The following is a 126,096-nucleotide window of genomic DNA, read 5'->3' as shown; positions in this document are numbered from 1 at the left end:
TTTTCAGCAACATGATTTTCTGCATTTCCTGGTACATTTCCAACATTTTCTGCAACACCTCTATATCCACCACATGTTGTGCATAAATTTCCACTTCATTCCCATTAGTCCTTGCAACTTGCACCATATCCAAAAGATGCTTATCCATTGTCAATGGATCCAAGCATATATTAAGATCATTTGCAACACCTTCGTACGACTTCAAGTACCATATCTTAGATACCTTGAAGTAGCCTCTGCAATGCTTCACCATCTTCCCATATCCCACAAACATAGCTCATCAACCTCCATTTTTTCTCACACACAGAATTCATCACGAACATAAGTTAGCTTCCGATACTCATCTCGCTCTAAACAACCACCATGATGCAGGATTAACGTGATTTTTTCTTCCATCCTAGAGATTTTGCAATGCATTAGTCACAATCACAATCAACAGAACATAAAAATGCAAATCATCTGTACAAAATAAACTCTTTTTATAAACCGTTTTAATCAATCATCAATCTTGTTCATAACTACTCTAATGTTCATAATTTTTAGTAACCAAACATAAAAACATGAAATTTTTATGTTTTACGTCTTTAACACAAAATCCTAATATCAGTGATCTAAAACACGCAATCAAAGCAAACAAAAATGAACATCAAAGCAAGCATCTGATGAAGTTTAAAGTTGAAAACGAATGCCTAAAAACTCAAAACGAAAATCACAAAAACGGACACAAAAAGGGAGAAAACGAACGAAAACGAACATGGCTTAATGGAAAACGAACAAGAACGGCGTTACCTTATGGAACAACGAAATCTTCTATCAAAACAGAATCTTTTGCAACGTTCCTCACCAGAGATGATGCTGATGAAAATGATGAAGGTTTTAGCGGGAAGAAGAACAATCAGGGACGTGTTTGATGTTCTGAGTGAAATGTGAGAATGGAAAGGTATAAGTATTACAAGGGAAAATTTGGAAAAACAAGAAAAAATGAATTTCAAAACTTCTCTCGAAATTTTGTGTGTTTCAATCAAATTAGTCCTTGTACACGTGGCTTCCTTGTAGACACGTGTACAAGACAACAAGTCATGCAGGACGACAACTCAGCAGCACTAACAGAGCATTTGGACGGAAGGACTATTTTGATGGATGTTTGTTAAATTCAGGGACAAAGCGTGCATTTCGATGAATTGGGGGACTTTTTTGTCCGATTCGTGAAAATCTAGGGACAAATTTGGGTATTCACTCATTGTAAAACCCTCCCAAAAAAATTATTATAGTTTACCCTCCCAAAAAAATTATTATAGTTTAAGTGAGTTCGACTTCAAAAACTCATCAAAATCATGATACATGGAAAAGATCCAAAATCACTTACAGAGGTATTTGCTACTTCCAGATCACAAACAAGAGGTACGCATCTTTTTGTCATAACTTATCTATGCTAAATTGCCAACCATTCGAAATTTTTTTTCTTCTGCCCCTATTTCAAAATTATTGTTACAAATGCCCTTGTTCTTTTTTTAAGTTGGCGAACATCACCATTTTTTAAATATCCCCTGCAAGTTTGCAGGTTTAACTGAACTTCTGTCAGTTCTACATATTGAATGGCGAGCATTTTATTTTTTTTTAATTTTTTTCCTGTTCTTGGTTTGAAATGGCGAGCAAGCCATATTTTATTTTTGGGTTAATTAAGTAAATGGTCCCTATAAATATTCAGAATTTAGTTTTTAGTCCCTACAAAATAAAATCACACTTTTTAGTCCCTATAAAATTTTCCATCAACATTTTTAGTCCCTATAAAATTTTCCAACAACATTTTTAGTCCCTATAAAATTTTTCCATCAGCATTTTTAGTCCCTAAAATGCTTAAGGAAAATGTCACAGGGACTAAAAAGTGTGATTTTATTTTGTAGGGACTAAAAACAAAATTCTGAATATTTATAGGGACTAAAAACTTAATTAACCCTTTATTTTTTTGTGTTCTTTTTTTTATTGAATGGCTATTTTTTTGTGTTCTAACTTTACAATGGCGAGCATGAGTACCACATAGATGACCCTTCTTTCAAAGTCATAATTAAATTAAAATGGCATGGTTGCCAATTTCATATATGGAACAAGGGCATGGTCCACTAAAAATGATGTTCGCCAATTAAAATAAGGGTTAATTAAGTTTTTAGTCCCTATAAATATTCACAGTTTTGTTTTTAGTCCCTACAAAATAAAATCACACTTTTTAGTCCTTGTGACATTTTCCTTAAGCATTTTAGGGACCAAAACTATTGATGGAAATTTTTTACAGGGACTAAAAGTGTTGATGGAAAAATTTATAGGGACTAAAAAATGCTGATGGAAAATTTTATAGGAACTAAAAAGTGTGATTTTATTTTTTAGGGACTAAAAACAAAATTTTGAAAATTTATAGGGACTAAAAACTTAATTAACCCTTAAAATAAAGAACAAGAAAAATAACTTAAAGAATTCCTGCTCGTCAATTTAAATGTAGAACGCACAGAATTTTTCAAAGAAAGTCTACAGGTTAGCAGGGGGTTGTTGAAAAAATAGACATGTTCGCCAAATTAAAAGAAGAACAAGGGCATTTGCAACAATAATTTTTAACTAGGGGCAGATATATCAATTTTTTTGGTGATAGGGGCAGAAGAAAAAAAATATCTCCAACTACTCTCAATAAGATTTGTCAGTGGTGTCTCACATCACCATAAATTCAAGTCATCCATGTTCAGTGTTCACGTTAATCTTAAATACATAAATAAGGAAAACACTAACATGCGTTTTATAGACATTTTTTAAAGAGCCAAACCTAGTACAATCATCGTGAAACTTGTCTAGTCAATATTTTAAAAGTGTAAAATATATATTTTTTCAATACAAATTTATTTATTTATTAAATTCAAGTCATCCATGTTCAGTGTTCACGTTAATCTTAAATACATAAATAAGGAAAACACTAACATGCGTTTTATAGACATTTTTTAAAGAGCCAAACCTAGTACAATCATCGTGAAACTTGTCTAGTCAATATTTTAAAAGTGTAAAATATATATTTTTTCAATACAAATTTATTTATTTATTCTTAACAAAAGCCCAAGAAACAATAGTTAACCTGATCCAATAAATTATAAGACATGTATGTCATGGATACATAGTTATTATTGCCAAAAGTTTGATGACACATTCCACTTCGAGGAAATGGATCATCCAATTGGATAAAAAAAAAAGAAAAAATTTATGGTGAAGTTATGAGAATGACTTTTTTTGGTGAAGTTAACACTATAACATCAAAAATGTAATGAGTAACACCCTACTGTTTGTACAATGACATCAAAAGTTCAGTCCTCATAGTATCATCAATCCATCAGATTAACAAGACTACACTTAATCTAATTTTATCCTACATTGTTATAAGCGTAACACCCCCACAAAGTGTAACACTTAAGACTATCACATAATATCATCAACTCTGTTTGCATGTTAAAGATTCCGACAATAAAATAGTACATGTAAGTCCAAGATGTTGCAAGCATTACTAGATGAATTACTATTGATCATTAATCAGCAATCAACAATTTAAAAATGAATCAAACATTAAGAACAAAATTAATTTTTTCAAAAAAGTCAGTTGTCTGACTGCACCATAGAAGCTCCCTAAAAAAATAGATAATAATATCGAGATCAATGGTCAAGATATCCACGCTACTCCCTCAATTTTTTATCCAATTGAGAGAATCCACCTAGGGAGTGGATTTTATGCGGTGAGAAATTACTCCGGTTACATCCAGTGGAATAATTATGGGCAAACCAACATTTTGGTTCTTGTAAATGAACTATCTACTACATTGGTTTTAAATGTATCGAAATTGTATTTATATTCTTGAATCTTTTTACTAGTTATTTTGGTTTTTAAATCTATTTTTATATAGTCAAAAGAAAATCATGAAAAAGGTGAAATTTAATTTTGAGAGGAGAGAAGTTCAAAGCATGTAAAAGTGGTATTTTGATTCTAAAATTTGAATGTATAAAAAAACACTTGTGATTTTTTCACTATAAATGCCGAATGTGTAAAAATCCCTACAAAAGCAAGTAGCCATGGATCAACCTTCAGAAATTCGAGTAATTAGCCAAATACCCCCCCGAAATTGCAAGGCGCGTCAATTACCCCATATGTAGTTAACGAAATATCAATTACCCCCCCGAAATTGATAAACGTTAGTCAATTACCCCCCTCCGTTAATTTCCTCCATCCAACATGCTGATGTGGCAGTTAACTGCCCACGTGGCACTGCCACATGGTCAGAAAAGGCATGCCACGTCAGAGGGGGGTAATTGACTATATTTTTTATTTTATTTTTGAATTTTTTTTTTTGAATTTTTTTTTTTTTTGAACAAAAATATGATTTTTTTTTCCTTTTGAACAAAAATATGATTTTTCCTTGCAAATTTATGATAATTGATCACTACTATGAATCTTATTCCTTCTATATGCTAATTTATATGACTAATATATGCCACTGTCATTATTATCACTACTATATAATGTGCTTATACAGAGATAATTCTGTCATATAGTTCTGTCATATAGATGTTCTATGCTTATACTGTCATTATACTGTTCTATGTTTATACTGTCATTATAGGTAGCATACTTAAATGATGATTTCACAGAGATAATTCTGTCATATAGTAGCATACCTTAGTCATAGATTATAAACTTAGACACTCATGCACCTAGACACTGCAGGCACCCAGACACTGCAGGCCGCAGAAACACGCCACCAGCCACAAACAGAACTAGCATAACAGGTTCTCTCAAAACATAAGCCCAAATAATTCAAATACAGGGGGTTTTTTGACCATTATTGATAAACTACAGGGGTTTTTTTAACCATTATTGATAAACTACAGGGGGTTTTTGACACAAACTTGTTGGAACAATAACAACACAAACAACTTAGAACAATAGCAGCACAAACAGCTTAACATAATTGCCTCTTACATTTGTTTCCAATACACATAAGAAAATACTTAGAACAACAATACATATTTCATATAACTATTGTGAACCAAGAATTTTAATCAAAACTACCAACATACACAACAATACTATCATGTACTTCAATAAAAATCAACATGCAAAGCTTCCATTATCATTTTCATCATTATTAAGCCCTAAAGCAAGCTTCAATTCCCCCTCTTCTGTCCAAATCGAAACACACCATCAACTTCACATTATATAGTAGTGATAATAATGACAGTGGCATATATTAGTCATATAAATTAGCATATAGAAGGAATAAGATTCATAGTGGTGATCAATTATCATAAATTTGCAAGGAAAAATCATATTTTTGTTCAAAAGGAAAAAAAAAATCATATTTTTGTTCAATTTTTTTTTTTCAAAAAAAAAAAATTTCAAAAAAAAATAAAAAATATAGTCAATTACCCCCCTCTGACGTGGCATGCCTTTTCTGACCATGTGGCAGTGCCACGTGGGCAGTTAACTGCCACATCAGCATGTTGGATGGAAGAAATTAACGGAGGGGGGTAATTGACTAACGTTTATCAATTTCGGGGGGGTAATTGATATTTCGTTAACTACATGGGGGTAATTGACGCGCCTTGCAATTTCGGGGGGTATTTGGCTAATTAATCTCAGAAATTCCTATCCACTACCAATATTTTCATCACACGCGGTCCATTGAAAACAGCCATAAGATAGGGACACTGATTTTTTATTTTTTGTGATTGCTAGATGCAATAACTATTTCATGCCCCATCCAACAACCCTCAACAAAATTGGCAATTGCACATAAAAATAGTTATTGATAGACATGTCCTGGAGTTAACAGTCACTGCCAGACATGTCTCACATTACAATATAAATTCAAGTCATAGCTACAATACAATCATCAACACATGCATGTGTGTTGTATAGTCATAGTTGAAGACACAACTTTGAAAAGCTGCAAATTTAGTTTAGTTTTAGCTGCCAATCAAATCTCCCAAAACAATGAGTGCAATTTGCAGCATACTGAATGTAGTATTGCCCCCATTGTCACTTATTTCGATCCCTATCATCATGTTACCTTTTCTTTTCGTCAAATTGCTTATTTATGCAAAAAACTTGGTGCACACAGAAAGCATGGAAAGAAAAGTAGTACTAATCACTGGGGCAGCCTCAGGAATTGGCGAGGTACCCAACTTACTCCATTAATATTCTGTTTTGGTGAATTATCTCATCTCATACCTACGAGAAAAATGTGGATACTAGTATCAATAATGCAAAATTAGCTAAAATAATTTCAGTTCATTTAAAAACCAGTCGCAATAGTTGGTTCCGTTGCAGGGCCAACCCAAAGGTAAGGCATCATATGCACACAAAAAAGGTATCATATATTAAAACTTGTTTCAAACCTCACTTATTTTTAAACATTATTGGACCGACTTTGTTCAGTTGGTAAGAAGTTGATTCATATTTTACGAGAGTGAGTTTAATCTCATTGCTTAAAAATCAGGTAGATGATTTGTAATCTCTATCAATTCTCTATGCGGTTTGAGATCTACGCTGAAACTAGAGAGCTAGCATCATAGTGACTCACCTAAATCTTTTTTTCATAAAAAATTTAAATAAATATAAATTAACGAATCGTTAAATGATTAAATGATAAATACTATACCAAATAAAACTTTAGGGTACATGAGTTGCTACCAGTTTTAATGTTGCTAATAAAACCTTTCTCTAAAAAAGGAACTAGCTTATGAGTATGCTAAGAGAGGAGCAAGGTTGTCTCTAGTTGACATTCGAAAAGAGAATCTTGTAGCAGTGGCTGACATGGCAACATCCCTTGGTTCCCCTGATGTTACTATCATTGGTGCAGATGTTTCCAAGGTTGAAGACAGTAAGCGGTTTATTGATGAAACAATCAAACACTTTGGACGATGTATGTGACTGTTGGTGAAATTTTAAAGTACTTTCATTGTTGTCTTTTTTTTCTTTCTTTTTAGTGACTCGTATATATCAAAAAAATTGTGTGTTTCATGCAGTGGATCATCTGGTAAATAATGCTGGAGTTTCTGGCATTCCAATTTTGATAGAGGATACTCATGATTTAACTAAATACAATCCAATTATGGTAAGCTATATGTTCTGCTTCAATTAATGGACGTGGTCTCACTGTCCATTAAAAAATAACAGAGTGCAATAATATTTACAATACACATTCTAGAGATGGTTTTCTTAAATACTCTTTAATATGTATATTTTTATTTTGCTTTTTTTTTTTTTCTTTCTTTCTCTCTCTTTTTATTTCATGGGTTAGGTGTTTGTCTCCCAAAACTTTTATTATTTTCCTTTATTTTATTCTTCATTTAGCTTTTTTTTTTTGCATCAACACTGTATTTACCTTTTTTTTTTACTAAAGAAAAGGTATAGCTATAAAAAAAAACTAGTTATTTATTAAATAAATAACAATAAAATTGAAAATAAAATAACATAAAATGTAAAATGAGACCAAAATATAAATTAAACTTATTTTTTGAAGGAAAATTATATAAATTAAACTTAGCATCCCATTTAGATCCCTCAAAAAAAAAAAAAAAAGCATCCCATTTAGATATAGGTATATATAATATCTAAAATCCCAATGCGGAGCCAAATTAAAGTTTAGGTAGCTATTAGGTTGAGTCAAGTTAGCAAGCTCATCTTTGGGATATTTAACAAAACCTATGATCGGTTGGAAAACATTTTTAAGGAATGATATATGCTATATCATTTGATAGTTATATACTATGATACAAGGATGAACAAAATACGTAGCATTTTTCCCTTTGGTCATTCATGATTTTATAGATATCTGCTTAGATATTAACTTCATGGTGAATAAATTGAACTACATCAAAAGTGGGTAGTCTTAACTCTTAATAACTACTCCCTCTGGTCACATTTATAAGCAAAAAACAACTTTTCAGATATATTGAATAACCAATGTATCTAACATATAAATGTGACCGGATACATTAATTATTCAATGAACCTAAAAATGTGTTTTTTGCTTATAAATGTGACCGGAGGGAGTATCTCAAAAGTGGTAGTTTCACTTTTAGTGTTTATTCACAGGATACAAATTTCTGGGGAGCAGTTCATGGCACTCTATATGCAATCCCACATCTCAAAAACAGCAAAGGCAGGATCATAGTGGTTGCTTCGGGTTGTGGATGGTTCCCACTTCCAAGATTAAGTCTCTATAATGTAAACATAGACATTAATTCTTTTCAAAATTATAGAGAAAGTGCATGCTACAACGCAACAAATTTATTTTAATTTACTTTTCAATTAGTTTATGTAGCCAAAATAATAGTCTTAAACTGTGATTATATGCATTATGGTATCAGGCTAGTAAGGCTGCGACAATAAGCTTCTTTGAGACTCTAAGAATTGAACTTGGTTGGACCATTGGCATTACAATCGTCACACCTGGTTTTATCAAAACAAATATGGCATTGAAGGCATATGAAGACGAGGTTGGTCAATTGGTTCCAAGCATAATATTACACCTCCTTTAATTTAAACCTCAACCAATGCACTTTACACTACTGTGTGTGTTCTTATTCTAATTCACAACATTAACTATTGTAGGCTAGTCTGCAATGCATTCCATTGGGATCAGCAAATGAATGTGCCAAAGACATAGTAAAAAGTGCGTGCAGGGGAGATATGTATGTGACAAACCCTTCATGGCTCAAAGTGATGTTTCCTTTTAAGGTGCTTTATCCTGAGTTAGTGGACTGGGCAGAACGACACATCTTTGGGCTTTGGCAAAAGCCTTCTTGTAAGAAGGGCGATCTTCGTATGTCTAAGAATAACCACGTGCTTAAGACAGAATAATAAGACAAAATTACTCTCGTGGTATCTTAATTTAATTTCAAATGTAAACTCTTAGTGTTTAAATCTATGGTCCTTCACTTATGTTTTTAACTTTTTATTTTCTTCGGATAACTTAAAATTTATGTGTACCCTTAGACTAGGGTCTATATTGTTATTAATTGAGTATTAGATGATTGGTCTAATATGGGGTTAGGGTTGGGAATAGGCCAGGCCGGGCTACAGGGGCCTACGGTCTGGCCTGTTTAAGCCTGGCCTGGCCTGGCCTGTTTATTAAAAAGGCTAGGCTTATGTTTTTGAAAAAGCATATTTGAGTAAATAGGTCAGACTTAGGCTATCAAAAAAGCCTACGAAACCTAATAGGCCGGCCTGTTTATGCATGTTATTAAAATTTATTTTTTATTTATAATAAAATATATTTTATATTAAACATAAAAATAAAAAAAACTCAAATAATAGACTTTTGGTCAAATGCATCTAAAGGTCCTTTAAGTTTTTCGTTTTTCCCAAAGTGATCCTTTAAGTTTCAAAAGTCCCAAACAAGTCCTTTTAGTTTTTGAATCGTTTCAAACAAGTCATTTTAGAGGATGATGGTGATGATTCAGATGATAGCAACAAAAAGCATTATCTACCATTTGCCATACCTAAAAAGATGACTAATTTTAAGTGGGTGTTAGGAGCCAGATTTGGTACCAAAGATGAGTTCAAGGAAGCAATTACCAACTATGCTATCTACAATAGGACTTGTTTGAAACGATTCAAAACTAAAAGGACTTGTTTGGGACTTTTGAAACTTAAAGGATCACTTTGGGAAAAACGAAAAACTTAAAGGACCTTTAGATGCATTTGACCTAGGAAAATTGCTTTTTTGACAAAGAATACTTCCAATTGACACATGGAAATGACCATATTGCCCCTGGCGGTAGTTAACTACCACTGGGAAACACGTCGGCTGTTAACTGCCGCTGGTACCCAGCGGTTGTTAACTACCGCTGAAGTCTTTCCCCCCAAAACCAGCAAACCCCTACCTCACCTATTCATTCATCACCTTTCTCATTTCCAAAACCATACAAAAAAAAAAAACCCATTTCAAAATTGTTGTGTTAAAATCATTGCTGATCGATTGCTAAGACGTTTCTACACACAAAATGCATCAAAGAACAGGTATTACAACGTTAAAATCCATTGCATTTGATTGATTTTTCTGGTTTTTTTTTTTGTTCTGACACGCGTTGTAGCGGCAGTTAACTACCGCTGGGAGTGAGCGACTGTTAACTGCCGCTGGAGACTTAGAAAATTTTCAAAATTTTCTAAGTGGCAGTAGCTACTGCCCAAAAAAAAAATTTCCATTTTTTTTTCTTTTGTTTTTTTTGTTTGTTTATGTTAATATATGATATTAGATAGATGTTTATTAATTAGTTTAGTAATTGTATGATGTTTATTTATAGATAATGTTGAGAATGCGGGTGATGATTCGGGTGATCGAAAATCTAGAGTTGTCGATTCCATTAAGGTTGAAGCTCCCGCTAAGGTCGAAGTCTCCGTTAAAGTTGAGGCTTCAAGCGTCAATTCCGATGTGTGGAAACTTCGTGACAACGAAGTGGACACGGCTCATTTCTTTTCAACCCAAGACACATGGAAAGATAAAAACGAATTGCCCGGTTGGATCCGTCGACAAGCAAATAGGGCTGGATTTACGGTTGTCATTAGAAGATCTTGTGAAGGAAGAAATGCTATGTTGGAGTTGGTTTGTGAACGGAGCGGCGAGCACAAAGTACCGAAGACAAAAGTGAAGCATGAAGGAATGGGATCAAGAAAATGTGGGTGTTTGTTCAAGGTGCGTGGATATGTCGTTAGGGAAGACAATGCTTGGAAATTGGCTATTCTTAATGGCGTTCACAACCAAGAGATGGTGCCGTATGTAGCAGGGCACCTTCTTGCCGGAAGATTAACGGAGGACGACAAGAAGATTGTACATGACTTGACCAATTCTTCGGTGAAACCAAAAAATATTTTGACAAACTTGAGGAATAAAAGGAAAGAGTCCATGACAAATATCAAGCAAGTCTACAATGAACGTCATAAATTCAAAAAGGCAAAAAGGGGTGACTTGACGGAGATGCAATATCTAATCACAAAGTTGGAAGAGAATGGATATGTTTATTACGTAAGAGAAAAAAAGGAAAGTCAAACCGTTCAAGACATATTTTGGACTCATCCAACTTCGGTAAAGTTGTTTAACAATTTTCCTACTGTTTTGATAATGGATTCCACGTACAAAACCAACTTGTATAGGATGCCATTGTTTGAAATAGTTGGAGTCACCTCAACCTATTTGACATATTCGGTTGGTTTTGCATTTATGGCGTCCGAGAAGGAGCATAACTTTACTTGGGCTTTGCAAATGTTGCTTAAACTTCTTGGACCAAATAGTGATATTCCTAAGGTGGTAGTGACCGACAAGGACACAGGTATGATGAATGCCGTAAATAATGTTCTCCCCGGTAGTAGTGCAATACTTTGTTATTTCCATGTTGGCAAAAATGTTAGATAAAGAATCATCACCGATTGCAAAGTTAAACAAAACGTTGTTGTGGTGGATGGCCAAAAGAAGATTGTCGACGAGGAGAAGCATAGTAAGTTGGTTGATACCATATTTGATGCATGGAAAAATTGGTTGAATCTCCTACTCAAGAGTTATATGCGGCTAATCTAGTGGAATTCCTAGATGCTTGTAAGGATCATCCAAAGTTTCTTAACTATGTTCAAGAAACCATATTGAACCCTTTTAAGGACAAACTAGTGAGGGCATGGACGGACCTTGTGTTACATCTTGGGTGTAGGACCACGAATAGAGTTGAAGGAGCTCATGGTGTGGTGAAGGAATATTTGTCCACCTCCAAGGGTGATTTGGGTACTTGTTGGCATAAAATAGATGAGATGTTGGCAAACCAATTTGGGGAGATACAATCATCGTTTGGTAGGAGCGTTACGGTCTTGGAACATCGATACAACGATGTCATTTTGTACTCCGGGTTGGGTGGTCACGTGTCTAGACAAGCCATGAATTTTATTTTTGTGGAAGAAGAGCGTGCTAGGAGAACCTTGTGCATTGAGAAGAAAACTTGTGGTTGTGTTCAAACGACGTCGTATGGCCTACCTTGTGCATGCTTCATTGCTATGAAAATCCGTCACAACATGCCCATTCGATTGGATGAGATACACCCGCATTGGCATAAGTTGTACATGGGTGAAGAACAAAGTAATGAAGATTTGTTTTCGGTCGTGGAGGAGTGGCATGGTATTCAAGAACGTCTCCAAAGAGTTCCGTTCCAAATGAAACTAGAAATCAAAGAGGCTTTGCGGTTGTTAGCGTTTCCGGAGATCACATTGTTGTCACCACCTCCAAGAAAGGTGGCAACCAAAGGAGCTCCCAAAAAAATCAAAACCACACGTGGTAGGATCCCATCTACGTGGGAGACTATTGATTCTCAACATCCGGAAAGTCAATCTTCACCACGGAAAAAATCTTCACAAACTAAAAGGAAAGGAGCTCGAATTGGCATGTCTCCGGTTCCGGTTTCTAAGCCTAGCTTGGTTTCAACAAGTTATGATCCATCCAATCCTATGTATTACATGCCAAAATTCATGAGACCATACATTGAGAGAGTTGTGGATGTTATTGGTGACGGGCATTGTGGGTTTAGGGCTATAGCGGAAGCCTTCGGTCTGACGCAAGAAAGTCATGTTATGGTGCGGAGAGCACTTATTCAAGAGTTGAAAGAGCATAGGAGCAAATACATTGAGGTATATGCGAGCGAGCACCGTTACAACTACATCTTGGATGGATTGCATCCTCCCAAAAATCCTAGTAGCTTTGCACCTCCCGACAAATGGTTGACATTGCTGGATATGGGACACATCGTTGCATCATGTTACAATAGGCCGGTGTTAGAGATTACTACATGGAAAGACTACATCTCCGAGACTTTTTTCCCACTTAGAGGACGACCTCCGGTTAACCCGAAAAGCAACATGATTTGCCTTGGTCTAATCCCTAATCATTTTGTCCTTCTTTCACTAAAAGATGGTTGCCCACTACCTCCAACATCCACGGAGTGGAGAAATCACAGGAGCGAAGAGACGGCAACATGGGAGGATGAATTTTTGGATCAACATGATCGTTTCCAAACACTCATGGACATTGAGCTCAAAGAGAGACCGGTTCCACCAAAAAAGCCAACAAATGAAGACAATCCGGTTAAAGAAAACACTGAATTTGATGACACTCCGGTTAAAGAAAACACCGAATTTGAAGATGTTCTGGAACATTTAGATGATTTGCTTTTATTAGATGAAATGTGACACTTTTTGGTCGGTGTTAATCCGTTTTTTGGTTGATACGCGCCGACGTATTTTTTTGGATATATAATGTAATGACCAATTTTTTGGGTGATATAATGTAACTAACCTTCAACTATTTATATGTATATCAATATATTTGAGTTTCGCATTTATTAGTAATTAATGTACATTACGTGTAATGTTTTGCATAATGTGGAAAATTTGATGAATTTCAAACAATTGTTAAACGTTAACGCATTATCGGTTTTGTGTAATGTTACCTAATAATTGATAAACTATGAAATGTTGATGTTTGTGATTGCTGGATGTTGTTGTTTCGGTTTGATTTCCTCCGGAATTGCCGTTTGAAATTACAGGTAAAACAGGACACATTTCCTGGAAAAACCAGTTACAGACTGCACTGGTTCTGTAACTGGTGTGAGCGGTTGTTAACAACCGCTGGGTACCAGCGGCAGTTAACTGCCGGCGTATTAACCAGCAGTAGTTAACTACCGCTGGGGGCATTTTGGTCATTTACTTGTGTCAATTGGAAGTTTTCTATGTCAGAAAAGCAATTTTCTTGACCTAGACTTTTTAAATAGGCTTTTAAGGCCTTATAGTGATAGACAAGCATTACAATGAAATAGGCTTTAAGGCATATTTAGCCTATTTAAAAGTAGATAAAATAGAATGTTTAATGACTTTTATAATAAGTAGGCCTGTAAATAGGCTTTCAGGCCAGGCCAGACCAGGCCAGACTTTTAGATAGGCTAGGCCAGACCAAAAAAAATAGGCCTATAAAAGGCCAAAGGCCTATCAAAGCCTGGCCTAGCCTATTCCCAACCCTATATGGGGTGATATTTAGCATGAGAAAGTGATAAACATCCCCACCATGACCAAGTTGCTTTTTACCCTTTAGATCACATAAGGAACAAAGTTTTATCATGGTCCTTCCACAATAGATTATTTTTTAAATCATCTTCCAACACCATTCTCCAATTGTGTACCTTTTATCAAAAGAACCAAAACAATCTGCACACAGTTAATCTGCACACAGTTGATTGACAAGAAACAAATTGGGAGTGGAGGTTATCATAGAGAGCTGCGTACTAACCTTAACAAATTGGATTACATTGTTATTTAGGTTGCAACAAAACAAAGCATTGTGAGTTAGGAAAAAAACAAGTTAAATTCAATTTCTCAACAAAGACGGTTGATAAGTGAATAAGAGCAACAGTTCATTCATAAGATCTGGTCTTAGTTCAGCTTCAGGTCTAAAAGAACGTTGACAGTTAAGTTGGTTTACGAATAAAATTTATTCATTAGATACCAATATAATCAGTTTTTTTTATCTTTTTATTTATTGATACCTTATATGAGTAATTTCATCCAAGGAGGAGAGTGTTGAACTTGATTTTCTTGGCAATTGTACAAGCACACAACAATCCGTGTGTGATAAAAAATAGGCAAATGTTAACTTGTGCCCTGAAAATATAACATTTTGACTTTTAAGAAGTTGAATGCACGGCTTTTCATACTTATATTTCTTTAATAAGTTCCTTAACATGTGCCCTAAGGGCACAAGTTAACATGACCCTAAAAAATAAGCAACCACATTTAGACTTATCCATACCACACCAAATTACTCGATCAGCTTTGTCTACGAGAAAACGCAAACATTCCTTGATATGTTTCTAACCAACTTAGACCACAACATCAGCATCTTGTCTTTGAACCTATGTCCTTGCCCGGGTTTATATCAAGGGGCTCGTTAATTAATTAATTAACTAATCTTAATTAATTTTTTTTTTTTTTTTACAAATTAGTTGATAAATTACATATTATGTTTTAAATTTAAGGATATTTTTGTCATTCCAAAAATAATTTTAATATTTCTTCTCTCTTTCTCTTAAAATAAACAATATATACCAAAAGTCCAAACCTACTGCACTATCAAAAAAAAAAAAGTCCAAACCTACTATATGCTTCAACGCATCCTTTTTTCGTATTCTTTAACACCTACTATATTGAGATGGTTCTGAAATAAAGGAAAATTGGAATTCCCAACCAAACCCATCATTTGTTTGGGGGGTCAGAAAAAAATTATCAGACCCATTTATGGTTACTGCCTCAAACTGAGATGAGGGCGGTTCAATCGGAAACCCGTTAATTCACAGTTGATCCGGTTGAACAGGGACTAAATTTTCACATTTTTATTTTATTTTTTTAAATACTTTATTTTTTATTTGCCATCAACTGAACCAATTAAGCTTATTCTGGTTTCATTGGTTTGGTCTCTTGACTGATTTTTAATACTAATACATCAGATCCTATAAAACTAATCAACTAAAAAGAGAAGCATAGCAAAAATTACTTGACAAAAAATTTACATTTCAAATTAAATTACTAAAACATTTGTTACATTTCCTCAAAAAAAACATTTGTTACATGCCATTCACTGAGTGCACCAGCCCCAACGGCAACATGAGATCAAAGGTAGGGTCATACCTTGTCTTGATGAATTTGGAAACCAATAATTGATCAACTTTTCTCTGGACCTGAACGTAAAATGCCTTCCTCGCATCAATAGGTCAACTTTGAGCCTTCACGTCAGACCAGATGGCAGCACCATGCTATCCCATACAGCCACATTTCTAAGTCCATCTTAGTTCTGCTAGGTTTTAGGGATCAAGGATTTTGGTGAAGCATGGAGAAAAGTTTTATTATCATCTACAATATACAAGGACTGGAATGGCATCTTGCCGTTCACATTGTGTTAGGTTGCAACAATTTTGAGCACAGCTCTCTCCCAGACAAATTAGGAATCGTTAGCCATTCAAATAATTATGGGGATAAAACGATTGTGTCTGAAGGGAAATGGTTTAGAGCTTGTGCAGGGTGATAAGACTTCAGCCTTGTCAGAAGGGACCACGCATCAGATTTAGGACAGCCTTGACTCATGTCTAGGGCAATTGGAAGGGAATATCTTCTATTTAATTCCACAAGTATTACTCCCTATAGATAAAAAGAAAGATGTGAATTAACAGAATGAAGAAACAACTAATAACTGGCTGCTAGCTAACAACTGCTTACAACTTACAGGAATCTGCCATATACAGAGAAAGATTTGTATTACCTCAAAGTTTGCTAAGAAAGTTTGGAATTTCCGCATAGTCTCCTTCATGTTGTTGACTATATTTGTGTCAGAAGAAGAAAGAGCCGCAGTGACCTCCACAGGAGAATAACCAATTCCTTTCTGTACAACCTAAAATATTATATCATTGATCATCTTAGTACGGCAAAAAGATAAAGGTCACGCTTTAAAAGCTTATTTTTTAGAACAAACTTACATCATGATCAATGAGGATTTCAGAAATAAGGCTACCGTCATCTACATAGGCTTGAAGCTCGTAGGTTGTCCTTTTCTTATACTGGAATCCTTTTACGCCAGTCAGAAAGCACTACAAAAAAATAATGCATTTATAATATCGAAAAATCGAGATTACAGAAACTAAGACACATCAACTATACATGCTCAAAAGAAAATTTCATCCACGAACCAATGTCACCATAGAGTAGCAATTAATGCCTGATACTCAAATCTTACAATATGAAGCTTAATATGTAGAAAGAGTGAACACCACATGTGGATTCAGCGCAAAGAACTTTATACAACATCGGAGTAAAACATGTTTAAACTTTTAACAACATCACTGTAGAATATGGTGGTAGGTAGCCTATTCTAACAACTCATATTTGCTAGAGTCAGTAAAATTAATTTGAATACTGATACTAACATATGCACGAGAGCTAAAGATCACTATCCAAAGAAAGAACATTGGACAGTTGAATCTCCTTACCTTAATTTTACCCCGAACCAGAGGATCTGTCTCCTTCATTGCTGCCCACTTGGCTGACAATCTAGCTAAGTATGTGAAAGGAACTTCTTGGTCTACAGACAGTATAAGCGGATTGTCACTGGCTTCATCCATCAGGATATCTTCATTGTTAAAAACATTGGAGGCAGATCCGTTCAGAGAAGTATTATCTGTGATTACAGGAACTCTGCCCCTTTCTGTCTCTAGATTTTCAGAAACAGAAGAACACACAGCAGTCGCAGAACTTTCTCTTGTTACATGAATGGTGTCTTCATGTGCCACTGCAACATTTGAGTTCATGTGAGAAGATTGGTTGTCGACAGAGTTTTCCATGGTAATACTAGCAGTATCTATATGCATCTCCTCAGCTATTGAAGATGTCCGGTTAGCCATTGAACTATTATGGGACACGGGATTGGTACACCGCTGCATATCAATATTCATTGACTCCACGGTTGAAACTGTGTGAGGTATTAAATTTGCAGTAGCATTTTGTGCATCCATAGGCGAAGCATCTCCTGTTGTTATACTGGCACCCCGCTGGCGCTGCATATCGATATTCATTCGCTCCACGTTTGAAACCATGTGGGGTATTGAATTGGAAGTAGAATTCTGTGCACCCATGCGTGAAGTATATTCAGTTGTTATGCTGGCACCCTGCTGGCGCCGCATGTCAATATTTGTTCGCTCCGTGTTTGAAACCATGCGGGGTATTGAATTGGAACTAGCATTTTGTGCACCCATGCGCGAAGTGTATTCAGTTGTTATGCTGGCACCCTGCTGGCGCCGCATGTCAATATTTGTTTGCTCCACATTTGAAACCATGCGGGGTATTGAATTGGAAGTAGCATTTTGTGCACTCATGCGTGAAGTATCTTCAGTTGTTAAGTTGTTACCGGTGCCAGAAATCCTGCGGCCGGTACCTGCTGAAAAACACATACATAAAGAACAGATGAGATAAGAGTCAAGAATACTAAGACTGAGATTGGTTACATCATATGTATATACACCCTTTCTCGCACACACATTTAGGCACTCTACTCTAGAACATAAGGACTTACCTTGGTTGTTTGCCTGGACAGTATCAGTGCCGTGCAACGTTGGGCCACTGTGACTGAGATCATCAACTCTACTTGCAGGCCATGCAGCAAGAGTCGCTCTGGTTGCTAAAGGAGGAAGCACTCCATTTATGGTTCTGCATGAGGATAACAAAGATTAACTGATCAAAGTTTATCTATATACAGTAAAGTCACAGACTCTAGTAGTAGAAGCCAGCCAGCAAGAAAGATATAAACAACAAGAAATTTGCACGAATTTAGCTTCCCTGTTAAAATATAAATTCCCCTGCCATATCAGTCTGAATAATCCTATTGGAATAACTAATTTGTACCTTTTTCCCCTAGCTGGCTTATTTAGTTCATCAACCAGCCGCTTTCGAGCTGCATCCAGCTGCTCAACTAATCCCCCCAATACTTCAATGGTTTCAGGAACCAGCATCAGCATTCCACGGCGCACTTGTACATTAGAGATTGCGACCTACAATTACCAATAGACCCCTCTAGTTAACCCTTACTCGGAGAGAATAGCAAATAAAATCATCATGGACATGTATATATGTGTATTCGAATGAAAAAAAAGGATGACTCGTGGCATAGAAGAAACCTTTAAACCAGAAGACGCGCAAACTTCAAGAGCTTCAATAGGCCTGTACTCCATACCAAAGACTCTCTGAATACCATCAGTCATTGACAACTTCAGGCACCTTTTTTTACTTGGAGAAGCTTGTTGATATCTGCCTCGCAGAGGACAACAGAGATTGACAATTTCATCAACCTGCCAACGCATTCAGGTATAAAGTCTACAGGTACCACAAATGAAATCGATCGCAATTAATGACACGCACGGAGAAAATATATATCAGCGATCATCTAAGCAAAAAATACTTAACCCACTGTCCATCACATAGGAGCATAATTTGGATCCTAACAACCCAGATACTATAAACTTCCATAAAGGACTGAAGGAATGTTCAAATTCAAATTATTTTTTGGTTCCTAAAATACATCAAATTGCATATTTTTTGGCTGCAAAGTCAAGCTCTTACCTTTAAATCAGTTGCATTGACATTAAGGTAAAACAATCAATTCCATACCAATTACAATTACTAACCTTGAGTCCGAATTAACAAGATTGAATCATGTAATCATTTGATTTAAGCATTTTTTCAAACATCTACCTATAGTATAAAGTAAACCTCCAAATTCACAATAATTCTAAGAATAAGATAAAGAATATAACTAATTAACCGTAGAATGGAACGGAATTGAAACCTGCAATACGTAGGGACCAGGGAGAGTATCGAGATGCATGGAAGCAACATTAGAAGGAAGCACACCACTACCACAGAAATTGAGATCAGAAAATAGAAACTGCTCGAAACAGAGTTTTGCCTTTGTAGCAACATCGAACCCTTGGAAGCCATTTACCGATTCCCCTAGTTCGCGAAGACAAGTAGCAAGCGAGTCTCTCTTGATGCAGAATCCGAGACGACGAAGAAAATCGTTGACGGGACAATCCGAAGCCTGAGGTGGAGGAACCGGCGGAGGAGGTGGTGGAGGAGGAGTGGGAAGGGAGTGGTCATCGGAGACGTCGATGACGTCATCGTCGGAGAGTAAGACTGGTTCCGAGGGAACTGTTTGAGGCTGTGGTTGAGGTTGAGCCTCAGCGGCGGCGACAGCAGCGATGACGGCGGCTTCATCGTCTTCATCGTAGTCGTCGAGTCGGAGACGGCGTATGTGCATTTTTTTTCGCCGGAAGAAGAAGAATTGGGTTTTGCCTTCTTCGTTTCCCTTTACAGGAATGAGCGGGAATATTTAGCTTACAATTCTCTCTCGTCTGAGTAAAAGGGAGGGGCGAATAGAAATTGAATCACTCTTTTGGGCCAAAAGGTTAAGTAGGTTAATATTACCCCAATTAAATCCCCGGAATTTTTTGCGGCTTATTTTCCCACCGTATTAGTTTCTCGCACCCCATGCAAACCTCCAAACTACCTATTTTACCCTCCTATATAAACATGAAACACTTTATCTGACATCTATACTCTCACTCCTTCATTTCATCTAAACTACCTATTTTACCCTCCTAACAAGACACGTGTAGTTAAACATTATTTATCCTATAACTAGAATATTATATCTAAACAATTCCGACTGAAACACAAGAGCACCATACAACCATCATAGTCTATCAAAAAGTTGTCACAATTTATTCTTATCCAAAATTAGAGTATAGGTTCATACGAATGTTATGGGATCACAATTTTCAAATGTTGGATTTTGGAGAGGAAGAAAATGACGAAGAGGTGAAGATTTCTAGGTTTCTTGCTTTATTTTTTTTTATTTTTTTTTTGGATAACAAGAGGGCCGAAGCCCGAAAGAAAGCAACTACCGCTTCACAAGACGCGGAGTTGAAATGCCAACAAAGTCTGCTACATAAAGAGATCTAATCTGAGCAGGACATTGCTCATACAAAATCAAAGAAAAACCACTATCACAAGCCATATTCGCCAACGCATCTGCACAAGCGTTGGCTTCTCTAAAGGAGTGATGAACTTGAACTTCCCAATCTTGGTCGATCAATCGTCGAATATTATGCAGAAGAGTCGGGCCAACTACATTACCACCTTGATCACGGGATATGGAAGAGACCACACTCGAAGCATCTATGTGAAGCTATACTTTACGGTATCCATGAGAACGAGCCAACTTCAAACCTTCAAACACACCCCACAACTCTGCCACATAAGCACTACAAGAGCCCAACCCTTTTGAAAAACCACAAATCCATTCTCCCTTATCACCTCTGAACACCCCTCCACAACCAGCATTTTGGCCACCTTTAGAAGCACCATCTGTATTAAGACGAATCCAGCCAGAATCCGGAGGCCACCACCGAATTTCTTCCAGCTCTCTACTACCTGCTAAAATTGAAGCATTTATACTAGAATGAGCACCATAATTCAGGACTCTTTGATTAATCACTTGCCAAGGATAAACAGGCATCACAAAATCATCATCATGAACTAGCTTGTTCCTCCAATACCAAAGAGTGTGACACGCCGTCGCCCAAAATTCTGCCCACCTCTTCCGGTTTAGATTCTGCTCTATCCAATCTCTCAAATCTGTCGTATAGAAATTGGTACGAAATTTTAATTCAACAGAATTTAACCACACCGCCTCTGCTAAAGGACAATCCCTTAGGACGTGCAAGGTTGTCTCGATGGCATCCCCACAATGATGACAATAAGGATTCCCTATGTGCATACGGTTGAGCCTACTGTAAGTCATTAGCCTATCATGTTTGATAAGCCAAACGAAACTTAGAACTCTTTCCGGAACATGAAGCTTCCACACTCGATCCCAACGATCTACAGAGTCACTCGTGTCAAAATTGCATAGCACTTTATAACCATGAGAAACAGAAAAATCCCTTATATTCCCGCCTGTACAAGCACCAATATCATCCCCTTGCTCAGCCCGAGGAGGAGGGATGGCACGAATTTTTTGCAGAATTTCCACTGGCATCCACGTTTGAAGATCACAAAAATTCCACTCTCCACGATCATCAACAAGCTCTCCAACCTTGGCATTTATCAAAGATGGAGGAATGACAACATCCAAATCACTAATTTTCAACCCCGCCTCTATCCAACACTGATCCCACGCATGGATTGCAAATTGGTATGATTATTTTATTTTTGGCTTGATGATTATTTAGTTTCTTAAAGAAAGAAATTCAAGCAAATTGGTCCCTTTCTACATGGCATGCGACATGGACGAACACATCAACCTTTAACATTGCATGTCAACATGTCCAACATGTGAATATGACAGAATAACTCATAAATGTGAAACAAAGTGAATGACAATTTTTCTAATTTGAAAAATGGAAGGACGAAATTGATCAATTGGTATAAATTTGAGGACGAACAAACATATTCACTCCATCAATAACTTTAGTGAGGCATAACTTTTATGTTTTTGGTACATGAATCTCAATAAGTGTAACATTATGTTTTTCTTTAATATTTTGAGTTTAAACCAACAAAAAAAAATTAATCGATTCTTTAACAAATGTTTTTAAGGTATTCCTTGGCAAAATCCTTTTTTTATCAAATTTGGGACAAGAATTCTCTCCTTTGAAGAAGAGAAATACATTTATATTTTTTTTCTATCTCTCTCATCTCTTATTTTCTCTCTCATAATTTTTTTCGCATTCTCTCTCCTTTTTTAGAGTGTGAAATCATTCAAAAGTAGAGAACCCAAAAATAGAAATTCATATCCTCAAACATGTAGTCCAGACTTAGAGTTCAAAGTATTCGAATTCATTTAATTTCATGTAATATGATATGACTAAAATGCAGTTTAGTTTAGGTAAATTCTTAGATACTCTAGAGTTAGTTGGATATTGATACTCTACAAGTAAAACTATTTAAAATATTATTTTAAAATAAAATAATATAAAAATGCGATATGTCAATGAATAATAGTACTACGTTTTCATGAGAACTATGTTTTTTTACATTGAAAAAGGTAATAATTGGCATATTAACAATTCATTAACTTTGCTTGGAAGCCTTTTTATTAAACTTTTTGTTTGGAAACTACAGAGAGAAAAAAATGGAGTATATTTTTTGCTGGAAAACATGGGTATGTAGCCAATTAAATGATTTTGTTGTACATGGTGAAGCAACTTTGTTCGTTTTTTCAATGATACTTTGACATGGAAAATATGCGTTAATGATACTTTGTTGTACATAGGCCTCACCCTATCCTTAATGATACTTTTTTTTAAAGATCCTTAACAATACTTGTTAGCAAAACTTATTTAAAAAAATATTGTAAACCATTGTGTTATCGTCATAGTTCATGAATCAATAACAAGTACAAAAACAATTTCAAATGTTTTTCACTAATTAATTTGGTCACCATTTATATTTTACCTTAGTTACTTTTGTTCTTTGAATGTGTCTTCTATTGATCAATTTTCTTCAACAAATCACTAACAAAATACACACTCAATAACGTTTTTTTTAAATTTTGTTATATTCAAAACTATAGAAATACTCACATATGTAAAGACTATAAATAGATAAAAACTAAACTAATTAAACGGTAAACTAATTTATGAAGGGATAATGTAGGTCTCACCGCTCTAAAGGCATAAAGCGCTAAAAACAATACATCATGACCTTCCAAACACCTTACCAGATGTTGCAAGAATAAAAAATTGATCAAATTCATATCAATGCCCATACTGTGTGCTATCTAAACCAACAACAAAGCATTAGTTGTACTCACTGTACAAATGGCATTACTATAACATACAACACCTTACATTGTTGACAAAATAATTCAGCTTGCATTAAACCATTGTAAGAATTTATGAACAATCAATATCAGTATCACATGGCCACAACCAATAGTGTTTATACGAGATGATACACGTCCCTTCTAACTTAACCAAAATCTAAAGTCTGAATCTAGCATTGAACATGCAGTAGCATTAAAACTCGTAGGAAAAGTTTGTCACTCATTTGAATCCCACAATGCTCAAAAGATTTGTCTATGCAGTTCCACGCGGCGCATACACAATTTATAAAAAAAAAAAAAAAATATACCACATGGGGATAGATACATTGAAGACGTAAATATTGTGAAACTCCTTTTGCCGAATAAAAACTGACACATATACCAAATCATATCATATAAAATTAACTCTCCTTAATATATAATTTTATTTTATTTTTTGGTGGTGGTCGAGGTTCGAATCCCGAACCTTGCATATTTTATGCATCGTCCATACCAACTGAGCTAAGTTCTCCTTAATATATAATGTAGAGTCTCACAATTGATTACAAATAAAATATAAAATATATACTATATATAAAAAAATAGGCTTAAAATACATGAGTTTGGACTGATTTTTTCATTACCTAGTTTACCATTCATTTAAACTATTTTATCATTTAATAATATTATTTTAAATTTTAATTAAAAAAATTAAATGCATTAAAATAGAAAATATCTCACTACAATAGGAACAATATTATCAATATTATATATGAAGGGGATAGAGATTTTGGGCTGGATTTTTATAATTCCAATTATATCCTTAAACAAATATTCTTATATTAATGTTGTATTGTTGGTGGTATTAAAAAAGATAAATATTATATTATATTTGTTAAATTATTGTTGTTATTGAAAAAGATAAACATAGTTTTTTGAGTTTGTTACAATTTGAAAGCCACAAATATTTGTACTTATAAAGTAAATATATAACATAAAACAAATTGACACATTTATTGGACAGACGAAATTGAGTTGTAACATAACTTCGCAACTGTTATTTGTTATCTTGTTGTCAACTTTTTCAGCTAAGCTCTTCCTATATAAACTCATTGAAAGAAAAGAACAACACATATCTCAGTTCTTTAATAATTCTCTTCCGTTTAATTTTCCTCTACAATATAGTGTCCTGGTAAACTTGTTTTTGTATATTCTTACTTTCATATTGGTAACCACAAGGTACGTTGTTTCTTTGTTTTGCATTGCCATGTTTCAAAGACTCTTTTGTAACATAACATGCACTGAGTAGTAATTTAACTCTATTTCAATTTTGAACAGATTCTAGTATAATGGCAAATAAATTGAATATAAAGCTAGGAGAACCAACTCTTGTTCTTCCTGCACAACAAACTAAGAAGGGACTCTACTTTCTTTCTAACCTTGATCAAAATATAGCATATCCAGTTCGTACAATTTACTGTTATAAATCACTTTCAAAAGGCAATGAGGATGTTGCACAAGTTCTTAAGGATTCATTGTCAAAGATTCTTGTTCACTACCATCCCATGGCTGGAAGGTTGAAAATAAGCTCAGAAGGAAAGTTGTTAATAGACTGCACAGAAGAGGGTGTTGTATTTGTTGAAGCTGAAGCGAACTGTATGGTAGAGGATTTGGGTGATGTGACAAAGCCTGACCTTGAAATTCTTAGAAAACTAGTTTATGACATCCCTACTGCAAAGAACTTACTAGAGATGCCTCCACTTCTAATTCAGGTTTTTGTTTATTTTTATATTGTCATAAAATTGGATGTCAGTTAAATTAAAGAACTCTTGTTTTGAATCAACTCTCAAAAACTTATTATATTTAACTCATCCTTGCAAAACCGACTTATACGGTGATGAATATCATTCTTTATATACTCTTATTAAGTGTCGTATCTTTTATATGCGGGACTTGGGTTATCCTGATACACACGTCACGTTCGACACTATTGGGTTTGATGCGTCATGTGTGTATATAAATATCAGATGCCCCGACCGGTGGACTCTAATACCATATTAGAATTTTTTTTTTGTTGAATTTAAGTCATCCTAACAAAATCAACTCGTAAGATGAGATGAGTCTCTCTTTATAAACTCTTATATTACGAGTCATTTCTTTCCTATGTGGGGATTGAAATTATTTTAACAATGTTTGAACCAACCACAAATTAAAATATATATCTATCAGAGCTATCCAAGATCCACTGGATCACCTGTGGGAGTTATGAGTCCCCAAATTGAAAGTAATATGGCATGACAAAGTGTCGAGTGTTTATAAGCATGAACAATCTTCACCTTACAAGTCAGTTTAGTGGGATAGAGACTCAACCACAAATTTTAAGATAGTATCAAAGCATTCTCTAAAATCCATCAGGACACCAAACCCAATAATGTGTCAAGAGTTCCACTTTGAAAGTGATATGGCGTGAAAAAATGTTTATAGATGGGGCAACCCTCTCGCCTTAAAAATCGATTTTGCAGGGTTAAGTTAGACTCAACCATAAATATTAAGATGTATTTATTATTTTCTTCTTGCTTAAATAACACACACTCCCTTTATAAAAAGGTTTATGTCACATAAATAAACATGGTGTAAGTGTAAGTTTTTTTTTTTAGGGAACATATATAATTGTAAGTGTAAGTAGCATTTAAGTATACTTTAAATAACACACATATATAATTGACAATTTTTCTAAATATTAGAAATCTAGACAATTTTAAAAAAAATTATTGAATTTCATTTATTTCTAATTTTTTGTTGTTGGATATACAGTAATTTAAAAACTTAAACTGACTCTTTAAAAAAAAAACACTTAAATTAATATTTATAAAATAAAATAATAACAAAATCAAATATGGAATAAATAATATAAATTTTATCTTTTATACAAACGTAAAAATATAAGTCAACGTAAAAAAATTCCTTAAAAAAAGTCAATGTAACTATTTACCTATATATATTATGAAGAGAGAGGGGATAGGGGACATGGTCTATCTTCCCCTGGCTTCGTCTTCCTAGTCTCTTCACTTGCATTCAAAATTCAAATTTTAATTCGTTACATTATGTTTTCATTATAGAAGACTAGCATTTTTTGTTAATTAATCTGAATTTTATTTTTAGCAAATGTGAGTACTTTTTTTAGTTTATTTTCTACCACGGGATGAAAAGCCAAATATTTTTACGCCTAATGGTGGACTTTGGGGTGTGTGTGGTGGGAAGTGAGATTTTTTATTTTTTTTTTATAAACGGTGGGAAATGATATTTGAATGTGTATTATTTTATTTATTTATTTATTTTATTTTATACAAACTATTAAAACTCTTTGCAAAATTTCATTTAGCATGAGAATTTTTATAGTGATCTTAAATTTTGTTGCGCTATTTTTATGTAATTTTTAAAAAGTTGGGAGACCAACATTAAAAAATGAAAAAAAAAAAAATAGGGACTAATGTGCATGATTTTAAAATTTTGGGAAAAAATTGTAATTCTAAAAAAAATAAGGACCAATTTGCAATTTTTTGAAAGTTTATTGGAATCATAACTTTTGAATATTTATATGACAATTTATAAATTTTGAAAACTTATAGGGATCAATTTGTAAGCTTTTAAAAATATAGAAATCAATTTGCGAAATTCGAATTATAAATTTCTGAAACATAAAGGATAATTTGTATAATTCAAAATAATACTTCATAAAATCTCTTTGTTTTAAAAATTCTCAAAATATTTCATCCAAACAATAAAATTTACATAGAAAATTTTGAATTATCCTTTAATATTACATTACATAAAAAATGTCATCTAAACACTATTAGTTTTTTTTTGTTTGTTTGTTTAAGTAATCTAGTGGCATGACATTCTATGCAACACGTCATTACCAAATGAGTTATGCTATTAGATTTTTTTTTAAACATGTTATGCTATTAGTTATTGATTTTTTTTCTTAAAGAAGTTATTGATATGATATGCGGTGATATATATGTGTTTTAAACATGTTATGCTATTAATTATACTTTGAATAACACACATATATAATTGACAAATTTTCTAAATATTAGAAATCTAGACAATTTAAATGTTTTTTTTATTGAATTTCATTTATTTCTAAATTTTTGTTGTTGGATATAGTAAGAGATTTAGTAATCTTAAATTTTGTTGCGCTATTTTTATGTAATTTTTAAAAAGTTGGGAGACCAACATTAAAAAATAAAAATAAAATAGGGACTAATGTGCATAATTTTAAATTTTTGGGACAAAATTGTAATTCTAAAAAAAAGGACCGATTTGCAATTTTTTGAAAGTTTATAGGAATCATAACTTTTGAATATTTATACGACAATTTATAATTTTTGAAAATTTATAGGGATCAATTTGTAAACTTTTAAAAATATAGAAATCAATTTGCAAAATTCGAATGATAAATTTCTGAAACATAAAGGATAATTTGTATAATTCAAAAGAATACTTCATTAAATCTCTTTGTTTTAAAAATTCTCAAAAAAATTTACATAGAAAATTTTGAATTATCCTTTAATATTACATTACCTAAAAAAATGTCATCTAAACACTATTAGTTTTTTTTTTTTGTTTGTTTAAGTAATCTAGTGGCATGATATTCAATGCAACACGTCATTACCAAATGAGTTATGCTAATAGTTTTTTTTTTTAACAAGTTATGTTATTAGTTATTGATTTTTTTTCTTAAAGAAGTTATTGATATGTTATGCGGTGATATGTGTTTGAATCATTTTTTTTTTTTTTTTTAGATTCTTTAAATGTGTCGATTCAACAATGTCATATATTTAATGTGGATCTGAACCCTCTTTTTCAGGTGACAAAGTTTAAATGTGGAGGGTTTGTTTTAGGGGTAAACGTGAACCATTGTATGAATGATGGTATAAGTGCTATGCAATTTGTGAACTCTTGGGGTGACACAACAAGAGGACTAGACTTAAAAATCCCACCATTTCTTGATAGAACAATACTCAAATCACGTAATCCCCCAGAAATAGAATTCACACATCACGAATTCGATGAACTTGAAGATTTATCAGATACAAACAAATTAATTCATGAGGAAGAAGAGATGATATACAAGTCATTCTGGTTTAATCAGAACAAGCTTGAACTTCTCAAGAAAAAGGCCACAGAAGATGGTGTTGTGAACAAGTGTTCTACTTTTGAAGCACTCTCAGCTTTTGTATGGAGAGCTAGAACTCAAGCCTTAAAAGTGCATCCTAATCAACGAGTGAAGCTACTTTTTGCTGTTGATGGAAGATCAAGATTTGTTCCACCAATACCAAAAGGTTACTTTGGAAATGCAATTGTGTTGTCAAATGCTATGTGTAAAGCAGGAGAGTTGTTAAAGAATCCATTATCATTCAGTGTGGAATTGATTAACAAAGCAATTGAGATGGTGACAGATAGTTATATGAGATCTGTTATTGACTGTTTTGAAGTTAAAAGAAGTAAGCCAACTTTAACATCAACACTTTTGATCACAACATGGACCAGGTTGTCTTTTCATGAAGCTGATTTTGGTTGGGGAAAACCTAAGTGTTTTTGTCCTGTTACTTTGCCACAAAAGGAAGTCATTTTGTTTTTACCACATCGTGAAGATACAAAAAGTATTAATGTGTTTGTGGGTTTGCCTGCTTCTACTATGCAAATATTTGAAGAGCAGGTTGATATATGTATGGATCAAATCTTGGAGGAGGGAACACAACATTTTTAGTACACCTAATCTTGATATTAAGATATGTATTATAATTATAAAAAAAAAAGGCTTAAATATGGTATTGGTCCCTGCAAAATAGGCCAGTTTTGGTTTTAGTCCCTGCAAATTTTTTTTATAGTTTTTGGTCCCTGCAAAAATAGGCTAGTTTTGGTTTTAGTCCCTGCAAATTTTTTTTATAGTTTTTGATCCTTGCAAAAATAGGCCAGTTTTGGTTTTAGTCCCTGCAATTTTTTTTTTATAGTTTTTGGTCCCTACAAAAATTCTGGAAAAATGAAAAATAATTAAAAAAATGAAAAAAATATTAAAAAATTCTGGAAAATTGAAAAATTAATAAAAAAATATTAAAAAATTCTGGAAAAATGAAAAATTAATAAAAAAATGAAAAAAATATTAAAAAATTCTGGAAAATTGAAAAATTAATAAAAAAATTGAAAAAAATATTAAAAAATTCTGGAAAATTGAAAATTAATAAAAAAATTAAAAAATTCTGGAAAAATGAAAAATTAATAAAAAAATTGAAAAAAATATTAAAAAATTCTGGAAAATTGAAAAATTAATAAAAATGAAAAAAAAATTAAAAAAATACGGGAAAAAAATAAAAAATCTGGAAAAATTAATAAAAATAAAAAACGATTAAAAAAATAAAATAATCTAATAAAATGAAAAATAATGCTAAATTCTGAAAAAAAATAAAAAAGATTAAAAAATTCTGAAAAAATAAAATTTTGAAATTTTCTAAAAAAAATTAAAATTCTGGAAAAATTAAATTTTCGAAATTTTAATGAAAAATTTTAATTCAAATTTTCGAAATTTTAATAAAAATTCTGGAAAAATTCTAAATACACAAAAGTTCCCGGTTTATAAATACACAAAAATTCCTGGAAAAAATACTAATGAAAATTTCGAAATTTCAAAAAATACACAAAAAACCTAAGCTCGGTTTATAAATACACATATTTTTTCCCTTATTCTCGGTTTATAAATACACAAAATTCTCGGATTTGGAAATAAATACACTGAAAAAACTTAAGCTCGACATATATACTAATGAAATTTTCCAGAATTTTTAGTAAAATTTCATTTTTCCAGAATTTTAATTTTTTTCAGAAAATTTCGAAATTTTATTTTTTCAGAATTTTTTATTCTTTTTTATTTTTTTTCAGAATTTATCATTATTTTTCATTTTATTAGATTATTTTATTTTTTTAATCATTTTTTATTTTTATTAATTTTTCCAGAATTTTTAAATTTTTTCCTTATTTTTTTCTAATTTTTTTCATTTTTATTAATTTTTCAATTTTCCAGAATTTTTTAATATTTTTTTTTAATTTTTTTATTAGTTTTTCATTTTTCCAGAATTTTTTAATTTTTTATTAATTTTTCAATTTTTCAGAATTTTTTAATATTTTTTTATTAATTTTTCATTTTTTCCAGAATTTTTAAATTTTTTTATTAATTTTTTATTTTCCCAGAATTTTTTAATATTTTTTTCAAATTTTTAATTAATTTTTCATTTTCCAGAATTTTTTAATATTTTTTTTAATTTTTTTATTACATAACTGGGGTCAGGGACTATTTCCAAAAACAAAAATTTTGCAGGGACTAAAACCAAAACTGACCCATTTTTACAGGGACCAAAAACTATAAAAAAAATTTGCAGGGACTAAAACCAAAACTGACCTATTTTGCAGGGACCAATACCATATTTAAGCCAAAAAAAACTGTGATTTGTTTCATCAATACTTTACTGTGTTTACTTTTTACTTGTTTTAGTTTGGTTGTACATGACCACAGTCACACATGACATATAGTGGACTATGTTTGTTACCTTGGATTGTTTTTTACCAAGTTTGTTACCTTGGATGTTGTGGTTTCTTAACATTTAATTTAATTATGGATAGACCTTCCATATCATATTTCTCACTCTCGCACTTGCTTGGATTAGCCTATTGTCAACTGCATTTTTCTTTACTTAAAAAAAATAAAATAAAAATTGCTTTTTTCTTACAGGGGTACAGTCATATAATTTATTAATCAATCGATACAATAACAAACATCAATGAAAGGATGAAATTAAAATAAATATGTCGTAACCTTGACAAAAGTATGAGCTACCATATTTGCTCTCTTCCTTTTTTTAAAACCGTATTAACTCTTATCCTAACAAACTCAATCAACTTTTCAAAAAATAAAGAACAAAGATGTCTACTCTAAAAACATAATTAGAAATGGATTATTACTTTTCCCACCCTATAAGTTTCTCGCGCGCCCTGCGTTTTTTCTAAAAATGCCCTTGTGCAGTTCGGAATTTAAAATCCGGATTCATGTTTACTATTTCGGATTTTATAATCCGGACAATTCTTATGTATAATTAGTCATCAGACTCTCTCACATTTAAGCAGTTTTGAGTTTTGCTTTTAAATACAACAAAAAAACTAAGTAAAAAAATGTTAAAAACCTGTCAAATAAAATCATAAAAATATAAAAATACCACCAAAAAATTTTAAAAATCAAATAAAACTAGTGCAAATTTTTTCGGATTTTTCTGAGAATATGAAAAATTAAAACAAAATTAAAAATGGATCTAAACGATGGAATTTTGGATTTTGAGGGGCGGAGTCCCATAAGAAGTTCCTTCTATGGGAGTCATGGACCTTGAATTTTTTCTGATTTTCTGGGGAAGTTTCGGAGCAATCCGATCAAGTAGCCCGAAAACCCGATTTTTGACTAAGAACGTGTAACAATGACCCAAAACAGAATGATAAGAGTTAGGAAGATTAATATTGTGCCTAAAATGGCTATACATGTTACAAATATGTTTAGGATTTGTGCTGATACAGTTCGGATTATATAATCCGAACTGTTTTACCTTGAAAAATGGTGTTTAGGGGTTTCCGGATTATGTAATCCGAAAAAATCATGTAAAGCGCCCTATTTTTTGAGATTTATGGATTACAAAATCCGGAAAAATCCGTAACTCTATTTTTCACCCTATAACAAAGGAAAACACCATTCCGGATTATGAAATCCAGAAATCTCAAGGGCATTTTTGGAAAAAACGCAGGGCGCGCGAGAAACCTATAGGGTGGGAAAAGTAATACTCTTATAAATGTCATCCATAGGTTCGTGTAGTTAGCTCCTTCCATCCGAGAAGAAAATAAAAGCAAACATATATGATGAAGGAAATTAAAATTTGTTTCACATGCAAGAGTCTTTCTTATGAGACATACACATCTACAAAATTTAACTTTACAAGTTTATACAAAAACCGCATAATTGGCATCACAGCTCAGGTTAGAACGACAAGAAAATGGAGAATGTGAAACTGATGAGTTGTGCTTGTGACCTAATGGAAAATTGCAACCCACAAAACCCATATCATCCTCAGCACTTTGTATCTCCACAAGTGCCTCACAGAACAAGTCAACATCACAAGGAAGCCATAAAGGACCATCATTTCTATATCCATATTCATTCTCAACATCTTCTAAAAGAGTTTTGAACAAAGGATGGTTGAATATTTTGATCTTGATTACGAATCTTTGTCTCTCGGGTCCAACGTAAACACAAAGACAACCATGTGGTGGTTTCTTATTATTATTGTTATCCTTTTGCTTTTTGTGACTCTTCTCTGATAATTTGCCATAGCTGCCACTGCCACTACTTTCTTCTGGATCATGCAATCTATTGTTGCTTCCCAATACCCGTTTACACTTCTTTACAAAATCCATCTCTTTAAACCCACGACAATTAAGCAAGATATATAACTATTTATATATCTTGTCGTAGCGGGAGAGCTAGAGATTAGAAATGAAGGTGTGTTGATTAATACTGATGTGTATGAAAGACTATCCAACAAGTTAAGCTCTTTATATAGACCACTAAAGTCTCACACGGACCCACTCTATTAGACATATATCCCTCTTCTACTTGCTGGTCTTATACTTTGGTCTTATTGCTCTAAATTTATTTTATTTTATAATCCCTCAAAAAACTTTCCACACGTTCTGTTGAATTTTCAAATACTCCCTCTAACGTTCATATTAAGTTGTGGACTTAAACATTTCACACAAATTAATATAGGGTTATGATAGAAGACACCTTTTGTGAAGGTGTCTTTTATCAAGTTACTCTATGAGCATTTGTTAAAAGACACCAACTACTTTTTATGAAGGTGTCTTTTATCAAAGTTATAACTAAAAAAGTGAAAATCACACCTTGAGGTGTGACTTGATAAAAGACACCACACTACTTTTTATGAAGGTGTCTTGTAACATAACCCATTAATATATATATATATATATATATATATATATATATATATATATATATATATGGGTTTTGCTAAAAGATATCTCTTATGAAGGTGTCTTTTAGCAAGTTATTCTATGAGCATTTGCTAAAAGACACCAATTAATTTTTATGAATTGAAGGTGTCTTTTAACAAAGTTATAACTGTGAAAATCACACTTTGAGATGTGGATTGCTAAAAGACACATTCATGTGTGGCTTATAGCAAAACCCTATATATATAACAATATTTTGAGGATTCTCAATTCTAGCTGTGATTTTATGTTTTTGTTTTGTGGTGTTCATAATTAACTATATTTTTAGTTTTTTTTTTTTATAGTTATCTGCATATATTTTTTTTATAGTTATCTGCATATTTATGTATGTCTATATTTATCATAAATACACAATTAATATGTTGATTTGGAAGTGATAAAAATATTATTCATTAGAGAAATTTGAAAAAATAAATTATATTATATTGAAAATAGAAAGAGTCGTTTATTTTGAGACTATTTTTTTAATTTATAAACGGATCATTTATTAAGTGACACATGAAGTAGTATTTATCTTGTCAAAAAAAATGAAGTAGTATTTATGAGTTTAGGTTCAACAATGGTATGAGACTCTAATTCAACTTTGTGAGAGATCATGAGTGGTTCCTACTTGTATCGTTGAACCCATAAATGTGGAGAAGACACACTTGAATGATGGAATGTTAATTGTGAGTTAATTAAAAGTTCTATATTAGATGTAAAAGTGTATGTTTAGCTACTTATATAAGTGAGATGAGTAAATAATCGTATACCCAACACCTTAGACTATGTTTGAGAGTTTGGAAGAGAGGAAAAAGCTCTCAAATATTAAGAGTAGATTGAATATAGAAACATAGAGAAATTTTACACCTTATTTGAGATACTAATTTTGTAGATACTAATATTTATGATTGATTTATTTTAAATATTAAGAATATTGTAACAAGATATTGAATTTGAAGAATTTCTTAAAACTCTCCAAAATCTTTTCCTATACATTCTTTTAGTTTCCCTATATTAATTAGAAAAAAATTATAATATTATGAAAAAAATAAACTCACAAAGTACTCCCCTCCCAAAGTCTTCAATTCATCCCACTTTGTCATTCCTTATTTTCAAAATCCTCATCTCTCATCCTCTACTAAATTCTCAAACTTATCCTTAAAATTTTGAGTGAAAACATATAATCTAACTCGCTTGAATAATTGGTCTTACTTTATCCTAATTCCTAACGATTCACCTCGGTGTTTAAACTCTTGGAAGTCACGACGCTCTTTCTTTTGCTTATCTAAATAAGATGAAACTTTTTTTTCATAAAAGAAAATAGAGAGTATGCTTACTCAGTCAACTCATAGTTGATAGTGTGAACAGAAAAAACATAGTACTGCGCCATATATTCTTCTCCATCTTTTTTTAAGGAAAAAAAAAAGAGTCAAAGAATAATAATAAGTGAAAAAGAAAGTTATGATCGAGAAGTTTGCCCTAGCGCAGTCGTTTCTGACGGGTAATTGTTAAGCCTGCAATTCGTTCAATTAGTTCACCAATTAGAACTTTCAATGCCACTTGTAGTAATTAAGTACGTGCACATCAAAGTCTACTACAACGACGTAAGACCAGCGAGATACGATGATGATTGCTTGATTGCATTACACAAATTGGAACGTTGAATAATTATAATCACTTTTCAAACCTTTTTTGAAATTAAGGCAAAGATAATTTATTAAAGAATGGAAATAAATGAAGGTTGTGCTAACCTGTGTCTTAAGAATACATCATTCGATCACTATTACAAGCAAAAATCTATAGATTCATTCAATTAATGATGTGTATATGGTTTTTATTACAGACCACATACATCATTTAATGAATCAATCTATTGCTTATAATAGTGACCAGATGATGTATTTATTATGCAAATTGATTTTTTTTAAATGCAATATTTTGACTTTTTTTTTTAAGAAGTGCAATATTTTGACTTTAAAAAAGTTGAATTCAATGCTTTTAAAATAAGGAAAATGTTAACCAATGCCCCCGGGCACTGGTTAAGGGAGCAAATATAGTAATTTTTGCATCGAAGGTTGTGTAATCAATGCATAAAAAGCTTAAAAAGTGTCTTTTTTGACTTGCAATTTCTTCTTTTGGCTTCCTTAACCAGTGCCCCGGGGCAATGGTTAACATGACCCTTAAAATAAACATCTTATTGAGTTTCTTAACATGTGTTCCAACAACACAATTAAGTTGTGCTTGACTACAACAAGAAGTCAACAAAAGTATTAACTTCTATGTTAGGTGTAGTATTTTGTATTTGGAGGTTAGTTGGTTGTGTTGTTGGTTACCCTTAAACTCTTGTTGTTCTCTTCCATCCATGCATGGGTGTTGAATTTTAGTACATTAAGTTTTTTGCCTTTCCAAAAAAATAAAAAAAATAAACATGGCATCAATCTCAAATGAAAGCCTAAAAACCCAACTGAACAATTTAAATTCCTTCATCATGCCAAACAGCAAAATTAAATTAAAGAAAGTCGATATCGGTAAACGTCCTTCTATGGTCTTTCAAAAAATCCACACTTGGTCAAATAATTGCATGATTAGATTATACATGTCTGCGTTTCAACTAAAGGTGAATGCACAATGGTGCCAATTTCGGATTTATTTATCTAATATTAAAGGTAAAGTGTATTTGATTAGTATTAGGAGGTAACTAACACTTTTTAAAGCCTTGTCCATAGCAAGTGGCTAACCTTTTCTAGAATCTCTTCATCCTTCCTTGCTAGGTTATCTGAATTAAGTCAAATCTTATGTGACTCTTAAATTAAAATTAAGCCAGTGGAATTTGATTATTAGATTTGACCGTTTGAACACGTGCAAAAATTATATATATGAGAATTAAGAGTACTTAGTGGTGGAGTACTTCATACTTAATATGAAAAATCCAGATTATATGAGTGGGTTAGTGGATCCCAGATTATACTTGTTGAGATAGGTCCCTTGGTGACGGTTGTATTAGTTTGTTGTGTTGTTTTTGTTTCAGTCTTGTTGTTTTTAGGTTTTCGGTTTGTATTTTTTTGTCTGTGTCTTATTGGTGTGTTTGTTGCTTTTTTATTTGTTCTTTTTTCTTTCTTTGAATGTTACGTCTTTGTTTTTTTTTTTTTTTTAAGGAAAATGTTACGTCTTTGTTTGTTGATAGGAAAAAGTTTTTCAAACAAAAAGAATAGCTAGACAACGGTATAAAATACCGTTTCAAAAAAACAAAGTTTTTTCTTTCTTCAAAAAAAAACGGTATAAAATACCGTTTCACTTTTTAAAGTTATATTTTCTCTTTTTTTGATGTTATTATTTCACTCTTTACTAAAGCCAACCCCAACACTAAGTACTACAAGTATTACAATACCCGAACTGAAATAAGTCTAGCCAAAATTATTGAAGCCATGGAAGTATGTCAAAGAGTAGTGATATTTATACAACTTTTTGAAACAACTTTTATGATAACTTTGTTTTTCTCTCTTTTGATTGGTCAAAAATGATAGAGATAAAAATGAAGAGAGAAATTAAAAACATAATGTGAGTATGATAGATAAAGTTGTTAAAAAGTTGTCGTAATATGTTGTTTTTTATTTGTTCTTTTTTCTTTCTTTGAATGTTATGTAAATGTAATTACGTCTTTGTTTGTTGATAGGAAAAAGTTTTTCAAACAAAAAAAATAGCTTGACAACGATATAAAATACCGTTTCACTTTTTAAAGTTATATTTTCTCCTTTTTTGATGTTATTTTTTCACTCTTTACTAAAGCCAACCCCAACACTAAGTACTACAAGTATTACAATACCCGAACTAAAATAAGTCAAGCCAAAACTATTGAACCCATGGAAGTATGTTAAAGAGTAATGATATTTATACAATTGAACCCATGGAAGTATGTTAAAGAGTAATGATATTTATACAATTTTTGGAACAACTTTTATGATAACTTTGTTTTTCTCTCTTTTGATTGGTCAAAAATGATAGAGATAAAAAGGAAGAGAGAAAATAAAAACATAATGTGAGTATGACAGATAAAATTGTTAAAAAGTTGTCATAAAATGATTGTACAAATATCATTTTTCATATTTTAAATGCCACTAGTGGCGAAAAATTCAAATAACTAGAGATGACAATGGGTAGGATGTGAATATGAAGCTATATTACCGTCCTAAATTAGCGCCCAAAATCAAATAAAAAAATTGAAGGTATGTTATACTTTGAAATGAAGGCTTTGAATCTAGCATGAATATTGTCAAAAACCTTGCATTTGATATGAGTATAGAGCAGACACTTCTAACAAAGATCTGTAGCTTTAGAAAAATATGATAAGAATGATAATGATGAGGTAATATAATCATCCGAGAGATCTTTAAATTTTAGATTCAATTATTTTTGGGGGGTTGTCGGTATGTCAATAACTTCATTGAAAAATAGATTTGAGAAGTTAGAAATACTTGAAGGTATTTGAGGATTTTTATTTGATGGAGAATGTTGAAATCATTGGATAGTAATGAATTAAAAAAACCTTGCACATATTTTAAGGTTGCGTTTTCTCCTAAGGATTTGTCTGATTTTGATGCAAATGATCTTTTATCTAAATTGAAAGTGTTGCAAATGTCTTTGTCAAATATGATGAAGTCGGTATTTGAAATTATTGAGTTTGTCAAAGCTGCAAATTGTTATTTAAATGTTTCAATTGCTTACCAAATTCTCTTAACTATATCGTTGATTGTTGCATTTGCATAAAAAGATTTTTCGAAGTTAAATTATTGAAAAACTACTTGCGATCAACAATGTACAATAAAGGTTGAATTGTCTAGTCATTTTATGTATTGAGAAAGATATGATAGAACATATTGATGTAGACACAATTATTAGTGACTTTGAATATAGAAATGCTCATAGGTATTCTTTTGTACGAGCATTTGGATATTAAATAAAATGTTCAATATTTTTTATATGAAGTTTAATGTTTTTATTAAATTATTTCTTAACGTAATAAAAACTTTCATCTTCAAGCAAATCACATTTTCTATATATTTATTAGTTAGAGCTCAAATTATAGATTTGTCCTAGGCCACCGAGATCTCGGAAAAGGTGGTCGTCACAGTTGAAAAAAATAATACTCATGCATTTATTTATGTACCCATTATGTACCAAAGAATATACACTTAAATATATGTTTGATTTTCCACATTTTATGTGTGTTAAATCAATAAATAACAAAATATTGACCATTGTTAGTTTTTTTTTTTTTGTACATATATTGACCATTGTTGTTATTATCTACCAAGAATAAAATATGGAAGATGATAATTTTATGTGTGTTAAAACATCAAAACAAATATTGACCATTTTATGTGTGTTAAAATGTAAGGATTTTTAAACCAAAATAATGTGTGTTAAAACATCAAAACAAATATTGACCATATTATAAACCAAATTAAAATAAAATAATGTTCATCCTAATTTATTAAATTATAGATTCTCTTCTTCATGCTTTTGATTGGTTCTTGTCACATTCCAACATGTATTGATCACTTGATTTTTAATGATATGAATTAGTTTTCATTGTAAAAAAAAATATATATTCTACTATGAATTTTTAAAAGAAAAAAGAACTCTGCTTCGATGATACAGACTTATGCTGTATAAGTTATCCTATGTAAGGATGGGAATCAAAAGAAACATTTCGTTTAGGAAAATTTGTTTCATTTTAAAAGTTACAAGAGTCTATCTTAGAACACATATACATATATACAACTGTTAATTTTACAACTTTATACCAAAACCTGGTAATTGACATTACAACTCAGGTTAGAAGAGCTACAAGCCTACAAGACAATGAAGAATGTGAAACTGGGTTGTGTTTGTGAACCATTGGAAAATTGCAACCCACAAAACCTATATCATCCTCAGCACTTTGTATCTCCACAAGTGCCTCACAGAACAAGTCAACATCACAAGGAAGCCATAAAGGACCATCATTTCTATATCCATATTCATTTTCAACATCTTCTAAAAGAGCTTTAAACAAAGGGTGATTGAATATTTTGATCTTGATTATAAATCTTTGTTTATCAGATCCAACATAGACACAAAGACAACCGTTTGGGGGTTTCTTACTATTATCTTTTTGCTTGTGCTTCTTCTCTGATAATTTGCCATAGCTTCCACTCCCGCTTTCTTCTGGATACAATCTATTGTTGCTTCCCCATACCCTCTTACACTTCTTCAGTAAATCCATCTCTAAAGTTAATTAATACTAGATTAAGCAAGATATATTTTTTTAGAGGAATGAATTAAGCAATATATATATATAGTTTGTATATATATCTTGTCGTACGAGGAAAGAAAGGCAGTTACAAATTATGCTGCTGATTGTGTATGAAAGAGTCCTAAACTACCCAATAAGTTAAGCTCCTTATATAGACCACTAAAAAAGTCTCACACGGTCCCACCCAATTGTATAATGGTTTTATTGGTCCTATACTTTATCGTATTTGTTTTTTTGAGGGATACTTTATCGTATTATATTGCTCTATTTTATTATTTTTATGATATTTTAATTATCAGTCAACGCGTATTGTTGGATTTTGACTATTTGTTATGAAATTGTCTTAGAGCAAACTCTAATATTGTTTTGGAGTAAACACAATATTTATTTATGTATATAATCAATTTGTTCTTAACAAGGAGTATATAATTAAATTAAAATGTTTTAAAAAATATATAACTTCATGATCAATCAGATTGAGTTTGCGATGGCGTAGCCGTAGAGTATTTGGTGTGTTCCCAACACTAGTGAATGGGAACTTTGTTCAACAAAGGTGCATCAATCATGAGCAGAGCTAAAGGAACTCAATTGAGTGTGCACTGGATAAAGCGTTCATCGGTTTCTTAAAACAGAATATTGATGTTGTTTTTTTATCTTAGTCGTGTTTTTTTTTTGTTAAGGTTTTCTGATAGGATATTAGAATAAGGAGCCACTAATATGGTGACTCAGCTAGTTCTAGAAGTTGTTATGACTCACCTTAGTCTAGAAGGATCTAGAAGGTATATTGTTAGGGGATAATATTGAGTATGTTAGGGTGCACTTATCTTATTATGAGTATGCACATGTCTATATAAGCATTGTATGCCTTATTATGAGAATCAATGAAAAATATAATGAATTTCTTTTCTTTTATCCCTAGTTTTCTCTCTTAATTTCTGGAGTGTGATCCCTACTCGAATTGGGTCATATCATTTGGTGCTTTCATTCTTGAACTTCACCTTCCATGGAAACACCCCTTTACCCTCACCCATTTTACTCCACTGTTCCGACCATACATACTTCATCGCCATTATCCAACCCTTACACACCATACACAACAAAGATGTTTTCTATTTTCGACGGTAGCAACGAAGATGCCTACTGGTGGATCCTCTCTACTGAAAGTTATTTCAGGGCAACCGGAAAATCCGAGATGGCAAAGATGATGGTGGCTGCACTAGCCATGCGTGGTGAAGCTCTCAAATGGTGGCTATGGTGGTCTCACCGTCACTCACAATCCGATTGGGACACTTTTACCACTGCACTTTTGTGGCGTTTCAAGCCTGAATGGCGTCATCTCTTACCGGTATTAGAGGAGGAAACAGAGGAAGCTTGTGAATTATCAAAGTCGGCAGGGAAGCTCGTAACTGACATCGCAGGTGCGAACAATCTAAACCCCTCACCATGCTCCAAGCTTGTTGAGAAGCCTCCTATCACTTCCGATTTGGTTGATTCCGTCACTACCGATGCTGGAGAACATGATCTGGATTTCCCACCAAAATTGGAAGCGCCGCTTGTACAACTGGAAATCACAACCTCCATTGGTCAAATTCAGCAAAGAAGTGTCAACATCGTGATGGAAAACAACAAATTCTGCAATCGATCTCGCAGTCCACCTTCGCCGCCGCCGAAACCGCCGGACCCTTGTGTTGCTACAGATTCCGACGGGGATTCAGATTTTGACGTTGATTCGAATTCCTTCATTGTTCCGCCCGACGACGCCACCAACCATTATTCATGTTTCTTACAACCGCAGCAAGCTTCAGGTACCGATCCGCTGTACGATTCTGTTAGGTCTCAAATATCACCACCGCAAGCACTGGAACTGCTCCTAGCTCATCCACCAACATCGCCATTCTCTATTTTACCTTCGGCGTCGTCCCTACCACCAAAACCACCAGATCCGCTTATAGCTCCGTTGCCACTCACACCTTCATCACCACTCACACCTCCGACACCGTCTTTACCACCAAAACCACCAGATCAAAGTTTAGCCACAGACTACACAAAATTCCCAATACATATCTCTTTTTCTCTTCCCTATTTTGACCCTCCAACGTTGAATCTTCAACTGACTACCAAAGCACAGTCGTTAATTGAGGAAGGAGGATATTCGAATCCCCAAAGCACGTTGTATCTTTCCATTTCCGCAATGGCTTTACTGAAAGAGGCGAAATTACCCTTCGCACTGCTGCCACCGGCGGAACCACCAGATTTTAGCTTCGTTGGGGATAAGCCCACGATACCTCCACCATCTCTCCACCATATTTCTGTTGAAGGATTGAAAAGCATGGAAGATGAATCAAATTCCAATTTCATCGAAGGTAGTGTCGATGCTGCTCTGTTTCCCTGTTTCTCGCAGCACATTAGGTTCAGTTCAGAGGTATTTTATTTTGCCCATCATCTTGTTAATAAATTTGTTGAGCTTGTCAAGGATGTGGATAATCTAGAGATTTATCAGAAGGTTGAAATTTCTATGTCCGTTGTTCCCATATCATTCCTGCATAATATTGTTAATGTCCAAGGGTGGAACACCCTCCTTTCATTGTATTCTGAATGTGATGTGCCAGGAACAATGTATTGTAAATTTCATGAAGTAATTTGGATAGCTTGTGACAAATTGGGACTATTTAATGTATCCCAAATGAGCCATGGTTTGGTAATTGTTGGTAATTCTGCTAGTGAAATTAAAATGATGTCTGCAGCAATCGGTCACTATCAGCCTCTTTATACACATATCATTCTTTCAAAGTTATGGAGTGCGTTGAGACATCTGTTGATTCCTCAAATCCCCAAATTGAGTCTAAGTATTGGAATTGTTACAATTGGTGTTCAAGAGCTTAAACATGACCAGCAGCTACATACAAGTCTAAAATATGCAGTATTTGTTGCCTCCAAAGTGCTGACCAAATTGATATCTTATTATGATATCAACTTTTCAATCTTGTGTGCTAATCTTGCATACAAAAAAGAAGCCATTTCATGGAAGGTTTGTCTACCTTTAGGGGTCGCCAAATGCAATTCTATATCCCAAGAAGCTTATATTGTTGCCATGCTTTATCTCCATGATAATTGTTATGAAGAAGTTCATATGCATTATGATTTTAGTTTGCTTGTAGATTGGTTTTATGAGAATTTTGGTCCTTTGTCTGTAGCCACTCTTAAGCATAGGAAAGATCATGGTTTTCTTCCTCAAGTAACACATAATGGTTGGATGAGTTGTCAAAAGATTTGGTATGGGTTGTGTTATATTCGTGATACTTTGATTAAGGTTGTGGTGTTGCATAATCCTCAACAGAGCCTATTTTATGTTGGTGATGCTTTGGTTACGGTTGTTATCTCATGCAGGGACCTTTATGAGATTGCCAACAAATCACTAAGTAATCAAGATGGTCCATATACATGTGCATGTTTTGTTGGCTTACTTCTACAATGGTTGGATAAATTTAAATGGTCAAACTCACTATGTGGCATTGTTTTTGAGGTCAATCAAGGTGAGGTGGCAGCATTTCATTCTTATGCAATAACAACTCTGGCTACTTTTCTTCATATGGTCGCTAATGTTGCAATAAGAAGTGGAATTTATAAATTTTGTGTTGGTCCATCAGCTCTCAGTGAGTTAACATACAATGTCGTTGGCATTAAATTGAATTTTGCTAATGGTTATGATATAGCACTACATGGAATTGCTTCACTTTTTAAAATTCATCATGGTTTTATCAAGAATTGTGGCTTAATTGGTAGTGTGTTCAGAATGTTGTTAGTTGCCAATATAGTCCTTTATGGTTATGTTCAAGAGGTTTTGGTTAGATTAAATTCAACACTTGATATGTTGCTTCAATCAGATGTTGTCAAGTATGAGTTTTTTGGGCAGATGTGTGACCTTCAAGCAATAGCAGTAGTTTACAGCCAAGAGGCTGGCTCCTTGCACTTCATTTGTGAACAATGGGATCCTGGTGGCTATTTGGATCTGAATATGTCTACAATAGTGAGGTTTTCTCAGTTCAAACAGTAGTATCCAGGGAAGGTTATGGCAGAAACTGGATTTTACAACCTTGAGGACAAGGTTGGTCTTGAAGGGGTCGGTAATGATAGGATATTAGAATAAGGAGCCACTAATATGGTGACTCAGCTAGTTCTAGAAGTTGTTATGACTCACCTTAGTCTAGAAGGATCTAGAAGGTATATTGTTAGGGGATAATATTGAGTATGTTAGGGTGCACTTATCTTATTATGAGTATGCACATGTCTATATAAGCATTGTATGCCTTATTATGAGAATCAATGAAAAATATAATGAATTTCTTTTCTTTTATCTCTAGTTTTCTCTCTTAATTTCTGGAGTGTGATCCCTACTCGAATTGGGTCATATCATTTTCACTTATTTTTTCACTCTAGCCCTTGATGTCACATAGGGTGAAATGAATTGTGGAGCTGGAACTATCAAACGTTATATTTGAATTGGATTCACAACTTGTAGCTGATGCATTGAATCATGCTATAGATATTTCGGAATTCGGTTCTATTATAAACCCTCTGTCTCATTTTAAATGACATACTTTGAAAATATGCATTATTCACATAACATGTTTTGATTATATTTTTCTAATAATATACAAAGACAAATGATAATATATAAGATGTTGTTGAATTCGTCTTGATGAATATTTTTAAAATATCAAATTTTATAATTTTTTAATAGATTATTAACGATATTTAAGATCAAAATTGTGCATTGGTATCTATGGCAGAGTCAACTGTGTTAAATAATATGGGATGAATTACAGAGTAGTTTAGTACGAATTTTTTTGTTAAGTTACTTGAATGCAAGTAAAACGGGATGCTCAAATCCTTTACAAAAGCAAGTTTTATTGTGGATTTGACGCAAAATTTTGGTTTTTAAAATCATTTAATTTTGGTCTATTTTTTATTTTTATTTTGAATTAAAATATGATAATGTAACATATTTAGATGACTAGTCATATGACCTTATAATGTAGAATAATCTACAACTATGAAATCATCTAAACATCCTTTAAAAGCTTCAATTAAAATAGGGTTAAATAACTTGTTAAAAAAAAAGGTTAAATAATATTTCCCTCCTGCTATTTTGACGAGGTTTGATTTATCCTTTGTAAAAAAAAACTAAATTTTCTCTTGTCATTTAAATATTCTATCAAAATCAACTCTCATGTCATCTGATTGTACAACTAACATGATGCAGCGTGTTGACTAGATAAGAAAAAAAGCTTAAGACTTGTGTAATAATGGTAAGAATTAGTAGTGGCTTAAGAATTGTGGTTGTGGTTGTGGTTGTGTTCAAGTTATACTCATGATTATTGTTTATGAATGAATGAAGATTTGAGTTTCAATATCTGCGTTGGTTGTCTCCAAACTTTGTATTAAAATGTAACACAAAATATAGCTAAAATGACATATTTAGTGCATAACACATTGGCATAATTAAAAGCACTTCAAGTGCATAATTCATTAACTTAATAAAATGCACATCAAATGCATTAGTCATTATATAAGCAAAAACACATCAATAACAATCCCAAAAACAACATTTTGGCACCGCCTCTATAAAACAAGAAATCATCCATGACAAATTCATCTCTATGGTGAAACATAACATCAAATAGATTCATTTTCTGTCAATAACAAATTATAAACAAAATCAACCTATTAACATGAGACACCTTTTTAATTTGACCTCGCCCATTCAACAATAAAATGACACATTATACAAGCCCTAAAATTCAGAATTGACATGGATATAAGTGTTAGAGATTCTAAAGTAAAGTTTTTTTACCATAACTTTTCACATTCAAGTTTTCATAATTGCACATGAACACATTCAAGTTTTCAAATTCAAATCAGAATAAAATCAAAGCTTTTTGAACCATAACAAACCAGAGTAAAAAAGTCAGTTACCTCGACGAGAATAACACTAATTCTATTCCTTCTTCAGTGCACGCTCTCTTCTTGTTGATCTTATTCACGAAAGCTCGTCTTCTTCCTCGATTTGAAACTTAGAACAAACTCTTCTTCCTCAAAAACTTGGTTTCTTCGTCAATTTCAAACTCACCAAATCGCAGCCCAGAAATCACTCTACACACATGCAATCATAACCAAGAAAATTGCAACCCATAAATCTCTTCTTCTTTTGTTCGGTGTTTTCGGTCAAATACGAAAGAGGACCAATGAAAACCAATTTACATTCTGGTTGATTTTTTCCTTTATTTTAATTCGAAATTGGGAGGTGGCCATGGTTAATATACATGGATATAAAAATATAAGAAAATTAAAAGATTTTATCCAATCAGCATGTGACATCTCAGCATGTGACATCTCGTAAGTTTCACAATTTGATTGAATCTTTGAACGATAAGGAAAAAAGAAATTACAATCGGATAAATCAAAACTCAGTAAAAATATTATTTAACCTATTTAAATATGATAGATCACTATTTTGAACTTCAAAAATATGAAGAAAAAAACAACCAAAACTGAATAATTTTAAAATGAATAGATCAATTTCCTAAGTTGGCGAAAATAAGAGAACTAAAATGGAAATGAAACCTACTTTTAATGAAAGGATAAGTTTTTTTTTTTTTTGGTAAAAAAAATAGAGAGCGTGCTTGTTTTGTTTTTTTAGCATGCTTTGCTTAGTCAACTCATAGTTGGTAATGGGAACTGAAATGACATATTATATATTCCTCTCCGAAATTTCTTCCTACTGAAAAAAAATGTCAAAGAGTAGACAACTAGGAAGAAAGTGAGGAGAAGTTGTGTCCTCTTGCAGTCATTTCTGACGGGTAATTGAAAAGGACGTAAAACGAGATACGATGAAGATGATGCTTGTTTGCATTACACAAACTGGAACGTTGAATATCTAACCTCACTTTCAAACATTTTTTGAAATTAAGGCAAAGATAATTTATTGAAGTAGGAAATAAAAAACAACAGCTTACTTGTGCTTGAGTATAAGAATAAAACAGATCAACACATGTATATTATATGAAATGGAAAGCTTAAAACCCAACTAAACCAACATAAATTATATCATCAACCAAATGGTAAAATTACTTTAAGCAAGTCAAATTTATATTTCATTTATCAAATAAATTAATAGCTCAAATAATTGAATGACTAGTTACATGCATATATGTCTGCGTTTCCACTAAAGGTGGATTAATTGGTTTATGGTCTACGGATGTATTAATTAATTAATTGAGGTAATTAGCACTTTTTAAACCCTTACCCTGAGACAAGTGGATTGTGGATCCCTTTTTCTAGAATATTTTCATCCTTTTTAGGTTATCTGAATCAAGTTAGATGGAGTATATTTGGCATCTGGAAACTTATTTAATTATTAGGTTCGACCGTTTAAAAACGTGCCCATTTAGTTAATTATTGTTTCTTTTCCTTCATTATCAGATAATTGAGAGTACTTATTAGTGGAGTAGTACTTCGTGCTACATTTTTTGTTGCCTTGAACAAAAAATAAAAGACTCCATTTTAGTATTTGCTTTTACATATTTCCACTATGATCATGAAATTAATTACAAGTTTACTAGTATACTTCTGTAAAACTAACTATATTATTTATTAGTTTTCACAACGGATTTAACACTTGAAAACAAAAGCCATCAGAGGTCAAATTGGTTGTAGTTTAATTTGATCTTCTCGAAATGACTTAATTAAAATACTTAAGCCTTTCAGAATTCAATCTATCACTTACGCAGATACAAGTTTAAAAAAATAGTTTTGTTAGGGTAAATATGCTAAAATGACCTACAAAAATTGCTACTTAGTTTTGGAGTAATGTGACGTAGATTCAAATTTAATTTTGAAAAAAGAACTGTTTGTTTATAAGTCAAGATTGTATGTTTTTATGAGTACGAACCGTTTAGAAATAATGTTGAAGAAGAAAAATAAGCACGGTCACAATACAAGAATACAATTGGAAACTCCAAAATCGGAGGAAAAAACCACGACCGTTATCTAAACCGACAACTAAAGAATTATTAATATGTGAAAGTTTTTACAACACAACTTCTCTCACCCCAATGCCCCGGTACAACCATACTCTCACAAAGCAAATATTTAAAGTAACTAAGTCAGATATAAGCTTAAAGTACTAATGACTGGTGCATCTAAAAACAAAGAACATAGGTCTAATATATAGTCTTGGTCTTCCCCTTGCTTCACCACACTAAGCGGTGTGAGACTTCTTCAATAGCAAATATTTTTTAACCTCCTTCTTTAGTTAAGACACTGGACAATCAAACCCAACATGAACCAGACTTGTATTATGAAGTTTACAACACTCATATACACGTCGTCTAACAAACTTTTGTGCTAGACTCCGGTTATAGATAAGAGTATATATGAAATTTATTTATTAATGATAGCAATTTCTTAATTTTACTTTGAGCAAAACAAAGCTTAAAATTAGCAAGGGTATGAATATGCTAGCTAGACTAGACATTGCAAGGTAGTTAGGTCAAACCAGTTGTAAGATCCAATCTGATCTTTTTTAAAGAATGACAGAATGTGGGAATTTGTTTAAAAGTCTAATGCACTATTATTTTAGGAAAGTGTACACAGCTATTATTATTATTATTTTGGGAAAATTGTATTATTATCATTGTCATCGAACAATGCTCCTAATACAAGCTTTTTAATTTTAATGTTCTTAGTGTGGCCTTTTCAATATAAAAGTCTTATAGAAAAGCTTGATTATGCAACATTTCGAGAGGAAATCGTGATAAAACTCTTCTAGATACATAGCATTACTCAATAATATTTGTTCTTTTTATTTGTCGTTTTCAAACTATAATGCAACATTAGTTACTAATTTGTCGAAATTATCATTAAATACTTATTTATTATAGGAAAAAAATAGATGAAATGAGATAATAAATTATTAAATATACTATCATAAAAAGATAAATAATTCAAAGAAAAAGAACAAATTTTATTGATTATTTTGGTAAGTGTACAAGGCCCAAAACGACAGATAAAAATGATTGGATGAAGTGTATTAAAAGTGAGGTAGTGGTAATTAACAAGCTAAAGTGTTAATCAACAAGCAACTTCTCTTGGAGAAGAAAATTTGTTTAATTTTAAATGTTACACACCACTCTATCTTATTCTAAAAGCTCGTAATTTGCAACACAACTCGGGCTAGATGAAGAATGTGAAAATGAAGAATGTGAAAATGAGCAACCCACAAAACCAATATATATCATCCTCTCCTCTCTATATCTACAAGTGTCTCACAGAACAAATCAACGTCACAAGGAAACCATAGAGGACCATCGTTTCTATATCCATATTCATTCTCAACATCTTCTAAAAGAGTTTTGAACAAAGGGTGATTCAATATTTTGATCTTGATTACGAATCTTTGTCTCTCAGGTCCAACGTAGACACAAAGACAACCATGTGGTGGTTTCTTATTATTAATATCATTTTCCTTTTTGTGGCACTTCTCTGGTAACATGCCATAGCTACCACTACCACTTTCTTCTGGATATAATCTCTTGTTGCTTCCCCATACCATCTTACACTTCTTCACAAAATCCATCTCTATAAATAATTATTTATTATAATTGATATGTAGAATACTATACCCACGACAAGCAAGATATATAGTGTATATATATACCTAGTCGTAGGGACAAGGCAGGAGAGAATGGAAATGAAGGTGTTGATTAATGCATGTGTGAAAGAGTGAAAGGGTCCTATATATACTATTTGCCCAACAAGTTAAGGTGTTTGTTTTGTATACAGACGGCTAAAGTTTCACACGGGCCCAGCCAACATACACACATAATATTTTTTATTTTCATTATTATTTTATTTTATCAGCCACACGTGCTGATGGATTTTAAAATATTATTTATGAATATACCTAGTACTAAAATATGACAAGAATTCTCCAAAAAAAGAATGACAAGGGAGATAGATGGAGTTGTTATCAATATGAGCATGCTTCTGATTTACTGAAAAATAAGAGATTGCACATCACAATTTCTTTGTAATATGTTTGATTTGAAAATTGTTTGAGACTAAACAAAAGAGATTTAAAATATCAAAGTATATATCCTTTTATCTTCTACTAAAATAGACATTTTCTATATGAGCACTGCCATTGTGCACGACTAAATTAAGAGCACGACATAGCACACGGCTTAACTTTTGTTGAAATTAAATTTTAATTAAAATAAATGTTTAAAACCAAAAAAAGTGACTTGTTGAATACAAGTCGTGTGCATTACACGACAACAATTGTCGTGCTATTAAGCATAATTCATTCTATATTTATGTTTATAAAGAGCATTGCTCAAAAAAAAAAAAAAAAAATGTTTATAAAGAGCATTAGTAAATTTCACCTTATTTTATCTTCTTGTCAATTGTTCAACTATTGTTCGTAATAAATATTTGTTCGGTACTTTAAATGTTTGTGTTTGATACTTTTGTTCGGTACTTTTGTCCTTCGTAAAATTGCAGTTTGCAAGAATAGTCCTTATTTTAAAAAAAAAAAATTATAAAAAATTGATATTTTTAGTCATCAAAATAGTCTCTTAACAAATGCAAGAGGTATGTTATCTATTTGTCATCAGCATTTTTATAATATTGTTTGATGTTGATTTAATACTTACTCTTTTGTGAGTTAATAAGAACAAAACCGATTCTCCAAAGATCATATTTGATTAAATTTTTAAAAAATATGTTATTCGAATAAATATTTTATGACAATTTATGGGACAACCAGAAATATATATAAATGTGGATATTAACACAAAAAACAAAACAAACAAAAATGATTAAAAAACAATATTGTCTTCAATGTTATTTTTTGTTGTTCCATAAATTGTTCAAAAATGATTGTTTAAATAACATTTCTTAGTTTGTAATGGGTAATTGAGAGGCCCAAAATTGAACTAGTTCACCTATATAAGAACCTTCCATTTCAACTAGGAGGGAGAAAACAGTACATGGATTTAATCGGTCACACTTTATTACTTATCTTTTTAAACTGGAATGTTGAATATCTATCATCACTTTCAACTTTTTTTCTGAAAGGCAATGATAATTTATTGTAGGAAAAGAAACAATAGCTTGTGCTTGAGCCTTGCGTATTTGTATAAAATAAAAAAATATGGTTGTGCTTGACTACAAAAGAAAAAACAGAACACAGGTAGATACTCCATTAACCCGTAATGGTCCTTCTATTGTCATTAATCAAATCGAGAGTTCAAATAATTGAATGATTAGATACATGTCTGCGTTTCAACAAAAGGTGAATGCAGAATCTTGGAGCCAAATTCGGATTAGTGGAGATGAATTAACAAATTTTAAAGCCTTAATTTGGGACAAGTGGCTATCCTTTTTTAGAATCCACACGTTCCCATTTATTTTGATTATAATGCGTGTACAAGAGACTAATTTTATTTTACTAACAAGTAACATCCCTTTATTTGGTGTCCATCCTCCCGTTTTCGGGAAAAATGGTCCTAATAATTTACAGTTTAACCGAAAGATAAATATAGTCTGGCTGATATTATTCCACCTAAAAATATGATTTAGATCGCGTTGAAAATTGTAGTTAATTATGTGGATATATTAACCACAATTCTGACTTGAATTTAGACAATTTTTTTAGCGTGATTAATCATGTTTCGTATGTATAGAAAAATTGGGTGTTCGAATATCATTGTTTTAGCATAAAAACAACAATTTAGTTGTCAAAAGGAGTTGGAATGCTCACAGTTTCTAAAAAGAAATGAAATTATCTATATGAAGAGAGATAAACATTAAAAATAAAATAGTTAGAGCGGCCTTGATGTGTGTAATCTTAAATGGATGATTAAATTGATTCCACTTAAATAGATGGCTCATTTATATTTTTTTAATATTAGTACATAATATACGCTAAACCAGTTTAACTCTGCAAAATTTAGGGGGTCAAAACTGCAATTAAGTCTAATAAATAAAGTGATATGGGTATCACGTATGCATTGATCCAGTCAAAATTAGTTTGGAGGGTCAAAAGTGCAAAAAATGGTAAACTTAGAGTGCTGATTTGATTTGTTATTATTTTTTATATGGGGCCAAAATCGCAAGATTGTGATACTTAGGAGTCAAAACTGCAATTAAGTCTAAATCATATTATCTCATTTACTAGTCATAAAATACACCTTTCCTTTCTTTTAAAATCTTGGGGGCCATGCATCATAGAGGATAGAAAGGGTGCTTGTGTAAGGTGTGCTATCTATTATTCATGGCCATTTTTATCATCCTCAAATTGGGTACCCAATAAGTAGTAGTCTCTATTAGCTAAAATAATTTCCATTGAAGATGTTCTTAATGCATTAATTATTTTTTATTTAGTTATTTTGAACTCTTTTTAACTTATCAATGTTTTACTTTAACCAAATGAAACTCTCAAGTTTTTTAGAAATTGAGAGGATCATTATGTTTTCATGTATAAAGATTGATGTTCAATTTTTGTAGAATGCACCCTTGTAGAGTGTGAAGTGTGAAAAACTTGAGTTAAGATGCTCTCTATTTATTATTCTCTTCATTTGTTCCATTACCAAAGTTTTAGTGTATAAATATTTCATTAATGTATGAAATTTTAGAAATTTGTGCATTTATATCATTTATTTATTTAAAAACTATAGTAATAGAAATTGTCATTTTATTCAGGAAATGAAGAGAATCTCAACCCGAGAAACTTCATGGTATTTCTAAAGGCATAATCCAACAATTTCTCATCATCATAGCTTAAGCCAAGGCTTAATAATTTACACTTATATTTCAATCATTACCTAGGTAAGCATTATAACCCTATCAACATCGTATTAATCCTTTAATATTCCATTTGCGATTCATAATAAACATTAGCAAGATTAAGATCAACATTCTAATTTATCAACTTTTAAATAACCAATTGGCTAAACAATTAATCCACCAACCTAGTCGATTAGTTCACAAGACCAATAATCAACTAAAACAAAACTTAAAATAAATCTCACTTCTAGATAATCTCACAATCGGTGAAGAGTTCTTATAGAATGTGTTAATATGCTTATATATTGAATGTGTGGAGCGGGAAATGGAAGGAGAATGAAATAAGTTGTGAGTTAAGAAAATTCATCCTTAAGTTAAGAATTTCATATGGTGACTCGGAAGGATTTACCTTCCTATCGGACCAAGGTTGAGAACTAAAGGACTTGGTTGTTCATCTTCTTTCTTTTTGCAGGATCACATGCTTTCAAACACAATGTTAAATGGATGAAAATTAAGTCATGTTGGTTACTTTTTGAAGATTAAAGTTATTTTCTTTTACGAACTAAATTGGGACTCGTAGTTTTTCTTTTTAAAGACTAAAATGAGTCTTCACTTTAAAATCCAATCCATCCAAATTATAAATAAAAATTAATAATTATATGATAAAATCAAAAGAACAATAACAGTCTGCGTTCAAAAATAGTTAATTAATTATATAATATGTTATTAGTATTTTTTTTATCTTATTTTTAACTATTTATGTTAAAAAAATTACAAACTAAAATGTTACAATTTAATTTTCTAAAGAAATAAATTAAATTAGAAATTTGTATCATGCCCTATATTTTATTTATTTTTACGGCTTATATTTTTATTTTTATTCTCTTTATTTTTCTTTTTATAGTCTGTAAATTATGTTGATTGTAAAGAAATACTTATTTTTTATTCTCTTTTTTATATTTAAATTATTTTATTTTTTTAGGGTGGTAGCTCAATTGAATTGAACTAAAGTTAACGAGTTAAAACTCTAAAATTCAAGTCCTCACAAAGGTAATAACAATTTAAATTATGATACTAACATTTATTTATTTAAAAAAAAAACATTTTCTCTTTTTTTCTTCTTCTTTTCGCTTTCTATCTTTCGTTCAACAAAAATGTATGTATCATTTTCTCTGACTTTCGGTCAACAAAAATGTATAAAGAATCCTTCAAAAAAAATGTATAAAGACGATAGGCACAAAAATGCTCCAACTAAATTCTATTTAGAATTTTATCATGTACTCTACCTGTATCTGCAACAGTTAATTTTACAACTTTATACCAAAACCTGGTAATTGACATTACAACTCAGGTTAGAAGAGCTACAAGACAATGAAGAATGAGAAACTGGGTTGTGTTTGTGAACCATTGGAAAATTGCAACCCACAAAACTCAAATCATCCTCAGCGCTTTGTATCTCCACAAGTGCCTCACAGAACAAGTCAACATCACAAGGAAGGCATAAAGGACCATCATTTCTATATCCATATTCATTTTCAACATCTTCTAAAAGAGTTTTGAACAAAGGATGGTTGAATATTTTGATCTTGATTACGAATCTTTGTCTCTCTGGTCCAACGTAGACACAAATACAACCATGTGGTGTTTTCTTAGTATTATCCTTTTGTTTTTTGTCACTCTTTTTTGATAATTTCCCATAGCTGCCACTACCACTTTCTTCTGGAAATAATCTATTGTTGCTTCCCCATACCCTCTTACACTTCTTCACAAAATCCATCTCTATAAACCCACGACAATTAAGCAAGATATAAAGTTTTTGTATATATATCTAGCTAGTTCGTAGGGGTCGCAAGAGAGATTAGAAATGAAAGTGTTGATTAATAATGTGTATGAAATGGTCCTAAGACCTACCCAACAAGTTAAGCTCTTTGTATAGACCACTAAAGTCTCACACGGTCCCACCCTATTATATAATACTAATATAATGGTCTTATTTGGTCTTATACTAGGTCTTATATTCCTCTTTTTTAATTTTAATTGTCCATCTACACGTGCGGTTGGGTTTTGAATATTCTTTTATGAATTACCTAGTAAGCTGGTACTAACGTCACAACGGGAGAGTGGAGTCGTTATAAACTTACTTTGTTTTTCAATGTATAAAGAAAAACTGACTCTGCTTTTCGGTCAAAAAACATGATATCTTTTAACTTTCTTTGGCACTGTTTTAAATAGAAATGAATCTCCATTACTAAATTTCTATAGAGGATAGTTAATGTTGTTTTTTGGATTTCCAAACTGTTAAATTTAAATTTCCAAATTCTATCATCTACCGAAGTTGTTACTAGGTTGAGTCACGACCAGGTCGCTCTCTTTAACACGTTTCGTGGCACTACCCAAAGTTGTGCAAGGTAGACTATCAACCACGCCGCCTCCAGGATAAAACAAGCCCAGCTACAACTGTTCGATTAACTACTGCACTGTAGAAAAATCGTTCGAGAATTACACCCTCAAAATATGGCTCAATCGTTTGATCGAAGCCACTCGATACGGTACGTAACCGCTCTATTCGAAACCGTTCAAATTAATATGGTATTATTACCATTCTATTATGGTGCTGAGACCACTCAAATATGGTGTTACCACCACTCTAACTTCTCCAAAACATGAATATGGCACTACGACCACTCAAATATGGTGATACCACCATTTCTCTTTAAAATAATATATATATATATATATATATATATATATATATATATATATATATATACTGTTAAGATCATTCTTTAATATGATCTTAATAGTACTCTATATTCCGAAGAATCATATATTATCGAAGGGACTATGAACTTAAGACCAAGGGACTATGGTCTTAAGAACACTCTTAATACCGAAGGGACAGAAAGGAGTAGAAGCAGAAGAAACTTGTTAAAAACAAGTCGGAGGGAGAAGAGAGGAAAAAACACAGGAAGCATCGACTGTGAATTTTCGGTGTAAAGAATCAAATGGGGCGAGCTCTCCTTTTATAGGGAGAGTTTGTAACAAAAAACGAGTGACTTGGGGATTAAGTCTGCTTAATCCTTAAGCAAACGCGTTTTGTTTCTTAATTGGATATATCCGGAAGTTTCTGGATATGCTTTTAGATCGGGTCGGATCGTAACAAATTTATTTGTTACGCGTAGCGCTTACGGATAATGATTAAATTAATTAATTAATTAATTTAACATTTTCAAGTGACAAAAAAAAATATATCAATTTTTTTTAAGCGTTCATCCGTTCACAAAATTGGGTACCCCAAGGGCACACCCTTGGAGGTCACTTTTCCCATATATAAACACTTACTAGTTGGGGTGACCCTTCAATGTGGGACATTTTTAAGTCACACCCACACACTAGTTTTTTCATATGTTTTTCTTTCCAATTTTCTTCACTAGAATTAACTAGTGTTCCAACAATCCCCCACTTGACTTCAAAATGGTTTCGAGAAATAACGTAAAACGTTTCCATAAGATTTGCTAATATACAAAGGTGTCGCCAACAACTTGAACCTTAGCATAGTGGAAGATATTCTGATTTAACAAGAGTTGCTTACAGCATTGAACTCTATCTCAGACATAGAATCCACACACAAACTTTTTCATAGGTGTATTCTAAAAGCCCGTGCGTTTTAAGGCCCTGCACGTGTATCCCGGTTTTAACGAATGCTCTAGGAATTCTGCCTCGAAATTCCATAGGACTGGCCTAAGTTCCACATTTGTATAGGTGAGTCTATCAAGGGTACTCCTGTAGCTGTGTACCCCACTCAACATAGAGTATAGATCTCATTAAGAGTTACTATTACCTCATCCTTCTTTCGCTGCAGGATCATGCTTTCTATATTCTTTCTCTCATAGCATGTTCTACCACTTCATGACTTGTTTTTACCCATTGAACCTATTTCTTGGGATCTCCAGTCATCTAGGTCGGGTTACCATCATTTGTGGGCTATAGGCATTAGTCCCATCCTACTGGATGTTTCTTGGACTTTCTCTCTATTAAGTCCTTTCGTCAAAGGATCAGCTAAGTTTTCATTCGTACGTACAAAATCAACTCTAACCGCTCCATTTAGAGATACACTCTCTAACCGTGCTATGTTTTCGCCTTATCTGTCGTCTCTTACCATTGTAATAACGATTCTTAATCTTTGCAATAGCCGCGGTACTATCACAATGAATTAACACAGCAGATAACGGTTTTTCCCATAGAGGGATCTCAGCTGGCAAGGATCTTAGCCAACTTGCTTCTTCACTAGTTTTATCTAGTGTTCTCATCTCAGATTCATTCCATAGTGGACTGAGTCAATATCATTTGTTTTAACAAATAACTCCTCTAGTGATGCTCAATGTGCAAACACTAGTCGCTAAATATTCATCTGAAAGATGTTCAATTTATATCTTGTACCATTTAAGTACAATATGTTACTCCTAGTGAAGTAATCTTAGAGTCATAGTCTTCTTAAGACACCTCATGACTCTTTCTATAGCATGGCAATGCTTCCCATCCGTCTACTAGTAAACTTGCACAAGAGTTTCACGACATCGACAATGTCGGATCTAATACATTCAGTGGCATACCTAAGTGCTGCCAATGATGCTCGTATATTCTGTTTTTCTAATTCCATCTCAAGTGTTCTTACACTTGGATCATAATATGTGATTGCAAGTTTAAGGGGAAATAATTACATTTCTTTAAGATCTTCTCAACTTTGTGAGATTTATCAAAAAAGTTATCTTTTCTGATCTAGTAATCTTGAAACCAAGAATTACTTCAATTTTTTTTTTTGTTTAGGTCTTTCTTATCAATGTTGTTGATAAACAATGATTTCACATAATTCATAACATGAATCTTTAAATCAAATATGAGCAAGTCGTCTTCATAGAGACATATGATCGTGCAAATATTATTTGTCACTTTCATTCACTTTATACTCATTCGATAACATTATAATGTCAAATTTTTCATGTCATTCCTCAGGAGTTTATTTTAGACCATTCAAATAATTATCTAACTTACAGACCTTGTTTTCTTGTCCATGAATTGCAAAAATTTTCAGGTTGTTCCATATAGACTTGTTCTTCTAGTTCACCATAAAAAGGCAACTTTCACATCCATTTGGAGTACTATCGAGTTATAAATGGCGGCTAAAGGGACTAATACTCTTATGGATATGATTTTCGTGACTGGTGAATGAATGTAGAAGAAGTCTATATTTTTCTCTTTGTCTAAAACCTTTGACTACAAGGAAAGCCTTGTATTCATCAACCGTACCATCAGGTTTTAGTTCCTTTTTTTCCTCAAAAATCCAAATACAACCGATTGGTTTTGCAACTATGAGACAAGTCAACCAAGTGTCATGTTTTGTTAGACTCTAGAAAATTCATTTCATCGTTTATTGCTTTTGCCATAATTTAGCATCCAATGAGGATATAACTTCTTTAAGGCTTAATGAATCTTCTTCCAATGTATAAACCAAGTTCATACTCTTTAGCAATTTTAGCTTTCTTACCTCCTTGAGGTTCAATAACATCCTGTATGATGTTTTCATAACTATTTCTAATTACATGAATGTGATTAGATATAGTGCCCCCACTAGTTCTTAATTTTTAAAGGGAAATTTGTTTTGCCCCCACTAATGTCGTGCTCCCATTAGAGCCCCCACTAGTGCCCCCACTATTCTTTAGTTAAAGGGGTAAATTTTACATAGAATTCGACATCTTTTAATTTCTATGATCACTTTAACATTTAGGTCATAAAACCTATATGTTTCGTTATTTATCGCATACCCGATGAATACATATTCATAGGCTCTACTAGTGAGTTCAACTCTCTTGAGGTCCAGGATCTAAATATAGTCCAGACAATCCCAAGTTCAAAAATAAGACAAGTTGGATTGTCTTTTCTTCAAAAATTTCTTAATTAGAATTTTTGTTCTTAGACTTGGGTACTCTATAAATTTCAATTTTCGTTATAAAAAATTGAACATTCAAGCATATCAATTTTATTTTTCCAAAATTCACAGTCATCAATAAATATGATAAAAATATTATTTTATCATTTCTATTTTATGTGTCATCAAATTAACACATATCATTATGTTTAGAGATTCATATCCTCTAAATTCTAATTTATATGAACTTTTGATTCATATATCTTGACTGCAATAAATAAAATTGTTTAATTATATAACTTTGGAATTAAGTCCAAGTTACTCAAGTTTTAATATTAAACGCTTGTTCACATGTCAAATATTAAAATCACACAACTAATAAAATAGAAGTATAATTTTAATTTTAAACCTACCATTAAAGGTACAATCTTTTACCAAAGAATGCATGATGTACAAGTCACTAGACCTGTTCTTATAGGATCGAAATCCAAAAATAATTGAGTGCTCGAATTTATATCCGTCTACCAAATATTGGTGCTCCAATAATAGTTATAGTCAATAACTTATTAAATATATATTATTGCTTTAATTTACCAAAAGTAAATTAGTTCATGTTCTGTACAGAGGCAATTTTTTTGGTAGAGTAGGCACACAATGCTTAGAACCGTAGCGTCCCTTTTTTTTTCATTTGTTATTGAATAAAAACAATACTTAACCGTGTCAGTAAGTTTCATCCAAAAAAAAAATATTTGAGTTCATCAATAACAAATTCACGTTATTTTTTCGTTCAAATCTTTTCTTAAGTTTTGTAACAAACTTGTCTGTTTTGTGATTATGAATGATAATCTTAAACTTTTTAGTGTTGTTGTTATAACAACAACAAACACTTCTAGAATTCACCATAACAAAATAACGGCCTTGCATTATTTTATTTTCTGCTCCAAACAATTTTTTTATGTTTTGTAACAAACTAAACTTGTTTGGTTCTGTAACAAATAATTTGTTTTGTAACAAATTATTGTTTTCATCAAATAAATTTTTAGTGTTGTTGATTGAAACAACAATCACTTCATCGTTTCATTCGAAAGATGTAAATCTATAGCTTGATTTATCCTTAATGTATTTAGGGACAATTTAATCTCAATAAGTGACATCTCCGGTAGACATAGCATATCGAAGCGTCTTAAAATTGTTGTTTTTTGGATTTCCAAACTGTTAAATTTGAATTTCCAAATTCTATCATCTACCGAAGTTGTTACTAGGTTGAGTCACGACCAGGTCGCTCTCTTTAAGACGTTTCGTGGCACTACCCAAAGTTGTGCAAGGTAGACTATCAACCACGCCGCATCCAGGATAAAACAAGCCCAGCTACAACTGTTCGATTAACTACTGCACTGTAGAAAAATCGTTCGAGAATTACACCCTCAAAATATGGCTCAATCGTTTGATCGAAGCCACTCGATACGGTACGTAACCGCTCTATTCGAAACCGTTCAAATTAATATGGTATTATTACCATTCTATTATGGTGCTGAGACCACTCAAATATGGTGTTACCACCATTCTAACTTCTCCAAAACATGAATATGGCACTACGACCACTCAAATATGGCGATACCACCATTTCTCTTTAAAATAATATATATATATATATATATATATATATATATATATATATATATACACACTGTTAAGATCATTCTTTAATATGATCTTAATAGTACTCTATATTCCGAAGAATCATATATTATCGAAGGGACTATGAACTTAAGACCAAGGGACTATGGTCTTAAGAACACTCTTAATACCGAAGGGACAGAAAGGCGTAGAAGCAGAAGAAACTTGTTAAAAACAAGTCGAAGGGAGAAGAGAGGAAAAAACACAGGAAGCATCGACTGTGAATTTTCGGTGTAAAGAATCAAATGGAGCGAGCTCTCCTTTTATAGGGAGAGTTTGTAACAAAAAACGAGTGACTTGGGGATTAAGTCTGCTTAATCCTTAAGCAAACGCGTTTTGTTTCTTAATTGGATATATCCGGAAGTTTCTGGATATGCTTTTAGATCGGGTCGGATCGTAACAAATTTATTTGTTACGCGTAGCGCTTACGGATAATGATTAAATTAATTAATTAATTAATTTAACATTTTCAAGTGACAAAAAAAATATATATCAATTTTTTTTAAGCGTTCATCCGTTCACAAAATTGGGTACCCCAAGGGCACACCCTTGGAGGTCACTTTTCCCATATATAAACACTTACTAGTTGGGGTGACCCTTCAATGTGAGACATTTTTAAGTCACACCCACACACTAGTTTTTTCATATGTTTTTCTTTCCAATTTTCTTCACTAGAATTAACTAGTGTTCCAACAGTTAACCAAAAAAAATATTCTATAGAGGACAAGCCGGGTATAGTATTGTTGGGTAAGAGCATCTTCAATGGGGGGTCCTTACTTAACAAAGACCACTCCCCGTTAAGGACCATCCATTGGAGGAAGAAAAATTGAGTCCCGTTAAGGAACGGGCAACTATATAAGGACTCTCTCTCCTGGGTAACTAACGGATCCCACGTTTAAAAAAGTAATAAAACGTGTACTACTTGGTCCCACATGCATAAAGAAGTAATAAAATGTGTACTACTTGGTCTCACTTGCATAAAGAAGTAATAAAATGTGTACTACTTGGTCCCACTTGTAAAAATGAGTAATAGATAAATTATTTTTGTTTCATATGTAAAGATAGTGGGACATATTTAAGTACTTTTCATTGGAGTCCTTATTACTGTATTGTCATTGGAGTCATTGAGTCCTTAATAGGTACTTTTATTAAAAAATTATAAATAAGTGATGTGTCATGTGAGGTCCATTTAAGGAGTCTTTGTTAGAAAACTACCATTGTGGATGCTCTAAGCACTAAACACAATAGGATTTATGGTAAAAAAAAAAAAAAATCTTCAATATCAGCAAATTCCTAGTCATATCATAAGATTGACTTTTCTAATCATAAATACATATGCAATCAATTATATTTATAATTTTAGAAGTATTTCTTTTTAGGTTTTGCGGACGAGTGCTGCCCTTCATAATAGGGATGGTTTATCTTTGTAAGCACCGGTGCCTTATTGGTATCTCTATTGTGGAGATATTTACAATGGTATCTATGGAGAAGAGGGTGTCATATAAGCATATTCTCTCTCTTTGCAGGTCCCACATAATTTAATATCGAAATGTGATTATATATAGATATTAATATAGTACTCCCTCCATCTTTTTTATATGAATAATTTACAAAAATCGCGGGTATTAAGAAAAATGTTTGAAGTAATAAATTTATCATAAATACTACCTCCGTTCCTAATCATAAGACCCTTTTGAGAATTTTTTTTTGTCCCATTTTATAAGACCTCTTTGCTATTTCCAACTACATTAATTATTTCTTTACATACATGCCCCTATTTTATTATACATCTTTTTCTTCAATCAGCAATAAATAATATGTTGAAAACATAAACCAACCATCTCTCTTAAAGGACAAAATTGTAAAAACAATAGTAATTACAAACATATTTAATACAAATATCCACTATCTTAATTCCCGTTATTTTTTCAAAAGGGCCCTATAATTAGGGACCGAGGTAGTATATGTTATTTTTACCAAATTACCATTTATTTATAGAAGTACTTAATGTTAACTTTTCATATTTCAAAGTATATTGATAATATTAAAAAGTGGTGTATTTGGAAAAAGAGTAATAAATGCATCTAGAAATTTATAAATAGTGTTATATTTCAGGAGTGAATAATACATTAATTAATGAACAAAAGTTGAATTAATTTTTAAAGTTTGCTTTGTGGAAAATAATACATTAATTAATGAACAAAAGTTGAATTAATTTTTAAAGGAGTGAATATGCAAAAAAAAAAAAAAAACTGAAATTGTAACTTTCGTCAAAAACCCCCCTGACTTTTAAGAGACTTCAAAAACCCCCCCTGAAATTGTTAAACGTTAGTCAATTACCCCCCTCCATTTGTTTTGCCTGTTAAATGACTTTTTTTTTGCTTTCTTCATCTTCTTCCTTCCACTTTTTTCATCATCTTCATCAATATTCATAAAAATTCCAGAAAAAAAATTAAGAAACAACAACCATTAACAACATCATCATCATCTCATTACTACATCTCCACCACCATCAACAACAATAACACCACCTAAGTTAAAAGCTATAAATCTAAAGTTGTTTTCTCATAGAAAGCTTGTTTTCTCAAAGGTATTAAAGTTGAATGCAAGGGACATGTTCACTCATAAGAACTTCACAATTTTCTTGGAAATCCTATTTTTGAAGTTACCATATATCAAATTAGGAGTATTCTTTAAATTAGAGTTGGAATGTGACCCTAGTCCAATGTTGTTAGATATAGAAGCAGATTCAATTTTTTTGCAGAAATAGCATAATCAGTTCTTTAAATTAGCACATTTATAATTAGTTCTGGATGTATAGTAATGGGATAATGATGATGATGTTGTTAATGGCTGTTGTTTCTTAAATTATTTTCTGGATTTTTTTATGAATATTGATGAAGATGATGAAAAAAGTGGAAGGAAGAAGATGAAGAAAGCAAAAAAAATAATTAAAAACTAGTCATTTAACAGCCAAAACAAACGGAGGGGGTGATTGATCAACGTTTGACAATTTCATGGGGGTTTTTGAAGTTTCGTAAAAATCAGGGGATTTTTTAACGAAAGTTACAATTTCAGAAGGGTTTTTGCCTATTCACTCATTTTTAAAGTGCTCTAGTTTTCACTATCCCCCATTCTCCTTGATAAAACAATACATGATTAGTGAAAACCTCCTCTCCCTTTTTTTTTTCTTTCTTGAAAGAGACGATGAGCATGCTTGCTTAGTCACCTTAGTTGGTAGTGTGGGAAGAGAAACCACAACCATATCAAAGAATAATAATAAAATAGGCAAAGAAAAAGGAAAGGGAGGAGGAAGTTGTTGTGCGCTGTCGTTTCTGACGGGTAAGGTAATTGAAAATTCTACGATCCACAAATAAGAACTTCCCGTTTGTACTTCGAAAGTGCAGTACGTCTACGATGATACTTGCCTAGTTGCCTTGTACAAACTGGAACATTGAATATCTATCACTTTCATAGTGGAAACTGGAAAATAACCTGGTACGTGTCCTTCTATATCAACATTAAACAAATGGTTAAATATGTTTTTGGTCCCTATAAATATACCAATTTTTCGTTTTAGTCCCTCTAAAATTTTCCTTCAACTTTTAGTCCCTATAAAATTTTCAATCACTACTTTTGGTCCCTATTTTTAAGTTAATTTTATTATTTTTTAATGAAATTGTGCAGAAATGTGTAGAATATTGTAAAAATATTTCCCAACAAAAATTAAAATTTTTTAACAAAACATAAATTTAATATGAATTTTTAACCATAAAAAATATAAAAATTCATATTAAATTCATGTTTTGTTAAAAAATTCCAAATTTTTTTGGGAGAGATTCTTATAATATTATGAATTTTTGTGCAAAATTTTATTCAAAAATATGAATTTTACATATGAGTTTACTTTAAAGGAGGGACCAAAAGTGAAGATGGAAATTTTTTGAGGGACTAAAAGTTGAAGGAAAATTTTAGAGGGACTAAAATGAAAAGTTGGTATATTTATAGGGACCAAAAACATATTTAACCCTTAAACAAATGCGAACAAGCTTTTTAATTGGTCAAATAGTTGAATGATTAGATATACATGTCTGCGTTTCAACTAAAGGTGATGCTAAATTCGGGTTTATCTTATATTAATATTAAAGTGTCTATATGATTAATTGGTTTATAGTCTATAGATAGATGGGTTAAGGCATAAGGGGGGCGTTTAACACTTTTTAAAAGCCTTCCTTATACACACTCAAACACAAGTGGCTAACCTTTTCTAGAATCTCTTCACACTTTTCAGGTTATCTGAATTAAGTTTTATTTTGGGTACATGTGCTTAAAAAAAAAGAAAGAAAAAAAAGAATCTTCAAAGTATTGGATAATACACGTATAGAGGACATTACTTGTATCTCAAACAATTAAGTTTAGAGTGATTAACTGCAATGTAGTGTTTGCCATCTACTATAGCTTACAGTATTCTAGCTCTCTTGTATAAATACTCATTGTACATTCACTTTTATTAATGATAAAATTATTATCTTCATTCAATTTTAACTCTCTAAATACAAGGAGTCACTTAAAATAAAAGAATTCAAGTCTTTTGGAGAGGAGTTCCAAATCTTGAACTTGTCATCATCGACAACACCCAATTTAACAAAAAAATATACACTAACATTCTCTTCTCTAAGAGAGTGGCATAACTGCATCATCTCCCAATCCATTCTCAATTGTTATGCTTATATTAACAAGTACAATTGTACTTGTTAACCAGCTTAGCAACAAGATCAATAATGGTTTTTGAGTTAAGGGTGTGTTTGTTTTTTTCTAAGATTTTATGTTAAAAAATCTGAGATTTAAAAAAAAAATGAAGTCATTTATGTTTATTTACTATCAAAAATCACTTTTAAATTTTTTTTTTGAAAAAAAATTGAGAAAAACTTTTTTTTTTAAGAAAAAAATTGAGAAAAACTAATCCTAATTGTTTGTTAAAGAGTTTACTTTTTAAAGCCTTACTTAGACACTCTTCACACAAGTGGGTAACCTTTTCTAGAATCTCTTCACACTTTTTAAAAAAAAAAAACTTAGTCCCGACGATAAAGAATTTTTAAGGAGTCCCTTAAAATAAATGAATTCAAGTCTTCTGACGGTACCAAATCTTAAACTTATCATCGTTGGCCGCACTCAATTTAGCCAAAAAATTTGCACTAACATTCCCTTCTCTGAGAGAGTGGCATAACTGCACCTCCCAATCAATTCTCAATAACTTCTGAACACAAGCAATAATAGAAGCATAATAATGATATTTGTTAACCGACTTAGTAGCAATATCAATAATAGGTTTGAGTTAAGGGTGTGTTTGTTTTTTTAAGTTAGATTTTATGTTGAAAAAACTTAGAGATTTAAAAAAAAATTGATGTCAATTATGTTTTTTTACTTTAAAAAAAATCATTTTTTTAAAAAAATGTTTTTTTACTAATTTATGTCTTACCTTCTTGTTTTTTAATTATTTTTTTTTTTGAGAAAACCTAATCCTAATAGTTTTTTTTTAGAGTCATTTTTTTTTTGTTTGAAAAATCTAAGACAAACACCTAAAAATGACAAAAGTGATCTCTTTTCTGGAGCAGATGGCTATAGCCACACATGACTTTTACCTCAGTCCCTTCCCCCAGATTTTGCTTTACCCCGTCTTCTTCTGAAGTAGATTTAGTTTTATCCTAATCCTCTTCCATAGACAAGAAACATATCTTATTGTAAATGTATCGATATAATAATTAAATGAGATTTTATGTGTATCATTTTTGTTTATATTTGCATTTATTTTACGATTTTTGCATCTAAATAATATAAAATAAACCAAAGTGTATTTAAAATTATGGTAAAAGAATTTTCGGATTATAAAATCCGAAAATTTCTGGGTATAGAATTTGGATTACAAAATCCAAGGGTATTTTGAGAATTTTACAGGGCGCACGAGTATCACATAGGGTGAGAAAAGTGATAGTCAACATTTAGAGTGGGAAAAGTAAAACAATCTTCAATAAAATTTGATAATCTATTCTCTAATTATGAAACTTATTTGTCAGAAAAAAACACGGTCTGTTCACTAGTTATGAAAACTTAATTTTCAGAGAAAACACAATTATGTCTTATTCTATTCATTTGACATCTCAATATTTTTTTTACTCTTTTATGTCTTTATAACAAAAAAAAAAAAACCTTTTAGAGGGGAGAGAAAACAACTGGTCTTAAAATTGAAGTATTTTTGAACAAAAATTCCATTTTATTTTTTTAAAGGAAGAAAATTATTTTTACATAGTTATATCTAAACAAACTAATTCTTTTTAAAATAAATTGATTTTTATTACAATAAACAAACACAAAATATATTCTTTTTTTTTAATAAAATCACTAAGACGAGTGAATATGTTAGAGCATCCACAATGAAGATACTCATTTTTAGGTACGTAAATATGTTTTACGTGTACACATCACTCATTATAATTTTTTAACAGTAGTACCTAACAAGCATTAAATCTCTCAACCCTAACATCTAAAACAAATTTCTTAAATAAGATCAACCATCAATAACTTTATAGCATTTTATTTCAATTTTGTAATTTAAAAAAATTATGGGTTCCACTTAAGATTGTGGGTCTTAAGTGAGATCTTGAGTCTTGTAAGACTTAAACAACTTTTCTCCCGAATTGGGGTACATGACAGGTACCAAGTCTTAAAAATTTAAAACTCTTTCATTGTGGATAGTCTTAGTACGAAATCCATATTGAAATTGAATATTTACAAGAGTTGGTAATGAGTTGCCAAAAAGTAGATTTGATTTAAGCTAAACAAAATGAAAGTGACTTAAAGAGACTTTGAAGTGACTTGATTGTGAAAGTGTAAAAGAAGTTAGTAAGCATGTGATTATTTTTATTTTTTTGACAAAAACAAGTTGATATTCATTCATTCAAATCGAGAGATTACATCATTCAACACCGCTAAAAACGTAAAGGATGAATCTGCAAACAAACTCACAGCATCCAAGTTAATAGCATATAACGGCATAATGCCTACAAAAATATATGCTAAAATTAAAGTGACCGGAATATCCATGGTCTCCGGACCTGCAACGTTGACGCCCAAATCTTTGATTGAAAAATCGATCTTTCAAGACGAATAAAATGAACACCGCAAGAAGACGGGAAATCAAACAGCGTCGCACAAGACGACGAACAACAAACCACCACACTTAGATGATGAAATCACAATGAAAAAACCTAGATCTATGTGAAAATCACTTATTTAGATTGAAACAGATAGAAAAAGATGATGAGGGGGTGATTTCAGGTCAAAAATTGACCCAAAACCACCCCTCAATGAAGAAACTGGAAGAAAAAATTAGGACCGGCTTGTTGGAGAGGGAGGGGAAGAGTGAGAGAGAAAATGAAGTGTTGTTTGTTAACCCATTAGTAAGCATGTGATTATGAAAGTTGGAAAAAAAATGTTTTTGGTTTGTTTTTTAACATGTGTTAATTGTCTTTTTATGACTGACGATCATATGAATAAAAATGGTTTTATAATAATTAATACGAGTTAAAAGCTAATATTTTGATGAGAGTATCTATCACAAAAAAAATGAAGGTCCAAGTTAATTAGTGTGTACTTTTTTATCTACGCAATTATAAATTAGTTGGTTTGTCTATCCACCATTGACTTTGCTAGTCGTAAAAAAATAAAATAAAATCATTGACTTTACTCACATTATTAACTTATATTAACTTATTTTGACCTGTAACAAATTTTTTCAATAATTAATATTAATGTGTTAATTGTCTTTTTATGATGGGTGATCATATGAATAAAAATGGTTTTCTAATAATTAATATGAGTTAATAACTTCTATTTTGATGAGAGTGTGTATCACAAAACTATAAAGGTCCAAAATAACAAGTGTGCACCTTTTTATCCAAACAATTATAAATTACTATTTTGTTTGTATGTCCACCAATGACTTTCCTAACCGTAAAAAATAAAAATAAAATCATTGACTTTACTCACATTATTAACTTATTTTGACAAGTCTCCGTGAACTTATCTTAGTTGGTAAGGACATTAATGCATAATATATGCAAGGTTTGAGATTCGAACTCCGGCCACCACCAACAAACTCATTTTGACCTATAGATTTCCTTATTTTCTCTATAGAATAAAAAAATCCCAAATCTTTATATATAAAATAAAATAATACAAAATCCTAAAAAAAAACTCTCAAATCTTTGTATATAAAAAATCATATTCCTAAATAGTCTCAACATATTCTACCTAATTTACCATATATACATACTTCATTGACCACCAAATATATGTCAACTGTCTTTTTATGATAAGCTTTATTTATGATCATCTGAAAGCCTTTTTTTTTTCAATAATTAACATTAATATGTGTTAATTGTCTTTTTATGATTGGTGATCATATGAATAGAAATGATTTTCTAATAATTAATGAGTTAATATCTTATACTTTGACGAGAGTATGTATCACAAAAATAAGAAGGTCCAAGTTAACAAATTAACAATTGTGCACCTTTTCATCCAGACAATTATAAATTATGTGGTTCGTCTATCCACCAATAACTTTTTTAACTGTAAAAAAAAATAAAATCATTAACTATACTCACATGATTAACTTATTTTGACCTATTGATTTCCTTATTTTCTCTATAGAATAAAAAAAATCCCAAATCATTATATATAAAATAAAATAAAACAAAATCCTAAAAAAAACTCCCAAATCTTCATATATAAAATAAAATAAAACAAAATCTTAAAAAAAACTCCCCAATCTTCATATATAAAACAAAATCCTAAATAAAACTCTAAAATCTTCATATATAAAATAAAATAAAACAAAATCCTAAAAAAAATCCCAAATCTTCATATATAAAATAAAATAAAACAAAATCCTAAAAAAAAAACTCCCAAATCTTTATACATACTAGCAAAAACGTGCTCGTCTTTCCGTTTTTTTATTAGACTAACACGTGTAGATTATCAATGATATTTTATAAAAAAAAACTGTGTAAATTAAAAACGATATTTATATAATTTTTTTGATATAGATTATCTTCAATAACAACAATAATGTAACAAATATAATAAAAATTATTATCTTTTTTAATAACACCGACAATATAACAACATCATATAAGAAAATTTGTTTAAAATATAATTGAAATAACATAAAGATCAACCTAAAATCTTCTTAAAACACCATATTTTCTTTATATATAAAATAAAACAAAATCCTATTCCTAAATAGTCTCAACATATTCTACCAAATTTCTCATACATACACTCCATTGACCATGAAACTCTAAACAATTAAATTTAAATTAAATAAGACTCTCTATTCTTATACACTAAACACTAATGGGGTACATGATAGGCACCAAAGTTTTAAAAGTTTAAGATTCTTCCATTGAAAATGGTCTTAGTAAGAAATCCATATTGAAATTGGATATTTACAAAAGTTGGTAATGAGCGAACATGATGTGGCTAAAAGTATATTTGATTCGAGTTAAAATATGCTTGATTTAAGCTAAACAAAATGAAAGTGACCTGATGAGACTTGATTGTGAAAGTGTAAAAGTGTAAGAGATGTTAGTAAGCATGTGGTGATGAAGGTTGAAAAAAATTGTTTTGGATCGTTTTATAATGAAGAATGATATTTGAACAGCTATTTTGTGACAACTTTTATAATAATTTTTTCTCTCATACTCACATCATGTTCTCATTCTTTCTTTCTCTATTGCTTTGATTTTTCTGCCAAAACATACATTTCTTTGTATATTTTAGTTGTTCAACAAGTTGTCATATAAAATGGCCGTTCAAATAACACTGCTCTTTATTAATATTATTTAAAAAAAATCTCAATTATATGAAGACTCTATTTGTATCGGATATTAATGTCAATTATTACGTAATATTATTAATGATCATCTGAAAGAATGTCAATTATTACGTAATATTATTAATGATCATCTGAAAGGAAACAGAATATTTTTTAAATAATTAACATTATAATTTTTTGAAATACAATAATTAACATTAATACGTGTTAATTGTCTTTTCATGATTGACGATCATATAAATAAAAATGGTTTCTAATAATTAATATCAGTTAAAAAAAAATCCTCAATTATATGAAGACTCTATGTGTATCGAATATTAATGTCAATTATTACGTAATATTATTAATGATCATCTGAAAGAATGTCAATTATTACGTAATATTATTAATGATCATCTGAAAGGAAACAAAATATTTTTTCAGTAATTAACATTATTTTTTTTTTGAAATACAATAATCAACATTAATACGTGTTAATTGTCTTTTTATGATTGAATTTAATTAACATTATTTTTTTTGAAATACAATAATCAACATTAATACGTGTTAATTGTCTTTTTATGATTGACGATCATACAAATAAAAATGGTTTCTAATAATTAATATCAGTTAATATCTTAAATTTTGATGAGAGTATGTATCATAAAAGTATGAAGGTCCAAGTTAGCAAGTATGCACATTTTTGTTTGAAAATTATAAATTATTTGGTTTGTCTATCCACCATTGACTTTCGTGACCGTAAAAAAAAAAAATCATTGACTTTACTCACATTATTAACTTATTTTGACCTATAATATATTTTTTCAATAATTAACATTAATGTGTGTTAATTGTCATTTTATGATTGGTGATTATATGAATAAAAATAGTTTTGTAATTAGTAATAGATTTAATTACAGCTTTGGTCCCCCTATTTTTATCATATTGCGAAATTGGTCCCCAGTTTTGGTCCCCCTATTTTTATCATATTGCGACATGATATGTCTTAAATGAAGTTTTTAAGAGAATTTTGTTACAATTTTATCGATGTTGATATTTTTCTATCTTCATATCATATTCCTCGACATTTAAAATTTATCACATCACATTTTTATAGTTCAAAAATATGATGGAGGGATCAAAACAATCGAATTTTAAAGCAGGGTGATCAATTCTGCAAAAAAGTAAAAATAAGGGGACCAAAACTGCAATTAAACCTAATATGAATTAATATCTTATATTTTATTGAGAGTATATATCACAAAAATGTGAAGATCCAAGTTAACAAGCGTGCACTATTCCATCCGAACAATTATAAATTATTTCGTTTGTTTATCCACCATTGACTTTCTTAACCGTAACAAAAATAAAACCATTAACTTTAATCACATTATTAAATTATTCTGACCTTCATTCAAAAAACAAACTTATTTTGACCTATCGATTTCCTTATTTTCTCTATAAAAAAAACTCCCAGATCTTTATTTATAAATTTTTTTATTCCTAAATAGTCTCAACGTATTCTACCTAATTTCCCATATATACACTCCATTGACCACCTAAACAATTAAGGGTCAGTTTGGTTCGAGAGTTTTGGAGGGGAGAGGAGGGGAGATTTTTAATTTGAAGTGTTTGGTTCAATTTTTAGAATAGGAGGGGAGGGGTGGGTGTAACACCCTGTTTTCCCAACATAAAAATTTCACATATATATCAGAGTCATTCAACATAAACGAAATGTCGCACTTTTTGAAAATTATAAATGGAATAAATAACAATTCATCCTTCATAAATTGATCAACATAAATATTCAAAAACTTTGCAGCGGATTTTAATTCAACAATATAATTAGTCTTGGCACGAAGGCCTCATCAACACATCTCGTAATAATCCAAAAACTAAATCATAGTCATGTAAAATCATAAGCAGTACGTAAGGAATAGAAAATAGCCACACAAGTTCCCATCTCATTACGTATCAGAGCACCTAAAGACACAGTGAGAGATAGCCACTCACGACAGCAATCAACAACTACTTATTCTCGATCACCTGCAAGTTACTCATACGAAGAACAACATTTCCAAGCAGAATGGGTGAGATTCACAAACAATAATGTTAAGCATATAATTCAACAATTGTATTTAACAACATAAACATCATCAAACTATCATAACAATGGTCATGTAACATCATTATCATCATCATAATCAACTTCATAATCAACATCAATATCAACTTCATAAATCAACTTAACAACTTGACTCGACGATGCAACTCTATCATTTTACTCATGCATGTGGTACCATTCTAGGGCATAAGCTCTCGTCGCTTTTGAGCATAAATATACTCTTAGGGAATGAGCCTTCGTCGCTATTGAGCAAAAGCTCCTAGGGCATGAGCCCTCGTCTTTAAATGAGTATGCATAGACTCAACATCTTACAACTTAGACAACGTGAACGTCTTATATGACTCCAATAATTTGGATCAACATCTCACAACTTAGACCGACACATGCAACTTTAATCAATAGTAAACAACAACATGGCAACACATCAATAATCTCAAGATATAACAATATCAAAATGTAATCATCGTCTCAAAACATCACTTATAATTCACATAATGCATATACGATCATATATATATCATCAGTAACAACATTAAATCATCTTATAACAACTTCACAGATCATCGTTAATATTACATTCAAACATCAACAATTCATCATATAACATCATATTCAAACATCAACAATTCATCATGCAATTTTGTAAAAACATAATAAATTATACATAACATATTTCTATGTCAAACCAAGGATACTAGAAAGATATCACAATTATCAACAACTTTCATGTTTATACCAAAGACCAATTTAAAACAGAGACGTGTGAAAAAGACGCAAAAACATGAAACAGAGAATGCTGTCACTGTACGATTTTGCTAAGACCTCCTTAGAGTATTTTCATCATAACTCAAAAACTAAAAGTCATTTTCACGTCAAACCAAAGCCACTGGAAAGCTAACAAAATTATCTAAAATTTTCATGTTTACACCCAAGGCCAATTCTGTACCGATCAATACCAGTTTTCGTTTCAAATTCGAAAAAGTTGTGCAGAAAGTCCATAAAAATTCATTGTGACCTACGTGCAGTAATTTGACCATAACTCAAGTTCTATAAATCGTTCTGACGTCAGACCAACGACATTAGAAAACTAACATCCATACCTACAACTTTCGTCCATACCTACAACTTTCGTGTTTACATATAAGACCAATTCTGTACCGATTAATACCAGTTTCTATTTCAAAATTCGGGGCAGAGATAAGAAAAAATCAGGAAAAGCAACTTATATTATTCAAACTTCACATTCATTCAAAACCATCACAATCAACAACAACAACTCAACATAATTCATACCCAATTCATAATATGACATTAACAACAACAATTATCAATAACCACAAATCAACAACAACATAACATAAATCATCAATTATCACTCTTAACCCTAATTCTCCAATTCTCAAAAACTAAACCTACAACATGTTAAATGAAATTTTCAGAATCATAGACTCAAGATTATTGAATGATTGTCCCACCCTTACCTTAGATTGATTGATTGCAAGGATTCTACAGACTTCTCTTCTCTGGTTCTTCTCTTCTTTAGGTTTCTCCTCTTTCTCTAGGTTTCTCCTCTTTCTCCCAAAAACAGTTTGCACGTAATCCTTCTTTTCTAACTCTGACTCTCCTCTTTATATAAACCTTAACCTATTTAATTTCTCTTAATTCCAATTCTGCCCCAAAGCCTCATTATTCTAAATAATTATATTTTTCCACTAAATATATTCTTCAACTAATTATATTCTCCCACTAAATATATTCTCCCACTAAATATATTCTTCCACTAATTATATTCTCCCACTAAATATATTATTCCACTAATTATATTCTCCCACTAAATATATTCTAATAAATAATAAAATAAAGCCACTCAATAAAATATCAACATATCACATAATTAAATAAATCATATAATTTGACTCTATCTCAAGAAAAATAATTAAATAACAAGGAGGGCGTTACAGTGGGGAGGGGAGCAAATTTTGTTGCACTGCCAAAATTATCTTTATATTAATTTAAAATCTTAATATTATCCTTGTAACAACTTTTATTCAATATTATTAACAATTTTTTCTTGTAACAACTTTTATTCAATATTATTAACAATTTTTTCCTTGTAACAACTTTTATTACAACTTGTAATTGTAACAACCCTATTACTAATCCATTATTCCATCGTCTATATCATCGTTATTGTTTCGTTACTTTATTATCATTATTTAATTAAGTTTAAGGGTAAAACAGTAAAATAACTTTAAAATCCCTCCCCTTCCCTTGTGAACCAAACACACTTTTAATTAAAATATCTCCCCTCCCCTCCGTTAAAATTCCTCCCCTCCTAATTCTGGTACCAAAACGGACCCTAAATAATTTCAATTAAATAATTTTTTTATAATAATTGCATCCCAATTTTACAAGCAACCCAAACATTATTAAAACCTAAACCATAATTCGCTTGTTTTTCTTCTACAAATCAAAGGTTTCATTACGAATCGTTCAACCTTCCTTTCCTCGTTTTATTTTCTAACGTCAAAATTTCACTTTCAGTTTCACTTTTCAAACGTGGCTAAATCTTTGAGAATATTCTCGATTCTCGTATTCTCCTCTTCACCCTCATGGAACAAGTTTCTGTCAAACAAGAACAACAATTCGACAATTATGCCGAAAGAAGAAGACAAAGAAGAAACACAAATTCACCCGCTCCGATACCTGACTCGGTCATCGAACTCAGTGATTCCGATTCCGATGTTGATTTAGATTCGGTTGTTGCTACCGCTACGGCGGAAAGTCCTTCCAAGAAAAGAAAGGTTAATGACAAAGGTGGTGCTATTTTACCGGCGGGATTTCTCAGTCCTCTTGCTCCTTCTCCTTCTCCGGTGTCGACGCCGGTCAATAATGGTGTTTTGTCTTTGCCTGCGCCGGAATGGGCTTCTACATCGAATCGGTTGAATAAAAGTGTTAGCTTTAGTCTTAAGGGTTGTAAGCAGTTTTGGAAAGCCGGTGATTATGGTGGTTCTCCTGCTCGTGCCTTCGAATCTTCAACCGGTAAGTTTTTTTTTTTTCCTTCTAGGGTTTTTGTTGTTGTTTATGTTATTTTGTTGTACTTTTGAATCTTGTTTTGCGTTTTGTGAATTTTACCACATTGCATTTTCTTTGGGTAATTATGACTTTAGAAGATTCAGTTTTACATTTGATTTGATGACTCATCCAAACAGATCCATATCATGCATGTTAGTGTTTATTTTTGGAAGACTTTTCAGAAGGGAAATTTTGTATGGATCTTTTATGGCATTGTTTCAGAATGCAAGTTACCTTAAATTGTTTTAAACATTTTTCTTGTTTTTATGTTTTTTGTTTGTTTTTTTACTCCTTTTGTAATTTTGTGTGTTTTGGTGTGTGTGTGTGTGTTTGTGTTAGCCCTCCCCTTATCAGGGGAAGGGGGCCTGGTAATCCAGAGTTTGGTCAAAAATTGGTTTTTTGTATGGCTTTCAAACATAAGGGGGATGGTACTTTGAGTTGGACCATGCTCTTGAGATTGCGACGATAGACTGACATTTCTTGTAAAATCTGCAGTTGGTATGGATCATGTCAGGGTTCACCCGAAGTTTCTACATTCTAATGCCACAAGTCATAAGTGGGCTCTTGGAGGTAAACCGAGCATATTTGTAACTGTTGTTAGCCATTTTCATAATTTTGAGTAAACTTCTATTCCGCCTAGCCTTTAGAGACTCATCACCATTAACCTTTGCTGTTTTTCTGCAGCTTTTGCTGAACTTTTGGACAATGCATTGGATGAGGTATGCCTTGCTTTTCACGTCTTTTCAATAAAGCACTGATTGTGAATTGGTCACTATTTTCCTCCTTTACTTACTTGAGTTGGACTTCAGGTTTGTAATGGTGCCACATATGTAAATGTAGATATGCTTGCGAGTAAGAAAGATGGCTCCAGGATGCTGCTAGTAGAAGGTATTTTAATCTATCAATTATTAACTTATTTCAATCTATGGGAACGAAAATGAAAAAGAGTAATAGTTCATAGTGTTCTTAGAACTCAAATTCCACAGAACTAACTTAAACCGTATCTTTAATTGATATGGGTCTTCCAACACACCCCTCACGCAGACGACTGAACATCTAGAGAGTGACTCTAGAGAGCGAACAAGTGCACGTGAAGTATCAAAGATCATAGAAAACGACTTGTTAACGACAACAATAAGCTCTGGATGGGATACCATGATAAGAACCAATGTGGAGAGAGAAAGTTAGAGAAATCATTAGATTTCTGAAATTGTCATATTTTGTTATGAAGTACGGAGGGCAATGCAGGTTTTCATAACCTGACTATGCAAGCTTAAGTTGCTTCTAACTTAGTTAGCAACACAGAATAACAGAACCGAACTTTATGTAACACAGCTTGCACAGAATATAAACCTTACAAAATTGTTTCGCGCTTGCCTTATTTTCCGTTTCTGCATTAAAAAATTTCAAAGTTTGACTGTTCATTCTTATTTCAGATAACGGCGGTGGGATGGATCCTGATAAAATTCGTCAATGCATGTCACTGGGATATTCTGAGAAAAGCAAGATGGCAAATACAATTGGACAATGTAAATCTTTAATAGAAGATAATTGTTAAGTATTTCATTTTAGACGGCATACTGATTTTTTCTTGCTCACGGCTTCATGTGATAGATGGAAATGGCTTTAAAACAAGTACCATGAGGCTTGGAGCAGATGTAATTGTGTTCTCCTGTTGTCAAGGAAAAGATGGGAAGAGGTTTGTTTGATTTTTCTCACTGCTTCATTCAATTTTGCCTACAAGTTTGAGATGTGCTCTGCATATAGGGAGAATTGAATTCTGAATTAGTTTTTTAGAATTTGTTACTTAGCTAGAATGTTAGATAGTTACTTTGAACATAGTATTTAATTGTGTTTTGTATTTTTTTTTTTTGGATATTATTGAGTTTATGGAGGTTCCATGTGTTTACAAAATTCTCAGGTTTCTCAATTTTGGCCGGTAAAACTAACTTTACTTTTAACTGGAGCTGTACTTTTATCACATAAAACCCGTTCTCCTCCATTTTATCCACCCCACTTGAATCTAATGCTTTACTTCTCCCTCTATTTCTTCATCATTTTGTACAATGAACCCAAGATATTTAAATGTTATCTGACTTTCACCTCTGAACTAGGCATGCTTCTCCTTTTGCTAAACTTACATTCCTTACAGTCTTACTTCTACTCAAACGAAAAAAGTTTTTTTATTTTATTTTATTTTATTTTATTTTATTTTATTTATATAACCTGACCAAACACCTTTTTAAGAGCTCATGTAATATGACAAATCCAAATAAACCCCAAAGCCCCCAATGACTGTGCTTGAGGATGGATTTGTCTGGCTTATGCGTCTACTCTATTATATTCATATTTGATAATCTTCGCTATTCTAGGCATGCTTCTGTATCTAACTAGGTGACCTGGAAATTTTTATCAGGCCTACACGGAGCATAGGCTTGCTGTCTTATACATTTTTGAGGAATACAGGGAAGGAAGACATTGTAGTGCCCATGGTAATTTGTTCTGTCTTACACAAGTGTAACACTTGCATTGTTTCTACCGAATACATGTTTTACAAAACTCATTTCTGGATTAAAAGCTTATAAACAAAAGGGCAGCCTGGTGCACTAAAGCTCCCGCATACGCAGGGTCCGGGAAGGGGTCCCACCATGTCAATAATTGTTTCTATAAATTTTACATAAATCTGAAGTTACTATTTGATATCTCACTTAGTCGCATCAAGTTTAATCGTTAATTCTCTGCTAGACATGACATTCATGGACTAGGTGTTTTCTTATTGAATTTGATTATTCAAAGTTTTATTCTCTATTATGCATCTAATTGTTGCCATCTAATTGTTGCTTATGCTGAAAACAAAAGCTGGACTACGAAAAAGATGGACAGGGATGGAAAAAGATGTTGCGAACTTCTCTGGATGACTGGAACAATAATGTTGAGACAGTTGTTCAGTGGTCACCATTTTCTGATGAGGCCGACCTTCTTAGCCAGGTATTTAGAGGAGGAGGGGGGGGATCAATCTTATCCTTTTATGTTTTGACATTTCTTTTTCTCTGTCCTTAATACCCAATGTCACCATGTCATCAAGTTATATGTTTGTATGTCAATTAACTGTTGTTCTTACTCCTATCCAATTTTTAGTTCAACCTGTTGAAAAACCAAGGTACACGGGTAATTATATACAATCTCTGGGAGGATGACCAAGGTCAGCTGGAACTCAATTTTGATGAAGATCCACATGTATGTCCGTCCACCAACTGATACACATGCTCCTTGTCCCTCCAAAATATATTTTTACGAAATAAATTCCATATACATTTTTGTTTGTTTTTATTTCAGGATATTCAAATACAAGGTGTAAATCGAGATGAGAAAAACATAAAGATGGCCCAAGATTATCCCAACTCTACTCACTTCTTAACTTATCGACATTCACTGAGGGTAAGTACTATACAAGTAACTGTCATTGCTAGTTGTTTAAGAAAAACAACACATTAATCTGATTCCCACATTCCTGGTCTGCTGTATGTGTAAATTAACCAAAAGTTGAAAATAGAGAATTAATCTGTAAAGAAATCTATTTGAAATAATGAACAAACAATTTTTTAGGCCCAATTTCATATTCAGTATAGGCCTGTATTTGACTTGTGTGTGTGTGTGTGTTATAATGTTTCTCACTATTATTAATAATATTATTATTTTTATCATTGCCAATGCAGAGTTACGCTTCAATTTTATATCTGAGGATTCCTCAAGGTTTCCGAATTATTCTTCGTGGGAAAGATGTTTTGCATCACAATATAGTCAATGATATGATGTATTCTCAGGAGGTCACGTACAGGCCTCAATCTGGAGTTGCTGATGGGCTTCTAAAGGATTCAAATGTACTGTCCATTAAATTAATTTGAAGTGATTTTTCATAACTTGTACAGCAGTATGATTTCATCAAATTTTTGTGACAGATGGTTGCTACTGTTACTATCGGATTTGTCAAGGATGCAAAACATCATATTGATGTTTCAGGGTTCAATGTTTATCATAAGAATCGACTCATCAAGGTAGAGTTTATTATGATTAGCAAAGGATGAGGAACACTATTATTTTCCCTTTCAGGGTTTTACGTCCCTGCCCCTTCCCCCTTTAAAATTTATGTGGTTTGAGTGCGTTTGTGATTATTTAAAAAAAACCTTTTCAGAGTGTCTATGCTGATTCAATCTACTATTCCATTTGACTTTAGAACACAAGTTTTATATACTTGCATAATTTTATTATTGTTCTTGCTGGCTAAGAAACAATATATAATAATTTGTAATGTTTTCTTAGCATCATCATTTTGCAGTTTGTCTCATGTGTTGTTGTTAAGGTTTATTAATCTTCTGTGTCTGTTGGGATCTGTTCTGATATTTCTGTAAGGTTTATATACAAGTTATGCTTACTTGTGGTTTTAATGATTTTCAGCCATTCTGGAGGATCTGGAATCCAGCAGGAAGTGGTGGCCGTGGGGTCATAGGTGGGGCATTTTCTCTGTTCTTTTGAGGTCCTCTTATCAAATCGATTATGCATATTTAACATAACGGTCATTTGTATTTACAGGTGTGTTGGAAGCCAACTTTGTTGAACCTGCCCATGACAAGCAAGGTTTTGAACGTACATTAGTTTTATCAAGACTGGAGCAACGGCTTATACAAATGCAGAAAACTTACTGGTGATTCTTGATTTGTCATTGGGTTATTTATGAATCAAGATATTACCTGCATAAACTATGAGTTGTTGTTTTACTAATTTGTTTTTTTTGTACTTTATTTAGGGGAGCTAACTGCGATAAAATTGGATATACTTCAAATCGAAATAGAAAGCAAAACGGTAGTTCTGCTGGTAAAGGTTTGAGGACTTTATTTGCCGTAGAATCTTTCATATCATGCTTGCTCAACAATGTAACTTGTTTTGTAGAGGCATCTCCCGATCCTGTTCCAGAATCATCTCAATCGAAAAGGAAAAGTTCCGCTACAAATGGCAAGGCAACAGCATTCGCATCAGACGATTCACACTTGAAAGAGAAACGTTTACGAACAGAAACAAAAAGATATAGTGAACACAGAAATGGCCGCTCATCAGTGAACCAAAGTTCATCAGAACAATCATCATATGCTGATGATGAAAGTGATCAAGATTGTAATGTCTCGTCAAAGAACCAAGCAAAGGGTGATAGTCGAAATATATCTAGTGCTGGAAAGTCATTTGGGAAGGAGTCTACACAAGGATCTAACCCAAAGGTTGTTCATATTGTCATATCTCTATTTCTCTGTCGTCTCTCTGTTTCTGCTAGTATACATCTATGTTTTGCAACTTTTAAGGGTGGATTTGGTAATCTATATGTCATTCATCTGCGTTTATCCAGATGAATGAATGAAGAGTGCCAGAAAATTAAAACATCAATATTAAAAGCGAGGTGTTTTTTAACATCCAAATCTGCAGGGCTTAGGTCTTATTTCTGAGGGGGTGGGTATAACATGGGTTTCAGGTTAAAGCAGTGGCCTTAAGTCATTTTAAACATTAAGCAATGAGAGTTGAGGATTATATGTCTTAATATCACAATACTCTAGATACACAAGCATGCTGAAACAGATACCAGCTCATTGTGGTATGCGATTTGCATTTTAAACTATTTAATGTCCAGGTTATAACTAATGCTGTTAGGATATTTAAACACATAGGTTTAATCTATAGAGCATTTTAGTGTAATTGTACTGGATGTTATGTTGGAAGATTTTTTTGGTAATATCCTATGAGGTAAACCATCAGCCATAATGTGTAATTCAAGGCATTCATGATTTTAATTTAATGAAATTGTGAACAATATAGATATCTCAAAATGACTTTTGGTAGAACTAATAAAAAAACTGCATTGTGACTATGGTCAAGATGGCTAGGAGCCTAAAAGGCACTGTATCTTGAGAATTTTCTTGTTTTGTAATGTTTGAAAATGTCTCAGAATCAGTAGTTGAATTTCAGGGAAAAGATGTTCGTGAGCAACCAATAGCCGATTTATCATCTCTAGAACAGCTAAGAAAAGAGAATCACGAGTTGAAGGAGAGGTATTTTGTAATTTTAGAAACCTAACTGCATATACTGGTTTATTGATTGAATATAATTATAATTCATTCACTCTTATCCTTCTCCATTTTAAATGTTTCTGGATTCTAGATTAGAGAAGAAAGAGGAAGAAATAGGTGAAGTATTGCAAGCTTTAGACGAGGAGAAAGATAAGTGCAAATCTCTGGAAACCCGGGTATGAGCAAATGACCTTTTATGCTGTCAATTATGCCTTAATCTCAGCCTTTCACCCACCTTTTTTCACTTTCTTTTGTACTGTTTTTTTTTTTTCATTGTGGGCAATCAACTTTTGGAATAGGAAAAGGCGAGATGGCCAAACAAAATGCGTAGAGAAATTTATTCAAAAATTGGACTAAATATCCTTAAATTAAAAATGATTTATTTTGACAAAATTATATATTTTTTTGAAGAAGCTAAACTAGCCCACCTTTATTGCCACCTTTTTTGAAGAAGCTAAACTAGCTCACTTTACAATATATCAAGGAATCATTAATGTTAATTTTCCTATTATGCCCCTTACTACTTATTACTTTATCTTTTTCCAATTCTTTTAATTTATGTTTTCCATACCATTAGTGAAGGATATTTTTGTAAAACAACTCAATTACTCTTTTCTATACAACATTAACTGCATTTCTTAATCTACGTGAAATTGCTCAAGTGACGTATAGTTTGGAACGGATGGAGTATATATAACAATGGTGAAAAAGTAAGCGCGTTCTTCCCCTCCATTAAAATCCTTCTCCACCCTACTCCAATCAAAACACAACACATCTAAAATCCCTTCCCTCCTCTCTCGTCCTCTGAACCAAAATGACCATAAAAGTCATTTCCATATTGAGTTGTGTTATTTAGACCCACAATTGACATCAAATTTTGACAACAATTTAGATGGGTAGGAATGACTAAATTGTGTGATATGTAATATGGTCTGATCTCAATTTTCACCCTATAGCTAATGCTAGGGCGCATATTGTTGAGCTTGCTTTTATACACTCATTTTACTTGTTACTACACCATGTGATCCCAAAGCTTTTTTCATATTTTCGTTTACCATTTTCGCCATCTTATGCTTACGTCGTTTGCAAGTTGTGTCCAAATTATGGTTGGGGTGAATAGAAATAACGCTGTAGATTAAATCGAAACATGATTTGAGGGCATTGAATACGGCACCTGATAAATTCATCTAACATTAGAATTTGCTTTTTCCTGCTTAATTTTAACATATTTCTTAAAATTTATTTTTTCATCAGCTCCGTGATTCTGAACAAAAGTTAGATGACTTGAACAAGGAACAAGAAACTCTTATTGACGTGTTCTCTGAAGAGAGGGATAGACGTAATGCTGAAGAAAAAAGTTTGAGAAAGAAGCTTCAGGTTTGTCGTTCTTATCTTATGCCCCTCTTTTCAAATATATTAAAAATGATTTAATTGGTATACGTCGACAATGTAAATTTCTTTTTATACATCCTGCAATCAAATTTGTCATAATGCCACTTTTAGGTTAGTTCTTAAAATATCTAATCTACAAATATCTACGTGTCATGTGTAAAATTGTTTACAACATTAGTGCATGTAAATTAGTCTATTAAAAAGTGCTACAAATTTTGAGTTTAATGGGCATACATCATAAGCGTCAATGAGAAACTACCATTTTCCATATGATATTCGTTTCCAAATACTTTTACAAAAGTGAGGTGACATGATAAAATAGTAGATTTTCATTGGATGTCTGTGTAAATCTGGTAACACTCGCACTACAAATGCTTTAAATAAATTGTTTTTTACTTTTTAGTCTTTTTGTTCTCAAGATTTGTCTTTGGTTTTAGGAAGCATCAAATACCATCCAAGAGCTGCTTGAGAAGGTTAGATCACTTGAAAGGAAGTCTTCAAGTCAAATGGCAAAGTAGAACTATGAAAGCCTCGTTAACTGCATTCATTTGGCTTCTGAGTGGTGCATCTATGGTGGCATTGGGAGCCTAATTTTTTTGGTGTGCTGGTTTAATTTTTTTGGAAGTTGCTCACTAGAGATGTAGGATGAGACCATTTAGAATATTATTATTGTATATGTTTTCTGTTTGACAATTAACTACTAACACTAAATTTTCTGGCCCAGTAGATAGTAAGGACTTGTTGTCTAATTGAACGATGTTTCTTAAACAGGCGTTTGAATCAATTCTACGTACATACAAAAAAAAAATTCTTGGCATAGTTTTAGTTCTCCAGAACTGTTGAAACTATATGCACTTAAACACTTCTTCCAAATCGAGAAGTATATGCATTTAAATTAAGAGTTCAATATTAATATAATGTCATTGTTACAGCTCTATTTTGTCGACGTAATACACCCATCTGCATGGGTTTAAAATTATTGGACGATTATGTAACAGTGCCAGTGTGTGTCTAGAGAGATTAACTATCAATCACCTTATTGTAAAAAGGGATATGTTACAGTTAAATAAAAAAGAGATATGTAATTTGAAGAAACAAAAAAGATGTTATTTGAACAAAGTGCAAACCATTTGTCGGAAAAAATTTCTCTTATAAAAAAAGTAGTTTCAATTGTAAAAACATACCCGAAATTAGAGGTGTACAAGAGATGAGATAGATCCTCTTTGGCTAGAGCGGTAGAGCCGAATCTGGTCCTAACTTTGACTTGATCGATTAGCTCTGAATTCAATCATGAGGTTAATGTGATACGAGCTCAAACAAGTCAATTTTTTTTTTTTTTTTTTTATCTCACAAACAAGTTAACTTACTAAAATTGTGTTCATATTCCTCCATTCTACCGTATTACTCATAAATTACGCATGAAATTCAAAATGAAAAGCTCAAAAATTAAAAGTTTTAAACAATATAACTTGTTTAATTATATATGAGTTATAGGGCATAAGAACAATTAAATTATTTTTTTCCGACAGTCAACAATAATACTAATTAGAAAATAGAAAATGCTAACTAGTGGACACTAGTTAAGGAAACAAGTATAGTAGAAATTTCTTAAAACTTTTAAAATCAAATACTTTAAAAGCGTAGAACATATTGTTTTCAATGCAAAACTTACCATTTTGTTTTTTTAACTAGTATCCCGAAGATATTAGTTCTAATAATAATAACAATATATGGATTGGAATGTGTTAAAGGGTCGGATTTTGTACACCCTTATATAAAATAGTGAAAAAAATATATTAAATTAATACATTCTCTAAAAAAAAATTAACTACGTACTTTAACTAAGTTTTTTTTTTGTCAAAAAAAAAACTAAGTTTTTTACAATTGCTACATTTTTTCAAAAACAAAAAAAAAAAGAGTAAGTTTTTAACAATTGCTACATCTCAACCGTATATTCAATATCCTATTATATATTTTTTTCCTCTCTCATGTATAATGGGATAGATGTAACAATTGAAAAAATGTAGAAAATTCAACTCGAGAGATTATGTCACTGAGCCACACAACACAAACCTTTGTGTGACCCAGATTTAATGTCATCGTGACATTATGTCACTGAAGTATTATCCCTTTATGTATTCCTTTGTCACATACTTAAAAACGAAAGATAAGCGTAAATGACATTGAACATGTAACTTTCTTTTAAGAAGAATACGTTACTGTTATCACTACAGTCCTAACGTTATTTCTTATATCACCTTTTTTTTATATAAACCTCGTGAGTTTCTTTTCTTTTTTTATCATAGATTAGTTAGATAGATAATAATCAGTTTTAAGATTTTAAGTTGATTTGTACCTCAATGGAATCAAATTCGATCGTAACCTCGTTCTTGTTCCTACTGGGATTGCTCTTTTTTGTTGCAGGTGATCAATGAATTAAATACAATATATAAATAAATTCTCATATGACACTAATTTTGTTGAATGTTTCTTTGATGCAGATGGTGAAAAGTGCAACAAAGTCCAACAGGATCAATTAATGGCATTACAACATACATAGTTGAGATAGCAAATACATGTGTGAGAGGATGCAAAATCTCTAACATTCATGTTGCTTGTGGTGGTTTCAGCTCTGCACGTTTGATCAACCCAACAATTTTCAAACGCCTCAATAAAAATGTTTGTCTTGTTAACAATGGCAAGATTCTTCAAAATGGAGGCATTGTTTCTTTTCAGTATGCCAATAGGATTCGTTATCCACTATCTGTTTCTTCTGTACGCTGCAAGTGATCTTAATTATGTTTCCTATCGGTTATTTTGCAAAATTCTTCAGTTGGATTTTGCAAATGTTTTTATCATGTACACTCCATCTAGTCGTGATTGCTAGAAGTAGAATACCAGATGATCTTGCTAACTTGTCTGTAATGACACATGTTAAGGGACATTGAAGTAGCAACTTTGTATTGAAAAAACAATAGTTCGACTTTAAAAAAATTGAATGTTTGATGAATATTAAGTTCATTAACTTGGACTTTTTAAGAGCAAATGTTTGTATTTTCTAATAACAAATTACCATTGAAGTTCATGTTGTTGTTTATTATTGTATTTTATTTATTTATTTATTTTTTGTGTGAAGGTTTTCCATAAAATGGTTCTATAGGTTTAGGTTAGCACTTGCATATGAAATTAGATATCTTGAAACAGCATATGATTGAATGAGATAGTTTGGTATCTTTCCTAAATTATCATTTATCATGCATCGATGTAATCACCATTACCATAAATGAGTAGTGAAATATATTGTTTTTTTTTTTTCTTTTTGAGATTATCCTTTGCAAAATTGTGGGTAAGTTACCTCGGCTGATGTGGCACCAATAAACGGGAGAAGATTGTCTCATGTGGTTTTCTCTCATGTGTAATCCAGACCCTCCATTAAATAGGTGAGATAATGTGTTTGTAATATCAAAAAGGCTTAATAGTAGTTTTAGCCCCCTAAGAAAAAAATTACAAAACCTCCCCCTAAGTTTTGCAACTGTGACAGTTTTGGCCCCCCAAGGCAAAAAAATAAAAATAAAAAAAATAACACGTGGGTGCCACGTCAGCGTAGACCGAGTCAAAATTGGCCTTGGGGGCCAAAACTGCCTTAGGTGCAAAACTTAGGGGGCTAAAACTGCTATTAAACCTATCAAAAAAGGAGAGAGAGTGCAATTAAAGGTGGATAGTGGGGCACTGCAAAAAACAGGAGAGATCTCCACTGGAGAGGATCCACTCCCCCAATAAACTTGTTACTCTCTCTGTACTTCACACTTAGTTAATCATTATTCATCCTCCAACAATTCTCAATCGATTATGAACTATATATATATATATATATATATATTTGTAAAAAAAATACCATTTTTCAATTTAACAAATATGTAAACCTTCATTTTCGTCCATAATCATCAACAATGCGCATGGAATCCTCTTCCAACCCGTGCTCAGCACAGGTATCTCGACTAATTAACTAAAAGTAAAAACAAGAAATTGTATCAAAGTCAATACAATTCAGTTCTATAATAGGGCTCAAAACGAATGCAATTAACCGGGGCTCAAAACCAATGCAATTAAGCATGCGCTTATAAAAAAAATGCAATTAGCCATATGCATGCACAATAAGGGTGTAAGCGGTACGAACAAAACCGACGGAATCAAAAATCTAAATTAAACCAAAAGAAGTTTGTAACCAAAAAAAACTTATAATATAGGCAAAATTACACTTTTAGTCCCTTAACTTTATTTTAGGTAACAATTTAGTCCTTTATCTTTTTTTCATTTCAATTTTGTCCTTTTGATCCATTTACATATGAATTTTTAAGCTTAAAATTCATGATTTTATTTTCTCATGGTCTTTCAGTCTTCAAATCTATGATCCTTGTCTATGTTTGCATAAGAATATTAAATTTGAAGCTTGAAAATGTGGTGGATTCTAGGGTGAGGGTTCATTTAAGTCCCTCACCGGTGAACCATGTAAAATACACCGTTAGATTAAAACAATGATTCAGATTTAATGAAAATAAAAGGTGATCATATACTTATTTTTACACACAATATTCTCCCTCCCTCTTCTCCATCTGTCTTTCTTCTCCAAGGCTACGATGGTGGAATTTAGCAAGTTTCAGATTTTTCACTACCGTTCAATTGATTCAAATTTAATGGCAAACCTTTAATTTCAATGTAGCCATGGCAAAACAAAAGGGAAGAACAAACAATAAAATTCTCATTACTTCAACCAAACACGTGACAGTTCTCAACTTGTTACTAATATTAAAATTAAAAAAATCTAAGTTATGAGGAGAAGTAAAGGTGCAGTAATTAGAAAGTAAAAGAGTGCAACTATGAATAGTTGAAAGAAAAAAAAAGTTTGAGATAGAGAGGATGAAGCGGTTACACACTATGAGAAAGAGATAGTATTGTATGTGACGAAACATGATGTTCTTTAAAAAATTTCATCAAATCTGGAACATTGATTTAATCTAATGATATATTTTATATGGTCCACCGGTGAGGGACATAATTGATCATTCACCCTAGAATCCACTTGAAAATGTATATGAAGATGGAGAAAAATGACCAAATTGAAATGAAAAAAAAATAAAGGACCAAACTATTACCAGAAATTAAGTTAAGGGACTAAAAATGTAATTTTACCTATAATATAAGTTGTTATAGTTCTATATAAAAAACTTGATATTTTCTTCTACGTTTTCTTTTATCAATTTCTCCTTCTGTTTTACATTTTTACACAAGTTTTTTTTTTTTTTTTTGGTAGTGATACAAGTTTCTTTATCTTCCCTTGAATATGTTACAGCTATTGTTTTTAATTAATTAACGTTATATGTTATCCTGTTTTATATAAACCATGTGTGTTTCTATTATTTTTCATCATATATATTGATATTGTCCAATTAGTTAGATAATAATAATCTCTCGTTTTTTAGAATTTCTACATTGTATTTGTATCTCAATGGAATCACGTTCAACCGTAACCTTGTCCTTGTACCTATTGGGGTCGCTCATTTTGTTTATAGCAGGTGATCAATTGCTTAATAATACTTCCTCTATCTTAATTTTTTTTAAGAAGCCTCCTCTATATTAAATTATATGTCATATTACAAAAATATTATCATAAATTACAAGTTATTTTTAGAGGTCACAAATTACAAGTTATTTTACAATACTAATGAAATATTATTTTTCTTATCATATATTACTACTACTATTACTATCTCATTTTTCAATTCTTTATAGTTTCTCTTTTTCATATAATATTATCTAACTTTTTTAGTTTTAGTTTTGGTTTTTCTATTCCTTGTGTTTTGTTCATTTTGTTTTGTTTCCTTTAGCTAATGATTTCATTCATATATCAATCTTACAGATTTGAGCTATGGGTTTGATTATGCTAATGATGTTGCTGCTTTGAGTCCGGACTTGCAGCCAGAAGCTAATTACACACTCCCTAATCATGGAAAATATGGTATTCATCAAGGTGATTGTTTTTCCGAATAAACTCTTAACCTTTATTAACATGTACAAATTTATGCATGATAGAAAAACAAAAACATGTAACAAGTCACATTCATCACATCAAATTTATGTGGAATTAGCACCATCAAATAAAATGTGATAAATTCATAAGACACTAATTTTGTTCAAAGTTTAATTTTCTCATGCAGGTGGTAAACAATGCAAGTCTTTTATTACGATAAGCCAAAGTCCCACAGCCCCAATGAATGGCATTCCAACACACACGGTTGAAATATCAAATACATGTTTGAGAGGATGCAACATTTTTGACATTCATGTTGCTTGTGGCAAGTTCAGCTCTGTACATCCTATCAACCCAAATATTTTCAAACGCGTCAAGTATAATGATTGTCTTGTTAATGGTGGAAGGGCTCTTGCTAATGGGGCCATTATCTCCTTTAAGTATGCCAATACCTTCAGTTATCCACTATCTGTTTCTTCTGTACGTTGCAAATGATCTTTCTTGTGTTATACCTATTTGTGGATTTTGCAAAATTCTTTGACATGTACTCCATCTAGTCCCGGTTATAAAGAAAAAAAAACAATTTAACATTAAGATCAATGCAGTTAATTGTTCTTGTGAATTTTCAAATGTTTTTCCATATATGCCATTGTGAGATACTAGTATTGTGTGATGTTAAATATATATAATCATTAATATTAAAAAGTCAAATATTTTAAACGAAGATAAAAATCACTCTAAGTACTAGCTTAAACTTTGTAACTTTCTCAATTATAAATGAGACAAAAAAAAAAAAAAAAAAGACAAAAAACGGTACTATATGTTAGCACTTGCATACAAAACTGGATATTTTAATTAAAAGAAAGAAATGGTGTGATTTATGTATATATCAAAAAATCTGAAGAGATAAAATGTTTAATGATGTTGAACACCGTAGAAAACCGTAGAGATTTTCGGTGTAGGAAATCCATTCCCCAATGAAAGGGTGTCTTATATCTCTCACTATGCATAATTTTTTATATCATAGATTATATGATATACTAAATATTATCATAGACCATCAGCATTGAGGGTCATTAGCAGGGTCATTGACCATCCTCTCAACCTTTTTTTCTTACATTATCACCTCTGTCCTCTCTTTCACACTTTCACTCTCGCGAAAACCATTCCTCCCTCGCAAGATCTTGTTTATCACGGCAGGGTTATTAGCACCTACACCGCTTGCTGTAGAACAAAATCGTCATCAACAAGAACATACTCATCAAATCTTTAAAATTATTTTCAATAAGAATATTGCATTCTCCCTTGCACTCAAAAGTCAAGGACGCTGCCATGTTTAACCAAGAATACCACTGTTAGGGAAAAACACTTGAAAATAATGAAAAGGGGAGCAAACATAAAAGTTCAATCTTAGACATTGAGAGTAGAAATTAAATATTTAATTTTACTAACTTTAACTCATACGGATTTTATAATTTAAGAAAGAAATAACTGAAATGGTGTGATTGAGATTTCATTTTTAACGTGTTTAACAATTACAAGGGGAGCCGTTGTACCAGGTTTTTGAATCCACCTCGTTCGGGATGACAATTAGACCCATGTTCAGTCGGTACCCAAAAATATCCATGTCGGATAGGGGTAAAACTTGCATTATGGATACGAGTATCGGTAAATACCCAGAAAAATAAACGGGTATGAATGCGGATGCAGACACATTAGTTCCCACCCCACCCCATATATGTATATTTATATTTTTTATTTATATAAACTATAAAAATATTTACTTATCGCACACATACTGCGAACATAATGTGAACTCATGCATGGTTGATAATAGTATTTAGGTCACAAATCTAGATAAAACGTAGAGGTCAAGACTCATGTAACAATTTGATCAAACTCCTTACTTTTTGTTTTTTGACTAGATAAAAATATTTCATAACTAAGTTATTATCTTTCAAAACTTCTCCAATTGTTTTAATATGATACAAATATTTTTGTAATCGATCAATTTATTTTAATAGAAATGTGGGTAATGGTAAAGGCGTAAAGGATATGAGTACAGACACAAATATGAATGTTGCTCTCCACGTGGGTATATGTTCGAGTACGAGAATTTTTCCAAATCGCATGTGTGAGGACGGGTTCTATAGTATCCTATCCATTCCCATCACTACACCTTGCATCAATCAAATTTTGCTTCTTTAGGAAAGTTGGGTTTGAGATCATGCTTTCAGTTTGTAACCAAATTTGAAGGGTCACTGCTCATGAGAAGATAATATGATATGAAACTCCCTCACGGTAGGTAGAGTTTATCAAATCATAGATCAATAAGAAAAAATGATAGTTTTTTTTTTTTGGTGGAAGAAAAAATTATAGATTTAGTAAAAGAAAGAAAATGATAGATGAGTGACGTGAAAAATGGACATTTTAATAATAAAGTTTAGATAAGATTAAGATTATTTTTGGGTGATTTTGTCTCTATCTTTCTCTTAACTTTATGATTCAAATAAATAATTTATCTTATTTCTATCTTTTGCTTAACTTTCATATTCAAAATAATTCATCTTAATCATTAATCTATCTACAAAATAAATCAATGTCACCAAGTCACCAAATAATAAAGCTGGAGGATTCATTCTCACATAGTTGGAGTTGAGATACCTAGGGTGACTCCGTTAACTCTAAATATCCATGAATTTCACCACTTTATATTTATTTTAGAAAAATAGAAATGCTTGTTAAAAGTGAATAATTGCATCACGAAGATTTCCAGAAAACGTGGCAAACTAATATCCTTCAGATCTTTGTCTTATTTGATTACCCTTTCTTCAAAAAATGTAAATAAGACCCACCACCCATGATTTCCGGCCCGACATATATTTTATTGGCTAACATTAATTGCGGGACTATTTCTTGATAAAATCTTTCCTGATATATAGAAAAACCAAATTAAGAAGAAAAGAAAAAATCACGATAATTAAATGACAGCGGTATGCGTATTGGTAGCAATCAATGGTTATAGCTATGGATCCGTGTTATGAAGCATAAAAACGCAAAACATCTACGAAGCTACAAGTTATAGCTTCCATGGTGAAAGAGATATGGACAAGGCTCCAAACAGACAGTTGTTTTCAATCTTCACATTATCGAACAAGAACAGCCAACCTTGTTCTCTGTTGAGGAAAAGAAATATGCAAATATCAAACTTCAAATCAAAGGTACTATAGGACTCTTGTAGAATAGAAAATAGCCCATAAATATGCAAATTATGATTATGTTCATATTTGATTATGGATCTTACCAGCCTTAGATTTTGCTAGAGGTGGTGGCGGTGAAAGGTGATGGACATGCATCGTTATAACTTCCTCCTCAATATCACCAAATGGTGTTTTACATTGCCCAACAGTCACGTTGTTATCCAATATTTTACCAGAACTTATCAATTTCACTTCATTTGCTGACTTTGGCAATGGCTGGAACTTTTTGCCTACATTATAGAAAAAGAGTGCAAATACATTAGAGAACCCGTCCATACATAATCCTCAATAAGTTGTAATAACAATAGAAAAGTAAGCATATTCGCAACATTGATAACAATAACAATCATAATTGTCAGCTATTAATGTACGATTGTAAAAGCACACAATCAATGCTCCTCAATAAAAAGGGAGCAGAAACCTAAAATGGGATTGATTTGGCTGAGATTGTGGAGCAATGATAGGTAGACACCCGTGTACACCCTTTTGTACCACTCTAAAAAAATTCAGTTAACCAAATATATGTTATGTGACCACATTTTTTTAGTCGCATCACCACTATTTTTGCAAATTTATTTGGTTAACTAAGTGGGAAAATAGTGGTCACACGCATTTAGTTGCGTGACCACATTTTTCAGCTTCTAAATAGTGGTCACGCAACTGAAAAAATATGGTCACACAAACCATATATTTGGTAAATTGAATTTTTTTAGAGTGGTGCAAAGGAGTGTACACATTAAGGATGTCTATCGATCTTTATTCTAGATTGTATGATAGCAGTTCAGATTTTTATATATTTTTTTGTAATACAAAGGGCTGGAATCCAAAAGAAGTGAAAAACTATAGAGTTACTAATCGAGGTAAGGAGACACTTCGAAAATCATCTGCTAAAACCAGAGACACCTTAATAAGTGCCGACTGAAAATCTAGAATCTACCAAAACCATTTACTCAACACAAGACAACCACGATTTTCTTAATACCATCAATATCATGATTTCAGATTTTAAAACAAAATAGTGTTCTCACAAAATTACTAACTTTTGTTTAAATTTTATTTTTAAGACATTTTAAAATACAAAGTCATTATTAAACTAATGTCATGGATTTAGTTTAATATTTCATTTTCAATTGATAATAAAAGCAATTGATTTAACCAACATTGTATCACAACATGACTCTCTTCGATGACCCGAGTTCGAGTTGCCTGTTTGGGAGATAGTCTAGCACTTTTAAAATAAAAAACAAATGTCGCATTGTTGACTCAAGGATTAGTCTCATAGCAAGTCCAAAAAGACTAGATCGTGGGGATACCTTGAGATGCCTACTGGGGGTAAAAATCCTAATACGATGGGTTAACAAAAAAAAGGCAATCTATTTAATCTTTATTGAGATAATATTAATATTACGTCCGATGTTTTAAAACTCAAATGTCTATGAAAGATCGATAGGAGATTAAGAGATCGTAACTCATGGATCTTAAGATCGTCAGATCTTATTACCAATAAATTATAAATCACAACAATTAACTAATGTCAAAACCATAAGATCACAACCATGAGAGAAGAGTGAAATGTAAGAACAAAAGTGAAGAGTGAAACAAACACAACAAACTAATTCAAACTAAAGATTGAAGAGTGAAATTAACATCCGAGAAACAAATGAAACCATCAAAACAGAGGAAGGGGCACAAACCCTGGGTTAGAAATTAGTTAAAAAATTAGGTTTTTTTTTGTTTGGAACTCTGTCTCTTAATATGATTACATGGTCAAACTCTTACTGCCGATAAATATGTAAATCCAACTCATTAAATCAAACAAGCAACTTCTAAAACTAAAAAAGAACGCTTCTACCAATATTCTCAAAAACACATCAACAATCATAACTAAACAAAAACAGTAAATAAAATTGAAATTCTACCAAACATAAAAGTGTAGAAAAATTAACCTTGAGGCCAATGAGAGATAATCCTTTGCTTAAGCATATCAACAGTGGCAGCAGAAGAATACCTAAACGGTCCAATATCAGAACCATCAAATAACCTAAACCTGATTTTAACCGAATCCTCTTCCGCCATTTTAATTCACTTTGTTTTATTATTTTTTTCTCCTACTCAAACCCTAATAATCCTTGTTCGAAAATGACTTTATAATTTTACAGTTCAATCACATATACTTACAGTTCAATCACATATATACGCGCAAAATCAAAGATACGTAGTTTCCTAGAATAGTGGTTGATAGTAATAATGATAATAATGAAAAAGAGATATACTATAATCCAATATTACCTTATTGGATTCAATCACCTGCATGATGATGTTATACTTGAATGGCACAATCAAGAAAGAACTTCCTCTCATTGATTGATGTGATTCATTTATTCTCTATTCCAGCTTCCAGACTGGAAACATTTCCTTTCAAAATAGTATACATCATGAGCCGAAATCAATGTGCTCATCATCATCAATGTGCCCATTTTGTTGCTTAATTATTTAACCTCCTTTACAAACAAAAAAAAAAAAATTGAAAATAAACGACATTTTGTATGAATCTACTATTCAAACATTGGCTAATCTTACTGGAGGGCTATGGCCTATGGGGCACGAATTCTTTCGAATTTTTTGGATATGCAAGAGTAATCAACTTCTTACAACTTGTTTAAAATGTTCAATACTATTACCACTCGAACCAGGTTATTGTTGGTTGTTAAAAATCAATATATTTTGTAATGATCAAAGATTTTTTTTATTAATTTTATAAATTCCAAATACCATTTTATTAAAAAAAATAGAAATATTTTTGTGCATATTAACATAATAAATTGTAAAAAACTAATTTAATGTAGGATATTATTTTACAAATTACAATTGTGAAATTTTTTATTTACATCAATATTATAAAATAAAGACAAGGAAAAGTAATAGATTTTTTTTTTGTCAATTAGACTAATGGTTAAAAATTCACCTTTAAAAATAAAGACAAGAAAAAGTAATAGATTTTTTTTTTTTTGTCAATTAGACTAATGGTTAAAAATTCACCTTTAAGGTGAATAGGTCGTGAACCCAAAGTTCGAACCCCGACCCCAACTAAGTTATACTGATTGGGACAAAGTAGTAGTATTTATTGAATCCAAAAAAAAAAAAAAAAGAGTAATAGAATTAATACAAAATATAACAAATAATATACTAAATACTAAACATTAATATTATGGAATTACATGATGACAATGATCACTTATGTTAAAAATATATGAAATAGTAAAAAATGAATTAAACTAATAAGTCTTAGTAAAAAAACAAAGCATTCTTCAAAAGAAAAGTCTTTGATAAAAAAACAAAGCGAAAACCAATAAGTAATAAAAGAATACGATATATCATATAAAAAAATAAGTATTAAAATATATATTTTTTTGAAAGTAAATGTTAAAATATATCTCTGATTGTTTTGAAAAATGAATCTAAAATTTAATCCTTTCTATGCGGTTTTTTCGAAAGGACGTCCAAACACTCCTCAAGATGTGGATCTTGTGGTGGTGCAACAAGCTCTCCCTCCGCATCACCTTTCCACCTCAATTGGGGTTGCTTTCAACCAGATGTTTTTGGCAGCTTCCACAGCGCCAGATGCTTTGGTGGGTTGTGGTTTTGCTCATATCAGTCTAGTATGGATTTGATTGATCAAGTTTCTCTTTAACTTGGAAGGGTCGGCCATCGCTAGCAACGCCTCCATATAAGGGTGTTTATCAGGAGATGTTTCGGTTCTGCTTTGGTGTGTTTATGGCCAGCAGGTTGTTTTTCTGGTTGCCTTCATTGTGTTTGGGTCACTGTGCTTTTGAGCAGGGGTTGGTGTTTTTCTGTTTCGCTACCGCTGCGATTCTGTTCTGGGCAGATTTACTGGGTGTCGTGTGGCTTGTGTTTGGTGTGTTTTGGCTGGTTTTCTTAGGGTGTAGTTCAGCAAATTAAAAAACCAATGACTTTACTCTTTTTCCACGACAATTAAATTACAACAGTAGTACTTACGCACTATCAAATGCATATGATAAAGAAAAAATGGATATGTTATCAGACACGTGAATGAAAATGCAAAGTGAAAACGCCATGCATAATGGTAGCAATCAATGGTTACATTGTTTTCAATCCTTTTCGACGTTGTAATAAAAAGAATGACATCATCTTCAGAAGTCACACCATTAACCCAAACTTTTCTATAAATATATAATTGCTTGTATACGTATTTTACACAGGGATGCTGAAAATAGAAGGATTTCGATCAAGCAGATGGTTTTCTGTGGTTCACAAGTGATTGATGAAAGCATCTCCAACTCACAAACTGTCTTCACATTATAGAACAAGAACAGACAACCTTCTTGGATGAATCGTCAACCTTCTTCTCTGTTGAGTAAAAGAAAAATGCAAATATCAAACTTCATAATTTCTCAACCTTCAAATCAAAAGATATTGTAGGATTCTTGCAAAATAGAACATAGCTCATAACATGCTTCATACTTGATGGTGACTCTAACCCAGGTATCTCCTTCAACCATTATTATGTTCATATAACCCTCTACCAGACAATTAAATTACAAGGTGGGACAACTTCCCCCAAACATGTATGGTTTTAAGTTGGCAATCATTAGAATTGGTTTTATCTTGGACAGGTGGGTATTTTTAGTAAATATATAAATGTTTAGTAGATGAGATGCCTCGGATAACTTCTCAAAGGCATGTCGGTTTCAAACTTTGTAACACCGACATTTATGGTCCAAGGTGTGTCTGGTGTCTAACACGTGTTAGTATCCGACAACGAGGCATGTGATTACATTTAATTAATTCATTTTCTCAAAATATTATTGGTGTCTGCGTAAGTGTTGTGTCCAGTGTTTGTGCTTCATAGGTTAAAAGTCCCATATTACTTTAGAGTGTTTGGGTAGGAGGGTTTAGGAGGGGAAGGGAGGGGAGGGTTTACTTTTCATTTTTAAATTACGGACACTAAGAAATGTTTTTTAAAAAGTTAACATATTAACATGATAAACGATCTTATAATACGTCAATCACACTTAATTTATTTTAAAAAAACATGTTATATAGTTCGTAATTTAAAAAAGAAAAGTAAACCCTCCCTTCCCTTCTTCTCCTAAACCCTCAATCCAAACACACCTTAGGCTTTCAACGACTTCTATAAATGTTTGTTTATTGAACTGTTCAAAGTAACAAAGTCCTATACGCAAGGTAAAAAGATAGAAAAAAGAATTTTCTACAGGGAAAAGCTGGCTGCTAACTCATCAAATCTACAAGCGTCCCTGCAAATTATGTTTTTCAGCCATTTCTACCTCATCTATTTCATCAAGAGGTGGCTGAATTACATGTTAATGTGGCTATAAAAAGATGCATTAACAATAGAAACTATGGATCTTACCAGCCTTAGATTTTGCTAGAGATGGCTGTACAACAACATGCATGATTATAACTCCCCCTGCAATATCACCAAATGGTGCTTTACACTGACCAACAGTCTTGTTGTTTTCCAATATTTTACCAGAACTAATCAATTTCACTTCATTTGCTGACTTTGGCAGGAACGTTTTGCCTACATTATGGGGAAAAGAACAACAATACAATGAAAGAATATATGAGAGAACCCGTGCAACATAATCCTCAATAAGTTGTAAAAGAGAACCTAAAGGAGCTACATGAGTATTCATCATAACAAATTGACTGAATAAGTAAACGCTAAAAACCTGTTAGAATTAACAATAATCAATCATATGACCATAATATATCACTCAATATAAACTTAATTAAAACGAAAATCATATTTATTCTACACTTCATCTAAAAACACAACCAAATTTTAGTTTGAACTGAGTAAGTGAAGGGCCAAAATTTTCCTTGCAGAGAGTTTGACGACAATTTATATACAATTTTGCTTACCAAATGTTATACCGAGCATGTTAAACATATTTTTCATGATTTAGGTGTCCTCAATCATTTTACAGGGTTGACTGGAAATTAAGATAAAAATAACTTATATTCCATGTATTATTGGAAGGGGTCAAAGACAGATGTATCGTTAAAATAGTAGGGTTCTTATTATAATAGGAACCTTTTATGCAAGGAATCGTAATGGTTTAGGCTTTCAATACCGTTAATGATGTTAGACAGTGTTGTGCACCATACCTACACATCTTAGTTTTTGTATCAAGCACAGATTTTCATTATTTAGATTTTGCATCAAACACATATTTCATCATCTGTGAGATATGGTATGCCTCTCGTTTCCACCTTTTCTGTGTAATTTTAACATACCAACAGAGCAGTATATTCTTTCATGGTTTAATTCTGTCACAATCTCGATTGCTGAGTTTCAAAAAATCTGAAACTCCTTTTGTTTTGCATTCCTCTCTAATCTGACAGTTGTCTAATAACCATGTCCTCATTGGCCGAGCAGAATCTACAACTACCACACTCCTAGTTTTCTCCTTTAGTAATTATATCACAATCTCCCTTATTGAGTTACAAAAATCTTAAACTCCATTTACCTGGCCTTCCTATCCGTTGTGATCATTGTCTAGAGACTATGTCCTTGTTGGCTGAGCACCAACTAACTACAACTACCACACTTTTACTTTTCATTCCTACTTCTGCCATGCTTTTCCTCCTTCCCACTGATGCTAGATCTAGTTCTTCACCTTCATGGACCCTCTTAATAAACCGATGCCTCCACTTGAATCAAGTGGTGCCAATCAGTCACAGACACAGGGACGGAGCCAGAATTGGACAGCTGGAATGGAGATCATGAGACTAGGAGAGGGAGAGAATTTGATTGTCTTATTTCAACACAACTCATACAGAATTCTGATTGGCTTTAGCAATGCAAGAGATCTTATGAAAAAAAGCTGTTAATATCAGTATTGGCATATGAACTAACTTCGATGTCCGTAACGGCTGTTGATAAGGAAAATAGATTGACATTGGCAAATGTCAATCCCATAATATTTTATTCTATTCAGAGAAGGTTCAAACTAAACCAAGAGCTATACGCCTGTTTGTCTGTGTGAATGAAAATTACATTTTACTCTGCTCAGATCAAAAGCAAGTGCTACATGCTTGTTTGCTTGTGTGAATGAAAATTATATTTTATTCTATATAGACAAGTTTCAAGCAAAAACTAGTGCTGCGTGCTTGCTTTTCTGAGTAAAAGAAAATTATGATGGAAAACCCGTGTCCTCTCGTCATTATTCAGTCTTCACAACCAAATAAACCCACATTCATACCCTACCCATGAAACTAACACAGACGAGAATAGAAAAAGTAAGTATTTTTGCAACATTGATGACAATAACAATCATAAATCATAATAGTCAGCTATGAATGTACGATTGTAACAGCAGAAAATATACGGTCCTCAATAAAAACAACACAGAAACCTAAAATGGGCTTGATTTGGCTTACATTGGATGACATAGTTCAGATTTTGCTCAGCAAAAACTAAGATTTTCTTAATATCATCAATACTGTGATTTCAGTTTTTCAAGTTCATAATAGCGTTTTAGTAAAATCACTGTGCTGGGATGACTCTCTTCTAGGAAAAGAACCCAGGTTCGATTCTTTGAGTCGCCCATTTGGGAGGTAGTCCAGCCCCAAAAAAACCTGATTCTCTTCTAGGAGAAGAACCCGGGTTCAATTCTTTGAGTTGCCCATTTGGGAGGTAGTCCAACTCTGGAAAAACCAGATGTCCCGTTGTCGACTTGAGGATTGGTCCCATAGGGCCCAAAGGGGCTAAGCCGTCAGGATACCTTGAGGCGCCTACTCGGGGTCAAAGATCCTAATTTGGTGAGTTAGCACAAAGAAAGAAAAAAAAGCAATCAATTTAATCTTTGTTGAGGTAATATTAATGTTACATGAGATTTTATTGATTTTAGATCTTTATTGAGGTAATATATTAATGTTACGTGAGATTTTATTGATTTTAGTTTTCATTAAGTATGTTTTTTTAAAATATTTTTGGAGGCTTAAGACGATTGTGTTTATGGCCTTAATCTTGGGCCAGCCATGAACAACACCACATATTGACACAAACAACCATAAAAATCCAACAGCTCCAAATCCTTGATTATCTTCTAATAAAAACACAGAACGCATAAACTCTATAAATATTGCCAAACTCAAAATGAAACTCCTAGTTTGGCCACTTCATATATAAATATGAAAATCCAACTTAAAAGAAAAGAGCAAGAAACAATGATTATCAATTCAAGTGACACTAACAATCATTTTTTACCGCCGTTGCCGATGAAATTTAAAGTCAAACTCTCACCACTAAACTAACATCTCAAAGACAAACATGTAAATCAAACTCATTAAACCAAGCAAACAAGTTCCAAAACTAAAAAAAAAGTGACACCCTAATCAACAATCAAACCTAACCAAAATAAAAACAGTAAATAAAGTTAATAAAATTGAATTGAAAAAAAGAAAAGAAAAAAAAACAAACCTTTAGGCCAATCAGAGACAATTCTTTGCTTAAGCATATCAACAGTAGCAGCAGATGAATACCTAAAGGGTCCAATATCAGAACCATCGTATAACCTAAACTTGATATCAACCAAATCTTCTTCCGGCATTTCAATTCACTTTGATTTTTCTCTCTTCAACTCAACTCAACTCTTCCCTTACTCAAACCCTAATCTTATCTTTCTTTTGATTCCTATAATTTTCAATCAAAAATGATTTTATTATAATTGAATTGAATCATACAATATACACGCGCAAAATCAAAGATCTGAATAGTAATATAATTAAAAGGGATCGAATATTACCTTACTGGCTTTGATTTGATTTTGATTTTGATTTTGATTACAGTAAAACCATTTCAAAGATTGTTTTGACTTCGTTTTTTTTTGCTACCTAGCTCCGTTCAATGTTTTTATTTTCTTTCCTTTTTTTTCTTCTTCGGTTGGTGGTATCTGTTTAACTCAACAACAAAATCAAGATTAAATTAATTTAAACAATAATAAAAATATTATTTATTTTTTTGAACAAAAATATATTATTTATTTATTTTTTTAATTAAGTTATTACAAGGTTGGAGTAGTAGTCAGTGAACACCCAGTCAAAAAAACACGGTCCACGGACACCGTTCTTCTGTTCACGTTAAGACAAACGGTACCGTTACTCTGAATTGGGATTGTAATAATGGCGTGATTTTGCGTTTTTTTTTTTTTTTAATTAAGGTTTAAACCCCGAATTTGCATGTATTATGTATTATTCCTATCAATTGAATTAAGTTTGTGAAGACGTGATTTTGGGTTTATTTCAAGGTGTGTTTGTTTCTATTAAAAAAATAGATTTTATGTTAAAAGAATTTAGAGATTTTTAAAAAATCAGAAGTCATTTTTGTTTGCCTACTATCCATAAAAATTCATTTAAAAAAAATGAGTTTTAAGTTGTATATGTGTTACCTCCTTGCTGTTGAAAAAAATAGATTTTGAGAAATGCTAATCCTATTAGCTTTTCATTTTAAGATCAAAATATAATTTTTTTGATTAAATGAATTTTCTAAAAATCCTAAATAAACACTTAAAAATGAAAAAAGTGATTTTATTTTTTTAAGAAAAAAAATAGATTTTTTTTGAAAAAATATATTAAACAAACGGGCCCTAAATTATACAATATGAACTGTTTATTCAATATTTCAGAATTATAAAATATAATTTTTTTTTGAGAGAAGAATTATAAAATATAAATATAAATTACAAACATAAGATCCGGCGACCAATATTCAAATGTTAGAAAACAAAACAACACATAAACATAATGAAACTTCTTATATAAAAAAACTCATAAACATAATATCCAAATGAAACAACGCATAAGATCTGCTCCAGACTATATCATATTGGAGTTCCCTGCTCCACTTGGACATCAACCATTATCTCTAAGGCATGGTCTCTGATGCGACCTAACTATGAGGTTATGTATGTCTATCGTATGTCCCCCTGCTGTTCGGCAGCAATCTCATGAAACGTCTCATGCTCATATGGCCTCGAAGCAGCCTAGGTAGGAAGTATGAATGTGAAATGTTGAAATATCTTCTCTTGTATCCAAATGTCATCTTGATGCCATATTAGAAAAGCGCTCTTAAGTCCTCGAGATATCGCACGATAAAAAAACATGGTATAGAACTGAGACACCTATTGTCGGGTCGTCTGGGGAGACGAAGACTTGTGTAAATGGGAGGGAATGGTCTGGACTCTACCAAACTAGCGTGCCATGCACTCCAAAAGATAAACAATACATAAGTGAGAGTATCTTACATCTCTTTTCCACATGCGTCACATAAGGTGCATAGTGGGTGAGATAGACGCGTCTGATGGCCCACCATAATATGAATTAAGCTCACCCTCCTCCTCCTCCCCCTTATCATCAACATCTGGGTGGATATCATCATTAGACTCCTCAACCTCGTCATGCTCCTGATGCTTTTCATGAAGTGTCCTTTCTCTTTGGGCTCGGGCTTGTGCACCTGAGACGGTCCGACGACATCACTCTTGCCCCTACGTGTGCCCATTCTCACTCAACATTCAACTTTGGTATGTTGTAACTTCTATCACCTTTATAGACAATGTCGTTGTAGGTTTGTTACCTCTAACACGGTTTGAGATTTGGTCCATATATGAAACAATCGAAATCAATTATACAAATCAACAAAAATAAGTTTCCAGAATATCGTGAACAAGTTCGAATAATATAATCCAAAATAATGAACAATCAAATTTAGATTACATAATTCAAACACGTTCAACATCAAGAAAAAAATAAAGAAAGAAACAAAAGATAAAATAAATGTGATCTTGCCTTATGTTTGGTGGTTGAAATATGATGATTTAGATCAAAATTAACTTTAATAATCATAGAATGATTGATGGTTCAAATTTTGGACTTTAAATGAAGGAAGAGGGGACACGAGAAGTTCGAAATAATATAATTCTTTAACTCATACATAGTTATTAAAATAAGTATACTATAACATAAACATTTTTCTTAGCAATGACTCACTAAATATTTTTATTTTTTTTGGATTTAGTGTGAAAGGCTCCATATTCACTTTTCTTTTTGACTTATGTCCATTCTATACTCACTAGAAAAAAATACTTTTGAAGAAAACATTATTTCAAAGAAAAACATAGAAAACTTATTCAACCTTTTTGTTTGCGAAGATTAGTCGTTGTCTCCAAACTATTGTCATCTGCCTTCACCATCACATAGATTGGTTAATTCAAAAAGGAAAATATAGGTTCTAAAATCATTAAGATAACTCGTATTACTAGTAAATTTTCACTCTTAATGAAACTATTTTGTAACATAAATTTTAATTAACATTTGTGTTTTATATCCATAATCAGCAACACATGTTTAAGGAATGCAACATCACTTGTTCCACCTTCCTCCACTTTCTAAATAATATACTCCAAGTCATATTTGTCATCTATGATTTCACTACGCACTATGCTTGTAATGGAGAAAGGAGTAAATCTTTTATTTTCACTTTTCTAGAAAGAAAGAAAAAATCAAAATTTTAAATTGCATATAAGGTGAAAATCTTCCCATGATGGACCACATGTGATTATAGGTTAGATTTTGAGGTTTTATTAAATTTTATCATATGTCTCCCACACCATAGCACTTCTCTTTCTTCTCTCCATCCTTGTTCCCCCATCCACATCATCATCATCAACCTCAAACACTTAGAATGAAGGTTGTATCAAATCAGCATCACACATAATTTCTGGGTTTATATTTCATTCTTTTTTTTTCCTTATTGTTTTTATTTATTTAACATATGTTGTGCTGCAAATCTTCATTTCCCATGAGATTCAACCATGGTCCGAGAAAATTCATAAAACTAGCTCCATTTCAAATTCCCACAACTGGGTTTTTCTTCAAAACCACTGCCATTCTCTCTTTCTCTTATTCAAAAAAAGTTCAACCCAACTCAAAATAAAAAAAAAATTATTGAAAAACACAATATCTCACCTTTTTTTTTCCTCTCTTTCTATTTCTCCTTTTACCACCGGAACTGTTGATCCCAGCGAAGGTTACTCTCTTTTCCTCTCTAATCTCGTCCATGACTTTCTCAAAGAACACTCCAACAACGACGATGATCAGTGGCTAACGAACTTGACCCGGACCGAGTCGACTCAGTTTATGACTCATTAGCATGAAGATGTCAAATGTAGTGTTCTCAAACAATGTTGGCGCATTGCAAAACCACCACACTTCTCCAACACATGAATATTGCTCTAGGAATCTTCAAAGAACAAGATATTGTTGATGAATAATTTCATTTGAATGATATTGAAACAAAAGCAATTTAACTTGTTTTGTAGAACATCACCCATATAAAACTTGGACCTGTAAGTGAAACGCAATTATTATAAGTTTTTAGATTTGGGTGTTTGAGTTTGATAATGATTTGTGTTACATTTATTATTGTGATAGTGAGGTTGGTAGTGTTTGATGTTGTTGGGAAGGAGAGAAGGTTGGTGGAAGATGGTGTAGAAGAAAAATATAGCGTTGAGAGACTATGGTAAATGTGTGTACTTTATTTGATCAAATGGTTAAAATTGACTTTCCCATTGTGGGAAAGTTTTACACTTTCCCATGTGAAATGCCACCTCCAAAGTCCCCACAAAATACTCTCTAAAATGGCAAAATATAAATTAACAATTAATAATTAATGTAACCCAATTGTTTTCCAAAAAATAAAAACACATCAATTACCACCACCCACCATCTACTAGGCATTCAATTGGGCCATTTGTTGCTCGGTATGTTGCATGGCATGTAAATGAATGGCTTTAGGGCCCTGGGACCTAGGAGGAATGTAGGATGATGAACATTATTCGCATTAAGCACGAGTGTTGATACACTATGCACAATGGCTAGCAAATCTGATTGAAAAAACGGTGGTGGTACGTTTGCACCATCGTTAATTTCAATCCATTGGGGATCAACTTTGACAACAAGGAAATTACTCATGCCATGTTGAGCTATAGCATGATATAGTGTTGTGAGTTGGTTACCGAAGTATCTCCCTACCCGATAGTCGTGGGGTTCATGCAGCCCGTGAATAAGGTTTGCTGGATCAGGAAATAGAACAACGTTATTGTTTTTTGTTATTCCTAAAACAGAAATACATGATCTTGTTAGTATAATGAAATATACAAATACTACGGGTTCTACAATAAAAATATTACATCAAAAAATCTACCCTAACACATATTATGTTAAAACTCAATAATAATAATAATAATAATAATAATAATAATAATAATAATAATAATAATAATAATAACAACAACAATAATATATTTAATATTCAAACAAGGAAGCTCCTAATATGCACCCAAAAAAAGAGGTTCATCGGTGGACCCTTCCACTTTTACATGCTATAGCAGGTTTTTAGTTGTTTTTATTATATTATATAATTAAAAATTAAGGTCTTTGAAATAAATTTTTGACAAAATTTGGGTATAGATCTCACCATTCTAATTCTTCCTGTAATGTATATCTTCACCATTGATCCCACCACAACTTTCCGCATCACTCATCGGTCTTGTGTTGTATGGCGTGGAATATTCAAACTACGAAAAACTTATTCAAACTCAATCCTTTTTTTTTTCTTTCTACTTTTAAACACCATTGTTTTTCCTCAAGTTGCTTCATATTTTCTCTATGACCATCATATTGTCCCATTTATGCTACTCAAAATCCTCAAGGTACAATTACCAATAAGAATTAGAAGGATCAAGTATCTTCTTTTTCAAAATTGCAAACTTAATCAGTTTTTCTCTTTCATTACATAACTATTATAAACTACTGGTCATTGAAAGGGTTGAGATTCTTTTTCTTGTGATAACAATAACGGTACATGAAAGAAGTTTAGAGCTTTAAAATGAGATTCTTTTTCTAAGATATCAAGGGAGGAAGATAAAGTAAAAGGGCTATTTTCTAGTTATGGTTTGCTAAAACAGAAATAAGCCTGATGTGAAACACAACAACCGGCTGTATCAGGTAAAAGTGGAAGGGTCCACCGGTGCACCTTTTTTTAAGGGTGCATATTAGGGGCTTCCTTCAAATAATAATTAGAAAATAAATTTTAAAATAAATATACTCCAACAAAAACTTTATAATGATTTTGTTAATATATGTTCTACAACAAAAATAATATGACAAATTTTACAGTATTTAATTAAAAGTTTTCAATGAGTTGATTAATTCAAAACCAAAAAATATATGACAATACAAATAAATGATTATAGTATTGTACGACATAAATAATATAATTGATTAATGGTTTAACTCATACAAATGAGTTGTAACAAATGCATTATTATCACCGATATGATAATATTAATTTATAGTATTGTACGACTTAAATAAAATAATATAATGGTTTAACTCATACAAATGAGTTGTAACAAATGCATTATTATCACCGATATGATAATATAAATCACAGATAATATAAGCAAGAATCAAAGAAATAATCTTGAATTTGAAGTTAGCCATTGCAATAGGTCTGAATTGGCTAATTGTATCACCATTTAAAGTTTTTGAGATGAGAACCAAATTGTTGGAATTCAAGTTTAGTAGTAACCAATTTAATACCGTTGATATGATAATATAAATTATCTTTAATATGTTTATTATGATTTTAATGTCATATTAAGTTAAGACTGAGTGTTTAATGTTATAATAAGCTTAAGGATATGAGTTTTTACGAGAGATTGATATTTCTATGAATTTTTATACAAATAATGGTTGTGTTGATTTTTCCTAAGTGTTTAATGTTGTTTAATGGTATAATGAGTGTTTAACTAATAGCTTAATATCAGATTCTTCCATAAATTAGCTCAAATTCTTTTTTTTCTTCAATGTTGTTTAAAAAACTTTGGCTAATGTACAATATTATATATTTAAGAACTCATTATCGAGAAAATAGGCAAATATATAGTACTATATATCATGTAGTGATGTCTTATTTATCTATTTGTTATGCATTTCTTTTTTATGTTTGTATTATACATTTTTTTCCCATTGTATAGTTACAACATAGTTGATGTGTGTGGATACGAGTTCATATCGTTGAGGTAATTAATCCAAGGGTAAAGTCAGTTGTCCTTCACACTCTCTTTAAAGTCAAGTTTTGTTTAGTTTTTGTTTTTTAAATTTGATTTGAATGTTAATATTTATTAGTTTTTTTAGGGGAATATTTATTAGTTTGTTCCTATATTTAAGACGTGGATTATTTAAAAAAAAAAATGTTTCAAATGTAGATGTTCACATAAATATGATTTACAATGTATCATGTTTATGATAAGTATGAATTTTCTCACTTATAACTTGGATGATTAATATTTATAACTCCAATTTTTATGTTGTAGTAAGATTTGAACAATTTGGAAAACCAATTTTTTATGGCAAAATTCAAACCGGTTTGAATTAAGAAATTGATTTAAATCAAGATTTGAATTAAAAAACTGGACTGAAAACCAGTTTAAAATTGGGTTAAAAATAAGTTTTTGAAAGAAAGCAAAACCACGTACTAAAGATGATCACAATCTTGTTTTCAACATTCTTCAGAATCAGAGGCCTCTTCTGGTACCACCATCGGGACTGCAACAAATTCAGAAGTAGAGTTAGAAACTATTTCTGAAATCACCATATTGAACTAAATTAATTAAATTGTAAGATATTAATATACCTGACTCACAGAAATTTTTACTAATCATGCACAGATCTACCTCTTTTTCACTTACAACAGGATTGAAGTATTTTGTCAAATATATTTTTTATTTTTGTCTTTCTCATCTAAATCTACATGAACATGGGCAATCATGTAGTTCTCCTGAATTTCTTGAGCAAGTTTAAACTGGTTCCTAGAAAGATTAAACCAATTTTTATTCTTTACCGAAGTCGATTTCACTTCTATATACAGCTTGGCTTTATCTCCAGCTTTTAGCAGTAGTCAAATCAAAATGGTTGTTGCCTTCTGTACCATTATTTGCCCAGTTAACAGTATGGCTATCTTTAAATTTCTCTGAGTAATACTCATAAGCATGCTCCTCTGCAAGGTTCGCCATTTTTTTATTTTCATCTCGAGATTTTTTTAACATCCTTTCAACATTCTACAGAAACAAAAATAATGTGACGAATTTTACAATATTTAATTAAAAGTTTTCAATGAGTTGATTAATTAAAAACCAAAAAATATGACAATACAAATAAATGATTATAGTATTGTACGACATAAATAATATAATGGATTAATGGTTTAACTCATACAAATGAGTTGTAACAAATGCATTATTATCACCGATATGATAATATTAATTTATAGTATTGTATGACATAAATAAAATAATATAATGTTTTAACTCATACAAATGAGTTGTAACAAATGCATTATTATCACCGATATGATAATATAAATTAGAGATAATAAAAGTAAGAATCTTAGAAATAATCTTGAATTTGAAGTTAGCCATTGCAATAGGTCTGAATTGGGTAATTGTATCACCGTTTAAAGTTTTTGGGATGAGAACCAAATTGTTAGAATTCAAGTTTGGTAGTAAGGAATTTATTACCGCTGATATGATAATATAAATTATCTTTAATATGTTTATTATGATTTTAATGTCATATTAAGTTAAGACTGAGTGTTTAATGTTATATGAGTTTTTACGAGAGATTGATATTTCTATGAATTTTTATACAAATAATGGTTGTGTTGATTTTTCCTAAGTGTTTAATGTTGTTTAATGGTATAATGAGTGTTTAACTAATAGCTTAATATCAGATTCTTCCATAAATTAGCTCAAATTCTTTTTGTTCTTCAATGTTGTTTAAAAAACTTTGGCTAATGTACAATATTATATATTTAAGAACTCATTATCGAGAAAATAGACAAATATATAGTACTATATATCATGTAGTGATGTCTTATTTATCTATTTGTTATGCATTTCTTTTTTATGTTTGTATTATACATTTTTTTCCCATTGTATAGTTACAACGTAGTTGATGTGTGTGGATACGAGTTCATATCGTTGAGGTAATTAATCCAAGGGTAAAGTCAGTTGTCCTTCACACTCTCTTTAAAGTCAAGTTTTGTTTAGTTTTTGTTTTTTAAATTTGATTTGAATGTTAATATTTATTAGTTTTTTTAGGGGAATATTTATTAGTTTGTTCCTATATTTAAGGTGTGGATTATTTAAAAAAAAATGTTTAAGATGTAGATGTTCACATAAATATGATTTACAATGTATCATGTTTATGATAAGTATGAATTTTCTCACTTATAACTTGGATGATTAATATTTATAACTCCAATTTTTATGTTGTAGTAAGTTTTGAACAATTTGGAAAACCAATTTTTTATGGCAAAATTCAAACCGGTTTGAATTAAGAAATTGATTTAAAACAAGATTTGAACTAAAAAACTGGACTGAAAACCGGTTTAAAATTGGGTTAAAAATCAGTTTTAGAAAGCAAGCAAAACCACGTACTAAAGATGATCACAATCTTGTTTTCAACATTCTTAAGAATTAGAGGCCTCTTCTGGTACCACCATCGGGACTGCAACAAATTCAGAAGTAGAGTTAGAAACTATTTCTGAAATCACCATATTGAACTAAATTAATTAAATTGTAAGATATTAATATACCTGACTCACAGAAATTTTTACTAATCATGCACAGATCTACCTCGTTTTCACTTACAACAGGATTGAAGTATTCTGTCAACATATATTTTTTATTTTTGTCTTTCTCATCTAAATCTACATGAACATGGGCAATCATGTAGTTCTCCTGAATTTCTTGAGCAAGTTTAAACTGGTTCCTAGAAAGATTAAACCAATTTTTATTCTTTACCGAAGTCGATTTCACTTCTATATACAGCTTGGCTTTATCTCCAGCTTTTAGGAGTAGTCAAATCAAAATGGTTGTTGCCTTCTGTACCATTATTTGCCCAGTTAACAGTATGGCTATCTTTAAATTTCTCTGAGTAATACTCATAAGCATGCTCCTCTGCAAGGTTCGCCATTTTTTTATTTTCATCTCGAGATTTTTTTAACATCCTTTCAACATTCTACAGAAACAAAAATAATGTGACGAATTTTACAATATTTAATTAAAAGTTTTCAATGAGTTGATTAATTACCAAAAAATATATGACAATACAAATAAATGATTATAGTATTGTACGACATAAATAATATAATGGATTAATGGTTTAACTCATACAAATGAGTTGTAACAAATCCATTATTATCACCGATATGATAATATTAATTTATAGTATTGTATGACATAAATAAAATAATATAATGCTTTAACTCATACAAATGAGTTGTAACAAATGCATTATTATCACCGATATGATAATATAAATTAGAGATAATAAAAGTAAGAATCTTAGAAATAATCTTGAATTTGAAGTTAGCCATTGCAATAGGTCTGAATTGGGTAATTGTATCACCGTTTAAAGTTTTTGGGATGAGAACCAAATTGTTAGAATTCAAGTTTGGTAGTAATGAATTTATTACCGCTGATATGATAATATAAATTATCTTTAATATGTTTATTATGATTTTAATGTCATATTAAGTTAAGACTGAGTTTTTAATGTTATAATAAGCTTAATGATATGAGTTTTTACGAGAGATTGATATTTCTATGAATTTTTATGCAAATAATGGCTGTGTTGATTTTTCCTAAGTGTTTAATGTTGTTTAATGGTATAATGAGTGTTTAACTAATAGATTAATGTCAGATTCTTCAATAAATTAGCTCAAATTCTTTTTGTTGTTTAATGTTGTTTAATTTTTTTTGGCTAATGTACAATGGATGCGGATCCCCTCCTGCAGCATCTCTCCAGCCATCTCTCCAGCCATCAATCCAACGGTTGAGAATTACAAAGAGAAAATTAATTGAAAAATAGCACTATTGAAGAGAGAGAAACAAAACGTGGGTATAAGTAAATGCAAAATTTTAGCGGGAATTTTTTGTTACAACTTCCAGTGGAAGTGCTTGTTTCAACTTCCAATATTTTCAATTTAGCTTTCAATTACACAATCTCCACTACCATTTAGAAAGTAATCACCATAGCATTTTTACGGATTTCTCTTCAAGTGGCTTCAACATTGTTTATCAACAAAAAAATTGTGGCTCTACCATTGTCATTCTGTGTGTACAAGGTTAGTATTTATCTGCTTTGTTCTGCTGAAGGCATGATAGTTAGTTATAGTAAGGTTATCAAACATTGTTTTTACGGATTTTTACAGATTTCTCTTCAAGTGGTTTCACCATTGTTTTTATCTGCTTTGTTTTTCTGTGAACGAATTGTCGAAATCGCGGTGTTGTTACAATATATATTGCTGCTGGTATATATATTGTCGTACAATATGTATTGCTGCTGAAGTAATATATATTGCTGCGGAAGTAATATATATTGTTTCTGAAGTCGTACAACTTTGAACGAATTGACGAAATTGCGGCGTTGTTTTTTTTTTTTTTTGAAATTGCGGCGTTGTTACAATATATATATTGTTGCTGGTATATATATTGTCGTACATATATATTGTCGTACAATATATATTGTTACTAAAGTAATATATATTGTTTCTGAAGTCGTACAACTTTGAACGAATTGTCGAAATCGCGGCGTTGTTATTAAACAGATTTTTGTATTTGCAGAGTCGTTCTCTGCGACATGTTTTGATTTTCATACACTGTTAAAAAAAGTGCAGTTTTTTTTTTTTTTATAGAAAATGGAAGAAGATTGGAAACCAAAGTTGGAAATGATTTTTGATAGCGTTGAAGATGCTTGGAAATTTTACAATGATTATGGCGGAAGAGTTGGATTTGGGGTGCGGAAACAATATTCACACAAGAACAAAAATGGTATAATTACCTCTTACATGTTTGTTTGTTCTAAAGAAGGTCTGCGAAAACCGGATAAACGGGATTATAAAACCATCAATCCGAGACAGGAGACTAGGACAAATTGTAAAGCAAAGTTGAACATTAAGAATATGGGTGGAAAATTTATGGTGGTTGATTTTGTGGAGGAACATAACCATGATTTACATACACGAGAAACAACTCATATGTTGCCATCTCAAAGAAAAATATCTCAAATTCAATGTCAGCAAATTGATTTAGCTGATGATGCTGGACTACAACAGAGAAAGTCATTTGACTTAATGAGCAAAGAAGTGGGAGGTAGTACTAACTTGGGATTTACTCGTGTTGATCAAAAGAATTATCTCCGGAAGAAAAGGGAGATGGGTATGGTAGGTGGGGAAGTCGGTTATCTGTTGCAATACTTTCAGAAAAAATTGGTGGAAAATCTAACTTTCTATCATGCATATCAAATGGATACTGAAGACCAAATCACCAATGTGTTCTGGGCAGATGCAGGTATGCTCATTGATTATGAGTGTTTTGGTGATGTGATTTCTCTTGATTCAACATATTGCACAAATAGTTCACATAGACCAGTTGCAGTGTTCTCGGGATTTAACCACCATCGAGGAGCAGTGATTTTTGGGGCTGCATTGTTGTATGACGAAACATCTGAGACATACAAATGGCTCTTTGAGACATTTTTAGAGGCTCATAAGCAGAAAATGCCTCAAACAGTTTTTACTGATCAAGATCAATCAATGGCAAACGCATTGAATGAGGTTATGCCTGGAGTTTACCATGGCTTATGCACATGGCACTTGATGCAGAATGGCATCAAACACTTAGGAAATTTAATGAAAGGTGGGTCATGTTTTCTTAGTGACTTTAAGAAGTGCATGTATGACTATGAAAATGAAGAACAATTTGAAGAAGAATGGAGAACTCTCCTTGTGAAGTATGGGAAAATGGAAAAGGAGAAGGAAAAAAATAGTTGGCTGCAAAGAATGTACTCTATAAAGGAGAAATGGGCATCATGTTACATGAAGAAAGCTTTTACATTAGGCATGCGAAGTACTCAACTAAGTGAAAGTGTGAATGCAGATATTAAAAGTTTTATCAATGTCAAGTTGAATATTATCAAATTCTTTAAGCGCTTTGAGGATGTGGTACAACAAAAGCGAAAAAATGAATTGAAGTGTGAATATGAAGCACGCCAAAAGATTCCGAGACTAAAGAACTCATATTCACATATCTTGCAGCAAGTGTCTAAGCTTTACACTCCCACTATTTTTGATCAATTCCAACATGAGTATGAGTTGTTTGAAGCATATTTTGTGAAAAACATTAACACACAAGCAACCTTAATTGATTGTGTTATTTCTAGGGAGAGTGATTTGCAAGAGTGGAGAGTGTCATATGATTTGGATAATAATTCCATTTCCTGCTCCTGTCATAAGTTTGAGAGTTTTGGCATACTTTGTTGTCACTGTTTACGATTATTTATTCATATGAATGTCAGATCAGTTCCAGAGCAATATATCTTAAAAAGGTGGACAAAGTTAGCAAGAAGTGAGAGTTTATCTAATGTTGGTGTTAGTAATGTGGTAGAAGATGTTGATCTATCCCCAGTGCAACGCTACAATCAGATTTGCCCCCACCTTATTAGGATAGCTGCTGAAGCATGTAGAAATCCAGAAACATTCACTCTCCTTTGCAAAGTTTCTAATGAATTGAATAGGCACTTGGTAGAGTTTCAACACAATCCAACAAGTATTTGCAAAGTGAATGAGTTTGTTGCTAAAGTTAAAGAGATTGGAAGTAGCAGTGATGGTTCGTCAAAAGCAAAAGGCTTCAAAAAAAAAGAAGGCACAAGACGTACAAAGCGTTTTAAAAGTTGTTTGGAGCGGGAACTTCCCAAAAACAAGAAAAATGATGGCTCAAAAGCTTCAAAAGTTCAGGTAGTTTTAAATTACTGAATATTCATATTGTCTTTTTTCCAACTACATGTAGTATTAAATTTTTCTTCTTGTATGGCATGTAGAACTCTAAAAAGCATACACAAGACCATGTCCAATATGAGGTATACAATGTTGCATACAATGATGACAGAGGTGATTCACAAAGGCAAGTCCAATATGAGTTATACAATGTTGCATACAATGGTGACAGAGGTGATTCACAAAGCCAAACCCAATATGAGTTATACAATGGTACATACAATGGTGATTCACAAAGCCAAGTCAATGTGGTAAGCCAATAACAGTATGAGTATGTGAATGTACAAAAAATAAATTTAGTGATTAAATGATTTTATCTTTTATGCAGGATAATAATGACACTCTAAATCAATTTGGTGTTACTAGTTTTACTAGACTATTGATGGTAAGTTTTAGCAACTATATAATTTCCAATTTCTAATGACGTGATTTATCTTAATATCTACACTTATTAACTTATGTCTCTGCAATTGTAGGAGGAGGATGTCACAACATTGAACAACTCATAAGGATGTGAATCAAATATCCTGAATACAGTGTCACAACATTGACCAACTCATAAGGATGTGAATCACCTATGTTATTTTGAGATTGTACTTAATTTAGATAGAGGAACGCCAACTATTTAGAGAAGTATTATGAGAGCAATTATGTAGCAAGTACTTCTGATTTTCCATGTTCTTTTTTGGGTTTTTATGTGAGCTGAAGCAACTAGTTTAGCAAGTACTTCTGATTTTCCATGTTCTTTTTTGGGTTTTTATGTGAGCTGAAGCAACTAGTTTATGACATTGTTATGATAACAAGTTTATGCAGATGAACAAGTTTGTTGAATTGATTATTTTTCTCTCATGATACACACAAAGTCTAGCAAAACAAGTGTTTTAAATGTTTCCTAAAATGAGGAAAGTGATATAGTAAGAGTTTGCAGCAACAATGAAACATTCTTTCATTAAGAGAGAAAGAAATCCCTGCCCTGAGCCTCTTGCTGCTGTTGAAGTCGTTAAGCTTTGAAATTGTCGAAATCGCGGCGTTGTTATTAAACATTTTTGAAATTGTAGAATTGTCAAAATCGCGGCGTTGTTATTAAACAGATTTTTTAAATTGTCCAATTGTTGAAATTGCGGCGTTGTTTTTAAACAGATTTTTTAAATTGTTGAATTGTCAAAATCGCGGCGTTGTTATTAAACAGATTTTGTAGTTGCAAAGTTGTTCTCAGCAACAGGTTTGAAGATGGTGTGTGATATGCTTTCAACAGGATCTTTAAGTTGTTAAGTGTATCTATCACTCTGCTTATGAGTTATTAACAAAAAGAAAAAAAAAACTGATTCCAAAAAAATTGTTTTAACCACGTTTTGTTTTCTCTCTCTTCAATAATGCCATTTTCTTATTAATTTTCTCTTAGCAATTCTCAACCATTGGATTGAAGGCTGGAGAGATGGCAGGAGGTATAATGCAGGAGGGGATCCACATCCATGTACAATATTATATATAATTAAGAACTCATTGTCGAGAAAATAGACAAATATACAATATTATATATCATGTAGTGATGTCTTATTTATCTATTTGTTATGCATTTCTTTTTTATCTGTGTACTAAACATTTTTTCCCATTGTATAGTTACAACGTAGTTGATGTGTGTGGATACGAGTTCATATTCTTTGAAGACGAGGAAGTGTGATTATATATATATATATATATATATATATATATATATATATATATATATATATATATATATTAAACAAGCAAATAAAAGTCTGGTATAGAACAAATTCATAACAATATTTAACATAACAACCAACAATTTTGAACATTTACCAACAATTCAGTCAAATTTATTGCAAAACCTTGAGATTAAGTATCAAAGTTAAGTCAAACAAGATGGACAAAAGGATTAACATCATAGTGCATCTCTGTCATAAAAGGAAAAAACTGCAACATGCACCTCCTTCGGCAGCAGCTCTATATGTCTGCAGATTGGCTTTATGGACGTCCATGACCAACTTTTACCCCACATGGCTCAAACTGCAATACGATTATGAGCTAATTCAACGCACCCCAACCTCTTCACAATGATGTGTCTGAAGTATTTCGATAGTAAAAGGCCAGCAAGACAGACAATAACCCAAACCAACGCTACACCAACTCCTGCAACATCCGAACACATGTAATAGAGAAACCCATCTATCATCATATTAAATACAATGATGACGAGTGAAGGTATCATGTTTCCCCGATTGAGATATGATATTATAACATAAACAACAACAAAAGTAGTATTCAAAATTATCAAAAAGTAGATAGAAAGCTCTCCTGCTGGTGTGGTTGCAATTGTTCTCTTCAAACTACCAGCAACAGGAGTGAGTGCTTCCTTCAAACGCTTGTCGATAACAATCGAAACAACCGAGACAGAGGTGGCGTAGGTCATTACAACAATCTGGAACAATGCAGTTACATGCTTTTGGAAGTTATTGCGGCAGCCGAAAGTTGCTTCTTTGGGGTTCGACGGAGGCATCTCGTGAGCGGATGAGAGATAACGGCGTACAATTTTGTTTTTTTAGATAATACCAAAATTCAATTTGGGATATATATATTATTTTTAGTGGAATAATAACAATATCTATTATTATTGTTATTACTACTACTATTATTATTGAAGCAAAATAGAATTCATTGTGTTAATAAGATTCTTTATCACAATGTATGACAACTACGCAAAAAGTTATAACATGCAAGTTATAGAGGTTGAGCTTATTTTATAGTGATCTAAAAGCTTGTAAATGATCACAATATTTTAAGAGAAAAACTTCGTAACTCTCGCAATACCCACACATATTATCCTATTTTACAGACACTATCCTATTTTATTTATACACGCCCACTTCTTTGTAACAAAATTTGAATAAAATATTAATGATTTACACTTTTGAACAGTAAAAGGAACAACTTGTTAAAATAAAATAAAGAACTAACTACATAATGTATTTAGCCTTTTGGCTATCAAGCTAAACTTAGTTATGTAGAAAATAATATATATTGATGGTCTTCAAACAAAAATGCAATAGCGTTATACCTAATTGTTGTGTAGCAAATGTAAGTTAAAAGTCTTACGTTGGTTAGAATAAAGGAGGTTGAACACTTTAGAAGTAAGATGACCCATAAATTCCATTGCGTTAATGTTTTGGATAAAAGTGTGGTGTCTCTCTTACTTGTGTGATTGCTCTTGCCTAATGTGGGAAAGATTGTTGTGTGGCAAGAGTGAATTAGAAGTTCCACATCAATTAGAAAAGTTGAGGTTGAACATTTTATATTTGTTAGAAAAGTGGAGGTTGAATACTTTATAAGTAAGAGAACCTATAAACCAATTATCTTAAGGTCTTGAATAAAAATGTGGTATGTTTCTCACTTATATAGTTGCTCATGTCTAACGTGGGTGGTCCCTTGGGCTCCCTTCGTGACCCAACACTAACCACACTTCTATGATATCAGTTAGATACTCACATGTCTAGGAGTGACTTCATCTCTTAACATAATTTTCACTTTTTCTTTTGGTTCGGTGGTGCCGTTGTTTGGTGTTTTATTTATGTAATTGCTGACTCGGTAACTTTTCACTCGTAGCACTCTTAATGTTTTGATTGCCAAGTTTTTAATAATATATTTTTGACCTTTCTTTCAAAAATTATATATGACTTGTATGACTTCTTCATAACTTTAATTAAATTATTTCACACAATTAATTTTAACTTTGTTAAAAGGCTATATATGACTTAACAATGTGTTTTTTTTATGATGCTTAACAAAGTGTTATTGTTAACCAATAAAGTTATACTTTGTGCATTTTTTAATTGAGATTCTATACTTGGAAAATTTTTCCTATATACTCTTCATAACTTTAATTAAATTATTTCACACAATTAATTTTAACTTTGTTAAAAGGCTATATATGACTTAACAATGTGTTTTTTTATGATGCTTAACAAAGTGTTATTGTTAACCAATAAAGTTATACTTTGTGCATTTTTTTAATTGAGATACTATACTTGGAAAATTTTCCCTATATACTCCTCCACCCCATCTATGTATATTTTTTTCTTTCCCCCTAGAAAAAATATGTATACTACTTTCGAAATGAGAAATATACCAAATTTATATTTGAAAATTTGATGTATGTAATTTAGACCATATAGATCAACTTTTCAAATAAATTTTTTGCTTATATTTTCCATTTCTTATTTTATTCCTTTCAATTTTTAAATAGATAAACTTATATAATTATCAATAGAAAACTCTCCATTTTTTTCAAAATAAAAAGATATTTTGTAAAATTTAATTAAAATCATCGGAAAAATGCATTCCAAAAATTTGCAATTAAAGAAAAAATTTCAAAATTTAACAAAAAAAAAGGTTACCCACAGTCAAATTTTGAAATGAGATTTATTACAGATAGTTAAATTTGCTGATTTTATTTTTTAGTTACAAAATTTGCTGATAGATAGAGAAAAGCTCACATTTAAAACTTGCTGAATTTTTTTAGAGAAGGAAAAGCGAAAAAGTAAACTATTTTTTTTATTTTTTTTTAAAAAGACGAGGGTAAGGAAATTAAATGCAGAAGTACAAGGGAGACTTTCCTTTTCATTTACTTAGCTAAATATAAGTGCCCCAACCCAATTTATTGTGTTTCTTGTGGATTGAACTAAGTGTTAGTCTCTATAAATTTGGAGGTCCGACTCGTGTAGTAAAGATAAGACTCTAGAAGAAAAAAACACAATTTTTTTAAAAGAGGAAAAAAAAGTTTATAATGTTTGTTTTATTTTTTGATAGAATAATTATAATGTTTGTTGTTAGAACTTTGCTATTTTATACGATAAGTATCCAAAAAATTATAAGAAGTGCTCTAAAAAATAAGAAGAAAAAAGTTATATTTTTTATTTGTAAAAATATGTCCAATTGGTTGAGGAAAGTTGCACCGAAGAGTGAGAACATATATATGGACCTCAAATCCATGATAAATTAGACTCAAATTAAAGCCCTATCATGTTGAAAAGGAAAAAAAAAAATTGATGATGAAGCCCTATCATGCTGAAAAGAATTTTTTTTTTGAAGTGAAAGAGCATAAAGCGGACACATGACCATAAAATTACCAACACCGAATACTACCACTCGGCCAGTCTACATATTTAAAATCATTACCGTGTTATTAGTATGTAATCATTTTTTCCATGAATTACATATATAAAAAAATATATTTTGGACACCAAAATTTTGGAGGTCCAGTTATGCAGAGCTGTTTGCACTCTCAAAGCTCTAATTGAACCTAAAAATGTGCACGCGTAAAAGAAAAACATAAAATGTGTGGTCTGATAGAATTATCGTTAATCATAGGAGCCTATCATACTTAACTCCATATTACCATGGCTGCTATTCAATGAGAATCAGAGGGTTATCACACGTAAAAAATGATTTTCTCTATACATACTCTACATTTAAAAAAAAACGTAAATTTTATGGTTAGAAAAAAACACTTAGAATTGAAAAACTATATCTATATGCGATTTTTTAGAAGTGACGCGTAAAAATACTACCTATGTCCCTAAATACAGGATCTTTATGAGAACAACACGAGAAGTAAAAAAAGTTGATTATTGTATTAATTTTATAGACAAGTGTTATGTTTTAGCATAAGATTACCTAGATAATAATGTTATCATAGAGTATTTATTACATATCTTTTACTAAATAAAGTATTTATTATATATTGCAAAAAGAGCAATGCTATATCTCTAGAAAAAAAAACATCAAGAATTCTTCAAGAATAAAAAGCAACCAATCACAATGCACTATTTGCCACAATTCAAGGAGGTGTGGCTGAAAAATAGGAAGTGGACAAATAAATCATGCAATTAAAACTTGCCACATGTGTCTTGAAAAATTCTTGATGCTATTTTTCTAGATAAATAGCATTTTCCTTGCAAAAAAATATACGACATAAATAACAATATATTGACAAGAATGCACTTTAAAATTTGAAAGAAGTCTTATTGAAAAGGACAATAAAAAAAACTCAAAAGATCTTATATTCATTTCTGGAGGTAGTAACTTGTACCATCGACAAAGTCTTATTTCAGCATAAATATACATATAAAAAATGTTTGGACACAGTCACATAAACGAAGAAATATAAATGAGAAAGATATTAGTCACATCATTCCATTAATTTCTCTTTTAATCTTTTCAATTTATGTGTTTGCCTAAACTTTTGTTATTTATGTTTGTGACTAAGTATTGCTAAAAAAAAAATGTTTGTGAGTAAGTAAGTATTTCTATGTACCGACTTAAACCTGACCCTGTTTTGCAATTTGATCCAATGAGCATGGCACACCCACCTTAATTCTTTAACTAAGAAGTGGCAATCAAACCCTGCCTTACAAGTGGAGTGCTTTGAATTAATCATTGCTGGCTGAGCCAACTCAATTTGTTCACTAATATCTTTGTTCAAATATTCATGGGATACAGAACAAAATGGTCCTTATTCTTCTTTTCCCCTAATATCCTTTAGTTTTGTGGTTGCTTTTATATTTTATTTTGTGTGGTGGAATTGTATAGAAGAGATTGATTAGATGTTAAATTTCCATTTGAAGAGACTATACATAATGTTTTCGTAGTGCATTTGTGTGTTAACTTTTTCTATTCAAACAAGACCTATTAATTGTTGATTAAAACGTGAATGCTTTGCATTTGCCGACATAATTGGTGTGAGTTGCAAATTATGCAAGTCAAGTTCATTAAGGCATGTTGTAACATTTGTCTCCACTCTAAAGCATGGACCATTTTTTAAAGAGGAAGCTCTATTAGAGTTTCTGGTCAAGTAACAAATATTGCATCATGTTAATTACGTGACGATGTTATACAACATAATCGTGACAAAATGTTGTATGTAAAGTCTGACATGAAGGACAACGTACGTATTCAGCTTATATTATGTAATAAGGTTGTACACTTGTATTGTACTACTAAGTATTCGGCAAGCAATTTGATTGAGCACTTATTCAATATAGGTATATATCTTATTCTGTACATGTAAGTATTGTGGAATCGACTTAATTAGTTAAAATCAGAATTAGCAAAAGCCTTAAAATCAAATTACTGGACGGGCTGTTTAAAGTCATATAAGTTTTGCTGCTTTTGGTATATATATTAGAAAATAGTCATTAATTTCAAAGTAAGTTACTCAAAAAAATCTCTAGTAATTATTCATAACAATTTCATTAAAGCAACTTTGTGTTCGGGACAGCGGAGTATGAATTTACATTTGTTTGCTCTTTATAACTTATCAAGTTCTTGTGTAGTTTGGTTTGCAATATTTAGATGGCTGGGGTTAATCAGCCATTTAAAAAAAAAAGGAAAATGCTACTTCTCAAGAAAAATAGCTTCAAGAATTTTTCAAGAAATAGCTTCAAGAATTTTTCATAATTGGATGATTTATTTGTCCACTTCCTATTTTTCAGCCACACCTCCTTGAATTGTGGCAAATAGTGCATTGTGATTGGCTATTCTTTATTCTTGAAGAATTTTTGATGTTATTTTTCTAGAGATATAGCATTGCTCAAAAAAAAAATCAAAACATATAAAAAAGATTTTGAGATAAAAAGTGATAGGTTGGCGAGTTGGTCCGCCAAAAATCACTAAAAGAATTATGAAAAAATAAAACCATTTTTTTTTTAATAAAAATGACCGGGTCGATGGGATGATTTGCCTTGCCCTCAAGTCTCGACTCGACTCGTAAGTGAGGTTGGAGAGATCAAATACTTTCATTCACCCTTTCATGTTTACCATTTTCTGGGTTGATATATCGGACCGAAACCATGTTGCCATCTCTATGATTTAATAGTTGGGAGGGCAATAATATATGGAAGTATGTTCTAAGTTAGATCATACTTTTTATCCGTTGTCGGAGGTGGTATATATAGCTGACTGATATTATTAATATTGTCAAGATGTTGAAAGGAGTACCAAAAATGAAGTCCAAACTTTGATTCCAGCTAACAAATTTATGCGTTCCATCACTAAAATTTTGTCTTGCTATCAACTAAAAAGTCATACTTTTATCTCTCAAATTTATTGCTCCGGTTGATTTATCTGCAAAAGAGATTATGGTGCATATTATTCAACGGGATTCTATATTCTAATTCTAAATAAGGTAGTTTGCCTTCTCATGGAAGCTATTTTGGCAAAGGATCCTACTCTCCTTGACTAATAATTACTTAGAAGGGTAATGTTCAGGGGGCTCAGTAACTCTATCTAGTGTTAGGTGTGACTTTTTCTTGTACGTTTTTTTAGGGGTGTTTCTATGTACGTTGGTTAGCATACAGTTACTTGATTAATATGGCTATCATGCATGCCAGCTGATTTGGACAATTTGTTTTTGGTGTTTGTATCCTGAGGCTAGGTAAGGAAATATCTAAGGGTTTGGTGCTCAATGTGACTTGGAAAATCCACCTATGAGTTACACTATTACAAAGTTATATTGTGACTAAAATTTTGATATAATTTCTCAATCACTAAAGTTAGTGGCAACATTATAATTTCTCTAATTAATGGTCTTTTTTTAAGGAATTTAGTTGAAATTTCTTACACTATTGACAAACTATCTTTACAAGTCTACGTCGTATCTATGCAACTCATACATATTTTGCTTCAATGATAAAAATCAAAGTAAAAACCGCGTTCGATGGAAACTCTTCTCACTTTCTAATTACGAAGGGTTGAAGAGCTCGCCCAATTACGCGCTTGATTTAAATGGAAAGTATAAACCAAAAATTGTAGGGAAAAACCGCACTGATAAGAAAATACAAATTAGCAAATTTAATTTCCTTAATCTAAATTTTCACCACCAATTTAACTTCTGGTTGAGGGTACGCACAATATTGTACGTAATAGTCAGTATCACTAATAATTTGCGGACACAATTGCACCATTCTGGTAATAAATGGGAACACAAAATCTTGAATGAGTGATGTGTCGCAAAATGATAGAGTTGGAAAGAACACGTATTAAGATAATTTTTTTGGCAATTGGCAACTGAACTGATGATTAATCGTTATTAACAGGAGAAATTAAAAGACAATAAAAAGTAGGAAGAGTAAGATATGATTGAATTAAAGAATGAGCTAAGCAAGGTCCACCACAAAGTTGATGCATGACACAAGGTAGAGCACCAGTCTCCGATAAACCAAATCAACCATATAATAAACCAAATCATACATATATCTAGGACACCATTATGGGGCAATCATTGGCTAATACATTTGATGTTAGCCACTGAAAAGTACGTATGTATAAAAAAGCAGAGAAATGGGGAATCATATCTAGGTGGTCGAAATTGGCAGGCACCCCCCATGCCCATGTAATAAACATTGATCATTTGATTGACATTGATATAAAGCGCGAATTAATTAAGAAGACAGAGTTGATATATGGATACAAGTTGACAAATACTCTAATGGGGTTTTAGGAGAGTGAAGGATTTTAATATTATCCTTATGATTTTATGGATACAAATTGAATAAAAGAAAGACGAATCTACATTTCATGTAAGATATCTCAATCGAATTGAAAGGTTGTAAGTGTTTCTATTAATCTTTTAGTGTTGTCTTGAATCTTGATGACCCTATCTTTGAGTCGACCATGTGTAAATCGATACAATACATATTACTAGAAAGAGTTGGAATATCAACAAAAATTTAGGGATGGAAAAAGGAAAAAAAAAATCCGTCTCTAATTTCATCACTAAGTGTTAGAGATGTCAAATTTGGTGAACAATTTTATTTTTTTAGTCTCTCGCAATTTTAATTTTTCTAATAGATATTGTTGTCGAACTTGAAAGTTAGTCGAGGATTCGACTAATAGCTCTTAATAGTGGTCTATTTTTCTTCAAGCGATTACATCAAGAAAAGAACTTTGTCCCTCGACTGTGGGCTACTTAACTCATCTAAAGAGTTTGCTGTTAAGTACATAATTTTGGGTTTTTTTCGAGAACTACATAATTAAGAAAAACACAATTAAAATGAAAAACATGTAGATAAAAGGTAAATTGTGAGTAGAAATTAAAGTTTTATCGATTAAGTAGGTCTAAAATGAAATTTATATCGGTATTAATCGACAATGTGTTAGAGCACATAATTTTGTTGGCTATGAATGTGGCTTACAAAGACTAGTCTGACTGCCATTATTCGGCTAAACTCGCACGATAATGTGTTTTTTTTTTTTTTTTTTTACCGTTGTTAGGTGTGTGTGTGGGACCCCACGTTTGACATTCTTTCCGTTATTTCACAATGTTTTCTAGTATCTAGTCCATGCAACACTATCCCTCTGATCATGCGTCCCATATTATAACCATTTCTATTACTTTGAGCTAAAAACATGAACACGAGTCTTTGAGGACAAATCATTTTCAATTCCTCATGCCTTTGATCAATTCTAACACCCCCACGACCTTCATAATCCTTTGTATTCACCTGTCCATAGTTCGACTGATCCATCAGTTGACTATCTGTGCATCTTCTAACTCTTAACTTAGTTTTTTCGCCTAATTAACTTAGATTATTTTTAGGTGTCTATGAATCTGTATTTGTCTTTGGAGAAGAGAGAATAGTGTTAGAGTATTATTATCCTCTATTTGATAAAGGTGGTGGCTAGGGTTAAGCCTATGTGAGAAGTTAGCTATGTATAATGTATTCATTTGATGATGGCAAGTGACCTCTCGACGGACTAACCAGGAACATTCCAACTCATTCCGGATCATTCATATATTTTAGATCATTCATATAATATAAAGTCGGTCCTATTTAGTGGGATAAGACTTGATGACTTGATTGTTGTTGTTGTCGTTGTATCCATATAATATATAGTCCAAATTATTAATATCAACTCATTTAATGGATTAATTAAATTATTAATCTAATTGAGATCTTTAAAGGTACACCTAACAAGTGGTTTATTACATCACACCTTATCTACATCTACCTAGCTATATGCATGGTGGCACATCCGTTATAGGATTGAATTAACATGGGAACAAGCCAACCAAGTATTGTGCATGCATGGTAATGTTATCTTTCAACACAATCATAGGCAACTTTTAGAACAACCCTTGGCTCACTCATTTGCGTAAAGCTTTCAAATACTTATCTTGAGACGCATACTCATCCTATAATGCCTATGGTGCGTTGGCCCATTTCTTTCACAATATTGCGTTTTTTAATTAGTGCATTTTCCTCCGCCTACCATTTCCCTTTATTAATTGAGGTTATCTTCCAAAAATAAATAACTTAAATAAATCAATAAATTTGAACCATTTGAAACAAATCATCCATAATTTCCGTCTCTACATCAGAACGCGACATTTGATTAAAAGCACAAAACGAATTAACAACACATATACATAAAAGGTTGATCAAGTTTTTTTTTTTTTTTTTTTTTCCTGTGGAATAGAATATATACAAATCCTAGCTAACTTTTGTCGTCCTTTTGCTCTTTTTATAGTAGTATGAAACTTTTATTTTGAGACCTACGATATGTCTACCTTGCAATTGAGGCTACCACAAAACATGAAGTGGTGGGGTTTCATTTTATTTCATATAAAAATACCTTGCAAGGAATTATGCATATAATATTTTCATACAAAATATCAAGCCAATCTTAATGGAGAACAATTCAATTTTATCATAGTGATTTATTTTTTTGACAGTTTTTAATATCATATTGATTAAAATATGTGCAATTATAAAATGTGTACTTTCCTACCAAAAACTAAACCTAATTAATCTAAAGGACACGTACAATTACCTAATTACACAAATGACAAATCACTATCATAACGGTTACTACTTCAGTTAGAACAAGCTATTCTACCTGGTATTGGTAGATTAGACAATAGTGAAAAAG

General features: G+C 31.8%; 11 protein-coding genes and 2 pseudogenes across 15 annotated transcripts; 6 read left to right on the top strand and 7 right to left on the bottom strand.

The window, feature by feature from the left end:
- Positions 1 to 5,900: 5,900 nt before the first annotated feature.
- LOC146934082 (11-beta-hydroxysteroid dehydrogenase-like 3) lies at positions 5,901 to 8,980 on the top strand. Its single transcript, XM_085705933.1, has 6 exons — positions 5,901 to 6,199; positions 6,755 to 6,947; positions 7,051 to 7,139; positions 8,123 to 8,254; positions 8,398 to 8,526; positions 8,642 to 8,980. Exons 1-6 carry the CDS (start codon positions 6,017 to 6,019, stop codon positions 8,888 to 8,890), a joined length of 975 nt encoding a protein of 324 aa, XP_085562059.1. The 5' UTR covers positions 5,901 to 6,016; the 3' UTR covers positions 8,891 to 8,980.
- Positions 8,981 to 10,035: 1,055 nt separating this feature from the next.
- LOC146934081 (uncharacterized) lies at positions 10,036 to 13,252 on the top strand (annotated as a pseudogene).
- Positions 13,253 to 15,605: 2,353 nt separating this feature from the next.
- RMI1 (recQ-mediated instability protein (DUF1767)) lies at positions 15,606 to 20,006 on the bottom strand. 3 transcript variants are annotated; one of them, XM_085705930.1, is made up of 8 exons: positions 19,440 to 20,006; positions 18,772 to 18,942; positions 18,500 to 18,645; positions 18,171 to 18,304; positions 17,092 to 18,035; positions 16,582 to 16,692; positions 16,368 to 16,496; positions 15,606 to 16,246 (listed from the first exon to the last, which is right to left on the bottom strand). In XM_085705930.1, the coding sequence occupies exons 1-8, from the start codon at positions 19,908 to 19,910 to the stop codon at positions 16,076 to 16,078; spliced, it is 2,277 nt and encodes a 758-aa protein (XP_085562056.1). In that variant the 5' UTR covers positions 19,911 to 20,006; the 3' UTR covers positions 15,606 to 16,075. The 3 variants fall into 3 exon arrangements, with proteins under 3 accessions (XP_085562056.1, XP_085562057.1, XP_085562058.1); XM_085705931.1 differs by having other exon boundaries at positions 17,092 to 18,032; positions 19,440 to 19,968; XM_085705932.1 differs by having other exon boundaries at positions 15,927 to 16,246; positions 16,368 to 16,487; positions 19,440 to 19,968.
- A 4,573-nt stretch (positions 20,007 to 24,579) lies between these two features.
- Positions 24,580 to 29,278, top strand: LOC146934079 (omega-hydroxypalmitate O-feruloyl transferase-like). The gene is made up of 3 exons (XM_085705929.1): positions 24,580 to 24,698; positions 24,798 to 25,231; positions 28,333 to 29,278. The coding sequence occupies exons 2-3, from the start codon at positions 24,809 to 24,811 to the stop codon at positions 29,233 to 29,235; spliced, it is 1,326 nt and encodes a 441-aa protein (XP_085562055.1). The 5' UTR covers positions 24,580 to 24,698; positions 24,798 to 24,808; the 3' UTR covers positions 29,236 to 29,278.
- Positions 29,279 to 32,413: 3,135 nt separating this feature from the next.
- Positions 32,414 to 33,074, bottom strand: LOC146934078 (uncharacterized). The gene has a single exon (XM_085705928.1). It carries the CDS (start codon positions 32,967 to 32,969, stop codon positions 32,496 to 32,498), a length of 474 nt encoding a protein of 157 aa, XP_085562054.1. The 5' UTR covers positions 32,970 to 33,074; the 3' UTR covers positions 32,414 to 32,495.
- Positions 33,075 to 39,252: 6,178 nt separating this feature from the next.
- LOC146934077 (auxin-responsive protein SAUR21-like) lies at positions 39,253 to 39,988 on the bottom strand (annotated as a pseudogene).
- A 345-nt stretch (positions 39,989 to 40,333) lies between these two features.
- On the top strand, positions 40,334 to 44,215 carry LOC146934076 (uncharacterized). Its single transcript, XM_085705925.1, has 2 exons — positions 40,334 to 43,134; positions 43,249 to 44,215. The coding sequence occupies exons 1-2, from the start codon at positions 40,865 to 40,867 to the stop codon at positions 43,913 to 43,915; spliced, it is 2,937 nt and encodes a 978-aa protein (XP_085562051.1). The 5' UTR covers positions 40,334 to 40,864; the 3' UTR covers positions 43,916 to 44,215.
- A 4,941-nt stretch (positions 44,216 to 49,156) lies between these two features.
- LOC146934075 (auxin-responsive protein SAUR32-like) lies at positions 49,157 to 49,498 on the bottom strand. The gene has a single exon (XM_085707873.1). It carries the CDS (start codon positions 49,496 to 49,498, stop codon positions 49,157 to 49,159), a length of 342 nt encoding a protein of 113 aa, XP_085563999.1.
- Positions 49,499 to 53,789: 4,291 nt separating this feature from the next.
- Positions 53,790 to 54,612, bottom strand: LOC146934074 (uncharacterized). Its single transcript, XM_085705926.1, has one exon. It carries the CDS (start codon positions 54,485 to 54,487, stop codon positions 54,026 to 54,028), a length of 462 nt encoding a protein of 153 aa, XP_085562052.1. The 5' UTR covers positions 54,488 to 54,612; the 3' UTR covers positions 53,790 to 54,025.
- A 20,146-nt stretch (positions 54,613 to 74,758) lies between these two features.
- Positions 74,759 to 83,707, top strand: LOC146934073 (protein MICRORCHIDIA 7-like). Of its 3 annotated transcripts, none has more exons than XM_085705919.1 (20): positions 74,759 to 75,357; positions 75,886 to 75,960; positions 76,075 to 76,109; positions 76,200 to 76,278; positions 76,827 to 76,919; positions 77,005 to 77,089; positions 77,807 to 77,882; positions 78,250 to 78,378; positions 78,529 to 78,627; positions 78,727 to 78,828; positions 79,107 to 79,271; positions 79,350 to 79,445; positions 79,846 to 79,897; positions 79,981 to 80,092; positions 80,195 to 80,250; positions 80,338 to 80,660; positions 81,400 to 81,482; positions 81,592 to 81,676; positions 82,755 to 82,877; positions 83,330 to 83,707. In XM_085705919.1, the coding sequence occupies exons 1-20, from the start codon at positions 74,928 to 74,930 to the stop codon at positions 83,408 to 83,410; spliced, it is 2,379 nt and encodes a 792-aa protein (XP_085562045.1). In that variant the 5' UTR covers positions 74,759 to 74,927; the 3' UTR covers positions 83,411 to 83,707. The 3 variants fall into 3 exon arrangements, with proteins under 3 accessions (XP_085562045.1, XP_085562044.1, XP_085562043.1); XM_085705918.1 differs by having other exon boundaries at positions 80,195 to 80,262; XM_085705917.1 differs by having other exon boundaries at positions 80,195 to 80,660.
- Positions 83,708 to 91,922: 8,215 nt separating this feature from the next.
- LOC146934072 (membrane-anchored ubiquitin-fold protein 3-like) lies at positions 91,923 to 94,296 on the bottom strand. The gene is made up of 3 exons (XM_085705924.1): positions 94,127 to 94,296; positions 92,225 to 92,410; positions 91,923 to 92,096 (listed from the first exon to the last, which is right to left on the bottom strand). Exons 1-3 carry the CDS (start codon positions 94,254 to 94,256, stop codon positions 92,062 to 92,064), a joined length of 351 nt encoding a protein of 116 aa, XP_085562050.1. The 5' UTR covers positions 94,257 to 94,296; the 3' UTR covers positions 91,923 to 92,061.
- Positions 94,297 to 96,252: 1,956 nt separating this feature from the next.
- LOC146934071 (membrane-anchored ubiquitin-fold protein 3) lies at positions 96,253 to 101,141 on the bottom strand. The gene is made up of 4 exons (XM_085705923.1): positions 100,997 to 101,141; positions 100,672 to 100,884; positions 97,594 to 97,764; positions 96,253 to 96,569 (listed from the first exon to the last, which is right to left on the bottom strand). The coding sequence occupies exons 2-4, from the start codon at positions 100,799 to 100,801 to the stop codon at positions 96,514 to 96,516; spliced, it is 357 nt and encodes a 118-aa protein (XP_085562049.1). The 5' UTR covers positions 100,802 to 100,884; positions 100,997 to 101,141; the 3' UTR covers positions 96,253 to 96,513.
- A 9,954-nt stretch (positions 101,142 to 111,095) lies between these two features.
- LOC146934070 (protein FAR1-RELATED SEQUENCE 5-like) lies at positions 111,096 to 114,847 on the top strand. Its single transcript, XM_085705916.1, has 4 exons — positions 111,096 to 114,111; positions 114,195 to 114,401; positions 114,479 to 114,535; positions 114,627 to 114,847. Exons 1-4 carry the CDS (start codon positions 112,015 to 112,017, stop codon positions 114,657 to 114,659), a joined length of 2,394 nt encoding a protein of 797 aa, XP_085562042.1. The 5' UTR covers positions 111,096 to 112,014; the 3' UTR covers positions 114,660 to 114,847.
- Positions 114,848 to 126,096: the final 11,249 nt, after the last annotated feature.

The sequence above is a fragment of the Medicago sativa genome, chromosome 4 (genome assembly GCF_051527215.1).
Source record: "Medicago sativa cultivar Bolivia chromosome 4, Bolivia_mono, whole genome shotgun sequence".
Taxonomy (NCBI): domain Eukaryota; kingdom Viridiplantae; phylum Streptophyta; class Magnoliopsida; order Fabales; family Fabaceae; genus Medicago; species Medicago sativa.
Note: the sequence above shows the minus strand (reverse complement) of the source record. Positions and strands in the feature narration are given on the sequence as shown.

What these genes read in the sequence shown, in the direction of transcription:
- LOC146934071 (XM_085705923.1), bottom strand. Translation starts at nt 100,801, where the DNA reads ATGCCGGAAGAAGATTTGGTTGATATCAAGTTTAGGTTATACGATGGT. An exon ending in TGTCTCTGATTGGCCTAAAG is followed by an intron (nt 97,765 to 100,671) that starts GTTTGTTTTTTT and finishes CCCATAATGTAG; the next exon opens with GCAAAACGTTCCTGCCAAAG. An exon ending in TCTAGCAAAATCTAAGGCTG is followed by an intron (nt 96,570 to 97,593) that starts GTAAGATCCATA and finishes TTTACTCAACAG; the next exon opens with AGAAGAAGGTTGACGATTCA.
- RMI1 (XM_085705930.1), bottom strand. Translation starts at nt 19,910, where the DNA reads ATGCACATACGCCGTCTCCGACTCGACGACTACGATGAAGACGATGAA. An exon ending in CTGGTCCCTACGTATTGCAG is followed by an intron (nt 18,943 to 19,439) that starts GTTTCAATTCCG and finishes ATGCGTTGGCAG; the next exon opens with GTTGATGAAATTGTCAATCT. An exon ending in TGTCCAGGCAAACAACCAAG is followed by an intron (nt 18,036 to 18,170) that starts GTAAGTCCTTAT and finishes TGTGTTTTTCAG; the next exon opens with CAGGTACCGGCCGCAGGATT.
- LOC146934075 (XM_085707873.1), bottom strand. Translation starts at nt 49,498, where the DNA reads ATGGATTTTGTGAAGAAGTGTAAGATGGTATGGGGAAGCAACAAGAGA.
- LOC146934076 (XM_085705925.1), top strand. Translation starts at nt 40,865, where the DNA reads ATGGAAACACCCCTTTACCCTCACCCATTTTACTCCACTGTTCCGACC. An exon ending in ATGAGTTGTCAAAAGATTTG is followed by an intron (nt 43,135 to 43,248) that starts GTATGGGTTGTG and finishes TATCTCATGCAG; the next exon opens with GGACCTTTATGAGATTGCCA.
- LOC146934073 (XM_085705917.1), top strand. Translation starts at nt 74,928, where the DNA reads ATGGAACAAGTTTCTGTCAAACAAGAACAACAATTCGACAATTATGCC. An exon ending in ATAAGAATCGACTCATCAAG is followed by an intron (nt 79,446 to 79,845) that starts GTAGAGTTTATT and finishes AATGATTTTCAG; the next exon opens with CCATTCTGGAGGATCTGGAA. An exon ending in GCAAATCTCTGGAAACCCGG is followed by an intron (nt 81,677 to 82,754) that starts GTATGAGCAAAT and finishes TTTTTTCATCAG; the next exon opens with CTCCGTGATTCTGAACAAAA.
- LOC146934074 (XM_085705926.1), bottom strand. Translation starts at nt 54,487, where the DNA reads ATGGATTTTGTGAAGAAGTGTAAGAGGGTATGGGGAAGCAACAATAGA.
- LOC146934070 (XM_085705916.1), top strand. Translation starts at nt 112,015, where the DNA reads ATGGAAGAAGATTGGAAACCAAAGTTGGAAATGATTTTTGATAGCGTT. An exon ending in CACAAAGCCAAGTCAATGTG is followed by an intron (nt 114,402 to 114,478) that starts GTAAGCCAATAA and finishes TCTTTTATGCAG; the next exon opens with GATAATAATGACACTCTAAA. An exon ending in GTTTTACTAGACTATTGATG is followed by an intron (nt 114,536 to 114,626) that starts GTAAGTTTTAGC and finishes CTGCAATTGTAG; the next exon opens with GAGGAGGATGTCACAACATT.
- LOC146934078 (XM_085705928.1), bottom strand. Translation starts at nt 32,969, where the DNA reads ATGGATTTTGTAAAGAAGTGTAAACGGGTATTGGGAAGCAACAATAGA.
- LOC146934072 (XM_085705924.1), bottom strand. Translation starts at nt 94,256, where the DNA reads ATGGCGGAAGAGGATTCGGTTAAAATCAGGTTTAGGTTATTTGATGGT. An exon ending in TATCTCTCATTGGCCTCAAG is followed by an intron (nt 92,411 to 94,126) that starts GTTAATTTTTCT and finishes TCTATAATGTAG; the next exon opens with GCAAAAAGTTCCAGCCATTG. An exon ending in TCTAGCAAAATCTAAGGCTG is followed by an intron (nt 92,097 to 92,224) that starts GTAAGATCCATA and finishes TTTCCTCAACAG; the next exon opens with AGAACAAGGTTGGCTGTTCT.
- LOC146934079 (XM_085705929.1), top strand. Translation starts at nt 24,809, where the DNA reads ATGGCAAATAAATTGAATATAAAGCTAGGAGAACCAACTCTTGTTCTT. An exon ending in TGCCTCCACTTCTAATTCAG is followed by an intron (nt 25,232 to 28,332) that starts GTTTTTGTTTAT and finishes CCTCTTTTTCAG; the next exon opens with GTGACAAAGTTTAAATGTGG.
- LOC146934082 (XM_085705933.1), top strand. Translation starts at nt 6,017, where the DNA reads ATGAGTGCAATTTGCAGCATACTGAATGTAGTATTGCCCCCATTGTCA. An exon ending in AATCAAACACTTTGGACGAT is followed by an intron (nt 6,948 to 7,050) that starts GTATGTGACTGT and finishes TGTTTCATGCAG; the next exon opens with TGGATCATCTGGTAAATAAT. An exon ending in CAAGATTAAGTCTCTATAAT is followed by an intron (nt 8,255 to 8,397) that starts GTAAACATAGAC and finishes TTATGGTATCAG; the next exon opens with GCTAGTAAGGCTGCGACAAT.